Source organism: Osmia bicornis, chromosome 5, assembly GCF_907164935.1.
Source record: "Osmia bicornis bicornis chromosome 5, iOsmBic2.1, whole genome shotgun sequence".
NCBI classification, from domain to species: Eukaryota; Metazoa; Arthropoda; class Insecta; order Hymenoptera; family Megachilidae; genus Osmia; species Osmia bicornis.
In genome coordinates, this window is record NC_060220.1 from 9,812,728 (window position 1) to 9,956,906 (window position 144,179).

The 144,179-nt window shown below is 36.6% G+C and overlaps 4 protein-coding genes across 9 annotated transcripts; 1 reads left to right on the forward strand and 3 right to left on the reverse strand.

The window, feature by feature from the left end:
* The first annotated feature begins 14,771 nt into the window (after nucleotides 1-14,771).
* Nucleotides 14,772-19,469, forward strand: LOC114881780 (ubiquitin-conjugating enzyme E2Q-like protein CG4502). Its single transcript, XM_046285735.1, has 8 exons — nucleotides 14,772-14,939; nucleotides 15,012-15,175; nucleotides 15,300-15,422; nucleotides 15,493-15,700; nucleotides 16,262-16,270; nucleotides 17,780-18,045; nucleotides 18,290-18,697; nucleotides 18,986-19,469. Exons 1-8 carry the CDS (start codon nucleotides 14,801-14,803, stop codon nucleotides 19,112-19,114), a joined length of 1,446 nt encoding a protein of 481 aa, XP_046141691.1. The 5' UTR covers nucleotides 14,772-14,800; the 3' UTR covers nucleotides 19,115-19,469.
* Nucleotides 19,470-19,811: 342 nt separating this feature from the next.
* On the reverse strand, nucleotides 19,812-111,207 carry LOC114880889 (Y+L amino acid transporter 2). 5 transcript variants are annotated; one of them, XM_046285730.1, is made up of 8 exons: nucleotides 111,058-111,207; nucleotides 63,087-63,305; nucleotides 50,343-50,613; nucleotides 33,336-33,459; nucleotides 32,643-32,843; nucleotides 25,961-26,110; nucleotides 24,655-24,832; nucleotides 19,812-24,335 (listed from the first exon to the last, which is right to left on the reverse strand). In XM_046285730.1, exons 2-8 carry the CDS (start codon nucleotides 63,298-63,300, stop codon nucleotides 24,274-24,276), a joined length of 1,200 nt encoding a protein of 399 aa, XP_046141686.1. In that variant the 5' UTR covers nucleotides 63,301-63,305; nucleotides 111,058-111,207; the 3' UTR covers nucleotides 19,812-24,273. The 5 variants fall into 5 exon arrangements, with proteins under 5 accessions (XP_046141686.1, XP_046141684.1, XP_029053202.1 ...); XM_046285728.1 differs by having other exon boundaries at nucleotides 111,037-111,207; XM_029197369.2 differs by lacking the exon at nucleotides 111,058-111,207 and adding an exon at nucleotides 104,526-105,402.
* Nucleotides 111,208-122,677: 11,470 nt separating this feature from the next.
* On the reverse strand, nucleotides 122,678-123,544 carry LOC123987833. Its single transcript, XM_046285984.1, has one exon. It carries the CDS (start codon nucleotides 123,542-123,544, stop codon nucleotides 122,678-122,680), a length of 867 nt encoding a protein of 288 aa, XP_046141940.1.
* A 5,036-nt stretch (nucleotides 123,545-128,580) lies between these two features.
* On the reverse strand, nucleotides 128,581-139,914 carry LOC114881460 (zinc finger protein 25-like). 2 transcript variants are annotated; one of them, XM_029198262.2, is made up of 3 exons: nucleotides 139,687-139,914; nucleotides 136,439-137,213; nucleotides 128,581-133,315 (listed from the first exon to the last, which is right to left on the reverse strand). In XM_029198262.2, the coding sequence occupies exons 2-3, from the start codon at nucleotides 137,189-137,191 to the stop codon at nucleotides 132,566-132,568; spliced, it is 1,503 nt and encodes a 500-aa protein (XP_029054095.2). In that variant the 5' UTR covers nucleotides 137,192-137,213; nucleotides 139,687-139,914; the 3' UTR covers nucleotides 128,581-132,565. The 2 variants fall into 2 exon arrangements, with proteins under 2 accessions (XP_029054095.2, XP_029054096.2); XM_029198263.2 differs by lacking the exon at nucleotides 139,687-139,914 and adding an exon at nucleotides 137,651-137,989.
* Between the last annotated feature and the right edge of the window lie 4,265 nt (nucleotides 139,915-144,179).

Consider the following 144,179-nt stretch of genomic DNA (forward strand, 5'->3'; position numbering starts at 1 on the left):
AATTGTTATAAATCTATATATATAAAAATGAATGTTTCTTTGTTTGTCACGTATGCGTTCCTACACCATTCATCCGATTGCGATGAAATTTTAGTGAGTTGTTATGCGAACACCAGCGAAGGTTTCTGAATAAGTATAACTACTTTACAATAGGTGGCGCGCGAGTCGTTTAAACAAATGTATGTATTTCATATAGTTTAGCGGCAGTTCGTGTTTTTGGTGTATGATTTCGCTCGCTTGACAGAGGTCAATTGAATCCATACTAATATTATAAATGCGAAAGTAACTCTGTCTGTCTGTCTGTATGTTTGTTACCTTTTCACGCCTAAACCGCTGAACAGATTTCGATAAATCTTGGCAAGGAGATAGATTGCATCCTTAGGAAGGACATAGGCTACCTTTTGTTTTCCAAAAAATAAAAAAAAAACAATTTCCGTGAGCTTCAAATATGTTATAGATCAGGCTTCGGAATTAACTACTCTTCTCGGCCGATTTTCAGATGTCACGCCTCCTTTCTCGCGCCGCGTGTCTTGGCCCCCGCGGCGACCATAGTGCTTGCGCAACCTCAAGCGCGTATCATATGAATCGCGCGTGGCGCATTAGGGCGACAACCGTAATAATAGATTTCCACATCACCCATGAGATACTATTATCGATGCGTTGTTTTTTGCCATGCGCGATACATAATATGTGTATTTATGTACATACGAAATCGATTTCTTGATTGTTCACCCTCATCTCCCTTTTCTTTGCCATCTGTTTATGAAGTTATTTAAAAAAATTTGGTTGATCTTGACGTAAACTTGACTCTCCCCACTCAAGGTAAAACGGATATGACCATTTAATAGAATCTTTTAAACCTTATAAAATTTTGATCTGAGACATATTTTTTTTTTCAAAAATATTGTATTTTATTTTCAAAATATAGGGAAGTGGGTACCACACGGGTTGCTATTGCATATGCTTATATTACATATATTAGTAACATAATATATTGTGTTTTATATTGACAAATGTATTTTTGAAACACGAGTGAGAATTTATTTATGTTAAAATAAAATGAATTTAGCCACATTACCGTGAAGAGGAACAACCTATCAGACACTTTCACTTTTATATATTAGTAGGGATAGGGACAAGGAAGTAGGGATAGGAATAAGGAAGTAGGGATAATAATAGTTGATTAAAATTCCCGGGCAGAGCCGGGTAACGCAGCTAGTGTGATATAAATTTTGTGTACTCTCGAAGTAGTTTGGTGTTGTGAAGCATGATATTTGAAATATTTACAGTGGTTTCAAGAAAATTTAGGTATGAAGCAAAATGAAACCATCTTTGGATCAAATTGAAACATTTAAGAATTGATAAACGTGTATATAAGTGAATAAAAACCTTGAAACAAGCGAAATTATTGGAACGAAACCAAAGAGGTTATGTGAAGTCCAGAGAGTAGCTGAGAGTCTGACGACGTTGATTGGCTGGGAGTCTGGGAGTCCGGAAGGCAGATAGAGTAGGGTAAATGTGGATACAGTAAAACTTGGATATATGCAACAAACATTGGGAGCCAGGCGTTGCATATATCCAGTCGAGGTGTCGAATCTCGGGTTACACGCGACGAGCAGCCAAGCGTGAACGTAGAAAAGGACAGACAGTGGTGGAAAGAGAGAGGTCCGATGATCAAAGGAAAGAGCCGAAACGTATCGGTGTGACTAATACTAATTCAACTATAAAACTTTTTTATTTTTGACTTTTTTTTACTGAAACTTTTACTAACGCATTGGTGAAATTTTTCTGATTAAAATAATACCAAACACGATATAGTTTGAATTATAATTACTTGCTAAAATTGATGTTAAAAGTTGGAGGATTGCAAATGAAAATCGGTTGCGGCGTCGACTCGGGTTTCAAACGTTGCATATATCCAAGCGAGGTGTCGATTCTGGGCATTTAAACGTTGCATATATCCAAGCGAGGTGTCGATTCTGGGCATTTAAACGTTGCAAATATCCAAGCGAGGTGTCGATTCTGGGCATTTAATGTTGCATATATCCAAGCGAGGTGTCGATTCTGCGTCCGTACAAATCGTTTGTACCGTGCCGCCTTACCTATTCTACGTTCGTACACAACATGCGACGTGTTGCATGTTGCATGTTGCGTGTTTCATGTATCTTTGGTGTACGGCCTGCCTTATACATATGTAGTCAAATCATATCGTGTTTGGTACCATTTTAATCAGAAAAATCTCACAAGTGCATTAATAAAAGTTTCATTAAGAAAAAGTTAAAAATAAAAAAGTTTTATCGTTCAATTAGTATTAGTCACACCGATATTACGGTCGGATCATATTACACGGTTTCCTCGCCGAGCGGCTCGGTTCGGCTTAGGGGGATCCCCCCAAGTGGAGGGGATAGCGATGTTGCATATATCCAGACAAACTTCTGTTGCATATATCCAAGTTTTACTGTACATTCAGACCGGACTCCCGCGGTGTTGCCATTTTTACTTTAGCACGGCTAGTACTAGAGTCGGCTGTGGCTATATACATATATGGGGAATCCTTACAAAATCTTCGTCCTTTGTTCTTTGTACTGCGTTCAAGAGAAGTACTCGTGTAAAACCATTTTTTCAAATTCAATTAATTGTTCTTGTTCAAATTCATTAAACTAAAAGTTATTTGTTATTAAAAGTTGAGTTCTGATGATGGGATAAATGAAGCCAGTGCAGAGGGGTGACATAAAAAGATCTAAACTTTATTTTTGGCGTATAGAGGAACTCTGCTTCCGATCTCTAAAGGCGCTTTTTCTAGACTGCAGAAAGAAATAAAAGGAACGCGCTAAGGCGACGCGAAAAAACGCGCGAACATAGAATATATATATACACATAGAGGGGAAACTGTCATATATGAAGTCTTAAAAGGCCATTATACATTGCCTCTATTCTAACACTCCACCTCAATGTATAATCGCAACATAAAATTATATTAAACATAAAGTACATAGATATATATATATATATATATGAAACGTGAACATGAGATAAATTGATATATATGTTAACGTTTAATAATGCAGGGGGCAATAAAGCACTCTCGAGTTATGGTATATTAATAATATGAATAGAATATATTAAGTCTAGATGTATAATATAAAGTGAACTATGAATAATCAGTTGATGTAATGTTATATCAGTCCTTTTCCACTCGCTCATGTATTACTATCGCAGCTAGCTGCCACACGTGTTCTACACACCTCTCTATATCGCAGAACTCTCTCCCTCTCTCTGGCTAACGCTACTTGAAAACCTTTGTTTTCTGACCTGCGCAACAACCACGGAACTATCTCACGTCATTTTACACACAATGGCTCCCACTTCCACAATTTAAATTATGGTTCTTAACATATATATAAAACAATCATAAAATGAACATAAAATAAACAACTTAAATCTTTTCAATACCTATACACGAACGTAGTTTAACGAATTGATCTCCTTTGAGACTTTTAGTCAGAACATCTGCGACTTGCCTTTGAGTATTTATGTAACGTACATCAATTTCTTTGCTTTAATACATATTTCTGACAAAATTGTATTTAATATCTACGTGTTTTAACCTACGATGTTCCCATCGACCCAGTAGATGAATTACTGATTGATTGTCCTCGTAAACTACGATGGGATCGATACCATTTATATTAAAGTCTTTTAATAATCCTTTTAACTAAATTGTATCCGTCAATGCTGTTGCCAAGGCAACATATTCAGCTTCAGTAGACGAAAGTGATTCCAGTTTGTTTCCTCGTTGACCATGACACCATAGAACCAAAAATTTGGAGCAGGAAACCAGTAGTGGACTTGTAATCATCGTCCGTTGCCCAGTTTGCATCCACGTAGACCTGAAGTGGAATTCCTGGATTCGTACCCCGTCTAAATATCAATTCATAGTCAAGAGTGCCCTTAATATATCGTAAGATTCGTTTAAGGCCCTTCCAATGAGCCATCTTAGCATTGCTTTGAAAGCGACTATAATAATTCACCGCAACACTTATGTCGGGGCGAGTGTTGAGCATTAGAAACATGAGACATCCAACAAGTTCTCTGTAGGGTTTCAACTTAATTATTATTTCTCCATTAACGTCTTCATGTTTGGCAGGGTTTACTTCCATTGGTGATCTTGAAGGATTGCAGTCCATCATCTAAAAGCGAGCTAAGAGTTGTTCCGTGTATGCCCTTTGGCTTAGGGACAAACCTCTTGATGTCTGCTTAATCTTTATCCCGAGAAAGCTATTCAATTCCCCAATGTCCGTCATTGTGAGTTCATTCTTGAGGGCACCCACAACTCGTTGTATCTGGATTTCATCCTCACCTGCAATAATAATATCATCGACGTAGAGTAGAAGATATAGACGCCGATACCTTGACGTTCCCATATAGAGACAGTGATCTCGTTCCGATCTTTTTAGTCCTAGGCGCAGGATAAACTCGTTGAATCTGGCATTCCAAACTCATGGAGCCTGTTTAAGACCGTACAGGGAACGATTCAATTTACACACGCGATCATCATCCCTGCAGTTCATGTATATCTCTTCTGTGATACTTCCATGAAGAAAGGCATTTTTTACGTCCAGCTGCCTAGTCTTCAGCCTGAGTTCATTTACAATTGACAGAAGAGTCCGTAGAGTGGCGAGACAGGCAACGGGGGCGTAGGTCTCGTCATAATCCAATCCTCTTCTTTGCGAGCACCCCTTTACCACGAGACGAGCCTTATATTTGCTAATGTTTCCGTTTTCATCTCTCTTAATTCTAAACACCCATCTGTTATCAATGGCTTTTCTTCCAGGAGTGTTTTCCACAAGTGATTTAATCTCTTCACTGACTGCACGCTTCCATTTTTCCTCATCATCCCGTCCATATACAGGGTGTCCCACGTAACACTTTTCACGATTTTTCAAGTACTTGCGATAATCTAACAAAAAAATATTTTTAATAAAAGTTTATCAGTTTTCAATTGACTATACACTCCAATAAAAAAAAGTTTAACAAAATTTTTTTTTCCGTAATTGTCAAGATCACGTACAATTTTTTAAATGACACTTTATATTTTTGACATTATGGTATTATAGCCCGTATCAGGGCGAATTCAACGACCTAGTACACCATGACCTTTGGATAACCTTGAAGGCAAGGAAATGAAAACTTCAACAAAAAATGACAATCTGCTTGAATGGGTGATAGTAACTTGTATTTATTACTTATGTAAAACTCGAAATCACATTCAATTCAATAACCTTGAGTAAATGAACGCAAACCATTTTGTGAAGAATTCACATCAAATGTTCGAAATGTAGACCATGTTATTGCAGGCACAATTGCCGACAGTTCGTAGATAAGTTCGTAGATACGTTTCTAGTACTACAACATTTACATCGTTTGCATTTATTTGCTCAAGGTTATTAAATTGAATGTAATTTCGAGTCTTAGTAATAAATACAAGTTACTATCACCCATTCAAGCAGATTATCATTTTTTCTTGAAATTTTCATTTCCTTGCCCTCAAGGTTATCCAAAGGTCATGGTGTACTAGGTCGTTGAATTCGCCCTGATACGGGCTATAATACCATAATGTCAAAAATATAAAGTGTAATTTAAAAAATTGTAGGTGACCTTGACAATTACGGGAAAAAAAATTTTGTTAAACTTTTTTTTATTGGAATGTATAGTCAATCGAAAACTGATAAACGTTTATTAAAAATATTTTTTTGTTAGATTATCGCAAGTACTTGAAAAATCGTGAAAAGTGTTACGTGGGACACCCTGTATAACATTGAACTGCTGTGGAACATCCTCGACAAAAGACTCTGCACATAAAGCAAGGACAGTATAATCATTTAGATACATGGGCTTGCTCTTTTCTCGTGTGCTTTTTCTCAAATTTTTAGTGTTATCTTACGACACTGGCTTTCCTTGATCCCTTTCCTCCTCCTCAGCATCGTAGTAATCAAGTCCTTCATCACTTAGTACGTCTTGTTCTCCGCCTGAATTGGAGACTTCCTGAGTTTGCGCTCCTTCTTCTGTATGCTCCAAGTTACCATAAAAATCCTCAGTTTCAAAGGTAAATTTTGATTCGTCAAAAACAACATCATGTATTATTTTGTTATCTTCTGGACACCACAGTCGATATCCGTTTGCACACTAGCCCACCATTTTGCAGCGTTTGGAGCGAGATTCAAATTTTCCATTGACCAGTTCCTTAGGGATGTGAATATATGCGATACAGCCAAAAACCCTTAGCTTTTGGAGGTTAGCTTTCTACACCGTCGAACGTAGAAAGAGTCAGTAGCTAAAAACGAAAGAGGGACTGAGACCGGAATTTATTGCCTTCGTTTAAATGTCCCGTGTCAGTGTGACCATACTAATGCACAGAATAAAATTTTTTATTTTATATTTTTTGTTAATAAAAATTTCACTATCATGTGGGGGAGACTTTCCTGATTAAAATGAAGCTAAACACGATATAAATCGGTCAACATTTAGTGGTATAATATTGAGTTGAATGTTGTACTTGCGAGTCTTTCTCTCTTTCTTTATCCTTCTTGCGCTATCCTTTTCTATGTTCGGAAACATCAAAGAACGACGGATTCGAGTTACTGGTACATTTATGGAATAGGAGGTAGCTAATTCTCAAACGGGACGCTTCCACTGTTCCATAAATGATCACAAACGGCAACACTTATAAGATAGGAGGTTTCGTTAGCTACCTCTATCCCATAAATGTACTACCGCTGACCTTGCAAGGATACGAGCGAACTATCACTGGAGGCACGTACCTGGATCTTCGAATCCAGCTGACTGCGCGTCAAGAGGCATGACGACAGAACAGCTTCAACAGCACTCGCTTTGGTGGACGGGACCACCGTGGCTCACGCAACCTCAGAACACGTGGCCCAAGCAGACCAGTGTCGACGCAGACGAATTAGGTGCCCCTGAAGCTCGTGCTGTCGTCTCACTCCACACGGCAAACACTCTAAAGGAATATTCATGGGAATTAATCTATAAATATTCTTGTGTTAACAGATTACTCAGAATCACCGCTCTTTGCCTCAAATTCGTGGACAAGCTGTTCAAACGACAGGACGCTTCGCCCACGCATTTCGTCTCAGCAGCTGATATGGACAGGGCCAGAATTTACTGGATTCAGGCCACGCAGTCCACATTCTTCAAAGATGAACTCGCTGCACTCGACAAAGGAACTACGCTTCCGTCGACCTATTTCGATTCCCTAACTCCACTGAGACATTTCACTCGATCAAGACAGTAACAATGAAAGTGAACAGGACAGTGATAAGTGTTTAAAATACCTCATCATGCGAACAAGCTGTTTAACAACAGAATTACAAGATCTTACTTCTTCATAGGAAAACATACATATTAAGGTAAGGGTGAAATGTTTCTTATTTCTTATTTTTCACTCAATCTTACAACCTAAATATAAACCAATTTATATCGTGTTTAGCTTCATTTTAATCAGCAAAATCTCCTCCACATGATAGTGAAATTTTTATTAACAAAAAGTATAAAATAAAAAAACTTTTTTATATGCATTATTGTGGTCACGCTGACACGGGGCATTTAAACGAAGGCGACGAAGGCAACACAGATCTCTAAAGGAAGCCGCTACGTCTCCGATCACACTTCGACTCGCTGGTCGAAGGGGGATCCCTCTAGTGGTGGGGATAAAAATGTATCATTTATGGAATAGACTCAAGTGAGCATTTATCGAGTTTTCACTGTAGATGGAAAATGTAAGACAATGTACAGAGAAATTCAAAAAATGCGCGGGATTTGGGGCTGGCAAAATGGGGACAGATTAGTCCCCTAAAGCGCCGGCCCCTTTAGGGGAGAAATGAGTTGGATGGATGGATGGATGTCGCTCGCGTATGACCGAATCGCACAACCAACAATATGGCGGCTGTGAATACATATATATGGGCCGGTATTCAGATTCGCAACTTATTTCTTGTTGGCGATGCAAACGCGCCTTGTCGAGTAGTTCGTTGCGTATACGCAAGGTGTGCACCCCTACTACAGAGTGTGGCCCAATCGTTGGGCCATATTAAGCCGGGTATCCACCGGTATCAAACGCCCGTATCGTATCACCACCGTTCCGAACCCTTTTGAATAGGCAGGCGTTGCCTCGTTGCATGCAACGGCGTGCTGCGGCTCGGACAACATTTCTTCGTTTCTTGATAGAAACGGTTAGGCAATAGGACTGGCCAATACAGGCGAGGAGTTTCGTTCTGCTGCGTGCCGTTCCAAAGGAACGGAGGCAACGGACCCATCCGAAAAATTTGTCGATTCTTTGCCGTTCCATCGAAGGAAAGGTTCATGCGTTTGCACTTGACATAGCGTTTCGTGCTGTTACTTGGGTTTCAATTTATTTGAAATCTTGCAGTATTATTGGATTCATTTCAAAATCGATGAAATTATTTATGAACTTAATCTAATTTAATTTAGATAAATTTTATCGTCTAAATACATTTAAATAGATCAATTATCTTCGGTGATACGCTGTACCTAAAACAGCAATGTTAATAATCACCTGTATGATTATTGAAAAAGGACAATGCTAATTTTCCAGAGATTTTTCCGTTGCCGAGTATCGAAAGTTTTATTGGGCTGTGATACGTAGGTGAAGGAACGGGCCGATCCGAAAATTATCGGTTTCTTGCCGTTCAAAGCATAGGTTCGGAGACCACTTGAAATGTAAAAACAACATACCCAGGCGAAGGCCCGAAATGCTATGTCAAGTGTGAACATGACACTTGAGGCACGAGATAATATGATTTGGAATCGGATATATCAGTGAGATAATACTAATGCAACGACTGAACTTTGTTATTTTCATTTTTTTCTTATAAAACTGTTACCAAGATATTTGTGACGTTTTTCTGATTAAAATGATACCAAACACGATTTGGTTTGGATAATTACACTAAAGAAACAGCATGCAGCAAATCGAAACTTCTCGCCTATAGGAGTTTATTTCAAGACACGAAGAACTATTGTCCGAGCCGTATCACGCCGTGGCATGCAACGAGGCAACGCCTGCCTATTCAAAAGGGTTCGGAACGGTGATACGATACGGGCGTTTGATACCGGTGGATACCCGGCTTTATTACATATCTAAAATATATACCGTTATTCTTTTTCTTTTACGTAATGTTCGCGCCTTCAAATAATCAATTATAACATGTACTCTGTAATGTTAAGTATAAATATATACAGTATAAAATAAGATACAATATTTCTAAGCTGGGCTTAAACACATGCTTAAGACATCGGCTAGATTCTCAGCAGGCCCTCCAAACTCCCGTATTTAATGCTGTAACTAAAATTAGTTTGGCGCAGAAAATCCAAGCGGCGCTGGTGGCGATACAAACACATATAAATGATATCGGTGAGGTATACACACACAAGCACATGGTCCCTATATACGTCTGCATGGTCTTACTTATTCAAAACTTTCAAAAATAAAAATAATGAAAGGGGAAAAATGACAACAATATATGTATAATAAAGAAAATATATTAAATTTTTACAAAAATATAATAAATACATATATATATCAATAATAATATACAATTAATCACAATCATACATACAATAAAACACACACTCTGCTCACAGATTATACTTAATATATTAATACCATGTTAATGGTTTTATATATTGTATATGTAAACTGAATACTTACAATCTTCTTCTTCTTTTCATTTGCATCCAGGTGTCCTGTTGCTCTATTTTAATAGAGGCAGCCTCTGACATGCAATATTTATTACAGCCTCTGCAATAATCGTTTTCATTAACAATTATTTACATATGCTATAAAAAGTATATAAGAGTTATTACCAAATAAGTTCAGTGTTATAACTGCTGATGTTGTTAATCTTTTCCTCATGAAGTATTTTTCTTTAAAGTAGCTGCTACAGATCACCTGGAATTTCAGTTTTCAGGTGGAAGCACCAACTTTGGGTTGTCACATACTTCCACCCACTGTGCCATCCTCTTCTTATCCTTTCTCTCTTGGGGGAAGAAGAACATCTTGCTGTTTTCGTTAATATACCCTCTGATGCTGCATATTTTCTTCCTCTTTCTTTTAAGATACATTTTAATAATTAAAATTAAATATATTACTAAAACAGCAATGTAAACAGTTAATGCTTTCAGTAACAATTTTAAAAAATTCTGTACTTACTTAATTTCTATCTTCTCCTTCTATTGCTGCATCTCATCAGCAGAAGTTATTGAAAAACCTAACGTAGAAAAAATTTTTAAAAATATCTTTTTAAATAATAATAATAGTCATAATAATAATAGCAATAGTAATAATAATAATAATAGCAATAGTAATAATAATAATAATAGCAATAGTAATAATAATAATAATAGCAATAGTAATAATAATAATAATAGTAATAATTATAATAATGGAATTCACTAACCTGGAAATTCTGTCACCACTGTCACCCACTGTGCGCCATATTTCTTCAGTCTCTTTAAATTTTGAAACAACTAAAAAACGCGGCGACAAATTTCGCGGGAACATGACGTCACGATATCTTTAGTTGGGTATGTTAAAATCAGTGATAAAAGGTATGCATGTAGAGAAGCGACATCAGCGCCACCTGGACTTTCTGCGCCGAGTTAAAATTTGCATCAAATTCACAAGAGTGGAGCTTGGAGGCATAGACATGTAGGGTCTTTTGCGTACGTGGTAAGGCGCAGTCCCTACAGTACCGTCGGGCGATTCTCATGAAGGGGAAAAATAAAGTCTCGACACCACTAAAACTTTCACAAAAAATATAAATCCCGATCTTTTATTTTAACTAGTCAGTCTTACATATAATTCGTCTATCTATAATGTACAGTAATCCTTTTGCTTTGGACACACATAAACTTAAACCATGGACGGGCGTCTCGACCTTTCCGTGGTCGGTCGAGGAAACGAATGCCTCACGCCAAGCGTTGGCGTGGGAGAGGGAAAATGCCTTTTCCCGCGTTTTCTAGCGTTACAGAGTGCGCTGTGGCAGCTGGAAGTGCACTTTTCGACGGGACGGCCCACCGGAAGTAGGTGCCGCCACAGACATATGAAATATAGACGGAGCCTTTCTACGAGGGGTAACTGATAATCGCGGTAAAGGGGGAACTCATCTGACTTCGACTATTTTCGTAAGCACAGACTCGGGTATGTTCGGCTTTTCGCATCCGTACGATGAGTTGCATTGAACTTGTAGCAGTGAAGTTGGCTACAAATTCACTACGCATTCACGCCGCGTCGATGAGTGAATGCGTGGCCAACTTCACTGTGACAAGTTCAATGCAACTCATCGTCGGTGTATGTACACTGAGTTGCATTGAACTTGTCGCAGTGAAGTTGGCTACAAATTCATTGACACATTCACGCCGCGTCGGTGAGCCGATGGGCGAGATCGACTCACCGACGCGACGTGAATGTGTTAGTGAATGTGTAGCCAACTTCACTGCGACAAGTTCAATGCAACTCAGTGTACACTCAGTCCCATCGAAGTTGTCGCAGTGAAGTTGGCTACAAATTCATTAACGCATTCACGCCGCTTCGGTGAGTGAATGCGTGGCCAACTTCACTGCGACAACTTCGATGGGACTGAGTGTACCTACGCCGAGTCCCATCGAAGTTGTCGCAGTGAAGTTGGCCACGCATTCACTCACCGAAGCGGCGTGAAGCGTTAATGAATTTGTAGCCAACTTCACTGCGACAACTTCGATGGGACTCAATGTACATACAGTATTGCCTCGTAATAAGCAAGTGGTCTCGACTTCGAAATAAGCAAGTCGCTATCCCCTCTTCTTTGTTTGAAGTCGCCCGCAAAGTGAGAGGTACGAGAAATGAGTGAGAGGTCCATGAAAGCGCGAAGCCGATGTTTAGGGTAATAAATTTCACGCTCGACTGAGCAGTGACATCGGTTAGTAGAAGAAGGATGGAATATATGTATATAATGCTTTCTATCCTTGTTCAAAAAATAACATCGCTGCTCGGCCGATCACTATATGATTTGCCGCTACCTCGGATCTCTCACTCGTTTCTCGCGTTCTCTATCGTCCCGTTTCGAGAACAAAGTCAAGCCGAATAGCTACCTCCCTCGAAATAAGCAACGGTTCGGTCCCGAGCCACTTGCTTATTTCGAGGCAATACTGTACATACATACATGTGAAATGTGAGCCGAATACTACCGAGTCTTGCCGGAATAAGTCGAAGTCAGACGAGTCCCCTCCTCGCCCCGATTATCAGAGCCCCCCTTACCTAAAGTAGCAGTTTATGCTCCGTCTATATTTTCATATGTCTATGCTTGGAGGGCCTGCTAGTCACTACCTTGTTGTGATCCTCCCCGGTTTAAGAGAATATAAATTCGTAACACATTGTAAACTAGGCTGCATAGAATGAAATAAATTGTGAATTAGGCCGTAAAGACAGTTGAATGAAGGAACTGAAGCGCGTCAAATTTAAATTGTAAATGAAAATCTATATAGCGTTATCAAATTGTTATCAAGGATTCCTTATCAGTAGCTCGCTTAGTAGAAGAAAATCGGCTTATCGTATTTAAAATGTTTATCAAGGACTAAATTAACGAGCGTTGACAACGATAGTTTACTTAACGATAGGCAGCTATAAATAGGGGATTCTTCTAGAAAATTTCGTCCTTTTGTTCTTTGTAAACGTTAAAGAAAAGTACACGTGTAAAACATTTATTTTCAATTCAATTTATTGTTCTTGTTTTAGTTTATTAAACTTAAAGTTGATCGTTGTTAAAGGTTTAGTTTGTTTTGAATAGTTTAAGGTCAGTTTATTTTCTTTAAAACTAATTCGTGTGAGCAGAGCGCTTTAGCGCTCCACGGGTGGCTTATCCACGTTCCTTGGATCTTAAAAAGATCCCTAGAAGCTCGAAGTATCGCGCAACAGCCTACATGGAGCTAGCCGGAAGGAATAATAAAATGTAACGTGAACATGTTTAGAGTGGTATGGTAACATTGTCGTGGGAATATTTATCGATGATATGCAGTATCGATATGTCTCGAATATCTGTCGAGGACCTTTGTATCGATGGTTGTAAATTAAGAGCGGAGTTTAAACCATCGGCGCGTACACTTGTATATAAAATATACAAAGCCTGAATTGTAAACCCCTTGACGTGGGTGATCGAGCTGAGAGAAGAATGAAATAGTTTCACTTCAAAAATTCCTGAACGACTAATTTATGATAGACCATATCAAATTTGCTGTTTTCGACCAAGACACGAACGGTCTTTAAAGTTACGAAGTCTTTTCCAATATCCTGTCTATTCATACACTCTAAGAGGGTCGTAAATTTCCTCAAGAGTTGCCTTTGGCAAGTACAAGGTCTTGTCGTTTCCTATTTTTTCTGGGTCCCACGCTTTCTCGTAGCACATGTGCGATGCAACATTCTAGCGTCTTGGCGGCACGCCCCCACTTCCACGCACCTGAGGGTAGACGACAGGCAGGGGAAGGGGCCTACACAGAACGGGGTGGACTCCTCCACCATTGGAGGAGGGATGATCCTGAGAGAGGATCCAGGATCCATCAAGGAAGTGGTATAGACCGACATCACGCGAAGATCTCCTCCGCCAAGCGCAGAATGATCAGAACAATTTTGTCATCTAAATACAACGGATCGCTTTCATGTGCAAAAGTGCATCTTGGACTTTATAATTTTGCACGATTGCTGAATAAATAGTTGAATTCAAGCCGAAGTATGTAAATAGTTGTTTAAATCTGTTTCCGCGCCTCGCGAGCAGAGTGCTTTAGCGCTCCACGGATAAACTTACTCACGCTGAAATTCCCTAAATATCCCTATTTCCGTTAAACGGATTCGCGCAACATATGTAATAACAAAAATAACACAAGATAAATATTAGAAAAAATTAAAAATACCCGAATATACGATGCTGCCAATAACGATTTGATAGGTTGTCGATGCCTGAGCTAGGATCTTCCTAGTAGAAGAAAAATTTTTTATTTTGCGCAGACTCCGAAAAGGTTGAAATGTATTTAGTATACTATGATATACTATTTAACGAGTAAATAGGTTTTATTAATAGCGGTTGGGTATTTGTATAAATGAAATATAAATTATTTCATTAGGAAATAGGGGTATACTTCCGAAAGGCCCCATCACCCCAGGACAACCAAACTTTGGATTTATAGTAATTGAGGGACGAGAAATCGAATGAGACCATTTTCAGAACTGGCAAATAAACCGTTCTCGAGATATACAGGGTATTCTAAAAGTGCGGAAACCCCCTATTACCTCGATAAGAACGCATTTCCACGCAAAATGACTAACCTTAACCTAGGCAAAATGACTAACCTAACCGTAACCCTAATCTTAACCTATAATAGGGGGTTTCCGCACTTTTAGAATACCCTGTATATCTCGAGAACGGTTTATTTGCCAGTTCTGAAAATGGTCTCATTCGATTTCTCGTCCCTCAATTACTATAAATCCGAAGTTTGGTTGTTCTGGAGTGATGGGGCCTTTCGGAAGTTTCCCCGGAAAGAGAAATTATTTCATACTTTTTAGTGCATTTCGAAGTCGGTTGTATTGTTTGTTAAAAATTATTTTTTAAAACAAAGGCTAAAAATTTTCTGGAGCAGCACCCCCACTAATTTTAGCTACGAGCCGCCACTGTACATGCTGTACATACACACTTGCCAAGTATGTTTTTGCGCATTGCCTAGGTAACGCGTCATCATGGCAGTTATTGAAATTTTTTCAACTTCTGTTCATTATAAATACAAAAGTAAACTATATTCTTTCAGTTTCTTAATTGTACTGTTTTTCACAATTTTATCGTTACTTACACCATTTTTTATCATCTACAATGCAGGAGGTAGGTATTAATTTGCTTAATAATAATAATAATAATTTCACGTTATTTTTGAAAATTATTAATAATTTCCAGGCTTCTCATTAAAAAATCGCGTATACATAGAAAGACCGGATGTATTATTTAATTATAAATATTTATTATTAGTAGACAGAGGCTACAATGTTAGTCCCATAGTTTGTTCAAGTTTTACAACATACAAAGATAATAAAATTACAGATGACTGCATACTAGTGAAGGTTCTATTATCGCATTATATATAAATGATTTTATATATATGATTGTATATTATATGTATACTATATACATAATACATGTATACATAACATGTATATTAATTATTGTACAATTATTAAAAATTAGGTTCAAGAAATAGATACAAATAGTGATGGTAAAAAGGATATTTTAAAATTAGAGGCTCATTTTTATACAAACGTACCTGTTAGATCTTGTAAGCTTTTACTCTTTTTTAATTTTCGATTAAAGGTAAAATGTGTTATTACGTTTTTATTTTTGAGTATTATTTCAAAGTGTTAATTTTATTGATTTATTTCAGCAATTGTTTGAAGTAACGATTGAGTCTATTACACTTTTTGCTCATGTGTTAGATGAAGAAGTACAGAAAGTACAGTTCTATGGAGACTTAATGCTACAGCAAAAGGGCCTTCTTACCAATGAAGGTTTATATGAAACTTACAATCAGAGCATAGAAATGGCTCATTATTCATTAGAAGAGTTACTTTTGCAAAGTGCTAATAGAAAATGTTAGTAGTAATTTTAATCTTTTAGGGGCAAGAAAATTGATAAAAAGATACCCCTAGGGGGAAGAACAATTTTAATTGAAATTTATTTTAAGAAAAAGTGAATTTTTCAATACTTTTATTACTTAAACATAATGTTTGCTGAGAAAAAGGTTGATTTAAATGTTGTTCACATAATTATAACTAATTAAAAGGTGGTTTTGAATTGTGAATATGTTTGCAGCTATGAAACTTAATGGAGGTGGTTTAAAATTTGGACCACTGTCCCAATATTGTGCGCCATTTAATGGTTTAAATTTTAAACCACTGCTCTTAAAAAAGTTTAATATTGTCATTTATTCAAATATAGTTGAAATATAAACATTTATTTTAGTTGCAGCTAAAATAAACAACGAGTATGTAACAAAGCAAGTAGGTCATTCCAGTGAAAACACAGTAGTTGTTTGCGCAGAAATAATCTATAGAGACGGTTTAATTCATTATCAACCCAGTATTTGGGAGGAATTGAAATGGGCATGGGTTCAGTATTTATCCTGCCTTCTTGTCTTAACTTACATAGTGAAGCATACAATGGTTTTCTTATTTTCAAAACGATATTTGAACAGTTACATTGTAATACCATGGAGAGAAAAATAATAAAAAATTTTATACACTTAAAATAAGACTTATTTCATTCAATTGTCAAAGTAACAAAACTCTTGTAAAATGTTGTAAAATAATTTTACACATTGATGGATGTTAAAGTATGTAGATATGCTAAAGTACTCACTTAGTTACAATCTGTTTTCACACAATTCAATATCACTAGATATCAAATACGTAAATCAGGTCGATATTAAATTGTTAAATCTGTTTATATTTAACAAGGGTTCATGCAAAATTTTTTCTATAATTTTTAATTTAATTAGTATCTTCTGGCATATATAGAATACTGTCATCTTTTGTATATGCATACGTTTCATTTATTGAAAATATATAGATAAGTGTAAATTACGTTTAATAATACTTAATTTAAACCGATTGAGTTACTAAATGGCGTTCCTTTAATTTATTATCTATAAAGAGAATGATTTCTTCAAACAAGTTTCCATGACTCGTCGTATTCAAAAACGGAAAGGAAGAAAAGTATATTTATATAACAAAGAGGAAAGATCATTAAAAAGAAGAAAAAAATGAAAATTGATTGATTTTTTCCGTCGAACGAATACTTGGTAAAGGAAAGTCGTTTGGTAAGACGGCCCTGGAAGTAACTCTTCCAAACTACGTGCTTGACCAGTTCAATGAGGTTGGAGATTGCGCTGTGTTCTACGTTGTTTTTAGGTTTCGTTTTTTCTATTCTCGCTATTGATACACGATTCTGTTATGAATTGCATTTATTCTTAAAGACAGTTACAAAGCATCGCGTATTAATGGTGTTTAAGATGAACTGCGAAACGATTCAACGTGTTTCCCCGGAATAACTCAGTCGAGTGAAAAAAAGAACGTAAGTAATGCGATTTAAAGAGATAATGGTACTGAGGCTGCAACGGATGCTGCTGTTGTACTGAATTTTTCGCTGACACTTTTAACATGTTTCTTTCATGTTGTTGACGTTTATATATTTTATAAATTATTTTAGCACTTAAGAACATTCTTTTATGAGTGAAGAGTGAAAATTAATATCTACTTTGCTATAGCAGGGGATATTTAAATATTATGCTTCCTGTGAAAAATTGTAAATAATACAATTTTAGTAGTAAATAGCGCGGTTTTCTTTTGTTTGCTGTTGAAAAATGTAATCAGCGCGATGTTTTTGTTTAATACCACAAGTGTCAGATTTGATTAAGTTGCTGCTTGTGTTTATTTTCATAAAAGATAAATTGAGTATATGTATTGAATGCCTTAATATATCAAATTGGTATCATCTCGTAAAAGAAGAAAGCATGCTTGAACTTTTGTCATTCGAATACAGTAGTATTAGAATTCTTCAAATTTCTTTTATTTAATTGTATATTATCATCACTCTTAATCATCTCTCTTAATCATCATTGGGTAGTTTAAATAAATGTTATAAATATTACACTGATACACATCGCGTCAAAGATACTGGAAGAATCATGTCTACGAGATCAAAGGAAAAGGTAGTCGCAGCATTTCGGAAGTTTTTCCGATCCTCCGAGAAAATCTCGGAACAAGACGGAGCCAGTAGCTCGACGAATTCACCATCGAGGAAGCTTTTAAGTCGACATCATCGTCCTGACGCAGTTACACCAGCTGATGGTGCACTGTCGGATAACCCGGGTGCCAGTAATTCCAGTCATGGAAGTTGTTTTTTCAAATCAAAGAAATCTTCCGGCAGTTCCGCTCAGGTACTTCAAAATTAATTTTCAATTTATTATGTTGACTGTCATAGTAGCAAAAGCCATGTGCACTCAGATATACTAAAACTGTAATTATTAAGGATACGATTGATTAATTTTCAAATGTAAATATTAGTTTAATATTAATGCTATTCAAAGTTTGTCTTCTTTTTTCTTTTACTAATTATTTGATTATACAAATAATGTATATATGTATCATTGAGATAGTAGTTAATATTTTTCCATGTTTTAGGGAATTGTTGCAGTTCCAGATAAAAGGGTTCGTTTGCGTAGATTGATGAAGGAGCTCAGCGAAATCCAGAGAACACAGCATCGATTGGAATCAACCTTCACTGCAGAACTAATCAATGACAATTTATTTGAATGGCACGTGAGACTGCATAAAATTGATCCAGAAAGTGAACTAGCAGCTGACATGAGAGAACTCAACATACCTTATATACTTCTCCATGTGGTGTTTCCAGAGAACTTTCCATTCGCACCACCTTTTATGCGTGTTATTTCTCCGCGAATCGAGAAAGGTTTTGTAATGGAGGGTGGCGCTATTTGTATGGAACTTCTTACACCAAGGGGATGGGCTAGTGCATATACCATTGAAGCTGTCATCACACAGTTTGCAGCTAGTATCGTTAAGGGCCAGGTGAAATCATCTTAGCATGAAATCATCTGTATTCCAGTATTATTTATCAAAAGTGATTGCATTAATTTTAAATTAAATTAAGATATATAATTTAAGTTCACACGCATAGATATTTTAAGTATTGTATTGAGAAATTAATATAATAAATGTTAGAACGTTTTATCGTTGAATTTTATACACTTGTTAAATCGGTTTTTTATATTGTCCACTAATCAGTTAATTTTAATTACACGTTCCAATTCATTTAAGAATGAAAGTAAGTATTTATAACGTTATTCAATTTTTTAGGGGCGTGTGGCAAGGAAATCGAAGACGAACAAAGAATTTAATAGACGTTCTGCTGAAGAATCCTTCAGGAGTCTTGTAAAAACTCATGAAAAGTACGGTTGGGTTACGCCGCCACTTGCAGAGGGTTAATCCTGCAAATCACTCTAATGAACGAAAGACTTGATTGTTATTTAAAATATCGCTGCGTGCTGATTTCAAGAATAAACTTGACAAGTAACATTGTTCTTCCTTTCTGAACAATCATGCCATTGTATCACGGTTGTTATTCACTGTGTAAGCAACTGATTGTGCAATATTCAAAAAAGGAATAAGAGGCGGTAGCGAAATTTTGAAAATCTGTTGATTTGTTTGAAACAATTACGGTAAAGATTATAGTTGTTTCATTACTATGGCGTTAGTAATTTATTTGTCAGTTTTGTAACAAATGGATTATTGTAACGTTGCCATGATATTGTTATGAATAATAAACACACCGTCAATCAAATATCTTGTAATCTTTGAATAGTTACTTAAAAATATTTGTAAATGTTTTGTTAGTGTATTATAAAGCTACATCTTTCATTCTTTGAAGAATACTGAAACTCTTTGCTTGTTACTGAAGTATGGAGAATAATACTCATTCTTTTATATTTTATAATATCATGAGATCTTTAATTAAATTTATTTTTTTAAGCGACACAGCATTGATGTTCATATAATTATACATTAAAAAATAAAAGGATGTAGCCTTCAATATTTTTTCATCGAAACTTTATTTTTTCTGAGATACGATACGATAGAAACATGCACAATTTTTATATTGCAATGATCCAATTAATAAGGAAAGTAAGAATAATTATTAGTTTTATTTTCAATTTTTTGCATAGTACAACGTAGTGTAATTTCTAATGTTTTGAAAATTACAATTATCTTAATATACTGATACCAATATGTATTACATTCTGTACTTATTGTAAATTATTCAAAATACTTACATGTATATTGCAATATTTATTCAATATTTCATACATATTTATTGAAAGTAAATGTATCGAAGCATTAAGATATACCCAGTAAGAATCTCATTTGTAATTTATTTCATTTAGAACAAAATTTTAGCAATTAAATAAAAGCATTTGTTGTATTAATATATTGTTTATTATACCTATAATTGTAATATTCATTGTTTATGTTTTTCTCACTAATATACTATGTCCTTCGTGTTTATTTTATAACTTTAGTTTCATAAATGAAATGCACTAAGTTATAACTTTGCAGATCAGTATCTTACAAATTCTAAACATTACTTACGATATAAAAAAAGTATTAGTATAATCTATCAGTAATAGTTCGTACTGACAATGTAGTGACAATAATACGTAATCATAATTACACCACGAACATATCAAACTGTTTCTATATTAATATAAAATCATTGAATTTTCCCTGACTATTGAAGAAAAAACCATTTAAACATAATATTAAAAATATGGATTTTTTTGTTCAAAACGAACAAACATATTCATACCCAGAATATGACACTATTAATAACGAGCTGTCTAACAGTACCAAATTTGATAAAAAATACTTATTCGTTTAATAATCCCAGAATGTGAGTTTTCATGAAAAATTTTCTTAGAAAACTCTTTTTATTCGCACAACATAGGTATAAGGCACGTTATCAGTCGTTATTTTCTTGAACACATTTTCAATTGCAATTTCTTGGAAAGTACTTATTTGAAAAATTTATTTAAAAAAGGCTAGAAAATTATGATCATGTACAGATAACTATAAAACTATAAATATTTGATAACATTCTTGTTTTCTATAAGATACCCAGTATTTCTTAAGATATTTTTATTTTTAAATGCATAATTTGATCAGATAAATTGTACGATATTGTACAGTATCAAAAAAGATTTTGTATTAATATGAATACACTTGTAATATATCATTAGACCATTTTTTTTCTTATAAATATAACTAATAAAAAACAATATGACAGAAACATTACTATTATTGATTTATCAACAATGCTAATGCGTTTACCTATTAATATGAATCATGATAAATAATTTATAAGTTCTTGTATTGTATATACAATTAAAAATAGTTTAAATACATATGGTTATAGTATGTATATTACAATATTATGCGCATGTATTGAATGTAGTACTTACAAGTACTTATAAAACAACAAAAGTTACTTGAAGAATTGTGTACACAAAATTTCTGAAATAAAACATGATCATGATTTAAACAAGTTGTGCGTTGGTATTGGTCTGATATATTGTCAATCAATTTTACTTTTTTAGTTTGCAAGATGAATACTTCTCGCAGTTTTATGGTCCAACATTTACAATTTATCTATAAAATACGATAAACAATTCCGATTAAGAGTGCAAATTATTCTTCGGTGTTACATTGGTATAACTAAATAATATAAATATTAATAAAATTAACTAAAACTAAGTTGAAGCAAACTCTTAAGTAATGGCTTGAACTAGTTTTCTTTTTTAATATTAAAATTATGAATATATACAAAAGTATTCAATACGCATCAATCTCATTTAACTATCCACTGGACTGTAACTATAAATTTAAAAAAATTAAATAATATTGATTACACAATTGCTTTTCCTATACTACAACGGATGTTCATTAAGATTTTTTAAAATAAAACTGAACATGATATAAATCCATTAAAATAGATGCATATTATGTCTTGTAAATCGATGTATATGTCACTGTAAAAGCGTAAGATTTAGTAAATACATGCACTTCAAAGTCAATATGTGTATGTATTGTAAATATAAATATTTTCCCGCCCTTCAGTGGATTCAAAAAATGGCGCCATAATATGATAGTGATAATGATTATTTACTATTCTATTTCCTGAATTATATCCTACAGCTAACGTTTATGTAAGATTTTAGCAAAAATTATAAACTGCTTATTATTTTTATAATTAGTAAATGTATTCGTTTAAAGACTGCATATATTCGCTGCGACATATGTTTTAATAAAACCTTTTTCATTGCTTGTGAATACATTTACCAAATTAACACATTTATTATAATATATATGTATAAAGGTCGATTTGTATTATCCATTCAGACACGGGCCGTTTACGATCAGTTAGGTTCCGACAAATATTGTTCTGTGTTATCGAATACGAGTGTTTATATATACCGTGATGGCTCGATTCAGACGCGTTCCGTTTCAGACATAAGACGACCGACATTCTCGAAAAGAATAATTTGACTGAAGCGATATGTGACTGAAACAATCGAAATGTGACTGAACGGACGCTGTCGTATGATATGCATTTGGTTCAGACAAAATCTGACGATAGAACAGACGTGGTGTGAACAATATATTATAATAATGCAGAACGAAAAGTTAGTAGAGTTAGTGAGGCATTATACCTTTTTGTATAATCAAGAAGATAAAAATTATAGTGACAATTATAAAAAGGATGTCCATTAATTGTCTGAATAACGTCCAATATTCTCCACTAATCTTTCTTATTTTTAACATTTTATGGGTGCCAAAACGTCGCTTTCTTTTCTTATTTTCTTCCTCTTCATCTAATAGTAAGGCTTTGCAGCACAAATCTTTTAAAGATAAATGCGAAAACATTTTCGAACGATGGCGATTAACGTTCGCTGCCTGTCGTTGTCGGACATGAACTGATGATATAAATACTACATCGTTTTTGTTTTCGCATTTATCTTTAAAAGATTTGTGCTGCATAACCTTACTATTAGATGAAGAGGAAGAAAATAAGAAAAGAAAGCGACGTTTTGGCACCCATAAAATGTTAAAAATAAGAAAGATTAGTGGAGAATATTGGACGTTATTCAGACAATTAATGGACATCCTTTTTATAATTGTCACTATAATTTTTATCTTTTTGATTATACAAAAAGGTATAATGCCTCACTAACTCTATTAACTTTTCGTTCTGCATTATTATAATATATTGCTCACACCACGTCTGTTCTATCGTCAGATTTTGTCTGAACCAAATGCATATCATACGACAGCGTCCGTTCGGTCGCATTTCGATCGTTTCAGTCACGTATCGCTTCAGTCAAATTATTCTTTTCGAGAATGTCGGTCGTCTTATGTCTGAAACGGAACGCGTCTGAACCGATCCATCACGGTATATATAAACACTCGTATTCGATAACACAGAACAATATTTGTCGGAACCTAACTGATCGGAAACGGCCCGTGTCTGAACGGATGATATAAATCGACCTTAATTCGTTATTTCATGTAACTGATGAATCCGTTAATTGACCTATTCAATGAATATCACGCATGATTTATTCGTTATGAATAATCGTCATCAGGGCATGGCAAGGTTATAATTTAAACCCTTAAGAAGCAGCAGTCAAGGCATTTCTTCATAAAGTTCTAAATAAAATTTTATCTCATTAGCTCTTCTAAAGTGTTGTAAGACTTTTGCAGCGCTCTTAAAGAGTTTTTGAAGGATTTTATAACCTCACTGTATCGTGGTAGCGACTGTATATGTATATGCATTCAATATAAAACAGCACATGTTTACTGGGAATGTTGTGCCTACTTCATTTGAAATTACACCATTGTTTTGATAATTGATTGAGACCATATTTGTGAGCATGCCATATAGTATGCTTCTTCCATAAAGATATGTATAATAGTGTGTAAAATGGAATAGAAAGAAAATATTACATAAAGGCTCCTTGTATTTTATATCCTTGTCTAATTGCACATGCGCACTCGTTCGTTGGTAGTATCGCGCGCGATCTTTCGAAAATCTTTACTGTGGGAAATATAAAAGCTTTACAATTCCCGGGAGTTGCGTTTTCTCAATATAAGATAAATTACAAAATTTAAAACTGAATTGTATACAAATATATACTAAATATGACAATATATTAGTGTGACCTACACAATGCGTATCATAACATACGCTACACTTATTGCGTTAATGCGCATGCGCGATCAGATAAGGGGCCCGTATGGCACCGTTTTCTTTTTATTGCGATATTGCTCTTTTAGCTCTTTCACACATTTTATTCTTATATCTTTACGGAAACAACGCTTAAAACCAACACCGAGTAATGGCGGCACCTGGGTACCGCGATATCATACGTTTGTTCATTTTAAATACGTCATTCCATGCAGCCAGTACCAAATTTCAAGTCCCAAATTATCTGTGCGTGTATGTGTGTGTGAACTTGTAAGGCGAAATTTCAGTCAACTTACAAGGCACTACTAATATTAAATATATATAACATTAAAAAGGCATTTAACGATCAATCGCTTTTCACCTCTTGAACACACATAAACAATTTCGCACATGCCATGTTGAGATTATCTACAACAAAAACAATAATAATTTTATTAGTTTTTAGTACTAAAATTAATTCCTAATTTAATTGGCATTATTGATTGAATTTTAATTTTTTTGTTATAGCAATTAGTTTTTATTGTTGAACAGTGTCAAATTTAGAAAATGAAAATAATATGACATAAAATATTAAATTAAAATCGGTACTCTCTCTGTGGCCCGTCGTCCTGGGATTAATTTGTTCTTTGTCAGTATATTAGTAATAATATTAAAAAGAAGCTTCTTCAGCATGTGTACATGCAAAATTAAAATTATAATTGAATAACAAATTACAAATGTTACTTACGAGACGACATTATAAGCCATTTGGGCTTCTTTCTCCAATAAATAAAGATCCAGTACACGGGAATGCCAGATAAAATGATTATCACTCCTACTCCAACTGCCCACGGTGACACATAGCAAGGAAATGTAACCAGGAAAGCACAGATTACGAAAAATATAATTGGTAACACAATTGAGACCTGTAATTGAAAACGATAGCTTTTTAATAATTCAATGTTATGAATCATCTTTTTTCTTACATGTATGGAAGACTTCTTTTTAATTAATTTAATTTCACATTATCTTAAAAGGAACTATACAAATTATCAGTATTAGGCAGATAAATTAATTCGGTGCATTTTCTTTCTTAATTGAAGAATTATTATTTAGAAGTCATAGTAGCTACGATTATTAAAATCATATTCTGGTGCCACTTTTCAGATCCATAGAAGCGCGGGAAAATATTTAAATTGTTAATTAAGGAGGCGTAATGTTAAAGGCACCAAATTAATTTGTATACCTAATATTAGTATCTTATGTTTTAGTTTCACCCGATATCAATAATAAAAATAAAAATAATTATACAAGAGTGTTTCTATTCTAGTAGTAACTTTAACATTGTTTTTCTAATAGAACATAAAATTGATAATTCCTCAGTTCTACTATCAGTTTGAGGTGTTAATAGGGCTCTTCAAATTAAATGTGAAATTGGAAACAAGTATCAATGTACTTAAATTAGTAGATAGCAATAATACAGTGATAGATATGGTAGGTTTTGCATACATGCGCGACTTTTTGTGACGTAACAATGATGGTTACAATAACGTACAATGTAAGTAGGTACACGTAACGGTGATACAGACCCGAGAATTGTAGTGGGAGTGCACTGGGCAGTAACAGGATCTTTACCTTGTCATCACCTTTTTATCTTATAACATCATATATGCATATATTTATTATAATATTTATTATTATAAAATTGTAAATTATATAAATTAAATTAAACTCATAAGTTGCAGAATATATAATGTATATATTATATGTTTCCAATCAATTTTTTCAATTTTAATTGGTTAATTCAACATTTTTAAATAATTAAAAAAAGATTAAATGCGGGGGCACTATAAGACCTTCATTTTATGCAAGTGACTACTTCATTGATACTACATTCAATGCGCATGCGCGGAAAAATATCCCGTCTAACATCACTGCATTAACATCAAATGTCAGTTTGTTAATTTGAAAATAGCGTACTAAGCAAGCGGATTATAGTAAATAACATATTTTAGTATGAGAGGTTTAAGAAAAGAAAATTCTCCGAAACATACCCTTATTGGTCGTTCACGATCCGGGCTTTTATAACGAAGCCAGAGGAGCCCAGATACGGAGAGTGTAGTGAATAAAGCTTCAACGAAGCTGACATAATTGATTAGCTCGTAGACATCCTCTATGATCAGAAGTGCCAGGGTGATAATGCACTAGAAACGGAAATTATAATTTAGCGCTTCGAACCATAGTTCGAATATAAGAGCGAAAGAAAAAAAAATTAATTTTGTACGCTTGCTACTTACAATTAGTAGTTACATTAATTTTTTTTTTCCATACCAATACGAAATTGTTTTCAAATAACATAAATCATAAAAAATCTTTATAACAAAACTAAAAGTAGATTCTTAAACTAAATAATTAAATTCATTACATTTAATGATTTTATTTTTATGAATGTGGTTTAAAATTTTCATAACTGAATTACTCTATTAAGAATTACCGAATAATAAATGGAATTTACATTTAGTAATATAAAAAGTTAATTGAATTAGAAATTAAAGTCTATAAAAAATATTTGCTTTTGAAAATAAATTAATTAAATTGTAATATTTCCTATTCTATAAATTTCTTAACTATTGTTACTAAATTCGAGAAGTGTAATATTTAATACGTTCTTTGCTGCTCACACAATATCGTGAGCGAAATGCCAAATACTTAACACAAAGAAATATTAAATGTGGTTTTTTTCATTAATCCTTGTGTTATCACTGGAAAAAAACATAGATCAGCAAAAAAATTTAGTTTAGCTTTGTATTTAACTAGCCTTATTTTGAGATACTATATGTATAATTATTTAAGAAACATAACATTATAGATGCTGCTTTATATTTCAAAGTTGACAAATCAGATATGTTACAAAAAAATAGTGAAAAATTATAAATTTCTAATATCATTCTTAATTTCCACTAATTTAGTTTGAAAATTTGAAGAGATATTTTCAGAAAGTTATATTTTAATAAAATGTAAAAAATCGACACTCGAAAGTACTGAAAATTGTTTTGAAATATTGAAGTTAGAATTTTTCGGAACCTAATTAATTTTTAAATACAACTAAACTATAAGATATCGTAAAAATGCTCTAATGTATAGTACCGAGCATGGTAGGCTTCTCCAGCAAAAATAGCGATAGCCTGGACTCCCACGTCCACATAAGATTCCCTAGATTTCCGGGTTTTTCACCGTCGCCATAGGCCTTTCTTTACCCGGATTGCTACCTGCCTTCGTAGGCGCTCTCAAGGAAAATGACGATGTAGTAAAGGAGACCCCATATACGTATAGGGCGATTCTCTCGCTAGTGTACTCAAAGGAAATGCCGCCACACCAGTATGAATAGCTCCAAGTCCTTTTGTGTCATCGGTATCGCGATGAGGGTGCATACTGCAACTGTGTGCTGAGAGCTTGGGCCCATTCATACTGGTGTGGTGGCATTTCCTTTGAGTACACTAGGCGAGAGAATCACCCTGTACACTGAGTCTCATCGTAGTTGGCTACACATTCACTAACACATTTACGCCGCGTCGTCGGCACTTCGCCTCTCGGCTCACCGACGCGGTGTGAATGTGTTAGTGCGCCAACTTCACTGCAACTTCGATGGAACTCAGTATACATACTGTTCATTGCTGCTAAGTTGCCGAGCACCGACAAACTGAACCGACAGAGGGGCAAGGGAACTGTACGTTCGCTCCACCTAATCCCCTCCAGGAATCCGTAACTTGAGAAGTCAACGGTCACATTGCATAGGCGTAAAATTTCCATATTCGCGGAAGATACATTTAACTATATAAACATGCGATTTTTTGGGATATTAATGGATTTTTTATAATACTCGTTCTTGACAACAGTTGTTATTATGCAAAATTTATGAAAATTACATTATGGAAAGTGTAAAAACTCTCCTGTTCTCTTAATAATGTAAACCCCGAATCTACGTCTACGTCAATGCGTCCGAATCGTCGCTCGCTACCGCTTCATCTCATCCAGTTTCAATGTCTGTCCTTAGCGACGTTCGTTACGCGATAGATTTGTAGATGTAAGGGCCTCGGCCAATAAACATAATACGTGTGACTGGAGGCAGGTCAACGAATTTGATTGGACGGGAACTTAGCTGCAACGAACAGTACATGTATACTCCGTCGATCACAAGAAGTCTCGTGGGACTGTTTCGGAGAAGAGGGAGTACTACGTACAAATCCACAGACCCCCTAGTTACACGAGCCTAATTGGTCGCTTTGCCCAATCATACGTCACGGTGGACGTCACATGTGAGCTGATGTGGGGGGTGACCAATTAGATTGTATTATTCTCATAAGACTTCTTGTGATTGGTGGACAGTACATATAAGTCTGTGGCACCCCACCACTTGCGTATAAACGTTTACGCGGGAGAATTTTAATTAATATTTATCGTACTACTCACATTTCCTAATTATACACTAAATTTTATAATATTTACTAATTAAAAAATTATATTATTTTTTCTCCATATCATTTTTAACATTAATGTCCTCAAAATGAAGATTTTAGGGATTCCTACTTCCCCTGTTACGTCATTTTTGTTAGGGAAGCCTATTTTGCACGATACTGTAAACTTTGAAATCTTGCGACCACTATTCATAAGAATACCAGGTGTAACGATTTCGTACTATTTTGATGAAGAATAGCAATTTTATAAATTGGTAAGTATTTTTCTGGAGCAAAAAAAAAATATAACTTTTACATACGAATATTGTTTAGAGTTTTTGATATTTTGCCCCACTATGTGCCCGTCAGAGGTGACATCCATAATAACTGTGCAGTTAGTACCGTCATAATTGGTGGATTAATTCAAATCACTTTTGAAATAAATTGTTCAGTTTAATGAAATTAATTACAGAAAGGACTATGGGTTTATACTCCCTGATTCAATGCTATTAAAACTTCACATAATGATGGTGTGAATTTCTCAAATTTAAATTTAATACTTAATTGTTTTTTTTCTTTTTCAGACTTTTACTGTATACTTATCTAATTTTCTTTACTTCCAAAAAGTCTTTAACGTTTTACAGTTTATGTTATATTATTTCCAAAAATCAAATGATGGGAAGAATGTTGAATTTGTCAAGAATTATGAAAAATATTTTATTGGAAAATTAGGTGTATGGGTTCGTTGGACTTGTTTCGACTAGATAAGAATTAATAACTATTTAACGAGACAGTTTGTAATCCATAACACTTACATATTCTAAGTGAATTAACTTATCATATTTCATACAAATATAGATAAATACATTATCATTATTGATTTGATCTACATATGTCAATCAATATCAGCTTTATCTTTTATCTTTTCATGTCACCAAATGATAATTGGCAAACGAATTGGAACATATTTCTTTATAAACATATTTTTATCAGATTTATGACGGTTTGGCTTGTCCGTAAAGACTGGTTCAGACACGGCTAGTAATTTAGTCGAGTGGGGAGTAGCTACTTACTACTAAACCGTTTAGCGCATAGCAAAGTGTCCGGACTAGTACAGTTGAGCTTTGGAAATCGAGAGTACAAGATATATCGCTTGACCAAAGAAATGTGTCCGGACAGGTCTGTTCGGAAGCCTAGTTAGAAGTGGAGAAAGTCTACTCGACCAGAAAAAACCAATGAAACGGATCTATTCGACTAAATCGTTTTATTAAACTACTCGACTAAACTGTAGTGTCCATTCGCTAAACTACTCGTCTCTCAACTAAATTACTAGCTGTGTCTGAACCAGCCTTAAGGGCTGTAGGGCTACTACAGGGTGATCCTCTCGCTACGCTACCCGAAAGGAAGTGCCGTCGCAATAGAATGTAGAAGTCGACATCTCATTTCTATCATCGCTTACTTCATGGAAGTGGTCCCTGCAGCGAAGACGGCTATGTGCGTGAAAATGTGTTAAGAAAATATTCTGTTTTCCGCAGCGTTTAAATGGAACTCTTCTGCTCATTATACACATTTTCACGCACGCAGCCGTCTTCGCTGCAGGGGTCAAGTAAGCGATGACAGATATAGGATGTCGACTTCTACATTCTATTGTGGCGACACTTCCTTTCGGATAGCGTAGCGAGAGGATCACTCTGTATATAGCCACTATATTATTAAATGGAAGTTCCTATTTTAGACTAGTGAGAGGCAGGTCAAGTGTCCTATAGAGAGTTTGCGGATACCGGCGAAATATTAAAGTTTTAAATTTCCAAATTTTCAAATTATCCAACGTTGAAAGGTTCAAATTGTGGAATTAACTATCTAGACGATAATATTTAAAAGTCATTGAAATCGGTGATGGCGTTCACTTTCTGAACACGTAATTACTTTTAGTTTTATTAATGATATAATTTGTTTTACATTTATTGCTACAACCCCACCACTATCAACCCTTATTGTATTGTATCATAAATACTGATAGTTTATTATAACATACATAAATTGATGAAATATTGTATTTTTCTGGTCTTTTAAAATGCATTTTCAGTATACAAATCTATATATATATATGTATTTATTTATTTGGTAAGAGTTCCCCCTCCAGTTGACTCAAAGATTACCAGGCAAACTTCTCATGAGTTGTAAGTCAGAAAAACATTAATGTGGTGGCGCGGAAATTTTTTTTTTTGAGAAAAATTTTTTTTTTAGGTATTCTACAGAATGGATTTTATTACAGGAGCAAAAATGAGCAAAGAAAACTACAGAAATTTTAAAAAATAACCTAACCTAACCTAACTTAAATCCAACAGGATTTACAACAGGATTTTTGCTATTGATTATGGCGAGCGAGTTCAATTTATAATCAAGAAATATAAATTTCTTAATTTTACTCTTTTTTACCCACAAATTCGTTTAATATATTGTTGAGATTTTTTTGGTTAAAATGAAACCAAACACGATATAATTTGGGTCACATTTACTTATTTTATGTCCAAGGGAACATCCCCAATGAGAATTTTTTTTTCGCCCATATAGTACAAATTATGTCATGTTTGGTCTCATTTCAGTCAGAAAAATTGTACCAATATATTAAAACAATTTGTATGCAGAAAAATCTAAAAATAAGAAAGTTAAACTGTTGTTAATTTCTGGGCTGCTACGGTTCTCATGATATTTTTCTTTTTTACGACTTCTTACCGGACATCAAAAGCAGCTGCGAGGCTCAAAAAATCCCCCCTGCTCTGCCCTTATTGTTCACTTTCACTTCCCAGCATACGGCCAATTACACTGTCCAACAGTGAATTTGTGTTCCGATCTCCACTAGGTGATTCTTATAGTGCTTTGCACGCTGATTACAGATCTGCAAACCGTTTTGCTCCTATACGTACAGTTTTTGAGAAATTTGATTTTGAAAAACAAACATATTTTTCAGATTTAAACAAATTTTCTGACGTAATTATAAAAGATATTGAAATTCTATTTACACTGAAAGATTCTGTAGACTTTCCTGAATACAACGATACCTATCTTTAATACATTATAAATGTTTAAGTATATTTAAACGATCATTGAACGCGGATGGACACCGAATTGGCACCAATTTTTTAGGATATTTTTCAATTTATCTGAAAAAGTAGAGGTCCAGCGTAAAATCGAATTATACCACGCGATAGAGCAGATTTTTATCTTGACAAACCACCTGAAGAAAGTTGCAACATCGATTTTTTTATTAAGCCAGAAAGCGAAATAGCTTTGCGGGAGACGAAGTACCAACAGTGGCGCTCCGCGTCAGGACGGTTCCTCGGCATCCCGCCAAATGCTGTTGCTTTAAGTCCTGACGCGGAGCGCCACTGTCGGTATTTCGTGTCCCGCGAAGCTATTACGCTTTCTGGCTTGATAAAAAAATAGATGCTGCAACTTTCTCTGGGTAGTTTTTCAAGATAAAAATCTGCTCTATCGCGTGGTATAATTCGATTTTACGCTGGACCTCTACTTTTTCAGATAAATTGAAAAATATCCTAAAAAATTGGTGCCAAATCGGGGTCCCTCCGCGTTCAATGATCGTTTAAACATACTTAAACATTTATAATGTATTAAAGATAGGTATCGTTGTATTCAGGAAAGTCTACAGAATCTTTCAGTGTAAATAGAATTTCAATATCTTTTATAATTACGTCAGAAAATTTGTATAAATCAGAAAAATATGTTTTTTTTTTTCAAAATCAAATTTCTCAAAAACTGTACGTATAGGAGCAAAACGGTTTGCAGATTTGTAATCAGCGTGCAAAGCACTATAAGAATCACCTAGTGGAGATCGGAACATAAAAAAAAAGTTAAAATTTGTTGGACAGTGTTATACATACATATAGAGAGATTTTGCTGTACCCACCATAATAAAATTTTAACATAAAAAATTTCAGAATTTCAAAATTTCAGATTTCTAAACAGTAAGAATTTAATAATTTCAAACTTTCAAAAGTATAGAATTTGAAAATGTCTGAACTTTAAAATTTTTATTGAACCTAGCCCACTCCTACCAAAAAATTCTAGTTACGCCAATGTTTCTAGGTTATGATAATTAAGTTCTCTTAGTTTGTATAAAATTTATTAAATTTCTTCGAGAAATTTCCTTGATTTCTGATTCATTTTTTATTTAGAAAGTTAATGCTCATCCTGTTTCTTTGTGAATCATTTCGTATTTTTATCAAGGACGACAAAAGGTTGGTTAATAAAAGAGGCTTACAAGAAAGATGAGAGATGGCATCGGCGTCAAGTTTCGGACATTGATGAGGGCGATAGCAGCGGGCAAATGACCGTTGCGTGCTCCAACGAAAAACAATCGTGACGATGCGAATATTGCACCGTTCAACGCCCCGAAGGTTGAACAGGCGACGAAAAATGGCATTATCCAAGACATAACGCCCAGTAACTTATCGCCGAACGTCTGAAAAAAGATAATTCGTTTTTCATATTTTTCTGAATGATCTAAAAAGACAATTTATAAACAGTTGTTTAATCAATCCTTTCGTTGAATTATTTAGCCCTTAAACAGCAGAACCTGGGTGAATCGTGACCCAAACTTACAAAACGTATACAAGGAAATTAACCTAAAGTTGAGGGTATAATTTTTACATGAAAGTTTGATACATATATTGGAAGAATGTATTTTTTATTTTTCAAGGAACAGTATAAAATTTAGAAAATTAAATGAAAATGGAAATAATATGAAATACAAAATTAAATTAAAATTGTGGCTCTCTCCATAGTCCGCCATTTTTGGTTATCTCAATTTATTGATAAAAAGATAGAAGCATTATTTATTTGTTAAGTTTTGCTATATTTAAATGAAATTCGCATTTCCACGTATTTTTATCCAAACAATTTTAAATCAAGTTAATTAGCAGGAAACAAATGTTTAAAAAGTCAAGCAACTTACAACGGCGACAGCATCCGATGCAAGTATTTCATCTTGTGTAAGCACCACGAAGTACGCAACGTTCGCCAAAACGTAAATTACAGTCACCAATGGCAATGATATACAAATTGCCTTTGGAAGATTCCTGAAAGCATGATGATTGTTCTTTGCAATTTTTATGTTATTATCGGGAATATTTTCTTTATTTATTTATTGTTATTTGTTTCATTGCTATTATGATTTTGAGCTCACAACAAAATACCTTGAGCTACAACATAGTTGCAGTATATTACATGTTGAGCAAAGTAGGCTTTCCTAGGGGAAATGGTAATATAGGGGAAGCAGGAATTTTCAAAATCTTAATTTTGATGATACCGATATTAAGAGTAATTTACAAACAAAATAATGTAATTTTTTATGAATAAATATTATAAAATTTAGTATACAATTGAACAGTACGAATAACAAAGTTAATAATAAGTCAAGTTTTTTCGTATAAATCTTTATACGCAAGTGGTGGTGAACCACAGTATACAGAGTTGGGAATGTAATTAGAATCACTATGATTATGTAGAGGAGAAGGTATGAATATTTTTCGATGTAGAGAATCTCAGAATAGTCATTAATAGAAATATCAAACATAGAAATTTGAGAAATTTCATGCAGAATGTGCTGTATAAATATAAATATTATAGACCTTATAGAACTTCTGTTTTTTTGTTTTCACTTTTTCTAATTAATGGCAAATTCGAGCTAATAGAACTTCGGGTAGTAATACGAGACAGTGTTACTTTTTAGAAAAATAAAATAATTTTTAACAAAAAATACAACCTAAAATGTTGCGCTAAAAAGTGCAACATAACTTATATTTCATTTATACCAATACTCAACAGCTATTAATAAAACCTATTTAATCGTGAAATAGTATACTAAATACATTTCAGTCTTTTCGGAAGCGGCGCAAAATTAACAATACCTGAATAAACGATGCTGTCAATAACGATTTGATTGCGTTATGGCGAACTTGGTAATTAATTCGTAAGAAAAAATACGGAACGTTATAGATACAGTTGATAACATTTGTAATTGTAACGTTTGTATCAGAAGTTGGTAATACTTCTGATGTACATGTAGTTAACGCCTGAACTAGGATCTTCCTAATAGAAGAAAATTTTTAATTTTGCGCCGCCTCCGAAAATGTTAAAATGTATTTAGTATACTATTTAACGAATAAATCGGTTTCATTAATAGTTGTTGAGTATTGGTATAAATGAAATATAAATTATTTTACACTGTTTAGCGCGTCTCGAAGTCGGTTGTATTTTTTGTTAAAAATTATTTTATTTCACACTTTTTAGCGGAACGAGCACTATTTGCAGGATACAATAAGGTAATCTTCTGTTCTTATTGGTTAAGGTGGGATTTCTTATATGCGTCGATCTCATGATATTCCGGCTGCTGTTGAAATTATTAGTTAACTTTGATTTTAAGCTGACCCGTTACGTGGTGCTGTTGACAGAAACAGTAGATAAACGAGGGTCGCTTGCCGACGCACACACAGCCGCGGATGCATACGTACAGGCGAAATTCAATGTAGTAGTACTCGTAGCTGATAATCTCGCAAACTAATCGAGTCCGACATACAGGGTGATCCTCTCGCTAGTGACCCAAAAGGAAGTGCCGCAACAATAGAATGAAGAAGTCGACATCCCATTTCTGTCATCGCTTACTTGACGGAGGTGGCCCCTATAGCGGAGACGGTTGTGTGTGTGAAAATGTGTTAAAAAAATATTCTGTTTTCCGCAGCGTTTAAATGGGACTCTTCTGCTCATTATACACATTTTCACGCACACAGCCTTTTCCGCTGCAGGGGCCACCTCCGTCAAGTAAGCGATGACAGAAATGGGATGTCGACTTTTTCATTCTATTGTTGCGGCACTTCCTTTTGGGTCCACTAGCGAGAGGATCAGCCTGCATAGCTTAAAGCAGGCCTGTCCAAGTAGGGGAATTTACTCCTGGAACACATGTTTTGGGTTCCCTTCCAACGCTGCTCCTTCAAGTAAGATGGGACCGAGGAGACAATACCGCCGCTAGGAAAGACGGAGAGACGGTAGTCGGAACCGTCCCATCTTACTTGAAGGAGCAGCGTAGGAAGGGGACCCAAAACATGTGTTCCAGGAGTGGACTCTCCTACTTGGACAGGCCTGGCTTAAAGGAAAAAAAATTGCTTAAAATAACGAATTTTACAACATATTTAAAAATCATCAAAATTGGATGGGGAGTAGCTTTTCTACAAGTTTTCTACAACCTCATATTTCTATCAATTTGTCATTCCACTATCTACTGTTATTTATCATAGTCAAAACATAGCTACTTCAAATATCCTTTGATATACTAATACTATGATTATTAGCATCAGCACGTGTGCAAGGACTGACATGTGGCAGAGTCAATGCATTTGGGGCTTTGGACTTGGGTCCGGCGGTAGCTGATACTTGAGGCGCAACGAATTATGAGAGTCGGGGATATTTTGTTTATGAATCGGCGATAGAGAGTTCGAATGCCAATCTTCAACGGTACGCGGGCCACAAAGATGCCGTTAGGGCCTTGCAGCCAGCCCCAGCGGTGACATGTGCCAACCCCTCCTCCCCGTGGTATGGCTCGGACACTGGTTTACCGGTGGCAAACGGGGCTCTGGCTGTGGACGTGAAGCGCCTCGTGGGTTGAGCTGGGACCACGTAGGTAAGCTTGATAAAGTAGAAGCGTCCTAGAGCAAAACTCCTTACACGCCGACGAAGAGTTTGGTGTTTGGGTCTTCGCCCCGTGCGATGATTGCTTCGGCCCGTCTCCCCTTGGTAAGGATCTGACGTTGGGTGGTAGGTAAACGTAGCGCTATGCTCCCTTTAACACCGCCGGTATAAGCGAAAGCTTCGGAACGGCAGAGCGGGTTTTCCAATCCCACAAGGCTCATTATAAACAATAACGTCCAAAGGTACGCGCGTGTGGCCGATGACTCGAAGTCATGGTGCTGCATAACAGGTGTAGAGAGATAAGGGTGATCTCGAAGGATCTGGCCATAAAACGGGGAAGATCTTGCATCTTCTGGTAGGAGGACCACGAGGAACGGCATGGTACTTACCCCAGAATCTTGATCGAAACCGCACCTATGTGAACCTGGCACCCGACTGCGAAAAATTCAATTTTTTAAAATTGTATTGTATTCCCCTTCGTTTGTACCCCTTTGTACCAGTTTCTTTTTCGTTTGTACCTTAAGGGGTGAAAAGATATAAGGGGGCAAGAATATTTTTTTATTTCTCTCAACGCCATAAAAAAAAAGAAACGTTTGTACTCGTTTGTACCATCTTCACTTTCGTTTGTACCCAAAGGGGTTCGTTTGTACCGATTTCTAAAACTGACCCCAAGGGGTAACTTTGCCATTTTTGAACATTTTCCAAATCTCCTTGCGGGTGCTGTTTCCTAATCGTTTGTACCTGTTGTAACTGTCTACGATCTACAGAATTTCATCTCCTATGCGTCAGTCGGAAACTCTATAGTGGATCGTTAAAAGAAAAGAACTATCCGAGATAAATGAGATCTCCTAGGTGCTGAGTAACAGAAAACAACGCAAAGCCTGAAGGCTCTATCTTACACAAAAGATAGCAACTGTTAATCTGTGCATTATTTTCAAATATACTTAATGTACGATTTTGAGTGATATTCACAATGGAACATATCGAATGATTAATAAAAGAACTATTGAGAAAATATAACATTTATTATTCAAAGCATTGTAAAAGTTTATCACACCATCTGCAAAATAAGTTTAACGCGATAATTCTCTTCTCACGAAACGGAAGGAAATTGGGCACATAATTAATGATTGTTAAATGATATAAATAAAAAATTCCCGGTTACCCATTGAGAGTTTGTTTACAAATCGGTACAAACCAACTCCTGGGGTACAAACGAAAGTGAAGGTGGTACAAACGGGTACAAACAACTAGGAAACAGCACCCGCAAGATTTGAAAAATCTTCAAAAATGGCGAGGTTACCTCTTGGGATCAGTTTCAGAAATCGGTACAAACAAACCCCTTTGGGTACAAACGATAGTGAAGGTGGTACAAACGTTTCTCTTTTTTATGGCGATGAGAGAAATAAAAAATGTTAAAGTGGGGTGCAAGGGTATTCTCGCCCCCTTATATCTTTTCACCCCTTAAGATACAAATGGAAAGGAAACTAGGGCTGTAGTTCCGAATTGCCCCGGTGACCGATCGACATGGGCTTTGGAGGGGCGAGAGGGGGGAAGGAGAAAACTGCAAGTGTAAAACGGTATCCACAATCGGTAACCAGTAGTTTCGGAGATATTAATTAAAAACTTTCGGCAGAATACGTAGAATTTTGCCTATACAGACATGACTAACCCAACCATCCCCGCTGTAGAAACCGTGGTCGTCAAGTGTCAAGCAACCGATGATATACAGGGTGATTCTCTCGCAACGCAACACAAAAGCCGTGCCGCAAAATGGAACCTCTGCTGTTCTGTTTCTTGTCTTCGTCTCAGCCATAAACACACACAAAGCAGTTTTGGGTCCAGCGATATGGCCCCTGGGTCTTTTTACCCGCAAATACAGCAGGGTTTCATTGTGCGGGGCGGCTATTGTGTTGCGCGCCGAGAGAATCACACTGTAGTAGGGGGTCTCGACTTGAGTATCTACAGGGTGTTCTATATGTATAAAGCGCATTATTTTGTAAACTGTGGCTCACGTTTACATTAATCTCGTCGTTTTACTCGTTTTGATGTGCTGAATACGAATATGATTTTTGTTTTTGACGGAAATAACAAGTTGTCGAGATATTCGCAAACAACTTTTTTACTAATACACAGAATTTTACTCATGAGTGTGGACCTAAAACACAGTCACACGCATAACTATCTTCTTACATATACGAACAGAAGGTAATACTTTGTTCATCTACGTATGTATATTAAACCGTAGTAGGTGAGGTTAGGTTTGGTATTCCGGGACGGGGGTGCAGGGGAAAGAGCAAAGCCCTTCTCCCGCCCTAAATCAAAAGAATAATTATTTTAAAAAATTGAAATTATTTTATCTTGCTTACCAAAAATGCAAAATAAAATATTAAATATGCTGTAATACAAAATACACCAATGAATAAAATAATTTTTAACAAAAAACAAATCCGACTTCGAAATGCACTAAAAAGTGTCAAATAATTTTTATTTCATTTATACCAATATTCCATAGCTATTAATAATATCTACTTAATCGTTAAATAGGATATCAAATACATTTCAAAGTTTTCGGAGGCGGATCTTCTACGACACTCAGTAGTGGTCCTTGAGCTACTGTTCTCATATCACATCCGATCAATGCTTTTATCGGCGTCGTATTAATGCTTTTGTTGTGCGTGGTGTTTATTGCACTCTGCACCCTCTTTACCTGGACGTCCCAGTCTCCTGAATCTTGACCCGCTGAAGTGGTCGCTAGGGCGTCAACGATAGTTTTATTATATCGTTCACATTGCCCATTCGCTCTTGGTGTGGCTACCGCATTAAGTACGTGTTTAATGCCGTATGTCTCACACAATGTAGCGAACCTTTGTGACGTGAAACTCGTTCCGCGATCACTTATTATCCTCGTCGGTACACCGAATAAGTACATCAAATTTAATAATACCTTCTCAGTGTGACGAGTCTTCTGACTTTTCACTGGTTCTGCGATCATGAATTTCGTGAACGCATCCACTATCACGAGTAAATATTTGTTTCTTTTTTTACTCGTCTCGAATGGTCCTACATGATCGATGTGCAACGTGTGAAACGGTATCGGTACCTTCTCGATCGTATTCAGTTTGCATTGCTTCTTTCCTGAAGTATGCTTATAGTACGCGCAACTCAAACACGCCTTCACATACTTATCAACAAATCGTCGCATACCAGCAAACCAATAGTTCCGTTGAATGCGCTCTAATGTTTTTTCCACGCTTAGATGTCCGGCATCGTCGTGACATAATCTGCATATTTGCAGCCTAGCGTTCCTTGGAACTACCCAAGCCGTTTTATTACCTGCTAACCGCCGGTATAGCTTGTCCTTCTTTAACACGTATTCCTGAAAATAGTGTTTCGTTTCGGGTGACTTTTCGTCGTTGGCGAGAATTGTTCGGACCCGTGACAATTGCTCGTCCTGCATTTGTGCCGACGTTATCCATTCAGCCTCCGTAATGTCCACGTAGGCGACCTCGAGAGCGACCGGCTGAGGATTTCGGCTAAGTGCATCCACATGTGCCATCTTCGTCCCTGGTCGGTAGATGATTTCAAACGTATATTCCTGCGTTTCTAACCACCATCGTCCTACGCGTGGCAATAAATCCTTCTTCGAAAAGGTCGTCCTCAATGCGTTGCAATCCGTTACAACTTTAAATTCTATTCCCAGTAAATATACTCGGAAATATCGTAGGGCGAACACAACTGCCATTGTTTCTAGTTCATAGGAATGGTAGCATCGCTGGTCCGCTGTTGTTTGCTTACTAAAATAAGCAACCGCTGCCATTTTCCCATCTTCTTGTTGTTGCAACAATATTGCTCCAACACCTAAGGAACTCGCATCCGTATGAAGTTCGGTAGGTCGAACTGGATCAAAGATACATAACACCGGTCGCGATGTTAATTTATCTTGTACCTACCGAAAAGCATTTTCTTGCGGTTCCTCCCATTGCCATGGTACATTTTTGCGTGTGAGACGCGTCAAAGGTTCCACAAGCGTCGCAAAGTTCTTGACAAATTTCCGGAAATAGCTGGCTAATCCCAGGAATTGACGTACCTGCTTTACCGTTTCAGGTGGTGGCATGTCTCTTACAGCGTCTATTTTTCGTTGACCTGGCCTCACCCCTTGTTCGCTTATTTCACGACCCAGGTATTCGATCGTTTCTTTAAAGAAGGAACACTTTTCCAACTTAAGGGTCAGACCATGTGTTCGAAAGGCCTCTAAAACTTCCCGTAGCTTTTCGATGCCTTCTTCTACCGTTTTCGATGGTATTATGACATCGTCTATCTAAGGAAATGCTGCTGTATCTTTCAACTTTCCTAGAACCTTATTGATCAGCCTTTGAAAAACGGCTGGCGCGTTCGTTAGACCAAAAGGCATTCGTAAAAACACATAGTGTCCTTCCGGTGTGACAAACGCTGTCTTCGCAATGGAATTTTCCGCGACTGGTACCTGGTAATAACCCGATGCTAAATCAAGTCCCGTAAAGTACCGATTGCCTCCTAGCTTGTCAATCTGGTCGTCGATGAGGGGTAAAGGATATTTGTCCTTTACAGTTATCGCATTCAATTTGCGATAATCCACGCACATCCTAGTATCCCCTGTCTTCTTCTTTACCAGCGTAATCGGGCTTGCATAAGGCGAATCAGATTCTCTGATGGTTCCGTTGTTCAACAGATCCGCGATTATTTCCCGAACGATCTTCTTTTCCGGTTCAGCAAGACGATAAGGGTGATATACTACCGCTTCATCCGTAAGGCAATTAATCACCATTGCGGCCATATTCGTTTTTCCTAAATCTCGCATCGACGACGATATGCAATCACGGAATTCCTCGATTAACGCGATGCATAATTTCCGCTCTTTCTTTCCAATATTTCCCAAATTTAGTTTCGGGTCTACTTCGACAACGTAGATATCCATCGCAGAAATTATTTGCGGTTCTCTTGAATTTCTTATGTCGTTGAAAGTGAGTTGGTTACCCCGTTTCAACATTACAATATGCTCTTGTTGTAAGAAATCCCTTCCAAGAATTACGTTGTACGCCGTGTATTCATCCGGAATAATAAAAGAATCTACGTCCGCCGTTACATTCTGAATCTTCACCGTAATTGGCGCGACTTGATTGATTATTACTGAACAATTAGCGAATCCTCTAAATATTGTATCTCCTATAATCTTCGTCTTAATACAAAATTTCTTCGCTATCGACGAATGAATAATAGTACACGCGCTTCCGGTATCTACTAAGCTTTCTACCTTATGACCGTTAACGCGTACATATACCTGGTAAATGTTAGTACTAGTTTTAATAGTCTGTACCATATTTACCTCCTTTTGCGGACAATCCTCTCGCTTATGTCCTAGCTTCTTACAAAGGCTGCATTCTATTTTCGGTTTCCTGCAGTCCTTCGCCATGTGATCTGCCTTGCTGCAATTGAAACAGGTGATCGGTCGTGCCTTTTTGCTTCCGCCGGCCTTTATCGCTGCTGGACGGACTGCTCCCTGGCGTTCCTGTTTTGGCTTCTTCTCTTCTTTTCCATGCATGTTTCCCATTGCACACATGGACGCATACAGGTCGTTGGGATCTGTATGTTTCGCTGATCTCAGCGTCCTGGCGATAGTTTCGTCCGGTACCCCGAAAATCACCATGTCGACGATTTTGTTGTCGGGTAGATTAATGTCCATTCTCCTGATGAGATTTAGTTTTTGAAAACAGTAGTCTCCAAGAGACTGTCCCGGTTTCGCCTCGTACAGGTCCGCCTCCCGTAGTAATTTCGAAAACGGCATCGTCCGTCGAAATTGCGCGACGAGAAACACCTTCGTTTCTGCCCATGTGGTCGCGACTCGCATACGTGTATCGTACCATTGCCGTGCGTGTCCGCGTAATCTGGTTGCGATCATCCGCATCACGCTGAGGTCGTCCCAGCCGTAACGCGACGCCAACTCGTCCACATGGCGCACCCAATTTTCAATCGAAATGTCCTCTTTCGACGGATCGTATACCGGAATCAATTGCTCGTCTCCGGGACGTGCATATGTCGACGACTTCGTACGCGACGCGGAGCTACGCGTTTTTAAGCTCTCTTGCTCTTCGCGATCCACCCGAACGATCCGCGACTCCGAACACTGTCTTCGCGGGCTGCGCGAACGTACACGCGAAGCACGTACTTCCGGGCTGCACGAACGCGAGCTTGAATCCCGCCGTCGAGCCACACGTGATCGCGTACGCGAGCGAGATCGTTTTAAAAACTCCATCATTGTTTCTAAGCGTCCTAAGCGCGATTCCATGGAGTCGTCTCTTCTCTCACTAGCACACTCGCGATCACGACTGGTTGATGCATGAGACATTATGCTACACTTACGATTAATACTATTTTAATTTAAAGTTTACTAATCACTAATTCTTATCTAATAATATTCACTAATTGCATAGTTTATAGTCCGGAACACTTAACAGTTTGTACACAAAATGCACGTAAGTGAATTCCAAAAATGTGCACTTCACACACGGTAATCCCACTTCTGATATGTAAGATCAGATTATGCGGAGCGGATTATTATTTGGTGTGGAAATGAATATAAAACAAAACACTGTGGGCGTTTGCTAAAATTGACTCTGCTCTGTATTTCGAATGCTTCGTACAAGTCGACGGTCAGAACAAGAATGCCCTGCCGTCCCAAAAATCCTCCGTCGTGAGAACACCTTCGACAGTATACCCTTTTTGTTTATGACACCCCCAAGTTAAAGGACTTCCCCTTAAAGAGGAGAAACGCGCTGACAGAACGCACATGGCCTGCCTCAACCGTTCGTTTATTTCAAATTTTCTAACAATTCATTCTAAACAACGACTAAAAATGTTCTACCAGTTCAGTTTTTTTATTGTGCCATGCCAACGGGGTGTCAAGCCGTTCGTTCGCGACCTACGTCAGACTCGGTTTTCGTAGCAGATACTGCAGTCCCTGAGACCGCGCGATATACGCGCTTGTTAATAATTCGAAAACCAAGTCTTAACCAACATTTTAGTACAGGAAAAAGTTGTTTAGAATCACCTTAGCAATCATCTCTCTTCGGCTGTCGAGGTAGTCGCGTGACACCCTGAATGTCCTACTAAATATGAGAGGATTTATCGCGGACGATACGTTCCTTGCAGAATAACGTGAAGGAATAGATTTTTTGCTATAACAGTTGTTATTAACAAATTCCATGAATTTTTGCAAGTGAGATCATCGCGGAGATACCTCCTAGTAAATGTGAAAAGTTTCATCGCAATCGGTACATACCCTGCAGCGTAAACGTCGAAAGATATAAATGAAGTATTACGTTTTTTGCGATAAAAGTCGTTAGGAATGAAGAAATACAAAAACTTTTTTGCGGGACCAATCGGCGGATATACTGTACAAGATGCAAAATTTTCGATCCGACTGGTTCACCCGTCTCGGAGTAATCGGTGAAAAATGTAAATCAAGCATTACGTTCTTTGCAAAAAAGTCGTTAGCAATGAAAAAATGCAAAATGTCTTCTTAACGTCACCAAGTGGGAGATATATTCTACAAGATACAAAAAGTTTCGTTCCGATTCGTCCATCTGTCTCGGAGTAATCGACGAACATACATTTAGAAAAAAATCTCGTTAGGAATGAAAAAATGCAAAATATTTTTTTTACTGGACCAATGGGAGTTATACTCTACAAGACGCAAAAAGTTTCATTCCGATTGGTCCATCCGTCTCGGAGTAATCGGCGCACGTACGCCGCACGTATATGAAATAGTACGTTTTTTTGCAATAAAAAGCGTCAGGAATGAAAAAATGCAAAATGTTTTTTCAACGGAACTGTCAGAAATATATACCAGATAGATGGCGTTGCGGTCGGGTGTGCGGCGTTGCGGTCGGTGTGCATATTAAACGAGAGCGCTTCGGATATGGATCGGCGACATTAGATCCTGAAGTTTTTGGTTTATGTCTATGCAAGAGATTCTATTCACATTTTGTTGTGCCTTTGCAGTATGTTATATTTCAAATATGTATTCTATTTTTCTTTTTTGTCATTAATTAAAGTTTGCAAGTGTTGAACAGCAGTTGTTGGGTTTTTTCTTTTCGTGGTTCGTACTTCTAATAGGTTATGGGCCCAGGGGCACGTGGCGTTGTATAATGGCGGATATACGTTTTTCAATTACAAAGCTGAACAATACGAATTACGAAATATGGAAAAGTAAGGTCGAATTGCTGTTGATTAAGGAGGACCTGTGGCATATTATAAGTAAGGAAAGGTCTGAGGATCCAAATGAAAAATGGCTTAAAGCTGACGGTCAAGCCAGGGCGATTATCGGACTTCTATTGGAAGATGACCAGTTCATACATTTTAAGGGAGCTGCCGATGCCAAGGGAGCGTGGGAAGCGCTAAGGAAATACCACCAGAAAGCATCCTTAACAAACCAGGTACACTTGCTTAAAAGAATCATTAACCTAAAGTTAGACGAGAATGGCGATATGGAAAAGTACGTCCATGAGATGTTGAGCCTCGTGGATCGGCTCGCCGCCATGGGGGAGACCTTGAAGGAGAAAATCGTTATATCCATAATGTTGAGTAACCTTCCGGACTCTTTCGGAACGCTCAGTTAGAGACGGCATTAGAGACTCGTAATGAGAATGAGCTGACCTTGGAACTCGTCAAAGGGAAATTATTGGATGAAGCAGCAAGGCGCCGGAATTTGAGAGATGGGACTCAAGAAGAAGAGAAAGTTTTAAAGGTAACCCATAAAAATGCACCCGGATCAGGAAAGACTGCAGGGAAAACTACAGAAAAAACCGATTTTGTGCACCTGTTATTTCTGCAAGAAGCCAGGCCATCTGAAGAAAAATTGCATAAAATATCAGAGGTGGAAGGAAAAGAATCCAAGCAAGTCAAATCAAAGGGCTAGTAGGGTTGTTGGTGAGAAGATATGCGTGGAATCTACAGACACTCGCTCTGAAAGCGACGTTTATTTTCATGTTGACATCAGCAGCTCATCTTGGAATAAAGATGATTGGTGCATCGACTCTGGTGCAACCAGTCATATGTCAAATAACAGAGATTTCTTCCTTAATTTAGAGAAGTGCAATGATGATAGTGCGAGGCTAGCAAATGGCTCCTGTGCAAAAGTTGAAGGCAGAGGAGACGGACAAATTTGGTGTAAAGACCCTCAAGGAAATCCTCTCGCTGTTCATATAAAGGATGTGCTCTATGTTCCAGATTTGAAGGAGAATTTAATATCTGTCACAAGGTTGACAGAAAAGGATTATGAGGTTAACTTTACCAAAGGAATGTGTACAATAAGAGGAAAGGACAAGATTATAATCAAGGCTAAATCGTATGGTGATTTATTTAAATTAAAGAATGTCCATAAGGCCCTCACTGTTACAAGTCAGCATTTCTTAAACTGCCAGCACACATGGCACAGAAAGCTGGGTCATAGGAACTTTGTAGCAATACAGGAAATGGTGTCAAAAGGGACAATAGAGGGAATAAAAATTAAAGACTGCGGTTTGAGGCAAGTATGTGACACCTGCGTCAAGGGGAAGATGACCAGAAAGCCTTTCCCTCAGAAATCTGACAGTAAATCTGAATCGATATTGGATCTGATACACACTGATGTATGTGGACCAATGCAGACTAGGACTTCGGGTCAGAAACGTTATGTATTGACATTAATTGACGATTTCAGCAGATATACGACGGTATATCTATTGGGTCATAAATCTGAGACAACTGACAGGATCAAGGACTTTGTACAAGAAGTAAAGACAAAATTCGGTAAAGTTCCCAAAGTTTTCAGATCAGACCGAGGTTTAGAGTACGTCAATAAAGAATTAAAGGGTTTTTTCACAAACCAAGGGATAAAATGTCAATACACAGTCAGCTACACCCCTGAACAGAACGGCGTGGCAGAAAGAAAGAATCGATCTCTCATGGAGATGGCGAGGTGCCTATTAATTGATGCAGAACTTGAGCGGAAGTATTGGGGTGAAGCTGTCTATTTTTCAAATTACCTGCAGAATCGACTAGCCACCAAAGCTACAGGTACCACCCCAATGGAGAGATGGTGCGGGATAAAGCCTAATCTTAAGGATATGCATGTCTTTGGGTCAAAAGCATACGCGCATGTTCCCAAGGAATTAAGGAAGAAGCTGGACAACAAGGCAAAAGAATACAGGTTCGCAGGATTCGATGAAAATTCTAAAGGGTACCGGCTCCTAGACACAAGCACGGATAAGATCGTAGTTAGCCGTGATGTGAAGTTCACAGAGTCAATTCAAGGTATAAATAAGAAAGTGGATCCACCAAAGGAAGATGAGAACAACGATTCGATAATAAAATTCGAAAATGAGGAAAAAGAAGAGGACACTGAAGATGACGATCATAGAGAGGAAGAGGACATTGAAGATGTCGATCATAGAGAAGAAGGGAACACTGAGGCTGGTGATCGCAGAGATGAAGACAGTATTGGATCCAGGAGAGGCCGCGGACGCCCTCGGATCATAAGGACTGGGAGCCGAGGCAGACCGCGGAAAGCGTACTCGGAGGGAGTCAATAGTCAAGAGAATTTTTTGGGGTACGTAAGTGAGATCCCGCTGGACGTTGCTACATCTGGTACAGATGCCGATGAGTGGATTGCGGCAATGGTTGATGAAATAAAATCCATGTTAGAAAAGGACGTTTGGGAATTGGTCGAGCGACCCGAAGGAAGAAATGTCGTGGATTGTCGCATGGTGTTGACCAATAAATATGGACAAGATGAAACCATCAACCGAAGGAAAGCCAGATTGGTTGCCCGCGGGTTTAGCCAAAGGCCTGGAATGGATTATAACGAAACTTTCGCGCCTGTAGCGTGTCTCAGTTCGATTCGTTTTGCTGCTGCTTTGGCAGATCACTACGGAATGAATATCCACCAAATCGATATAATCACCGCATATTTGAATGGTTTACTAAACGAGGAGGTGTATATGGAAATGCCCAGGAACATACAGACCTTATTGAGAAAAATTGCGGATTCGGAAGACAGTAGCAGTCGGACCAGGGTTGCGGCCAGGAAGATGTTAGTGCAGGCAAAATCCGGTAATAAAGTCTGCAAGCTAAAGAAGGCCATATACGGCCTAAAGCAGGCGGGTCGACAATGGCACGCGAAGTTGGACAAGGAATTAAAACTCTTGGGGTTGAGTCCATCAAACTTCGACCCTTGTGTGTACTATTGTAATAGAGGGGAAGAATTATTATTGGCCGTTGTCTATGTAGATGATATCCTAATACTATGCAGAGATTTAAAGAAAATTGAACACATTAAGAATGGACTAACTAAAGTTTTTCTTTCTGTTAAAGATTTAGGGAATCTAAAATATTGTTTAGGAATCGAGTTTTTACTTGGTAAGGAAAAAGTTAAATTGAGCCAAAAGGGATATGTCCAGAAATTACTTGAAAGGTTCAACATGGTGGATGCCAATTCAGTTAAGACGCCTTTGGAACCTGGAATGGCATTGGTTAAGGAAAATTCAGGAACCCAAAGTAAGCAGTACCCTTACCGTGAATTGGTGGGTAGTTTGATGTATCTTGCCGTGGTGTCTAGGCCTGACATAAGGTACGCGGTGAGCTACCTCAGTCAATTCAATAACTGTTACGGAAAGGCACACTGGGAGGCCGCTAAAAGGGTGCTGAGGTACCTTAAGGGAACTAATGACTATTGTTTAGTTTATCAGTCGGGTAACGGATCATTGACAGGTTACGCGGATGCTGATTGGGGAGGTTGTGTGATTGACCGACGGTCTTTTACCGGCTATGTACTCTATTTTTGCGGAGGCCCTATCATCTGGGAGTCACGGAAGCAACGGACGGTTGCGTTGTCCTCGACTGAGGCTGAGTACACGGCTATTACGGATGCCGCTAAGGAAGTTATTTACCTGTCTAACGCATTTGAAGAGCTTGGGATTCAGACTGGACTCAGTGTAACGGTTTACAATGACAATGCAAGCACTCTGAAATTGGTTGAAAACCCGGTGTACCATGCGAGAACAAAACATCGCGATTAGGCATCACTTCTTAAGGGAAATATTGCGTGAGAAAAAGCTTAACTTTAAGTATCTGCGTACAGAGGATATGGTTGCCGATGTGCTGTCTAAGGCATTAAATGGTCCAAAACATGAAAAATTTACCAAAGCGTTAGGTTTAGTTAATTAAGTTTTTTTTTCTCTTTTGTATAAAGTATAAGGTAATCTGCGAGTAAATTCAAAGTTCTCACTTTAAATTTAAGGGGAAGTGTCAGAAATATATACCAGATAGATGGCGTTGCGGTCGGGTGTGCGGCGTTGCGATCGATGTGCATATTGAACGAGAGCGCTTCGGATATGAATCGGCGACATTAGATCCTGAAGTTTTTGGTTTATGTCTATGCAAGAGATTCTATTGACATTTTGTTGTGCCTTTGCAGTATGTTATATTTCAAATATGTATTCTATTTTTCTTTTTTGTCACATTAATTAAAGTTTGCAAGTGTTGAACAGCAGTTGTTGGGTTTTTTCTTTTCGTGGTTCGTACTTCTAATAGGGACCAATCGGGAGACATACTCTACCAGATGCATGAGGTTTCGTTCCGATTGGTCCATCCGTCTCGGCGTAATCAGTGAACATACATAAAAAAAAAATACATGCACATCGAATTGAGTATCCTCCTCCTTTTCGAAGTCGGATAAAAATACGAGATACATATAAAAATATGACACTATAGAGACACCCTTTTGATACTCATTGTCAGATCGAGACCCCCTACTGTGTCATCGGCTGCTTGACACTTGACGACCATGGTTTCTACAGCGGGGATGGTTGTGTTAGTCATGTCGGTATAGGCAGAATTCTATGTACACTGCGAAAGTTTTTAATTAATATCTCCGAAACTACTGGGCTGATGTGGATACCGTTCCACATTTGCCCCCCCCCCCACGGGGCAATTCGGAACTATACTCGAAACTGGTACAAACGGGTACAAACGAAGGGAAATACAATACGATTTCAAACAATTTTTCAAAGTCGGGTGCCAGGTTCACATAGGTCGAAACCGCATCGCAAAATTTAGAATATCTAAATCGTTTTGCTTTTTAAAACTAACAAAATAAACCAAGGTAAATTTTACTTTAACAAGCACGCGTAAGAACTTTCTATTAGGGCCAAAAGTTGAAACATTTGTTAAACAAAACAATGATACCTATCAAGAATGGTTGTTATGAGTGTTTTACACGTCGTAATACTTAATGCACAATCATTGTTAAAAGTGTCACATTACGGCGTACGGATTAAAACCTTGGTATTTCATACTAGCCGTGTTACCCGGCGCTGTCCGGGTGGTATTTTGTCTAATAAGTGTATGAGAAAAAAAGATGAATGCTGAATCCGGGAAGCAGCACCGACAGCGTCGCCATCCATCCCCACCGCTGAGGTACGAAGGTATTCCCACTACTATGTCAACACTGCAGCGGTGGGGATTAGCAGTTCTGATGAACTGTTCTTCGCTACGATTTACACAAACGAAATAAACAATATTTTATACATTTTCTGATGCAACAGCGTAATAAAACTGAGCCTATGTCCTTCGCAAGGTTATAAGGAACACATAAAAAAAAATCGGATCAAAATCGAAACAGTAGATTTGAAACAGTAGAACAAAGAAAATGCTTACAGCTTTATATATTAGTATAGATTAGTATAGATTTCTACCCTATCTCATATTTGTACTTCCTCCTTTGCTATTGTGATTCTGATACAGCACTTTAACCCATGAGCATCATACAAAAGAATGAAAAGTATGCCCTTATTATCAAAGTGTTTTTTTCCACTATACATACATTCACAGCGTGAATGCGCGTATACAGGGTTGGCCATTTCAAACAGGTCACAGATTACATAAAATGATGTCACTAATTGTTTCATACATATAAAGAATGAAACATACTCCAACACATAGAATAATGTTTTATCTGAAAAACAGTTAACATACATTTAAATAAAAGCCCTTTACTAAATTCTATAATTTAAAATAAGCAACCAGAAAGCTGACATTTTGATCCATTTGATAGTTTTAGTATTAATAACGGATTGAGGGGGGGGGGGCAGTAATGTAGACGATAGACCGCAAACTGGACGCGGGTATTCGAGCGATCGTAGGACAATTCCGTGCGCATACCTACCTGACCTAGAGCGCATTTATTTTGAATGATAATTACTTGTATGGATCTTTCAGTTCTTCGGTGACGAAGTTCAGGTAGTTCCATCCGGAATAAGAAAATAGCCCTGAGTAAACAGCCAAGGCAATGTAACCGGGCTGTGTATTGGTCCCGTCCATGGGATGCCGGAAATTCTCCGTGTGGCCCATGCAGAGCCACCAGAGACCAGCGGCCATGATGATCAATAATGCAAAAATTTTTGTTCCAGTGAAGATGTCCTGCACCCTAGTCGCCCATTTTACATTGTAGCAATTGATAGCAGTCAGCAAACCTATCGATAACAGTTTAAACATTTAATTTTTAATAATTTCATGAAACATGAAACAAAATTTTATATTTTATTTCTTGCACTTGAAAAATGGGAAATATACTTTGATTAAAATTATAAGGTCAGGTTAGTTGCAATAGCAACGCTGTACATTTGAATACCATATTGTGCGAATTAATTCGATGCTTTAAAAAGAAAAGAAATTGAAGATTTATCTCTAAAAAATTATATTTACTTCAAATATTAAAATAAACGTCGTTATTATTGATGATGTTGCTTTACTTACCAATAATATTTCAAGTATATAAAAGAGAAGGAAAATATAAAAATTTTAAATTATAATTGATAAAAGGAACTGAATTAATTTGAAAACATAATATAGAATGTATTGGATTAATTAGATAATAAAAATGAATTCGATATTCATTGGAAGTCATCGATGTAAACGTCAGTTCAAAGAAGTACAGGGTGATTCTCTCGCAGCGCAACACAATAGCCGTCCCACATAATGGAACCCTGCTGTGTTTGCGGGTAAAAAGACCCAGGAGGTCAAGTCGAGGACCCAAGACTTGGGTCTGGCGACTTGACCTCCTGCGTCTTTTTGCCCGCAAACACAGCAGGGTTCCATTGTGCGGGGCGGCTATTGTGTTGCGCTCCGAGAGAATCATACTGTATAAGGCAATACATTCTCTAACATAAACACTCGTTTCAAATCTCGTGCGTGTTGGCCGGGATCCGTTTTCAGTTCGAATGCAGCCTCGATGCATAAAACATCTCGTCTTAGCCTTAGTTTCTTTAATAATTAAATATTATATTTAATAAAGACATTATTACTTTTTATTAATTGCGGATATAGTTCCGAATAGCCCTGGCGACGGGGGGGGGGGACCCCAAATATAAAACGGTATCCACATCATGCTACAAATATTTGCGTTTTACATAAGTGCACTTGGTTTTTAACATTCAGTATCTTTTCCTTTTTTAGACTTGGTGTATTAAAATCTGTATTTACACAGATGTTGCAGAAGCAAAAACAGTATGCCATGAATTGATATTATGTCGTCTCATTATAAACAAAGCTAGAGAAATAAAGAAATGTTATCATATTTAAGGAGTCTTATATCATTTTTACACATTAAACTACTGTAATGCAGAACATACAATATGAGCAAGACTTATTGTCAGATTACTAACAATGAGTAAATAATTATTCACATGTATACTAATATAAAGACTTTAAAAATAAGTTTCTATAGAAATAGATAAATTTTTATGGATTAAAATCATATTTATAAATTACATAATTTTAGTAATACCCAGATATGTACAAAAATAAACATTTATTAAGAAATAGTTAAAAATGAAAAATAAATATTTCAAATTTAATAATTAACGAAAAAACATTATTATTTGAATTGCCCCGGGGGAGGGGGAAGACTCCAAATTTAAAACGGTATCCACATCAGCCCAGTAGTTTTGGAGATATTAATTAAAAACTTTCGCAGAATACATAGAATTCTGCCTATACAGACATGACTAACACAACCATCCCCGCTGTAGAAATCGTGGTCGTCGATTGTCAAGTAGCCGATGACACAGTAGGAGGTTTCGACCTGAGTATCTATAGTGTATCATTCAGTTGTGATCATTGTACCATTTTTTAAAGTAATTACCCAGATAGCACAGAAACATTTCATGTATGTCCATCGAACGTCCATGCTGGACGTTTCGGACATACGGAGAATGTCCCGTTAACATCCATATGTCCCCTATATGTCCTGGTTATGTCCTTTAATGATCCTAGGAAGGTGCTTGTTAAAAAGTGGAACGTGCAGGGGACGTCCTGTGCGTACATTCTCAGGATATTTTCTGAACGTCCTAAAGTAACATTCTCTGTACGTTGTATGAACGTTTACAAAGCGTTACAGAACGCTATATTAACGTCTTGAAAGCCATATAAGGAATGTTTTCCGAGCATTTAAAATTACAAAACGTTTTCTGTACTTTTTTTTATAATCTTTATTTTTATTACATATCTATTATTTATTTTATTATTTCTACTACAAATCTTTTACAATGATCTTGTTGCGTTCCGCAGCTCTCCTTAGCCAAGACTGTATGGACTTTTGATGTTTGTGCTGCGTCTAAACAACAGAAATTCAGTTGAATAATATATTCAATTCGATACAAATAAATATAAAAAATAACATATGATGGATACCGACTACATGTTTTTCATATATTTATACATAGAATTGTACGCACAGCCATTTCATAAAGAAAAATAAAAAATCGGTATGCATCGTATACGAATAACATATGTGTTGTCGTCTCAAAGAAGGCATAATTACCTATTATTATGAAAAATTATAAAAAATTAAGGAATTAAGTTAATTAAGAAAAAAGTGACACTTACCTGAGATGGCAGAAAAACTCGTCAACACACTATAAACATCAGTAAGAAATACTAATATTCACTCGTAATATGACGATCGTCAACGCTTGAAATTCACACTCAAAGTGTACGGAGATTCGCTATACGTCTTGTCGCAACAACGTTTCACGAAAAAGTGTCGATGGTGGCTCGTCATATTCCCAAGTTGGAAATTCCGCCAATCGTTTGTCAGCGCCCGGGATCAGTTTTCTGTTTAGGCCTTGTCATAAAACAGCAGGCCCCAAACTTCGGTCGTTCTCGCCGCGCGGGTGACGTACGGGTCATTCTACCCTATTTTGGACATACGTCTCATCTATGTCCGTAGAACTTTCAAGACGGGCGTTCCTAGGACATACGAAATGTTCGCGCTACGGACGTCCGTAGGACTTTCAAGACGGACGTTCCTAGGACATACGAAATGTTCGCCCTACGGACGTCCGTAGGACTATCAAGACGGACGTTCCTAGGACATACGAAATATACGTTTTGTGGACATCCCAAGGATGTTCAAAATGGACGTTGGACGTTCGGACATAATCTGGACATGAAACGGACGTCCCTGGGATGTACGGTGCTATCTGGGTATTCTTGTGTTTTAGGCCGGGGGAGGGGCAAAGCCCCGCCACGGAGAATATAACCTAACCTAACCTACTACGGTTTGATATTCGTAGACGAACAAAGTGTTACCTTCTGTTCGCATATGTATAACTGGCAAATTCGTCTTACATATGCCTTACATTATTGGGTAAAATTCTGTGTAAAGTTGTTTGCGAATATTTCGACAGCTTGTTATTTCCATTAAAAACAAAAATCATATTCGTATTCAGCATATCAAAACAAGTAAAACGACGAGATTAATGAAAACGTAAACCACAGTTTACAAAATAATGCGCTTTATACATATAGGACAGCCTGTAAATACCCAGGTCGAGACCCCCTACTGTGTCATCGGCTGCTTGACGCTTAACGACCACGGTTTCTACAGCGGGGATGGTTGTGTTAGTCACGTCTGTATAGGCAAAATTCTATGTGTTCTGCGAAATTTTTTAATTAATATCTCCGGAATTACTGGTCTGATGTGGATACCGTTTTATATTTGGGGTTTTCTCCCACCCCCCTCTCCCCCCTCCAAAGCCCATGTCGATCGGCCACCGGGGCTATTCGGAGCTACAGCCACTCGGGGCTTAATTGCTTTCATTCATAAATACCAATAGAATGATTCATATAGATATCTCAGAAAGTAAATTTACATAATGAGATAAATGCAAAATATTACATGAATGTAGAATTTGTAAGTTTCATTTAACACGTCCGAACCCACTTGGGTAGATCCACCTATACCAGAGAGGTAGCGAGCTTGAAATGAAATGAAATAACAAATTTAATTGTAAAAAAAATAATGATCTATAAATAAATAACATTAAAGGACAAACGTGGAATAGATACATATCTTAATAATTTAATGATTTAAAAAGTTTAAAAGGAATGGAGTTATTTTTGTAATAGCAATCGAGTCCAAAATTTGCAAAATTATATCGAATTTCAAATTTTGAAATATTTTTACATAGTAAACGGAAGGCTTAAAACGGTCCCCTTAAACTCCTTCTGGATTTGATGCTGAGTAAAAGTATATGTAACCACCTTTTTAAGACAATCTGTACACAAGATGTTCCAAAATGTTCGTAGGACCCTTGGAAGGGTGGTTGCTGAGGTGATTTGGAACAACTTTTTCCATTACCAAAATGTTGATTAAGGCTTTATTTTTAAATTATTAACAAAATACACTGTCCGATTAGAGAGAGCGTGGGCTGAATCGCGAGTGTTGGCTACTGATTACGTTCGAACTGTTGTCATGAACAAGCGTGAAGGCACCATTTCGGCTCAATCTGCTAATTCGTTTTTGAGATACAAGCACTGAAAATTGAAATATTAACTTTCGAATGCGCATGTTTCCCTTTCGAACAGCTGACAGCTGAGCAGATCCTGGGTCAGTCTCACGTGAAAATACAAGGATGCACATTTGTCTAATCCTGAGGTCAACGACTCATTTATGGTTTTAAAGGACTATAGTCCGTTTGACGAGACGAGTCAGTAAATGTATACAAATTCTCAAGCGCGTAGCAGGATCGGCTCACGGTATATTCATCCCTGCATACTAAAAAATAAGAAGCTACTTCTTTTGGAACAATAGGTGTAAAGTCATCTCCCAAAATCATGACAAATAATTTTTGCGCACCCTATATACGGGATTTTGCTATGATCACGGTGTGTGTATTTGAAAAACGCTAAGTCTCCTCCTGGTTTTCCAAGTAAGGGCCCAAGTAAGGTAAGAGACCGCCGAAAGTTGGCCCTGAACTCAACACTTGACAGTCCATAGTAAAAGCCGCTAACATCCATCGCGTGAACACCACGTAGCTGTTTTGTTTACATTTTTACTGACTCATTTCGTTGGACGGACTATAGAAATGTGCATATCCTTGCCTTTTTATCCGTTTTTTTGTTCGTACTGTGACCCAGGACACTAGAGAATGGACTACCTGCTCAGCTATCAGCTGTGAAACACCCGCTACGGAAGTTGATATTCCAATTTTCAATTGCTTATATGTCGGAAACCAAGTCGCAAATTGTGCCGTCGTGTTGCCGTCGCGCTTGTTCATAACCACAGTTAGAACATACCGTATGCTGCAAAAGTATTCGTCCACCGTTTAAAACAGAATACAGTAAAACCTGCATATATGCAACAAAAGTTTGTCTGGATATATGCAACATCGCTATCCCCTCCACTTGGGGGGATCCCCCTAAGCCGAACCGAGCCGCTCGGCGAGGAAACCGTGTATATGATCCGACCGTAATATCGGTGTGACTAATACTAATTGAACGATAAAACTTTTTTATTTTTAACTTTTTCTTAATGAAACTTTTACTAACGCATTTGTGAGATTTTTCTGATTAGAATTGTACCAAACACGATATGATTTGGCTACATATGTATAAGGCAGGCCGTACACCAAAGATACATCAAACATGCAACATGCAACACGTTGCATGTTGTGTACGAACGTAGAATAGGTAACGCGGCACGGTACAAACGATTTGTACGGACGCAGAATCGACACCAAGACTGGATATATGCAACATTAAATGCCCAGAATCGACACCTCGCTTGGATATATGCAACGTTTGAAACCCGAGCCGACGCCGCAACCGGTTTTCATTTCCAATCCTCCTTTGCTTTTCGCCAACTTTTAACATCAATTTTAGCAAGTAATTATAATTCAAACTATATCGTGTTTGGTATCATTTTAATCAGAAAAATTTCACCAATGCGTTAGTAAAAGTTTCAGTAAAAAAAAGTCAAAAATAAAAAAGTTTTATAGTTGAATTAGTATTAGTCACACCGATACGTTTCGGCTCTTTCCTTCGATCATCGGACCTCTCTCTTTCCACCACTGTCTGTCCATTTCTATGTTCACGCTTGGCTGCTCGTCGCGTGTAACCCGAGATTCGACACCTCGACTGGATATATGCAACGCCTGGGTCCCAATATTTGTTGCATATATCCAAGTTTTACTGTACCTCGTTTAAAATTGGATCGAATGACTTGAGGTGTCTCGAGAAGCTATACAATTTGATTTACTAAGATATGTATTTTTGTTGTTTTAAAAAATTACAATTTGTTGAAATCGTGAAAAAAAATAGTGAAGGGTAGTTTTTCAACTTTTTTGTCGTCTTTCGTAGATTCGAATAAGTTATGTGTATGCTGAAAATTTCATCGAGATCTGTCAATGCACAGGGGAACCACCCAAGTGTGACGCTCACTTATTAATGAAACTTTGCCACCTTATAGAGCTCGTCCTCCTGAACACGCTTATACCCCGTTTTGGGGGCAGACGGCTAATTGTTTAAAAGATATTAACAATTAAAGTTAGTTACTCCTTACATTGAGAAGTATGACAAACTAACATACAAACGGTTAGCTTTGCGGTAAAACGCTTGACTTGCAATCTAACTGTCCACGGTTCAAGTCCTATAGTTCCCAACTATTTTTTCTTTTTTCTTTTTAATGACAATTTGTCCCTTTTTGAATAACTATTACAACTGTGCTATAATCATTGCATTTATTAATAATTAATTACATGTGCTGCAATTTTTATAGAATTTAAATTATGTTTTCTATCCAATACGTACATTAACATCCTTACCACATTCGAAATTTACACGCGTTTATTTGTTATTATTTGTTTTTACAAGTTCAATTTATTTAATTATATTTATTTAGTTACATTCATTTATACTACCGTGCAAATTTATAATTCATATTTACAACATTAGAAGAAGACACAAAAGACATTATGTAGTGAAGAATCCAAAACAATAGGACAGAAATTATATTTGTATTTTATGCAAATTAATTGTGTTTGTGTGTATATAATAACAAATAAACGCGTGTAAATTTCGAATGCGGTAAGGATGTTAATGTACGTATTAGATAGAAAAGATAACTTAAATTCTATAAAAATTGCAGCACATGTAATTAATTATTAATAAATGCAATGATTATAGCACAGTTGGGTAATTATTGAGATTAGGTTACACCTCACCGATTTTGATGAAATTTAAATATGTTGTAAAATTAGACATTTTGAACAACTTTTTTCTATACATATAACCGCCGCTCGGCCTTAGTTTTCGAGATATTTTCGAAAAACTGTTGAAACTAACCCATTGAATTCTGGCCATCCGTCTGTGTCCGTGACAACGTACGCATTAGTATGGGATCGCCGCTTTTCTACTGTTTTTGCAGGCAGCATCACGGCGACAGATGACCAATATATGTATATCCACCCACTGTATATCCTACAAATTGGATATTACAGTATAACAGTGATAAATGATTGGTAAATATTGATAAACGCATAAAATTGGTGCTTTCGGTCATCGCAACTGCCTGACTTAAACTTGATGGAATATATCGATTGCTTATTGCACAAATATTATATCTGTACGTTTAATGTGTTCAAGAAAAACAGGTTTAAAAATCTAATAATACTTTATAATTAAGTAAATACTTCTTGCACTGTATTTATTATCATATACATACATGTAATACAGCTATAACTAGTATTTAATTAATAACATAAGTTTAAATTTGCAAAATAATAATAATAATTCAATAGTGATATTTAGAGGATGAGTATACTATGTTACGTTACGAACAGAAATTTTTACATATTCACCTTGTCCCCCGCCCCCATCATCGAATTGTCCTCCGTATTGACGGGCGCATTTGTTGGTGCTGGATCCTGTCAGCTGTCCTTTCCAAGGAGAAAGCCATGTTGCCCCCCCCCCCCCCCCCCCCGTCCTCTTTTTGATGGGCCTGCTCCCATCATCTTTATCCGTCGTACCCTTGACCTTGATTGGAGGTGCGAACGAAAACCATGAACATCGATGGCTTGTTTTACATTCTGGACCTCCCCTGATTGAACGCAAAAATGATCTTTGTTATTTCGAGGTAGTCTATCTTTTCCAGACATAATTCCGATTGTTAGCGTAACAAATTCCTTCCTCGAAATCAGCGTGGTCCCACGGCTCCAAATCACGTGTTGTCCTTGGTACTGAATATCGCCGGATGTAAATCCGAAACATCATTCGTGTGGTCCGATAATCCTGACCACTCTAGAACGTTCCTTATCGGTTCCGCGAAGATGATCGAAATTCCTTATACATACATTATAATAATCCGAATCTTCTACTAATTCACTAAACACTGTAATATTGTATTTCCGCCGCACCGGTCAGTCCAAGTTGCGAATTAAAATTTTTATTTAGCATTCGTTAAGATCAAAACAATTTTGTAAAATTTATTATATTTTAATGAATAACGAAATCTTTAGTATGACAGGAAGAGTAAAGGAATATACGCGAATTAGAAAGAGAAAGATTAAAACAGAGAGAGGAACGCACATATCCCTGCTGCACCACCGATAAGCGAATCCCGCCTCCTTACACATCGACACCGCCGTCTAATTCGTTAGGCGCACAACGACGCAATGTAAACAATTTCGGACGAGGCCCGCTCTGGTCTTCTCCGAAAGGTGCAGATTGCGACACTCTTCGACGTACAATCGCGAGCAGCGTGTCGGCGGGTTCGCGAAGTGGTTCAGAGACGAGTTTTGTTCTAAGCTGTTTGAAAGTAGCAAATAGGGCAAAAGTCTCTATCTTCGTGTACATTTTATTTTTCGTTTATTCTGATTATTATTTTATTCATTATTTTTATTCTTCGGTTTAATTTTATTTCTTTATAAATACATACATTTATGTAATTTAGTTTAATAGGCTTCGCAATAGTTCACGCGTCAAAATTGTGTATCGGTGCAACAGTTCAGGGTGTCTGCTCTACTCTCCTTCCTCCAGAAACCAGTCAACAGGGAAATAACAGCAATAGGAATTTTTCCACATAATCCAGTGAGTCGTTTCCATTACTCTTTCGGTCATTTTATGAATATTTTATCAAGGAATTTCCAGTAGTCAAAATTGACGTAGTCATTTTTGATTGTAAGAGTCTTCTTCAATTGGAAATTCCTAATTCTAAATTGTATTTCATCACATGTATTTGTCTATTTCCGGCCAATAATTGTGTGTCTCAAATCTAAATTGTTCACGAACTAAATCTGCATTTTCTTATATTTAATCGCATTATTATATTTCATTATATTTTAATATTTTACACCTATTATTATTATATTTCAATATTTTATATACTTCATAATATTTCAATATTTTATATACTCTTCACATTCCAATATTTTATATATTTTATACCTTTCAATATTATATGTATTCAATTATATTTTAACATTTTTATTTTATAATATACCATTTGATTCATTTTAATCAAATCTAATTTTCTTTGACATAACCTTTTATTAGCCTCCTTCATAAATCCTATTATATTAGCGATCTGATGAGAGGGCCCGTATGGGACTAGCGTATCTCCGAACTCACAAATATTTAATAAATTTTCCGGCTTCACGGCGTCACACGCGCGTTACGTTATCGATAGTTGCATTGCTCGACTAATACACTACCACATTTCATACTCTTACACTCATACATCAGCTGACACTTCCACACAGTAGCGTCACAATCACACGCGCGCGCGCCGCACGTAACAACTGTATTGCTAATTGTAAGAATAAAGGAAGACACATTATTCTGAATAATATTGTATAAAAAAGAATAAAACGAATAATAACTAGAAACATTCCCAATTAAAAATATTATATTTATTTAAAAAGTAATGGTAAATATCAATATCTCACCGACCTCACCGATTTCGTTCATTTTTTAATATGTTGTCAAGATAAAATAGAATAGATATTAATTTGATTTTGATACAACATAAAGAAACAGTCAAGAATTATTTGTTGCGTATAAAAACCCACATTTCATCAAAAGATGGACATGCAACATTTGTGCGGTAACTCATTGACATTTCAAGTATAATTAAAGCGAAAAAAGAAGCAATGAGACCATCGTAAGAAGAATAATTTCATATATTCTCTTTATATGTACTAAATGAGAGAAAATTAGTATAGAATACATCAACAATTCTCGATATAATTATACACGAGGGGTTATACACCAAGTTACTTGTTAGCAGTTGAAGAGGTCGGCAAATGTCAAATTTTTTTTATATTAATACCGGGGGCAATAAGAAATAAATGCAGGAACAAACTGATGTATAATTAACCTCTAAACATCAACTAAAATCACACTTTAAATTTCCAAATGATAGATTTTCATATGTTCGAAAAGTAATAAAATTTAAAAAATAAAAATGAAAACGAATTTAAACTCCAAACTCTAAATCGCACGTTAAATTGGCAACGATTTGGCTTCGTTATCCAAATATTAACACATTCGGGCCCATATGTGTAGACCTACATATGTGTATATCAGACCATGTCACTTTCACGATGCAACTTACAGTTCAAATGTGACTTTGGGTGGTACTATTGGGTGGTATAGTTGAATTCTAAATTTAATTCTAAGTATAATTTGCATAGTTGAGAATCGTTGAATGCAAAATATGCTCTCCTTGTTTCAGTCCAGCCCTATCTTTTACCTCAGCTTCGAACGTGTTAACGTTAGAATCCATAAGGAAGATTTACTCTTAAACTTAAAAACTAAACTTAATGGGACTGTAGAGTACGTAGACGAATTCATCAATACAATACAAACCATTGTACACAGTTTTAACCCTCGGACTGCGGACCGTGGAGAGAGCCACAATTTTAATTTAATTTTATATTTCATATTATTTTCATTTTTTAAATTTTACACCGTTTCTTTAAAAATCATTATTGAAATATATGAAACTCTTTCATTAAAAAATTATGCATTCAACTTTAGGTTAATATCTTTGTATGTATATGTTTTGTAAGTTTGGGGTCTATATTGACTCAGACTCCGTTGTTCAAGGTTTTTATGTATTATAAAGACCAAATAAAGACTTGAGTGAGAAAAGACCAAGAGTAGTTCCTTTACGTCTCTCCTGCGTCTCCTATGGATAGGATTGGCATTGTTCCAACATACATAATTCTGTCTTTAGTACTCATTGTCAGTACACAGGTAAGCAGTATGGGGTAAAATATATGTACACGTTAATCGTGCAGCGAACCTTCCCAGAAATTTACAATGCGTGAATTGTTATTAAGCGACAGAGAAAGATCCTAAAGCTGGTTATTCGGAAAGTACTGATGGATGTATTATAAGGGAGAGTTTACAATACATCAATTACTATTGAAACGCGAAGACTTCAAAATTTGTAAATCTCAAAAGGAGTACTTTTTATTTATAAATGAAAGAAATATCGATAATCAGCTCAATATGTAATAACAAAATTAGTATATAAATATTTTTACTTATTGTTAATGTAAAATATACCAAAATAAATTTAAATATACATTGATTGAAATATATGTATACATAGTATACAGCTGACTCATAGTAAGTTAAATAGGTGTTGGCACAAGTCCAATTTCATTGGTGGACTTATAGGTTTAAACTGCGCGCGCACGAATTAAGGATGCGCAGTGCGCCGAAATCTTCGCGGAATAAAATGGGGTTGAACTACACACGTAGTGGACTGATCTGACGGATTGTGCTCTATCTTAATTAGATAAAAGTCAGTATAAGCGGTACAAGAGAAATGTAAATGGTTTCTGTAATTTTCGTTGTGAAATTCGACATGTGCCAAAATTACGCGTCCCGTAAACTTAGTGTTAAGGTTAGAGTAAAGCTTAATGCCTAATAGAGATACACAAACTGACAGATTGATAAAAGTTGTAATACATAAGTTCTAAATAAATATAATAGCAAGCATGGAAGGCTTCCTTAGGGAAAAAGGCGATGTAGAGAAAGGAGGTACTTAATTTTCAAGATATTAATATTAAGATTAATTTATATAGAATTAATATAATTTTCAAGTATTATAACATTTAATATGCACATTAAATTTCAAGGTTTCAAAATTCAAACTTCAAAATCTCAGCATCTCTTCAGTATTTTCCCTAGGGAAGCGTACCATGCTCTCTACTATACATTCTGAGATGTACATTGTGATGCTTTAATAAGGAGTACATACAATCCCTTTATTACAGACCCAATTGCCTGTTTTATGAATAAAAATGAATAAATGAGAACTGCAGCAGCATTAGAATATTCTGTAGATACGTCTCCAATAAGTAAATATTCAGTTTTTAAGTCGGAAATTGACAGAGTTAAAAGAAAAATTTTCACACAAAAATATAATCGTTGCTAAATTTTTCTACAATTTTGACTTGTATTAATAAATGCTTATTGCATGTATAGTTTCCATTGATAAGTAAACTGTTCAGTTAAAAAATTATAACCGTTTAATGGTTTACTATGATATAAAATTGGTTTCTATAAAATGTTTCATTTTTAATGTGAAATTTAATTTCTCTTAAAAACTTAGGAAACTATGTAGTTGAAAATTAATGAACTTTCTTCTTACATGTAATAACAGCTGCAAGTAGTCTAACTGCGGCATAAGGTGGCACGCAATCCGGCCAAACTGGTTGCAGAATGTACTGTGCGAACGTTAGAGCTGTAATCGCATTTCCTGTCGGGACTAGGATGAACAATGCGACCCAAAGGTACAGGAACGCTGGTAGGGGTCCAAAAGCATCGCTAATGTATGCATAATCTCCCCCAGACTTGGGGATCATAGTACCTGAAAAGCACATATCAGTTAAATAATTTTAATGAAAGAAATGGATAGATTTAAATATACACAATAATAAATGTCCATTTAAAATGTAAGTTTTAAAATTTTCTATTATCTTCACTATCAAAATCAAAACCAACTTGTTGTTATTTATATGTATTAAATAACATCTCAAAGGTCGAAAAAATTACGAACAAGTAAGTCATTTATACCAGCGATAGGCAACAATCAAGTAGGAAGTATCAAATTTTCAAATTGCGAAATTCATTACTCATCAATGTTCGCGAATGTACGCTACTTACATGTCTGTGAACTGCACTATTCATTAGCGCAGATAATATGTCCATTGCTGAATTCTTCCCAACTTTTTCAAATTTTTCGAAAATTGAATAACACTTATTTTAATTATTAAATAGATTATTAATTAGAGTACTAATTTAACATCTGGGTAATTTTCTTTCTTAGTAAGCCGTTGGAATTTTAATATTAATATACAGTCACGCATTACTTAATAACGGAGAATCGTTTTTTTTATTTTTTTTTTGGCGTAAAGTTGGCATTCGCACGGGGAACATTTCCGCCGTGGTCTCGCCCAAGATACCGTACCTGCAGGCGACGGCCTGCTTACCGGCTGAAAATTGCATAGTTGGGGTGGTGTTACCAGAGGAAAGTAAAGCTTAAGAAGACAAGAAATTATGCGGAAAAAGGGTATAGCCGGCTAAGATGGTCAAAAGTGCCCCCAAACCAAATTCGACTTGCTATGAACCATTCGATAGGTGATAAAAAAAAAAACAAGTCTGTGCCAAGTTTCAACCCTGTATCTCATCTGGGAGGGTAGTTACGGGTAAAAATGTAATCGCGAAGTTTTTGGCTAATTTCTCCTATTTAATGACATTCGAAAATTCTGAAATAAATCAGAGATATTTCTATTTGTGAGGCACATATTACAGAATTTTTTCAGATTTTTAGATTGAAAACTGAAGCCGTGAAAAATCAAAAACGTCAAAAAATGCTGAAAAATGGAGATTTTGTATGGAAGGAGTCGCGGATCTAGATTCATATTTTTTCTATAATTGTATATTATCGATACTATTATTCCCAATTTTTTTTGAGAATTTTTGGTCAGGTGCGCCATAGTTAAAAAAATTAAAAACCTAGTTTTTCGCTGTTTCTTGCTTGTCAGAGTTACTTGTACGGCGAATTTTCGTCTGTTCTTTATCAAGTAAGTGTGTTATACAATGTTCAATGTTTTTACGTACAGTGAAACGGAATAAGAATTAAAAAGAAAAACTAAATAAACCAGAATTATTGAAAGTACTTTATGTGCAGTATATATGAAAAAATCGAAAGCTGTTCCAATGATGTCGGTGGTCTAGTGGTTAAAGCGCCCCCACCTGGACATCCAACTAACCAGAGCGAAAGCCTTCCTATCCAAATGCCTAAACAGAAACATCAAAACCCTATGCTACACTGCAATGATACGCCCAATTATAACTTACGCATGCCCTATCTGGTTCAATATCCCCAACTACAAAATGGAAGAACTAAGATTATTCGAGAGACACTGCCTAAGAACCTGCCTCAACCTCAGAAAAACCATAGATTCCAACTGTAAAAAAAATTACAGAAACTCCATCCTACTGAACACGGCAAACATCCACCGCATAGACACCCACATCATCAAGCTATGTAAGAACTACTTCTCCAAATCACCCGAACACTCCCTACTCATAGAACTCCTTCAAAAACTACACGCCAACAGGCAATACATAATAAAATCAATGAATACCGGATACACACCACCCGAGATTTTCCCATGTCTCAACCGCAACGGTTTCGTATCCAGCTCAAACAACATCCCATTATTACACCACGTCCAAAGAAATCAAAATACAAAAGCAATCCAATTCATCCCATCACCGAACCACCTTCTCAACTTACTGAAATACTGCACACAGACCTCCCTCAAAGATAAAAAAGAAAATCCCAAGAACACACAAAAGTACTGGTGGGTGCAAAACCAAAGCGCGCATAACATTCCCCACATAACCCCAGCGGACCTAAACACACACCCCAACACAAACCAGCGTAACTTCACACGAATGTAAATATGTAAATTTGTAAATACCTCAGCGCTAGTTTTAGTTTTTTGCTACTTTTAAGAATAGCGATAAGTTTTGTATATATAGTTAGTAAGCTAGATTTAAGTTTTTCCAAAATGTTGCACCTATCCTTAATGCCAACAAAATTCCTTCTAGGCGCCCCAAAGAAAAAAAGCAATGAATTATCTTATCAAGATTCTATTAAAACTCACACCCACCCAACCCAAATATTTTTAAGTCGTTTAAGCGCATTAGCCATAAGACTACACATAATCAAAGAATCGTTTTATACAACCTAAACATATGTAAATGTTGGCTTGTTGAATAAACGGATTTAATAAAAAAAAAAGTGGTTAAAGCGCTTGACTGCTAAACCGCTGCTAGGCTTTTCGTAGGTTCGAGTCCGCTCACGCTGATTTTTTTTTTTTTTTGTAAAATACATGTTTTTCAGTTTCGTTCAGTGTTATCGCATGAAATATGTCGAAAATATCGGTTCTTAATTTTTTTAACTATGGCGCACCTGCCCAAAAATTCTCAAAAGAATTGAGAATAATAGTATCGATAATATACACTTATAGAAAAAATATGAATCTAGATCCGCGACTCCTTCCATACAAAATCTCCATTTTTCAGCATTTTTTGATGTTTTTGATTTTTCACGGCTTCAGTTTTCAATCTAAAAATCTGAAAAAATTCTGTAATATGTGCCTCACAAATAGAAATATCTCTGATTTATTTCAGAATTTTCGAATGTCATTAAATAGGAGAAATTAGCCAAAAACTTCGCGATTACATTTTTGCCCGTAACTACCCTCCCAGATGAGATATAGGGTTGAAACTTGGCACAGACTTGTTTTTTTTTGATCACCTATCGAATGGTTCATAGCAAGTCGAATTTGGTTTGGGGGCACTTTTGACCATCTTAGCCGGCTATACCCTTTGCAAAACAACTCTTAACCTGTATAATTATGCAAAGTAATCGTAGAGAAAAAAAAAAATAATAAGGCAATACTTATGTTATCCACATCATCGGAAATGGGACTTTAATCCTCCTATATGGAATTTTGTGTAAAGCATAAGCAGAGGTTCCTTCCACGTAGTTTTGCGAAATGTTAGTGATAAATTCATGTACAATCGGTATTGAGGTCATAGCATGAAGTGTTTTAGTTGAAAAACGTCTAGGATTATTGTAGATAATTTTGAGAGCTTTATTTTGGAAAACTTGAAATTTCTTTTTTGTGGTTGTCGATAAAAGAGACCACCATATGATAGCACTATACGTGAGTACTGGTCTAATACACATTTTGTAAATACATAATTTTATTACGACAGATAGAGAAGAGCCGTTCGAGAGGTGAGGATATAAAAAGTGGAGTACCTTGCTTGCCTTTGCAATACGGTTTAGCGCCTCCTCATTCCATCTAAGGTGCTCGTCAAGCAAGGTTCCTAGATAACGAACACTCTTGGACCTTGACAACGGAACATAAACTTTTGTGGTTATTGTGATGCTTTTTGCGAGAGAAATAAATAGCTTCAATCTTGTCAACGTTAATGGTCAATTTCCAATCGTTGAAAAATTTTAAGACTTGAATTAGGTATGCCTGGATTCTTGAAACAGCAGGCAGGAAACGAAAGGAGGTAGTGTACTACATTCATCGTCAGTCCCATCGAAGTTGTCGCAGTGAAGTTGGCGCGCTAACGCAATCACGCCGCGGCGGCGTTAGCGCGCCAACTTCACTGCGACAACTTCGATGGGACTGAGTGTACATGGCTGTGTCGTCGGCGAATAAAGCAATTTCGCATATCTTAGATATGGGGATATCGTTAATGTAAATGAGGAAAAGGATCGGACCTAAGATCGATCCCTGCGGGATACCAGCGGAAATGTTGTAGTAGGATGAACGTGCACCATTTAATTGGACATAGAATGACCTATTGGTAAGATAGGAGTAAATAAGTTTCAGGAGTCCAGGGTCGAGATTATGACGATGCAACTTAAATATTAAGCCAGACAGTATCAAAGGCCTTGGCAAGGTCAAGGAAAATTATAACAGCACAGCGTGTTACATTCAACTCGTGAGTGATTTGTTGGGATACTCGGGTGATTTGATGTATTGTGGAATGTCCCTGTCTAAACCCGAATTGTTGCGGGATTAAAATACTGTTGATATTGAATTGTTTAGAAAAGAAGGTGCGATAAATGTATTTTTCAAAAATTTTACCTGGTATAGGTAAAGGGCTAATTGGTCTGTAGCTGGTTGATTTTTCGCAAGGTTTATTCGCTTTGAGAATTGGGGCCATTCTGGCTATTTTCCATGCGTTAGGGAAGTAGGATTTGTTAATAGATACTCTATATATATAGTAGAGTTGTCAAATAACCCTACCAGAAGCCTTTTTGAGCACAGGAGCTGTGATGCCGTCTGGGCCCGGGGTCTTGCGGTTTTTAAGCATTCTTATATTGGTTGTGATATTAGCTGGTGTTAGCTATGAACTGATAGCACAATGGTTTGGAAGAAAATGTAAAGAGTCAATAATTTTATTGACCTCGCTTTCGTGTGGCGAAGAAAATGCCGTTGCCGTTGAGTGCACCGTACTGAAGTTGCGGACAAGGATCTCCGCCTTGTCTCTATCACTACAAGCCATGTTACTGTCTGAGCAACGGAGGGATTACCCTGGGGGTTTTGTGAGAGTTGGCTGCCTTGAACGTAGCCCAGAATGTAGAATCAGTTCTTTTAAAAGATTTTAGCATGTTTGTCCAATCAGTGTGTCTAAGGTAAGATATGCGTTTTTTGATCGAGGTAGAAAGATCTCTTATGTAGTCTTTAATATTATCGAGTTTGTGTATTTGATTATATTATGAAGGAAAGCATTTAACGGAGATCCGTTGTAAGAAATGCGTTGTTAACCCTTGGATGGCAGACCACGAAGAGAATCTCAATTTTAATTTAATATATATACGTTTGTATACGTTTTATAACTTTGGATTACGATTGATCCGCGCTACGCTGTTGAAGGGTTAAGCGAACGTTACACAGCAAACCTAAATGATGGACATGCTATAACCTATTGCTTTACAACTACAAATCTGTCTTGTGATTTTTTCGTTCAAAATTTTTTTTATTTATTTCGTTACATTGTCGCAGATGAAGCTGTAGGAGCGGAATATTCTCAGAAATAGTAGTATAGCTAAAGTTCATTCTATGCAGTATTTAACGCATTTGGGTAGATCTACTCTACGCTTATATGGCAAAGTAACTAAAGTCTTTGTTACTGCGTAGGAATTTATCTTTTTGGTTTAATACCAAAATTATTTAGTTTCTGTTGCTATCCTTTATGAATATAGTATGTACCTTCCTTACACATATGTTAAGCGAAGAATGTTCTTGCGCAATGAATAACCATCATACAGAAGACGTTGAACGAAATCAGCTGAATTACATTACAATTAGTCTGACATACACAACATAATTGAATGAAGTATCGTTGACCTTCTTTTCCGAGTTCAGGGATCAGGTCAGATTAGACGGGTACCATGACTCACTTCAATTACGTTCAATTGTTGCCACACTTGGGCAATTGCTCTATTGTTATTTTATAAGTAACCCTTTCGTCTAATTCACTTGATACATTCCATGTTAAACGAAGAAATAAAGGGAAAGAATAAGAATGACGATTTGATTAATCTTCGCATGCCGAATGGAGCATTCGGCATATCTGGATTAATTAACCTTTACCGACATAATGTATGATTTACGGTTTAAATAAAATTTTCATCTTTACACATCAAATGCAATTATTTTGACCCAGTATAAATTGTATATTTATATGTGTATTCCTTACGGTGTGTATATACTTGGTTATATTTAAATATATTTTAAACTTTGTATATAAATTTTAATGACGCTGTTATAGGTCAAAGTGACCTTGTATTCAGCTACTTATTAATCAAAGTATTCGTCTTTCGAGGCTTAATATACTTCTATCATGTGTACACTGAGTTGCATTGAACTTGTCGCAGTGAAGTTGGCTACAAATTCACTAACGCATTCACGCCGTGTCGGTGAGCCGATGGCGAGTTCGGTTCACCGACGCTGCGGCGTGAATGTGTTAGTGAATTTGTAGCCAACTTCATTGCGACAAGTTCAATGCAACTCAGTGTACCATGGATAACTTTAGACGTTTAGTAGGAGTCTCCTTATTTCATTATTTGTTCAATACGGTTCTCTCTTACTTATGACTACCATTTATTTTCAACAACTGTACAGGCCTGCAGTAGAATAGACGTGAGCCCGTGAAAAGCTTGCGGGCACGCGAGCGCACAGCGGGCAATTTCGTGTGCATGCCTGTCTTAAAGTAATTAACACCTTAAATATGCGGATATATTTATTACTAGATACTATAAAGTAATTGACGCTCTTTACATATTGCACGCCGGTTAAATACCAGTTACTGAAAACCTGAATGCCGGCCTCACTTACTTGTCTTTGAAAAATGAGTAGCTAATGAAAATATTAAAAACCTTATACATTTTTTAAAATAGTATATTTTGATTGGGGATACGGCCGGAAATTTATTTGGCCTAACTTAACCTACATACAGGGTGTTTCAGAACTCGCGTTGGTCCCGTGGAGGGGTGGTAGCTGGGGTGATTCTGAACAACATTTTCCTTTTGTTTGAAGCTTCGTTTTTGAATTATTAAGTGTTGGTAGCCCTAGTAATTCCGTACAGGGTTGGTACTATTATAGAAAAGAGGGGTTTATAGATAGAACATGGTTCTAGACGCACGTGTGTAAAAGCAGAGAAAGCAAGCGTTAAAAAAGACTGATTTATTTTTCATATTATAATAGTTTTAAGTTAAGTATAGTTATTTCATTCCTTTCATTTTATATACGTTTTTTTTAAATACAAATATATATATATTCAACTAGACCATATACAAAGAGTATTAATTGAAAACCTATAGCCAAACACGTGCCAAATAACATTAAGGAAAAACACTGGCGAATCAGAGCGCGTATAGCGCGTGGGCTCAGGGACGGCAACGTCGGCTACAAAAGCGGGGCTTGACGTAGGTCGCGCACCCCGTTGGTATAGCACAATAAAAAAATTGAAGTGGTTTAACATTTTTAGTCGTTGTTTAGAATGAATACGGAACTTAATCTCTTGTCGCCTGTCATAATGTAAAAAATGAAATTCTAAACATTCTAAACAGCAAATAAAAATGTTTGAAATGGAATAATTATTAAAAAGTTGAAAACAGTTTAAATGAAACTTACCTATCAGTTCCTAGATTAATCTGCTATGCTGAAAGCAGATAATTCCCACTGGATCACTGTGTCGATTCTGAACATTCGAAGAGGGAACAAATTACGAAGAACAGCTGATCTCCAGACAAGACCATTGAACCCACTCAACCACACGGTCACTATCACCTTTCACAGAATTTTCTTTCAGGTAAATAAACATTTTTATTCACTGTCACGTTGCTATTGCACTAGACACAAATGAAATATATGTAATATTCCGCACTACTTCAGAACACGACGTTATTGGTCTTCCTTTCCAACTTCAAATGGAACTGCTAGCTTGAGCGTCTGCGAGATCTGATTGGCTTTGTCTTTTTCTACATTCAGAAATAGGTCATGGTTCCTGATCATAAATCTGTTATTCTTTATAACCAAGAGTGACCGAAAGAGACTCGTGTCGACCCTTTGAAGTCACCGAACGTAGAAAAGGACAAGTTGAATTTGGAAAGGAAGACCAATAACGTCGTGAAAACGTTACGAAGTATGTAGTGCGGAATATTACATGTATTTCATTTGTGTCCAGTGCAATAGCAACGTGACAGTGAATAAAAATGTTTATTTACCTGAGAGAAAATTCTGTGAATGGTGATAGTGACCGTGTGGTTAAGTGGGTTCAATGGTCTTGTCTGGAGATCAGCTGTTCTTCGTAATTTATTCCCTCTTCGAATGTTTAGAATCGACACAGTGATCCAGAGGGAATTATCTGCTTTCAGCATAGCAGATTAATCTAGGAACTGATAGGTAAGTTTCATTTAAACTGTTTTCAACTTCTTAATAATTATTCCATTTCAAACATTTTTATTTGCTGTTTAGAATGTTTAGAATTTCATTTTTTACATTATGACAGGCGACAAGAGATTAGATTCCGTATTCGTTTTGAACAACAACAAAAAATGTTTAACTAGTTCAATTTTTTTATTGTGCTATGCTAACTGGGTGCCGAGCCGTTCGTTCGCGACCTACGTCAAGCCCCGCTTCGTAGCCGACGCTGCCGTCCCTGAGCCCGCGCGTTATACGCGCTCGGATTAGTCAGTGTTTTTGCTTAATAATTCAAAAAGGAAGCTTCAAACCACTTTTTCGCAAAGGAAAAAGTTATTCAGAATCCCCCCCCCGCCGCCATCTAGGAGGGTGAAAATACGTTACATGACACCATGTATATTGTTCATTGGTCGCCGTGCTGTTGCCTGCAGAAACAGTAGAAAAGCGGCGATCCCATACTAATGCGTACGTTGTCACGGACGCTCACGGATGACCAGAATTCAATATGTTAGTTTCGACAGTTTTTCGAAAATATCTCGAAAACTAAGGCCGAGCGGCGGTTATATGTATAGGAAAAAGTTGTTCAAAATGTTGAATTTTACAATATATTTAAATTTCATCAAAATCGGTGAGGTGTAACCTAATCTCAATAATTACCGATATATCTATGGAGTCTGAGGATTTTTCTAACGATGGTTCACTATTTTTGTTATATATTCTTTCTATGTCGTTATCTAATTGCAGCGGTACATTTCTCATTAGAAATCAATGTAATTTTTTAACCGACTTCGAAAAGGAGGAGGTTACTCAATTCGATCAGTATGTATTTTTTTTTTTTTGTGTGTGTTCACCGATTACTCCGAGATGGATGTACCAATCGGAACGAAACCTTTTACATCTTGTAGGGTATGTCTTCCGGTTGGTCCCATTGAAAAAAAATTTTTCATTTTTTCATTGTTATTGCAAAATACAGGAAGTTTTCAATGTCAAGATTGGACGATTTCAATGACCTTTTAATATGTTGTCGGGGACATGATTCTGAACAACTTTTTCATTATGCATAATTAACGGAAAGTTTTAGTTTCCGAGATATTCGTGAAAAACTATTGTTACTACTACATTGAATTCTACGTATGCCTACGTGTCTCTACTGGTGTATGAGTCAGCATGCAGTCGCCGATTCTCTACTGTTTCTTATATACATGTGTACTCTGCAAGGCATGTACCGATTGCGATGAAACCTTTCACATCTAATAGGAGATATTTCCGCGATATTTCACTTGCAAAAATTTATGCAATTTGTTATTGTTAATAACTATTCTGATAACTTGTATGGAACTTGTTATCGTTAAAAACTATCGTTATTGTAATTAACCAATAAGAACGGTAAACCAACTTACGGCATCCTACAAATACTGCTCGTTCCACTAAAAAGTGTGAAATAAAATAATTTTTAACAAAAAATACAACCGACTTCGAAATGCACTAAAAAGTATGAAATAATTTCTACTTCATTTATACAAATACCCAACAGCTATTAATAAAACCTATTTACTCGTTAAATAGTATACTAAATACATTTCAACCTTTTCGGAGGCGGCGCAATATTAAAAATACCCGAATATACGATGCTGCCAATAATGATTTGATAGGTTGTCGACGCCTGAATCTTCCTAGTAGAAGAAAAGTTTTTAATTTTGCGCCGCCTCCGAAAAGGTTGAAATGTATTTAGTATACTATTTAACGAGTAAATAGGTTTTATTAATAGCTGTTGGGTATTTGTATAAATGAAGTAGAAATTATATCTTTTTATACTTTATACTTTTATAAAGTTTTTTTATAAATTATACTTTTTAGTGCATTTCGAAGTCGGTTGTATTTTTTGTTAAAAATTATTTTTGCATCAAGGAAGTCCAGATGTTGAAAGACAAATTAATTTATCGATTCTTATTGGCAGTTTACCTTCAAAACCTCTATTTTTTAAGTCCCCAAATTCTGCTTCAACAGAAGAAGAAGTGGCGATTTCACTAGATCTTTTGAAATGTGGACGCATTATACCCGTCCATAAGAGCACATATGGCAATAAACGCGTTCTGATTTGTTTAGCAAATTCAGGGTTATAGCAAGCATTTATAACATTACCACAAGTTGCATTTTCTGCAATTTTTTTTGCAGAATTTAAAACGGAATCACTCCATTCAATCCAGTCTGTACAATCAAAATTTAACTCTTCATTGGGAACATCATCGACTAAAGAGTCATTCTTCGACATTTCGTCGTTATTTTCATTTGTAAATGTTTTTATGTTATTAACATTGACATTATCTTTTATTATATCATTTAAATATTGCATCCGTAAATCAGATTCCAACGGTTTTCCATTTGTTGCGCAACCTATACATTTACTCAATGCAACGCATAATAGCGATTCAATAAAATATTCTAATTCTTTAAAAGAACTCATTTTATAAGCTTGACCAATACAACGAAGAAAAAAGATACGCACTAAAATTTTTTCATTACCTTTTACAATTTCCATCTGTTTATCATACGAATCAGATGACTGACATCTAATCTAATATAACAAGTAGGTATTCCGCTTACGTTTCTTGAAACTACAATAGCATAGCATTTCTGTAAATAGTCTCTGAGATCAATACATTTTGCAAAAATATTTGAAACCGCAATCAAGATAGCCCTTCCGAAATCACTTACCATTGTACGTGGGATAGGAACACCTTTGGCAATAATAGTTCGTAAAAAAAAGTTATCATACTCCTATGATCGGCCGAAATCATTTGAAAAATCGGTATGTTACCTTCTTTAGTAACAATTACACACTGATATAAAAATATCGGTAGATCTTGTGACGATTCACGTTTAATTATATCACCTGCAGCATCAATGGTCAGAAAAGCTTCCGGATCCCTTTTATATCTTGATATGTACAGAAATTGTTGCTCAGGGGTCCAATATATACAAAAGAATGGTAGTATACCGATACTGATAATACAGTTTGTGTATCTGCTACATTTTGCATTATGTAGTGTACCACACCCAGATTTAATCCAACCTCGGAATAATATTACTTTAAAAAAAGAAAAACAGAACAAAATTAACTGGACACCTATCGTCAAAGTAAATATGGCTACCGGCCCTAATACGAGAAAGTTGCGTTGTTAAGGTAAACAAAGTAAAAGTTTAAGTCTGGAAGTCGGTATCCTTTATTCCAAGAAGAGTCGTGTTTCAAGAATTTAATAAAAAGAGGTAAAGAAACTTGGAAATATTTATCGCTGTTGTTGCAAGCGTCAATGCTGGAAATATACAAAAGAGTGCTTCACGTGTCTCAAGGTAGAATAAAATTTATTTCAGGGTGTCAAATGATGTTGAATCGACACAGCGGTTTGCAAAGTTGGAAAACTGGCCAAAATCCTATATTTCGAGAAAATTTCACGAGATTATCTGAAAGTTAAAATTCAAAATTCAAAATTCAAAATAGTAGTTTGTAATACAGTATTGATCTGTAATAAGCAACAGTTTTCTGGCTCGAAATAAGCAAATCTCTATCCCCACCTTTTCGTTTAATGTCGCCCGCAAAGTGAGAGGTCCAAGAAATGAGTGAGAGGTCCGTGAAAGCGAGAAGCCGATGTTTTGGGTAATAGATTGTCACGCTCGACTGAGCAGTGACATCGGTTAGTAGAAGAAGGATGGAATATATATAATGCTTTCTCAGTCTAGCATATTTGCCTTGAAATAAGCGAAATAGTGCGAGAATGAGAGGGCATGCTATATTCTAGCCTTGTTCAAAAAATAACATCCTTGCTCGGCCTGCTCGCGAGCATGTTGCTTATTACGAGGCAATCCTGTAATTCGGTGATTTTGTGAGGAAATTAGCTTATACATTTTTTTACTCACTTTATAAAATATATTATATATTTTTAGAATATATTATATTATTATAGAATAAGCAGCCAATATAGAGATAGTCAATGAATTCTCATATCTATGGGTGATATTTCAAACGAATAGAAGTTTAACAAAAACATATCCAGCAAAGACTAAAGAAAGCGAATATAGGCTTCAATCCAGTATGGAGAATAGGGGAGAGAAAGTTTAAAGAAAACTATAAAATGAGAATGTTCTTGTTCGATATGTTTGTTACAAGTATAATCACACATAATGTAGAATTATGGGTATTCAGGGAAAAGAAGGAAGTAAAAAGAGTGCAATTAAGGTACATAAAGTGGACATTAGGCGTTAAGTACACAGACCCCAGAACATATTGTTTTAGAAGAGATAAAAAGGGAAAAGATTAAAATAAGAATGAGAATTAGAATTAGAACATCAAAATTTGAGAAAAAAGTAAGAACGAGAGTAGGTAGAACACTAGTGAAGGAATGTGTGACAGAAGGAAATGGAAAGAATACAAATTAAGAGCGTCAGTGAAAGGGAAGAATATTAAAAAGGAAATGATTTCAGCCTATTGGGAGTGAGACAAATACAAAGAGAAGATTACAGAAAAGTTAAGAAAGAAAGACGTGGAAGTTCAACAAAAATGGCATTTTAACAGAATAACAAGATCAAAATACAACCAAAGATATAGATATAGAGGGTGAGTCAAATAAAGTGTTACAAACAATTATCTCGGAAATTATAGCAACTATCCACCTAATTTTTTTTTTAATTAAATATTACGAAGTACCTGATTATATAGTGCATAAAATCTTTTTTTTTTAAATGGCTACCATAAAGTCAGAATAAACTGACGTTGTCCTTTGTAAGTGGAATGCTATATTAATTTATTTTATATATAAATAGCTTTTATCAAGCGATTATGGCGATAATTTATTTGACGAAGAGAATAGTTAACAAGCGAATACGCGCAGACTTTTAATTTTATTTAATATTGAAAATGTCAATTATTACTTGTAAACATGTATTTATTCTTTTTTTATTATTATCATTTTTATAGTATTATGTATTGGACAACATTATTACAGGTACTGACTTACAAACATTATGCATTCGATCTCTTTTTGTGAGGGTATTTGAGGCATAAAGTATTGGAAATTCTACCTACCACAAAAGAAGATATGAAAACTCTAATACAAAAATAATTTTTAACAAAAAATACAACCGACTTCGAGATGCGCTAAAAAGTGTAAAATAATTTATATTTCGTTTATACAACTACGTGACAATTATTAATAAAACCTCTTGCTGCATTAACAAAATGCGCGAAAAAGTATAAAATAATTTCTATTTCATTTATACCAATACTCCACAGCTATTAATAAAACCTATTTAATCATTAAATAGTATACTAAATACTACTGAGAGGCGGCGCCAAATTAAAAACTTTTCTTCTACTAGGAAGATCTTAATTCAGACGTTGGCAGCTTATAACAAATGACCCATTTAATAATTTCAAATAAACAATATACAACGGGAATCAACATACTCATTGCGGATTAACTACAATTTCTGATACAATCGTTACAATTACAAATGTTTTCAGCTGTATTTATAACGTTCCTAATTTTTTCTTGCGACTTATTAATTACCAAGTTGTACCGCGCTGCAGTCAAATCGTTATTGGCAGCATCGTTTATTCGGGTATTTTTAATTTTGCGCCGACTTCGAAAAGGTTGAAATGTATTTAGTATACTATTTTACGATTCAATAGGTTTTATTAATAGCTATGAAGTATCGGTATAAATGAAATAGAAATTATTTTATACGTTTTCGCGCATTTTGTTAATGCAGCAAGAGGTTTTATTAATTATTGTCACGTAGTTGTATAAACGAAATATAAATTATTTTACACTTTTTAGCGTATCTCGAAGTCGGTTGTATTTTTTGTTAAAAATTATTTTATTTCAAATTGTTTAGTGAAACGAGCAGTATTTGTAGTGTACCGTAAGGTGGTTTTGCGTTTTTATTAATTAGCTAATAACCATAAATCAAAAAAAATATATTGATCGAATTTAGATGATTAATAAAAAGAGAGAACAACCCGGATATTATTAAAAAATAATTATTAACAATAACAAATTCCATAAATTTTTGCAAGTGGGATCATAGTAGATATATCTTCTACTAAATGTGAAAGGTTTCATCGCGATCGGTATGTACATTCCTTGCAGAGTAAACGCTGAAAAATATAAATGGAGCATTACGTTTTTTGCAATAAAAGTCATTAACAACGAAAAAATGCAAAATGTTTTTTTAACGGGACCAATCGTAAGACATACTGTACAAGATGCAATAAGTTTCGTTCCGATTGGTCCATCCGTCTCGAAGTAATCGGTGAATATCCATAAAAAAGGAAATAATAATAATAATAATAATAATAATAATAATAATAATAAATAAGAATAAATAAATATATCTTTACAATTCATCATACAAGTCATTATTTTCATTATTTAATCAAATGAATTTCAAGATACGTATACGGCAACATCGCGACAGAACTCTCAAATGGTGTGATTTGGCGGCTGTGAACCTGGCACCCGACTTTCAAAAAATTAACTTTTTTTTCATAAAATGGTAGTATATCGTTTGTAGTTGATTGTAGTAAAAATATTTTCGTTTGTAGTTGGATCAATTAATAAATAAACAAAATTGAAAAATTGACCCGCACCCGACATTGAGATATTTCAAATCGGTCTTTTCCATGTGATTCAGAGTCGTTTGTACTTGATCGTAGTGAAAAAAGTTTTGTTTGTAGTTGAATAATTTAAAAGTTATAGATGATTGTTTATACCCATCAGCCAACTTCGTCAATTTTTAATATTTTTCAAATCCGTCTTTTCCATCTGATAGGGAATCGTTTGTAGTTGAATAGTTTAAAAGTTATAGGTGATTGTTTATACCCATCAGCCAACTTCGTCAATTTTCAATATTTTTCAAATCTGTCTGTTCCATCTGATAGGGAATCGTTTGTAGTTGTTTGTAGTGAAAAAGAGTTTCGTTTGTAGTTGAATAGTTTAAAAGTTACAGCCGATTATTTATACTCCGAAGAGGTAACTCTCTCAATTTTCAATATTTTTAAAATCCGTCTTTTCCATGTGATAGGGAATCGTTTGTAGTTGTTTGTAGTGAAAAAGAGTTTCGTTTGTAGTTGAATAGTTTAAAAGTTATAGATGATTATATTCCCTGTGTTACATATAAACATATCAAGCATCCTATGAAGCATATCAAAAAATGGTTCGAGTAAATGTTATCCAGTTTCATAAAAGCTGTTTAAATAAAATCCCGTTTAAAAAAGACGACGTCGGTTTATTCTGACCTCACAGTAGTTATTGAAAAAAAAAAATGTATGTACTACATAATCAGGTACTTCGTACTACTTAGTTTACAAAAAGAACTAGGTCAATAGCTTCTATAGTTTCCGAAATAATAGTTTGCAACACTTTATCTGACTCACCTTGTATGTAGAATGGTACGTTCCTGTCTTACAAAATTTCCGTATTTGCAATTGGGTGCGTATATCCAGAATTTCTAGAACGTTCAAAAGCAAAGGTAAGAAATGCGAAGTAAGGTAAAGTTGAAAGGTAACTAAAATCGCTCATAAACGTCTTACATATGTACCGCCCACCGTCGACAAAAAGTCTCGTGGGACGACACAGGGGCATGAGAGGATACTACGCACACATCGTCTGATCTCCTAGTTTTACACGAGCCTAATTAGTAGGTGTAACCGCGTCGGCCAATCATACGTTACTGAGAAGGGGAAGCCGGGACATCTGGAACACGGATCTTGATGTGACTTATATAATATGCTGCAGTGTATGTGTAGTGTCCAACACTCAGTCGTTTTCAAAATATTAAAAGTTCTTTTAAATGTTAATCAAATGCAATTTCGATCAGCAATTAAAACAAAAACATGTGATTGCGATCAAGCATGCTTTATTAGATGTGCATGGTACCGTGAATTTTATTGTTTTATATGTTTCTATGATATTTGTCACATGTTAATGTAGGCGTTTTAGTGTGGAGGAGAGGGTTTTGTCTCCCCGGACGCCTTGAGTTCGGGCCGGGGACCGCTAGGTGGCGGCGAGATGATTGGTGTTCTCTCAAGCGCTCGCCCGGCATACCGTTCGAATATACATATGTATATACAGGGTGAGGAAAAAGTCCGGGACCGATGAAATATCTCGAAAACAAGACATTTTAGGAAAAAATATTTCATACATAAATTGTAGGGTGTCAATAGATGTATCAAACGGTGGTACGTATTTGACCTTGAGCGTAAGTATGGAGGAGCTATCAAGGTGAAGTTAAAAATTTTTAATGGAAACCCCCACTTTTTATTTAATATTCTCGTAGCAGACATCGAGAGCTTTTCAAGACACTTCCATAAACTTCTTTCGGTTTAGTACTTTTCGAGATATGAGTCGATAAAGTTCAAGTACCGTCGGCATTAGCAGTAGCCAAGGTGTACCGCGTGGAGGTTGACGAGCAGTAGAATGGAGGCAATTCGAACATCTGCTATAATGATTATCAAATACGGGCACATGCACACACACAATGAGGTATCAACCCGACCGTGCAACCTCGACGCGGTACACTTTGGCTGCTGCTAATGTCGACAGTACTTGAACTTTATCGACTCATATCTCGAAAAGTACTCAACCGAAAGAAGCTCATGGAAGTGTTTTGAAAAGCTCTTGATGTCAGCTTCAAGAATATTAAATAAAAAGTGGGAGTTTCCATTAAAAATTTTTAACTTGACTTTGATAGCTCATCCATACTTACGCTCAAGGTCAAATACGTACCACCGTTTGATGCATCTATTGAAACCCTACAACTTATGTATCAAATATTTTTTCCTAAAATGCTTTGTTTTCGAGATATTTCACCGGTCCCGGACTTTTTCCTCGCCCTGTATATGTATAAGTTTCGAATAGCGGTACGATAGGTGTTATTGTAAAAAAAACCGCCTTTTCCTCTCCTACATTAGAATATAAAGATAAAATTTATTTGGAATCGAACTGTCAGACGTTCGATTACGATTCCAACCCGTTACCAACATCGCTAATTTCTATTACGTTAACAAAGCTTAACGTAGTACTTGGTCTTCAACGCATCGGTATTTTCTTTTATTAATATTTTAAAAACGATTGAGTGTTGGACCCAACATTGAAACATATGTTATCGTACCAGACCTACACTACATCATATATGTACAGGATGATTCTCTCGGCGCGCAACACAATAGCCGTGCCGCACAATGGAACCCCTGCTATTCCGTTTCTTGTCTTCGTCTCAGCCATAAACACACACAGAGCAGTTTTGGGTCCGGCGATATGGCCCCTGGGTCTTTTTACCCGCAAACACAGCAGGATTTCATTGTGCGGGGCGGATATTGTGTTGCGCGCCGAGAGAATCACCCTGTATAAGTCACATCAAAATCCTTATCCCAGATGTCCCAGCCTCCCCTTGTGAGATGAGATGCAACTAATCAGATTGTGTTATTCTCTGGAAACTTCTGATCGGTGGACAGTACTTAGGTACCTACACCTATTGAACTAAAGACGATATAAATTGAGGACCATGGAGCGAGAGGGGTGTAGCTTCTTTTCTGTTTCCTAAAATATAAAAAATTTCTCAAAAATAGGAATAAAAACTTCTGAACTCAATAATTAATACTTATCGTTAGTGTTTAAAAATATGTATTTTTCAATTAGCGTTCTTTTTTTTTAAATGTTAAGTCCAAACGACAATTTTATAGACACTTTTTTTCTTTCTTTTTATGCCTAAAATAACAATTATAAACACTTCACAATAAGTGTTCTGATAGATTTCGTTTGCAAACTTTGACCATTGCTTCAGAGTTTTGATTCAAAAAGCATCAACGTGCATGCCACATCATTGTCAAATAAATCTATTTAAAGACCTATGCAGATATACTCTGTTGACTTACTCGAAAATAATTTGGTATCGTGCTTCCTGTACGTGGACAAATTCAGTTAACCTACGAGACAAAGTAAGCACAATGATTTCCACAAATAGCCAGCCACTGTTTTGACTCATCAAAATCTCAATCTTGTATTTGAACTTGGCTTTCTTTGTTGTTCATTGATACTAAAGCTTTCATTAAGTGAACCTCAGATGATAAACATAGTTTTTCGCGAATATCTCGCAAACTAATCGACTCCGACATATTATAGTTTAAAGGAAAAAAGTATATCTCGAGAACGGTTTATTTGCCGGATTTGAAAATGATCTCATTTGATCATTCGATTTCTCGTCCCTCAATTACTATAAATCCGAAGTTTGGCTGCCCTAGAGTGGGGGGCCTTTCGGAAGTACACTCCTTTTTTCTATACATATAACCGCTGCTCGACCTGATTTTTCGAAAAACTGTCAAAACCATACAACGAATTCTATCTATTCGTGTGCGTCTGTGTTACAACTTGCGCGTTAGTATGCGATCGCCGCTTTTCTACTGTTTCTGCAGGCAATAGCACGGCGACCGATGACCAATACATACATATATCTCATGTACTTCTGTTTGAGTAATCAATATCCCTTCGCTAACACCAATCTGATACACATCTGTTACAACTATTGTTATCCCTGTCAAAGAACAAATTAACATTGTATCAAAGCATGGTTCTATCATTGCGTATGAGCCATCAGTCGCTCATGCCTGGGGTACAACCGATCCTTCTAACTATAGTGGTACCTCGGTATACGTCTGCTTTGGAATACGTCCAATGCGGAATACGTCCTGTTTGGACGTGACAAATTTTGCTCGGTATACGACAAATTTTTTGTGTGAATTTTGTACCATTTTTAAATAATTATCTCAGAGGAAAAATTAAATTAATAATCAATTACATTCGGAGTTGATGTATTATTAAGTGACTGATCATTATAACAAACTATAACCGCAAAATAGGAGGCAATAAAATTTATTCCATTTGGTTTGTTAATTTAGAATCTATCATTAAGTTACATTTATATTTTACAAATTAATTATGTGTAAACTGGTGAATATTTTTTATAAACTTCTAGGAAATCGTTTAAATGCTGTTCATGACATACACAGTGTTTAAAATATTTTACAACCCTGTTAATGTAGATATAATATCAATAGGAGTTTTTGTTTAGATGAGAACGGATTAATCATTTTTACATTACTTCTTATGGGAAAGGTTGGTTTGGCATACGTCCTATTCGGCACAAGTCTAAACATCAGGAACGGATTAAGGTCGTATACCGAGGTACCACTGTATATGACTCCCACGTGCATCGCGGCTATCTTACATGGGAAATGTCCAGCGAGATAATTTGCTGAATCGTTCAGCCTATGGCCATTAGTTAAACTCCAAACGCTTGCTAATTGGTCACTTTCGTTAACATCTCCCTCGCTGGACTACCTCTCTGCAGCTCCTTGCTGACCGTACGTAAGACTCGGAAGAGCGAGGGTAGAAACGAGGAACAAGACATTGAAAGTTCAGTTGAGTATCCGTTGAGGCTCCGATCAGATTGCTTCATAAGCACTCTTCAGTTCATACACATGAACAACTGTACACACTTGAGTCAAATATACATATATCTCTATCGTATTCATCCTAAACATTAGTATCAATTTATTTCCCTTGTCACTGTAAAAGGTAATAAGGTAGTACGAAGATTCTCGGTGGTGGTAACACGAGTTACGTGTTAAAGGTTACTCATTTAAAGGTTAAAAAAAAGCGTGCCCAAAATATGATTTTCAAATTACTCTGAATCCATAAAATTACAAAAGAAAATGCACCTATTCGGTTTAGAAACAATCGTTTCACTGCAAGGACAAGTATTTGTTTTAGTACATTTGCAGATGCATTATTGATTAATAATAATTTATAGAGAAGCCTGAAGGTGGGGGGCTACAGTTCCGGGGCCTACTTTGCAAGAGGATTCAGTTATAAACCTTCCATTTACTATGTCGAAAAATATTGAATTAAAATATGTTATTATTGCCCTTTTTCTTGAGGAATTAAATGTTTTATAATTTTATTTAGAATAAATCTAAATTTTTAACCCAAGCTTATACTCTAAATGGGAGCCTCGAAAGTTTAATAGCTCCGGGACCCTAAAAATCTTAATCCTGTTCTGTCGACGCCTGTAAAGAAATGCACGTAAATGGCGCTAATTTTTGCGGAATAACTTGTATATCTTTATGTGGATGTGCGTTACATGTGTTAGGTTGGATTATCTCCGTGGATCAATTAGATTATAGATAGAGGTGAAACTATCGATGTGTGACGTCCTCATGAATTTTGATGATCTTCAAATATGTTGTAAAATGCGACATTTTGAACAACTTTATTCTTTGGCGAAATCGGCGGACTTTCTTGGGTTTCGAGATATTCGCAAAAAAAAGTATTGTTACCACTGGAGTGAATCTGCCAATATGCAGTACCGTAACGAAGGCGTGGCGAAGAAGGCGTCCGCTACGGGCGGAACTGGGTTTAGGGCGCAAAACAAAGGATACCGAAATAAAATTTTAAAAAATGGAACGCATCGTCGGCCATGCCGCGCGACGTCTTTTTGACGACTATTGCCTAAAACAAAAGCGTGTGTGATCCGACGCGTCGCGCGGCTCTCCCACCGATCATTGAATCGCCCTCTTCATATATTTTCTGTCTTTTGTGGAACAAAACATACTGAAAAAGAAGTATAATTTTGTTTATATATAACATACTGGTATACTGACGATGAGTAAATAAGTACTGTAAATAATTATATTAATAAAAACACAAATTTTAATTAAAAAACACTTCTAGGGTAAAATGTCACCAAAAAAACCGTCCGGTGCACAGTTTAAAAAAATAAGAGAACAGAAGATTGAAAATATAAAGAAAAAGTAAATATTTAGAATAAGGGAGCCACCTCCGATTTCGATCACCTTGAAATATGTTGTCAAGGTCGTCATTTTGAACAACTTTTTCCTATACATATAATAGTCGGACCCTTTTAGTTTTCGAAATATTTGAGAAAATAACGCGCTTTACTGTCAATATTTCCAAGAGAGAATAAATTGCAACTAGGATCTACTCTGTTGTTTTGGCGGGCTTTGCCCCGCCCTCACGACGACAATAACCCCAAACCCCTTTGAGATGGACTTTTTTAAGTACTTGTGTAAAACATATGTGGAGATTAATGTGGAGCATATTTTAAAAGTTATTTTGGATGCCATTCTGCACTGCGTAAAAAATAATGACGCTTTGAGAGGAACTTGTGAACAAATTGGAATTCATCCCGAATGTGGAAAATTTCTGAACACAGTAGATTACGATCCTATTATTGCGCAACATATTGAGAGTCATAAGAAAAATCAAGTTAATTATTTCTCTTTTATAATACAAAATGATATAATTAATATAGTTGCTTCTAAAATTAGACAGCATATTATTTCAAATATTCAAAAAGCAAAATATTTTTCTATTTTATTTGATAGCACACATGACACTTCCCACCAGGAAGAGATGACGTAAATTTTGCAATATATTAACATTGATCCCAACACGAATAAATGTAGCATTGAAGAAACCTTCATAGACTTTATTGTGACACATGAAAAAACTGACGAAGCACTTGCGAATGACATCGAAAACAAATTACCATTAGACGGATTAAATATTTGAAATATAAAAGGACAGTCATATGATAATGGAGCGAATATGGCAGGTAAATACAAGGGGATACAAGCCAGGATATTACGATTAAACAATATGGCGAGGTTTGTTCCATGCATTTAATAGGCATTCATGCTGCACAAACATCTGTTCAAATGAAATCATGTTTTGAAACAATTCAACAATTGTTTAACTTTTTTGTAAATTCTACTAGTAGATGGGATCTTTTAAAAGAAAAATTATCTGTTCATCTTAAAGGTTTAAGTGACACGAGGTGGTCCGCGAAAGCTAACGCTGTTAAAGCTTTACGAAATCAAATGCCTTTAATAACAGAACTTCTTAATGAAATGTGATGGACAAAGACAAGCTACAGTAGACTCTGTAACAAACGGTCGAATATTGCTAAAATTTTTAAAAAAATTTAAATTTGTTGCACTATTAATATTTTGGGATACAATATTAGAAAAGACAAATACAGTAAATTTTCTTTTACAAGAAAAAAAACCACAATCGAAAATGCTGCGAAAATGATAAATGCTCTTAAAAATGAAATTCAACAATACCGAAATGATTTTTCGATTCGCTTCACAATTCAGCAAAAAGTTTAGCCGAAACAATAAATATTGAAACTTACATTCCAGAAAAGAGACGGCGTATAAAATAATTTTTAACAAAAAAAAAATCCGACTTCGAAATGCACTAAAAAGTATAAAATAATTTCTATTTCATTTATATTTGTATTCCACAGCTATTAATATAATCTACTTAATCGTTAAATAGGATACTAAATATATTTCAACCTTTTCGGAGGCGGCGTAAAATTAAAAATACCCGAACAACCGATGCTGCCAATAACGATTTGATTGCGGTATGGCAAACTTGGTAATTAATAAGTAGTAAGAGAACAACGTTATAGATACGGCAGAAAACATTTGTAATTGTAGCGATTGTATCAGAAGTTGGTAGCACTTCTGATGTACACTCAGTCCCATCGAAGTTGTCGCAGTGAAGTTGGCGCGCTAACGCCGCCGCGGCGTGAATGCGTTAGCGCGCCTACTTCACTGCGACAACTTCGATGGGACTGAGTGTACATGTATACTGCATTTCACGAGAGACCATACTTAACTTGCGCCACAGCCGACTCTAGTACTAGCCGTGCTGAAGTAAAAATGGCAACACCGCGGGAGTCCGGTCCGAATACATGTATCAACATCTACCCTACTCTACCTGCCTGCCGGACTCCCCGACTCCCAGCCAATCAACGTCGTCAGACTCTCGGCTACTCTCTGGACTTCACATAACCTCTTTGGTTTCGTTCCAATAATTTCGCTTGTTTCAAGGTTTTTATTCACTTATATACACGTTTATCAATTCTTAAATGTTTCAATTTGATCCAAAGATGGTTTCATTTTGCTTCATACTTAAATTTTCTTGAAACCACTGTAAATATTTCAAATATCATGCTTCACAACACCAAACTACTTCGAGAGTACACAAAATTTATATCACATTTATAACAATTTTATACTACCACATCACTTCTACTTGCCATAGTTGCAACGTTTATGTATTGTTTATACATAATTAATACAAAATAGCGTATATTGCTACAGCGTTTAATTAAAAAAGACGGTAATTACAATTTCGAGCACAGGACTCTGTTTTTGAAAATAGGACTCCCGATTGTCACGTGAGCGGTGTTGCCGCGTTGTTCAGCATGGCTAGTACTAGAGTCGGCTGTGCTTGCGCAGCTCACTAGGTCTAAGGAGATTTTTAATAACGTGTGAGATTCCCCTCTACAGCTTGCTTCTTAATTTGCGATCGTATAAATGGTGGACAGAAATATATTACGTACGATAATTGATAAGGGATGATGATATGGTAAAGATACACGATATAATGAAATTCCTATTATTTTTCAAAGAAAAAATTATATGTTTAATTTTGCGCCGCCTCCGAAAAGGTTGAAATATATTTAGTATCCTATTTAACGATTAAGTAGATTATATTAATAGCTGTGGAATACAGATATAAATGAAATAGAAATTATTTTATACTTTTTAGTGCATTTCGAAGTCGGATTTTTTTTTTTGTTAAAAATTATTTTATTTCACACTTTTTAGTGGAACGAGCAGTATTCGAAGTTTACTTGCAGGGACAACTTGGAAAAATCGCGATCGGTATATTCCTTGGAGGGTAACCCTAAAGAATAGGCTTTTTATTATAATAACAATAGTTATTAACAATAAGAAGTTACATAAATTTTGGGAAATGGAATCATCGTGGAATGATCTACGAAATGTGAAAACTTTCATCGCAATCGGTGCATTCCTTGAACCAGAACGTATTTTGCAATAATGAAAATCGTTCGAAATAAAAAAATGCGAAATGTTTTTATAACGGGACCAATCGGAAGACATATCCTACAAGACGCAAAAGATTTCATTCCGATTGGTCCATCCGTCTCGGAGTAATCGGTGAACAAAGCCAGGAAAAAAAATAAATATACTGATCGAATTGAGTATCCTCCTCCTTTTCGAAGTCGGATAAAAATAAAAAATATGCCTGGTGAGAAAGCTACTGATGATTCGTTTGCCATGGATGAAAGTGCATTACTAAAAAAAGAAATGTGTGAAGTTTTAGATACAATACTGATACAACTAAATGACAGATTTACTGCTTTGCAAGAGGTCGCAAACGACTTCAATTTTTTAAATGGACACGCTTTACAAATCATGCCGCTAGATGATCTTAAACGATGTACAACAGACCTAGCATTGAAATATAATAGCGGCTTAGATGCTCCACAATTTGTATGTGAAATTAAGAGTTTCAAATATCAAGCCATGGAAGTTTTTGAAAATTTAGGGGATATGGACGCTTTTCAAATCTTGCAAAAAAATTACGAACTCTCATTACAAAACAGGTATCCAAATCTAGACATAGCATTAAGGATTTTCATAACAATGCCTGTAACAACAGCTTGCTGCGAACGTTCGGTTAGCAAATTAAAAATTGTAAAATCGAACCTTCGTTCTTCTATTGGACAAGAGCGATTAATAAACATGTCTATGATATCAATTAAAGACGATGTTGCCAAGACATTAAATTATGACGATATAATAGATGTGTTTGTAAATGAAAAAGCGAGAAAAATGACTTTATAAAATGTGAGGAACTGTTTTATGTTTTCATTATACCTATGTTTCTTCTATTTGGTCGTCGTTGAATATGAATAAAAGTTTGTTTTTATTTAGGTTATAGATTATTTATTCATATAAATACCTTGACATATACATTATTGTATATACAGGCAACTCATTTTGATGAGGTTAATAGTATTTAATATCTTGCATTTAGTAAAATTTAACTTGTTACATTAAAATTTTTAATTTTTTTTGTCATTATTGGGTTACGGAGAGGCGCAAGTTAGACACTTGCCACAGACGCTTCATACCCTCGTTACGGCACTGTGAATATGGATGTGTATGTATGTACATACATGGCAGTGTATGCGCCTGGGTATAGTCGTCTCCTTTCAGTTTTCTCTTGTTTCTATAAAGAACTGCATTGTGGCTCGCAACCATACATATACATAACGGCTGAACTTGAAAATCAAAGGGTATATGTAGCTGGATAAGATGGTCAAAAGTGCCCCCAAACCAAATTCGACTTGCTATGAACCATTCGATGGGTGATTAAAAAAAACTAGTCTGTGCCAAGTTTCAATCCTGTATCTCATCTGGGAGGGTAGTTACGGGTAAAAATGTAATCGCGAAGTTTTTGGCCAATTTCTCCTATTCTGAAAAAAATCAGAGACATTTCTATTTGTGAGGCACATATTACAGAATTTTTTCAGATTTTTAGATTGAAAATTGAAGCCGTGAAAAATCAAAAACGTCAAAAAATGCTGAAAAATTGCGATTTTGTATTGAAGGAGATGAGGTCCTACGATCATATTTTTTTTATAAGTGTATATTATTGATACTATCATTCTCAATTTTTTTCAGATTTTTTGGTAAGGGGCGCCTAGTTAAAAAAATTAAAAACCGATTTTTTCGCTGTTTTTTGCGTGTTAGAGTTACTTATTCGGCGAATTTTCATCTGTTATTTATCAAATACATGGTATATACACTGTTCAATGTTTTTACACGCAGTGGAATAGAATAGGAATTAAACTAAATTAGCAATTAAGCCAATGGCCATAAAAAGTGTTAGGTAACGGCCAAGTTTGAATAATTTAGCACTCCATGTAACTCTTCAACAATTAAATAGTGTTCTTTTAACCTAATTTTCACAAAAGCTTTTTTCAGTATTGCAAGAGGTATTTCTAAGCTAACGAACTTGGCCGTATTTTGTTTGATCTCACAACTTTTTACGGCCATAGGAACTTGGCTCCTGTTTACAGGATGTTATTGTTGGGAAATTATTAATTTTTGTTGAGATTTCATAAATTATCAAGTATGCTAATTATAATTATTTTTGCAACATAATGTGAAAATATGGGATAAACTTTACCTAGATTATGTAGATTTTACTCTTGGAATTTTTTTTTTTTTTTTAACTATTTTTTCATCCCATTTTGGGCATAAGACTCGAAAATTGAATCTCCAATTTTCCCTTGAAGTTTTTGTGTTATGTATGTTATGCTACTATGTTCCATCCTACGTACCTATTTCGTAATGTTTTTTTCAATACAACCCCTTTAAGGTGTAAAATTTCAAACTTTGATAATTATTCCTTTGATTGTTTGTTATGGTGGACCTATGTACTAAACAAGCTTTTAGGTCAATGGGAAGTACCCAAAAGACTTTGATGATAGGTCAGTCAGTCAGTCAGTGACAAATTTAGCGATTTTTAAGGTCCTATATCTCGGAACCTACTAATGTTGGAAGATTAATGTTTTGTCAATATCGAGACATGATAACATTTAACAAGTGTACGAAATTACATCTCTCCATCTGCCTCCTGTGCCGAGTTACAAGCCTCTAAAAAACGGCAAAGTTGTTTCGTGTAAAAGGAGGTATGTAGTGCGAGAACTTGGCTGGTGCACTACCGTGCACCTAGATACTATAGTGCAACCTAAAAATTTATATAGGTAAGAAACATAATAAAAGTAATAATAATAAAGAAATACAACATTATAACTACTGACAACTGAATGCGAGGTTAGAAACGCATCCGCATCGTTTCTTATGCATTATGACATGATATGATATGATATCCAGAACAAATAACAATATGTATTTAATTTGATATAGGTTAAGTCAACTGTCGATAAGATGAGAAAGTAAGTGGTTTTTTTACAGCAACTGTGTTTAACTGTTCAAAACTTTATTTTCGTCAATTTCAATAATATTTTTTTTTTTTCAACTTTTCATTGATTCAGGTGCACTTGAATGTAGTGTCTTGAGTTCGTCTTTTTTACCTTTTTCATTAAAGAAAACAGAACCCTGTTATTGAGCGTATAAATTAACTGTTTTTCATTCTTGAATAAAACCCAGTTACATTCAAGAAAAATAAAAATATTTCAATGGTTAAATTAATAAATTAAATTAAATTTTATATTATTATCAATAATGTTCCGTAATATTTCTGGTAGATTACGAATATTATTCGGTTAAGATTAGAAACTTGGCGGTTTGATATTAATAAATCCATCGAAACGGTTCCGGATATCGTCAACTTACAATTAGTTGAATTGTGTATTCGTCAGATGATGTAGCGATTTAAATAAACGATAATCCGAAAAATTGTTCTGCAATTCTTCGTTTCCAAACTTCAACATTAAAATTGCTCTTATTATATCGCCAGTATCAGATTACTACATGTTCTGTCACTTACCGTTACAGGCAACACGAATTATATAATTAAGTGATTTCAGTTGAATTTTGTCCAATATTAAACGCAAACAGTATGCAATGCCAAGTATACAGAGTAAACTCTCGTTATATTGCCGCAGACGTGACTGTAGAAATGGACAGTTTTTCAAGCTTCCAAGCTCTTATTTGGACAGGGATGGAGAAGATAGAATATACAATACCACTGAATGTGTGTATATATATACATATATATATACATAGAATATACTACTGTAATGGTGTAAAAGTAGTATTGGCATGCTTGAAAATCCTTATGAAGGTGAAATCGCTCATATGGCAATATAACGGGAGTCTACCATACTAGGTATTTGCTGTCCTCTAAGTACTCATCGCGTATAATATTTGGTGTACAAATTAATTCGGCTTTCCTTTTTTAAGTGAAGATTTATTCTTAAAAAATCATAATAACTTCGATTATTAAAGTAACCGTCATCATTATCGTATTTTCGCGTTACTTTTCAAATTCCAAGAAAGCAAGGGAAAATATTCAAATCTAAAATAGTGCTTAAGAACAAGCATACACGAGGAATAGGACCGGATTAAGATTTCTAAGGCCCTGGGGCTTTCAATGCGTTCATTTTGTGTTCCTCAGTTGATAAACTTGGTTCAAAAATAGAAATTTATTTTAAATAAAATTAAATACCATTTAAAGGTAAAAAAAAACGGGTAACAGTCAAAAAATGCATTCAATATTTTTGGACATAGTAAATGAGAGGCCTATATGGGGCCCCCTGAAAAGTGGGCTGAATGCTGTATCTCCTCTTTAGACCTCTCCTTATTTCGGCGCTGATGACGAGTTCACAGGAATAAATCACTTCTGTGGTGTTTTAATTGGAAATAGTACACCCGCAATCAGATCAGGCTTTTCCAGGAAAAATGGCAATACAGAGGAAGCGGAAATTCTCAAAATCTTAATTTTAACGATATTAATATTAAAATAACATAATTTTTAATCATTAAATGTTATAAACTTTAATATATGTACTACAATATCCCTGATGTTGAAGTTAAAAAGTGATCGGTTTAGAATCGCCGTTATTTTCACTTATTATAGTTATTACCGAAAAAGTGATTTTGCTTTAGTAAAAATTATTAGAAATATTATTAAAAAGAAAAAGCGTTGGAAATGAACTGTTATGTATGAGGCTTGGTCTTTCTAGACTTAATACAAAAAATTTGACGAAGTTATTGTCGCAATCGTTTAATGGAGGGGGTTTCGTCTCCCCGGACGCCTTGAGTTCGGGCCGGGGAGCGATAGGTGGCTGCGAGAGGAACCGTGCTCTCGCAAGCGCTCGCCCGGCCTGCGGCTCGAATATATACAACTTTCGAACCGCGGTATGATAGGTGTCTGGGGCAGGGGTCGTCTGTTGTCAGCCCCACTGACGAGTCTAACAGACGATCCCGAGACGAAACACCGTTTGTTTTCTTTCGACTGCTACATTATTAAAAGAATTACTGTTACAGTAAAACCTGGATATATGCAACAAAAGTTTGTCTGGATATATGCAACATCGCTATCCCCTCCACTCGGGGGGATCCCCCTAAGCCGAACCGAGCCGCTCGGCGAGGAAACCGTGTAATATGATCCGACCGTAATATCGGTGTGACTAATACTAATTGAACGATAAAACTTTTTTATTTTTAACTTTTTCTTAATGAAACTTTTACTAACGCATTTGTGAGATTTTTCTGATTAAAATGGTACCAAACACGATATGATTTGACTACATATGTATAAGGCAGGCCGTACACCAAAGATACAACAAACACGCAACATGCAACATGCAACACGTCGCATGTTGTTTACGAACGTAGAATAGGTAACGCGGCACGGTACAAACGATTTGTACGGACGCAGAATCGACACCAAGACTGGATATATGCAACATTAAATGCCCAGAATCGACACCTCGCTTGGATATATGCAACGTTTAAATGCCCAGAATCGACACCTCGCTTGGATATATGCAACGTTTGAAACCCGAGCCGACACCGCAACCGGTTTTCATTTCCAATCCTCTGCTTTTCGCCAACTTTTAACATCAATTTTAGCAAGTAATTATAATTCAAACTATATCGTGTTTGGTATCATTTTAATCAGAAAAATTTCACCAATGCGTTAGTAAAAGTTTCAGTAAAAAAAAGTCAAAAATAAAAAAGTTTTTTGATTCAATTAGTATTAGTCACACCGATACGTTTCGGCTCTTTCCTTTGATCATCGGACCTCTCTCTTTCCACCACTGTCTGTCCTTTTCTACGTTCACGCTTGGCTGCTCGTCGCGTGTAACCCGAGATTCGACACCTCGACTGGATATATGCAACGCCTGGGTCCCAATGTTTGTTGCATATATCCAAGTTTTACTGTATTATTATTATTGTTATTGAAAGAATTATCAGATATTGCTATCTTTGTAAATACCACATGGAGAATTCATGAAAAATTTATAAAAGGTAGTTGCATCGGAAGTTGGATAGGTCGTGTATGTCGAGCTAGTGTCGACATAAGAATTTTTGCTTATCTGTAAGCGATGCTCATAGTAATATCATTGTATATGTATATTTTGTTGCGGTTTCTTTTCGTTTTCTACGCATGTCTTGCAATTTGATACGAATATAGATTAGATAAGCCGCTGTCATGTTTTGCAAGTCCTAACTGACGATAAGAGCAGCAGACTGTTATATAGTTTCAGTAAAAACGTATATGTACTGATTTCGAGATCATTTTGATGTGTAAACAGCACTTTTAATGTTGCTGAAATTTAATCATGCTTAAACATTGGCGTAACTAGAATTTTTTCTGGAATGCGCTCCCTTAACTTTATTGACAGTATCAAGTATTTAATATTTTGTATTTTGCAAAATTTTACAAAAAAATCTTACAATTCGAATCGTTACAAATGGACAATTAAAATAATACGTAAAAATATATTACTAGATTAAGTTGTTATAAACAGAATTTTAGTATTTTAGAATCATATTATTAGAGTTTTATTATATTTATTTAGAAATTTATTTAGTGAGCAAGTAGGTACCGGTACCCGTATTTAATCAAGTAAAATATCATTAAAAACAGTATTGTAAAAAATTAGAAGAATTTTCTATTGTTTAATAAATCTAAAACTAAACCTAAACCTAACCTAGAACTTATGTCCAATTTTACACTGATGAATCTCTATTGTTACTTGTGAACACACTCCAACAAGTTTTCTCTTTATATATGCATAAAGAGAAATTTAATAATATTAAAAACATTAAATTAAACCTCTTTTTTAACTATTTACCGTTTACTTCTCACCACTTAATTTGAGTTTATGTGGCTAGTTTTAGGTTAGATTTAAATTTAATACGCCATTACGAGTACTTAGAACTGATTGCGACACTTTTTACCTTTTAAAGGGTTATGAAAGGGTTATTTCACCTTTATAAATAACCCTTTTCAATGTATTGAAGATACTAATGAAATAATAAACTATTACTCAAAAGCCATTCAATTAATGGAAATAATTGAATACATGGTGATTACGTATAAGAGACTCAAACAAGCGCGGAAAACTCTTAAAACAACCAGATCGGAGACAGATTTTAGAATACATGGACGAAATAATAAACAACCCTAGGAAATATGAATCGAGTCGAACGGCAATTATAATAAAATAACCTAATAACTTAATTGATTTAGCTTTTTGGACAATAAGGCATAGTACCATTATCTCTGAAGAGTGCTCTTGTATACATAGATCGATACCATAAACGTCTCAAGCATAGGCCTTGAAAACTTTCTCTTCTATAATAGGGTCGGGTATTCCTTTCCAGTCATCATTTGTAAATCTATTAGGTATCGTAAGTTGAAATAACTTTGACCCAAAATTTTATTATGTTTCTGTCCTTTGAACAATTTTACAGAAACTATATATCTACATTTGTTTAGAACTGGAAAAAAGGTCGAGACGTAATAAATAAGAATTGGTGAAATAACACTTCCTTTTAATTGCCTAATATTGGTCATTTTTTCTCGTAAACGTTTCTTTGGACTTCTTGAGAAAATGGGGTGGAAAGTAAAAATACACCTTTTATATTTATGTTTATGTGAAGATATTTAAAACAATTTTTCGTTCGATGAAAAGTAATCAAGGATTTTGCTTACTATTAAGAAAATGAAATTTGAAATAATCCATTTGAGTTTACTTTAGCATTACAATATGGATTATTGTTCATTATTCTATGAAACTGTATAGCAGGCATCTTTAACATAAATGCAGATAAAAGCACACAAAATTAGTTTTAATTACTATTGTACATTAATACAAAAATTTAAAACTTCGTAGGGATGTACAAGTTTCAAAATATTTTAAATCTGGAAAATTGTACTCAGTGTAAGAAATCAATAAATAATCATTTAATTTAATATTATGAGTATTTAATAGAGTCAGTTCCTTAAAAGAGGTTATGTGACACGTACACCAGAGTTCTCATAATACATTCTATTGAAAATTTCAAAATTTTTACTTAAAATACCTGGGATATGTTGTAAAATAAATAAATAAATAAATAAATAAATAAATGCTCTTTTAAAAGGATGATAAATTTTAACTTAATTAGAAAAATTATACCTTTAAAAATATAGTTTTCCGTTTATGTAGGGGTAGACACGGGTAATAGTAGCGCGTTGACTTTACCGGCAAAAATGGGCCTAAACATGGGTTTACGGGACTACACTTTTCGTCCTTATATGAGAACATTTGGGGCTTATTCGAAAGAGGAAGGTCCAATGCAGGGCGCTGCACTCATGTTTTAGTAGGATTATGTTCATGTTTAGAAATATAAGCGTCCAAAGTGGAGGAAAAAATCGACAAAATGCAGTCGCGGAATCGAAGCATTTTTAGACCACTAAAAGAGTGCTGTGATTAAAATCATGAGTGCAGCGCTCTAGCCTCAACCCTTACCTGCAAATTAAGATCTATTTTGTCTTCATTTGTTGCGAAATAAGGACGAAAAGTGTAGTCCCGTAAAAGCATTCCCACAGACTAGTTCCGCCATTTTGTGGATAATACAGAGCAAGTCACGTGACAAATTTAGTTCAGCTAGTAGCCAAAATCAGGCGATAGCTTGGCTACATCACTCGACTGTGTCAGCGAAGGCAAGCGAAAAAGGCAACAACGCCCGAACGCTGAGTGAGACGAACTACAGTCATGCTGTCCTTCTCTCATTCTGAATGTTGAGATCGTCCCTTTTCGCTAAGTTTTGATTGCCGCCCGCCTGGATTTTTCACAGTGCCCCATAACAAACCTCGCTCAAAGTGGAGGTATAACAAGAGAAGAATATACCTTCTCTTTGCAATAATTCTGCAAATGTTTACATACATAAGTTGTATATGAGATATTTATTTATTTAAATTATTTGCATTCACTCAGAATATTGACTAACACTCCTTTCTATTTTTTATTAGTTTCGAAAAACAAAGTTACTATAGGTTTTTGGAAATACAAGCGTCACGCAATTGGGACGAAGTATATCTTTTTAGTAAGAGATAGGAAAAAGCTATTGATGTAAAAGTTGAATGGTATGACTTATGAGAAATATGAGATATCTCACGAAATATTAGTTTTTTAAAGATTGTACTGTTAGATATAGGTGATAGATAATAATGAGAGGGAATAGTAGCGAGGGGAGAGAAGGAGAGAAGGAGCCGAGGCCCCTCCATTTATTAGTTCTAATACTACTTTTTTATCCAGAATTTTCCAAGGAGTTGATACGAGTAAAGAAAGAAATGTAATTCTATTTAAACAAAAAGTGAATCTCCATTCTTTTAGTGCATCGTTGCATTCACGAAGAAAATGAAGTCAGAGAAAAATAAACATTATCATACCATTGAATTTTTACATGAACAGCTTCTTCCTATCTCTTACCAAATTCAAGATATAACCCGTCCCAATTGCATGACGTATCCTGCATACTTTTATTAATTAAAAAACATTTATTTAAAGAAGTTAATAACTTTTTCTAAAAATAATTCTGAGATTGCAGGTTGCTTCGGTTCTTCAGAGTAGGCATATATTTTTCAGCAGCGAGGGGTGCTACGGTGCACTATATAAAATCCACGCGTTTGATCAGTCAGAATTTATCGGAGCGGGACAATTCTATCATTTGGGTTGAAAGAAGGATAGCATGATCACCGTACATCTCACTCTAAACACCTAAACGCCTTCTTCAGGCATATCGTCGCGATGCCTCTGACGAGATGAGCGTTTGAATGTGTTTGTAAAAATACTTGCAGTGCTGTTGCCTTTCTAGACGTATTGTGCGCACGCCAGCTGAGAATTAAACCTTTCAAGTTCGTAACGGACCACGCAAGTAGCTCCACCAGACCCAACGAAAAAACTGTTGTAATACCGACGTCCCGAATCGGAGAGGTCACGTGCCGTGTCTACCCCCTTAATAACCTTCTCCTTTTCGAAGTCGCTTAAAAAAGGGAGTCTAAGGGGGGCTACAGTGCCGGACCAATCTTTGGAGTGGCCCCGTTCTAAAACCATTTACTACGTCAAAAAATGTTGAATGAAATCTTTTTACTACTGTCTTCTTCTTTACTATTAAATGTTATTTAATTTTATGTAGAATAAATTTCAATTTTTGAACCAAGTTTATCAAGGCCTTCGAAAGTTTGGTGGCCCTGAAGCCACAAAAATCTTAATCCGTTCCAGATTAAATTACATGAAAAATTCTAACCCAACAATATACTTTTATACACGATTTTCATCATGCATTTGTAAAATAACTTTTTTAAATTTTAAATTAAATTCATACAGTAAGAAATGAATATTTTTCTTACGCATTTATTCTCTGTTTATTCCAAATCGTATTATATAGTTTATTCTATAAAACAATTGCTTGATTAATTTATTTATTATTTATTTTTTCATGTAGGTACGCCTCCTTTTTGATCGTACGCGATTAAATCAGGCTTCCCCAGAAAAAATAGTGATGTCACGGTTTCTCAGCCTTCTGCAGAAGCATCCCTGGTAAAAATGACATTGTTGGGAAGGGGCCCCATACATATGAGTCTAGACATATTACTTGCGTGCAAATGAAAATTTGAATTGATACGTATTTATCATTCAGCTTTCTCAATTATACAATAAATTTTGTAATATTTAATAATTAAAAATTATATTATTTTTTCTTTAAATCATTTTCAACATTAATGTCGTCAAAATGAAAATTTTAAGAATTTTTGCTTCCCTTGTTACGTCATTTTTGTTGCTAGATTACTGAAATCTTGCGGCCACGTCTGTTCATAAGAATACCATGTGTAACGATTTCGCACAAAGACGGAGAATAGCAATTTTATAAATTGGTAAGTATTATTCTGTAGCAGAAAATATAATTTGCACATACGAATTTTGTTTAGTTCTTTATATTTTGCCTCACTATGTGACCGTCAGAGGTGACATATTACTTTTTCTAAATTACTTTTAATAGTAATATCGTTGAAATTAAGATTTTAAGAATTCTTGTTACCCTTATATTGCCATTTTCTTTAGGGATGCCTGATTTGATCAGTGTAGTGTTATAGTATTTAGGTACATATGTACATAGTAGGTAAAGTATGATAATTGATTAAAGTTTGAATTGGATGGTCGAAAATACCTCAAATTTGGAATTAGAGGTTTTATATATGTATATGTATATACATTTATATGTGACATTTATGCTATTAAATTTTTGAAAGTTTTGACTAAGGCATGGGTTAGGTAGTTTCTAAGTGAGCATGATCTGCGAGGAAGTTGCACAGCCTCGTTGCCTCTTTTTTTTGGAATGTTCTAATTGAAATCTATAAATAAAGAAACGATACGCTTTCTCTTTGAATTATATTTCGAAATCAGCCATATGGTACATGACAATCTAATATATTAGATCCATAATTTTCACAATATACTGAAAGAGGTTTAAAAATATTATTTTTAGAATCAAGAATTTCAAAATATCGAAAGGGCTTGACCCATCTCAGAAAAAGTTCTAATTACGTTTATGATTACAAGAAATAAAAAACAATATAAAATTGAAAACAGATAAAAAACTCACTGTCAAAATGCCCAAAATGTTGACCATGGTGGTGTAGGTGCGTTTGATTTGAATAAATTTGGATTTAGAAAAGAAAAAAACTGTACACATAAAAATCTACTAATTGCAATAACATTACTTATATGTTGTGAAATAAAGTACATGTATATCGAAACAGCACTTCTCAATGTGTGTATGTGCGAATGTGTCAACTACAGACGATTTCATCAACAGGAATCTAAGCAGTAGGGACTTGGCTATCGAGTTTCTCAATGTTTACTTTTACAGATGGACCGTGATCTGAATAAAATGACAAAACACGTTGATAAGGTTAGTTGTACATAGGTACATACTGTACCTGTTGACTACAGCATTCCATACTTCACTGGTATCCTTTATAACTTCTTTCTCTAAATGATTGCTAAATCATTCGGCTATTCTTGAATTCCTTGAAATCTATAGATATATTATTTGCAGAATTAGAAAGTAAGTATTTTTTCTTATTATTGTTGTCCTTTATTAAATACTACTAGCTGAAACTAATATTTTTTACTACTTACAGTAAAACCTGGATATATGCAACAAAAGTTTGTCTGGATATATGCAACATCGCTATCCCCTCCACTTGGGGGGATCCCCCTAAGCCGAACCGAGCCGCTCGGCGAGGAAACCGTGTAATATGATCCGACCGTAATATCGGTGTGACTAATACTAATTGAACGATAAAACTTTTTTATTTTTAACTTTTTCTTAATGAAACTTTTACTAATGCATTTGTGAGATTTTTCTGATTAAAATGGTACCAAACACGATATGATTTGGCTACATATGTATAAGGCAGGCCGTACACCAAAGATACATGAAACACGCAACATGCAACATGCAACACGTCGCATGTTGTGTACGAACGTAGAATAGGTAACGCGGCACGGTACAAACGATTTGTACGGACGCCGAATCGACACCTCGCTTGGATATATGCAACATTAAATGCCCAGAATCGACACCTCGCTTGGATATTTGCAACGTTTAAATGCCCAGAATCGACACCTCGCTTGGATATTTGCAACGTTTAAATGCCCAGAATCGACACCTCGCTTGGATATATGCAACGTTTAAATGCCCAGAATCGACACCTCGCTTGGATATATGCAACGTTTGAAACCCGAGTCGACGCCGCAACCGGTTTTCATTTCCAATCCTCCTTTGCTTTTCGCCAACTTTTAACATCAATTTTAGCAAGTAATTATAATTCAAACTATATCGTGTTTGGTATCCTTTTAATTAGAAAAATTTCACCAATGCGTTAGTAAAAGTTTCAGTAAAAAAAAGTCAAAAATAAAAAAGTTTTATAGTTGAATTAGTATTAGTCACACCGATACGTTTCGGCTCTTTCCTTTGATCATCGGACCTCTCTCTTTCCACCACTGTCTGTCCTTTTCTACGTTCACGCTTGGCTGCTCGTCGCGTGTAACCCGAGATTCTACACCTCGACTGGATATATGCAACGCCTGGGTCCCAATGTTTGTTGCATATATCCAAGTTTTACTGTATCTTCTTATAATGAAATAAAATTAAATATTTATGAAAAGAAGTTAAACAAAAGCCTAGGCACTAAATGCACTCAACCCCATGCACAAAATAATTTCAGATTGACTTTCTTCTTCCCGCCGTTCTGCTTTGAATAACGTAAGACCTTAGATCAAGCATACACATGAAATTGCCCTACGAGCGCCCAAATGCCCGCGTGCATTTCCCAGGCTCACGTCTATTTTACTGTATACCACACTATTTTTAAATGATTCGTTTGTGTTTGTGCCCAAAACTGTGCTTGCGGGCAACCCAGAGCTCCTTAAGCAGTTTTGTGTGCATGCCTGCTTTAAACACTAATCAAGCATCATCTCACTTTCTAACGCAACATTCTCATGGTAAAATTATTAATAACCTAATATTCTTTTTCCTTTTTCCGTACAGACTATAAAATTATGAATATTATAAGTCCTTCTTACTCATAATTTATTTTCCTTATTCAACTTCATATTTGTTTAATAACTACCTCAATTACATGTTCCTTTCGTTTCCCTTATTTCGTATTATTAGAAATGTTGAAATAAAACTATTTTCTAAAAAAGGACAAAAACCATAGCCAAAATAGCAAAGATCGTCGATTTAACATGGGTTTCTTCCATTTCCCGTTGACATGCCTAGAAAAATGTCAATGCAGCAAAATGGGACCCATTATATTACGTAGGTCTGTGGTCTCCCACCACTTGCGTATAAACATTTACGTGGAAAAATTTGAATTAATAATTACTTTGTTATTCGTACTTTTCACTTATATGTATATGTACTTAATTTTATGATATTTAATAATAAAAAAATGATACTATTTTGTTTCTAAATCACTTTTAATATTAATATCGTCACAATTAAGATTTTTAAAACGCCTGCTTCCCCTAAATATATTGATTTTTGCCTTAGAATAGTCTGATTTGATTGCGTAAGATAAACCGTACATCTACACCCTTAGATATTTAAATTTTAGAAAATCGTCCTGAAATCAATGTATTGTACATTATTGGTTTCCTCTGCTTAAAAATGGCCAACAGTAATTATGAACATTTACACCTAAAACTGTTTTTTGTTACTACAGAACGATGCATCTTTATATTTTTATGTAAGTAAAACAGTATGTGGAATATGTTCGAGAACAAGAACGTCTGGAACGGTTGTAATTGATAAAACGCTTGGAACTGGTAACAATGAATGCACATGTGTCTTAATCATCACCAAACAATTTAAAGATAGACAAAGGTCAATAGATTATTTTATTCGAACCAAAACGAATTTCCGGGTAAATACAGATTTACGTTAGTCATTTGTTCGTAATTTATCAGTAAATTTACTTCTCCATAAACAAGTTTAAAAAAAACATCGTAAATTATCAGAGATTCCATAATACAGTGAACTTACGTTATATTGCCACGTGAGCGATCTGACATCATAGCCTATGAAATGGTTACAATTTTATCTCCTCTTTCTCTCCAACTAAAAGTTTCGAAGCTTAAAAAATTGTCCGCGATAATATAACGAGTCTACTGTATTCTTTATTAATAAACAACTTCAAATATATGAATAAAAGATCTCTGTTGCCAATAAATTATTAAATATTCATAATATTAATTATTAAATGTCGATAATTATTGAGATTTAGATTATTTCCAAATCATCAAAAATATATTTATTATACATGTGTAAATAAGTTTAAAATAAAATATTTTTCATAACTAATGTTCACCTTTTCCAAGAAAATAGAGCTGTACAATTTCTAATTTTAATTTTTTTATTTTAACAACAAAAAATAATGACTTAAGTTCATAAAATATTACATATATATTTAGCATATGAAATATTTTAACATGCAAACATTTTATGTTTGTCAAATTAGTTTCCCAAAATGAATTGAATTTTCAAAAGGTAGAAGATAATCCGATCAAAAGCACATCATTTCTTCGACATGTGATAATATACGAGTACTATCGATAACATCACTCGTAAACAAATGATTAATTAAAAAGCAATAAACAAGTTTGATAGATGTAAACATCTGTTCTCGGATTATTTCAACAAGTTTTCACTTATCGTTTAAATCAACTATGTATATCTAAATAAAATAATTGGTTATTTGTTAGAAGTAACTATTATAACAGGATCAGATTGGTTGAAAAATTGAAGATATTTTGAAATTGATTTAAAAATTAAAATTTATTCTTTAATAAATAAAATAATTAATACATTTTCAATCACAAAGAAAATGGCAATATTTTTTGATGAAGTAAATAGAAGTTCATAGGAGGCCCGCTGAAAAACACGCCCGGGGCTGTAACCCCCCGACCACCCCTTCGCCTGTCGCTGCATTATATGAATTTGTAAGATGCAAAGAATTTACATTACGAACTATGTAAGCAGTAGGCATGCAATAGGAATTTTAAACCAACAGTTAATCATAAAAATGGCTGCAATAAAAGATACTTCATTGCAAATAAAATTTTATAAATATAATCGTTTTTCTAAAGTTCATATGTTAAGTTACATAATATAAAACATAATTAATACTAAAAAAGAATGTAACAGGCAAATGTAACAGTAATAAAATACGATGTGCTTTGTACAATATTCTTTTTCTACAAAGTAAATAAAATTAATATAATTTATCGCAAAGATCTTACTGTAAGAATAATTTTAAATAGCCTTTTAATCTTCTTACAACTGTCTAGTAATAAAAGATTATGCCACTAGGTATAGTTACACTTAAGACAAAAAAAAGCCATAGAAATGTAACTGGCACTGATGCTCCATTTCTTAAGCTCAACGTCCAATCTAATTTTTCATAATATATTATAATTTATTCTAAAATTCTTTATAATTAACGGTTTAAGTTACTTTCATGTTATGCACTTAAATATTAATTATGTGTTCTAAAAATATTAAAAAAAGCTGGTGCCGTAATTAATAACTTAATCATGTAAATTCATGATACACATGTTTGCATGTTTTTCTTTATTATGAGAATGATAAGAGAACGTTAATCAGAACGTTCTAATTCGAGATAATTTTATTTGATATTTTTATAAACAGCATTATTGATATATATAATGAGAAAATTCAAATTGTATAGCGATAAAGTCGAATATGGTACCAACTGTTGCAAAAGCTGAACTTTGCATTATTGCATTATGTATTATTTAATATTTCATTGCGGTAATTTTCAAATTAACCTCGCTAAAAGTATTTATACTTCGATTAAAATGAATTTTATCGTTGTTTATGATTTTTTATAAGTCATTTTCATTTGTTTCTTTTATTTTATTTATTTATAATTGGAAAAGGTGGTATGTGTGAGAAAATGTTAATTTAAAAATTTTGAAATTCATAATTTCATTGTTTGTCGATATATGAATTAAAAAAAGAAATATAAATTTTATAGCACAAGGATGAATTAGACCTACTTATTTACATATGTCCGTACATATCTGGCATTCGGTTTGAAGAAAAGTGATGCAAGAAGCGAAAACTCTGTCCATAGACAAGCAAGGGTAGCGCAAATGGTAATAAAATCGAAATATGTATGTGAACACGAATACCTAATAGAAGGCACATCGGATTTTTATTAATATTTCAAAACAAATAACTTTTGGTAACTAGCAATATACTTTGCAATAAACTACTTCCACACCATGTGTTATAAAACTGTAATATTACGGTCGATAACTATGATAAGTTTTAATCAAAAAATAGTTTTGTTCGACATCACTAATTCACACCATAAATGTTATCACTTCACCATAAAAAAAAAAATAAAAATAAATTTCATTTCATTTTAGAATTACTTAAGAGAATTTAATTTCTAACGTATTTCGATCGAGCACATGGGAAATTCTGAATGGTAACAGCTGGTTAATTTCTGGTTAATATCACTTACCTAGTTCCGCATAGCAAAGCGCGCCGATCAGAGATAAGACACCAGAAAAGATCCAAACGATCAAAGCCTGTCCAACGCTGCCGCTGTTTCTTAAAACGCCTTTTGGCGAGACAAAAATCCCGGCACCGACGATAATACCGACGATGATCGCAACACCGTCCAACAGTCCCAGTTCTTTTTTCAATTTCACAGCTTCCGTGTCGTCGTCGGAGTTGGCGGTTCTTAGAACCTGCCTCTCGGACGGCGCAACTTTGTCGGGCATTGTTCCCCGGGCAGCGTATCGAATGAGCACTTACTAACGGTGAGATACTTCCTCGTTAACAGCCGAAAAAGCACTGAGCAGTAGGAGCATGTCGAGCCACGGCACGGCTCAATGCACGTGTGAAAACGAAGAAGAGGGAATAAGAAACGCGCAACTGGAGCAACACCGGCTTTGACCGCGTGGCGTCGTTCACTCAGCGGATACACGTGCGCGACTGCAGTTCCGTCTGCAATAGCGAAAATGGCGCTGCCTAGCGGCGATCATAATTTCCACGCTTTACCCCGGCTGCGTAGGCTGTTACACGGTAGGTATGTACACGACAGTACACTTTGCTCCCGTTTGATTGAATTCGCAATCAACTGACGTTTATTCTTGTAGTAGCGCGGAAATTTGCATCACCTACGTATAAAGATTCCTTACTCTCTCTTTCTTTCCCTCTCTCTTACACTTTTTATGTTCATTATCACTGTGTCACATTTACCTTAGATACTGACAATCGTTATCGAAATATGTTTCAAACGGTAAGAAGTTGATTGAAATGTGAACAACGGATTTCAAGCATAATGTTTGCGAACGATAACACCGTCAATATTTCTTCTTTTTTTAGAAAGGACTATTGTAAAAGTGACAAAATTATAACACAGGAAAGACTAATAATGTTATCGTAACGACCCGCTATACGTCATAAAACAAGCGTGTTATTTGTATTTTAGTAATCAGAGATTTTTCATCAATCTAAATTGTGTATGTACATTTTGACAATTATACAAGCACTAAAAACCGTTCACGCGCTTTTCCTTTACGGTCAATGCTTTTTACTTTGAAACCGTTTATTTTGTTTTGACAGGCGATCTCGAGTTAGAAATAAAAAAACAAAACACAGATTTCGTTTAGTAGAACTGCACTGTACAATAATGTCACCCATACTGCGTGCTAATGCATTGCGTCGAAACCCTCGGAACGAGACATTGCATTAGCGTCGGCTCTACATTAAAAACAAATTGTGAATCTATAAACTGTTTTAACGTAGATAAATGTTACTAAAAATATTGGCACACTAAATAGTAATTATTCAAAAACGTGCGTTCACCAGAATAAATTAACCAAATATATTAAATTCATTATATGTATAGTAAATTGATTAAATATCTTTTTAAATTTGTATCGCCTACTGTAAGCGTATTATTCTAAATAAATTATTTATGCCGCTACTTTCTATTCTTACAGAATTTATTTAGATAGTAGATTGACCATAATCGGCAGTTTATCGCAGCTAAATTTTCTGATCTACACCAGTGCTCATGTCCGTTGTGTCAGTACTATACGCTTCATTTTTTTACATGAATAAAATATGAAATTTAAATTTTATTCTTTGACACAGTTTTCTTGTTCGTGATAAGTATACGCCTTTTTGTATACAAAACTATGACTACTATTTCATACAAAAATGAAAAGTGAAATAATCTGTTAAATGTAAAAATCAATTTAAAAATTATTAATCAAACACAAGATCATTTTCAGAATTATTTTTCTCTTTTTTCTCAATGAATTTAGAAAATTTTAAAATATCGGTTTTTGAACATGTAATTTTACAAATTTGATAATTACCATTATATCTAAAAAAATAATTTGATTTTACTTGCAGTTACTTTTTACGGTTAGCTACTTTGACCACATATCAGTCCATTGTCGACATCTGTTGGTTGATTGATCTATTGATTTACCTACCGATCTGTCAAAATTTGAAAATTTCATCGTTTCAAAATTTCGGCATAATAATTCCAAATTTCAAATTTTAAGATTTCCAAACTTAAAGCACCTGATCTAATACCCTTTTGATAATTAAAAAAGGTTTCAGTTACTGGTAGAACTAGAATAAATTAGAAATTAGCTATTTCAAAAAAAAATTGGGCTGTACTTCCGAAAACCTCCATGCTCCAAATTGACTGAAATTTTGGGAACAGGTTTCATTTTAATAGAAATGACGATTCCAAGAAGGATTTTTGGCGACTCGAGAAAAAATTTTTTATCATTTAGGTGTCCTTCCCTACTTTGCCGACGCAATTATAACGGCAGGAATACTTGAGGTAGATTTGAAGGCGGTTCTGATGCCATGAAATCTGCTATTTTCAATTGTTTTTTAAAAGGTATCAATGTGTCCAGAATACTAGTACATATTACAATGTATCATCAATTACTTGATGATATTAATTATGTATATCTTGTATATCAATAAAACTTTTATACAAACCTAATCCAAGCTTTAACTTCAGTGAATTAGGTTTGGTTAGGGTAGACGAATATTCCGGCCGCTGAGAGGCGGCCGGCCACGCATGCCAAAATCATTGATATCAATTAAGTTTGATTTTTAAATCCCCCCGTTATGTCTATTGATTTTTAACTGCCGCAATGGGTTTGTAGAAAGCGTAGATAACAGTATATAGATGCAGATACTATGCCGGTAAAATAGAGAGTGATATTCATGTGATAACAAATTTTTTTTCGAGTCGCCAAAAATCCTTTTCGCAAACATCATTTTTATCAAAAAAGAATCTATTTCCAACATGTGAGCCAATTCGGAGCATGGAGGTATTCGGAAGTTTAGCCAAAAACTGCAATTGTCGGTGCATCAATAATAATTAAAAATATAAATAAACACGATCACGATTCAAATTACTTGTCTGTGTCAAAAATTACGTCATGTTTTGCGTTAATACTAATCTCTGATACTATACGTGTGTATATATGTATATCAACAGAGTAAAATTACATGTAATGGAAACGTAACATAAGATGCAAATGAAGCAGCACACTAATGTTACATAAACAGTTTATTTTTTTTTTCAGGCAATAATATAATATTTATGTAAAGACATAAAACATGAGATATGATCAAAAGCCAAAAGTGTAATATAGGAACGGCCCATTTGCCAAATAAAATAATTTCAAAGAACAAAAAATAGAGAGATTTATCAAATAGGATGAGTTAATTATCAATTAAGTGCTTCGGAAAAATTTGAAAAATAGAGTTAATCACTGTAGCATGTGAACGGTTTATATACGTGTGATATCTTTATTATGAAATTTCTGCCTGTACCGTTATTTTATTACTTAATATATATGGAAAATGGAAAGCTATTATGGTGCTGAATTCATTGAACGGCATGATTTTTTAAAACGTTATTAATGATATTTATCTGATACAGCTTTGTAAAATTAATTGTAATGTATAAATTAAATCATAAAGTAGTAAAGGGTCGATAAATTATTATAAACCAAAAAAGTATATGGCTAAGCTTTCGAAAACGCCCATGCTCCGATTTAACTGAAATTTTGCAAATAGCTTCATTTTATATAGAAATAATGTTTACGAGAAAATTTTTTAATATTTTAAGGCTATTCCCTACCTTATTGACACACCGTAATATCACTAAGCGGCTTGGACATCACGCGGATTTTTCATCGAAGTAAAGTTGTCGAGAAATATTAATATTTCTTAACGATTTGTATCTTAAAAAATTGCTTCCCATTTGCTCCCTTGGAATCTAAAATTGCTTTAGTCGCAAATATTATATTTAATAAGATATTCGCAAATAAAAAAGCAAAAATTTGTTATCTGCAAAGCAGATAGTAAATGGTATTTTTACAAAGATATTATGGTGCCAAAAAATTGCTCCTGATTTGTTTTATAAGATTCAATGGTCAGATATCACAATAATAACTTTGTAGTATGTACTACATGTGACAGATGTCGCTGACATTTACTGTCACTCGGTGTGACAGGGATGTTCGATTCACCGGAAACACCAACGAGATACTGTTAAAGACTGCCAAGTTATTAAATGTATATTTCATATCTAATGTAGATATAGTAATGACGATAGTGTTGCAATCTGTGCATTGATCTGTGGGAAGGGATCAGTATATTACATTAGATCCAATGTAGATACAGTAATAATGATATTGTTATCAAATGTACATTGATCTGAGGGAAGGAATCAGTATATTACATTAGATCCGATGTAGATATAGTATCAACGATGTTGTTATCAAATGTACATTGATCTGTGGGAAGGGATCAGTATATTACATTACATCTATTGTAGATATAGTAATAATGATATTGTTATCAAATGTACATTAGTCTGTGGGATTAAGTCAGTATATTAACTTACATATGATGTAGATGTATTAATAATGATATTGTTATTACATTTATATTATGTTGAGACAAACATGTATAAACCAATGCACACTGTGATGCACTAGTGAAAAAGAGTGGGATGCGCATGCGTGCCTCCTAGTTGCTATCTATCTTTTACTTCCTATTTCCTGTATGTGTGTGAATGGTTTTCTAACGATAAGAACACGTGTTTATGATACTGAAGTTTAAAATAAAAGAAGATTTTTGCACCTATGTGCATGCTCGTTTTGTTGATTTAATAAAAATAAAAACCGTGTGTCGGTTTCCTATATTGATCAGATTATGGACCCAGATTCGGCATTAGTGAAGTATAAGTGAATATTTTTGAGAGTCCATTCTTCTTTGAGGTTAAGACACGTGCAAGATTGGAACCATTAATTATGAGTTAAATTACAAAAATTGAAGCACTGCATAAGGACAACTATGATACGTAGAAGATGCAGATGGAAGCAGTGCTTGTAAAAAATGACCTGTGGCAGTATGTAAGTGGCGAAATGGTTAAACCGGAAATTACACAAGTAGCTCCCAATGCAGATGCTGACTGGATCAAAAACGATAAAAAGGCCAAGTCCGATTTGACACTATGCATAAGCTCATCTGAGTTAACACAATTGAAAGGGTGCAATACCTCTAGAGAGGTATGGTTAAAATTGGAAAACATTTATGCTTCAAAAGGACCTGCTTGTAACGCGTGAAACGCGATTTAATTTAATTTGTGGAATCTGTCGCAATAAAAGTTTATTTTGTTTATCTTGTGTAATTTGTATAACTAGTTTAAGATACCATAAGTGGAGTATTTAAGTTATTATGAGTGCGATTCGGGGCTGGCTGGAGTCGCGAATGTTTTGATCGTTTTTGGATGAACCAATAACGTGGGAGAAGCGTGCTAACTCTCAACGGTGTAGCCCAGCGTGCGCGGAAAACTCTAAGAGTTTTCTGTGGCCGTTAAGCCCCCCGCGTGCTAGGGTTGACGCAGGTGTCGACCTGAGGCCGTTTCCGGCCTCGCCAGGAACAGGTTCCTGAGTTCATGAAGGCAAATGCGTGCACGGAAAGAGAAATCTTTCCGGGGCTGCTAGGCTACCGGCGAAACCGGCAGAGTTGGCATCGCGCTTGAGGCGGGGATAATCCCTTAGCCCAAACATTCGGATTAATTGCGAACGGCGACGAGCCGTGTCGATGCGCGACGAATAGATTCATTCGCTCTTGAGCCTGCCTCGAGTCAGTACCGGCAGAATAAATTCATATATTCTTTCCATAATTCCTTGTACGGCCAAGTCTTTTTACCTACCAACGCTATCCCTAACCGTTACACTGCTCAAAAGGCAACGTTACTTAAACAACTCACGTTACAACGGATGTCTGAAAACGAGGATGTGAAAAGCCACATAAATAAATTTTTTGATGTGGTGGATAAGCTATCAGATATGAATGTAGATATAAACGAAGATCTACTATCTATCATGTTGTTATACAGCCTGCCAGCAGCTTTTGAAAATTTTAGATGCGCCATAGAGTCGAGAGACAAGTTACCAAAAGCTGAAGATTTAAAGGTAAAAATTTTAGAAGAGTACGATGCCAGAATGCAATAAAACAATTTTTAACAAAAAAAAATCCGACTTCGAAATGCACTAAAAAGTATAAAATAATTTCTATTTCATTTATATCTGTATTCCATAGCTATTAATAATATCTACTGTGACCCTTTCGGGGGTTCACTCTATAAAAGGGGGGAACGTCGCAAAATACAAAGTGGTTGGGCGCCAGCCACGTAATGTGGCAATCGAAATCAAAAAAGAGAGAGAGAAAGGGGTATTGGGGGAATTCACAGTAGCGGGGATTCGGGCACTTACGTCCGTACAATTTTCGCGGGGGAATGCGCCAGGAGGAAATAGCTGGGGGTGGGAAAGTACAGGGTCGGGATGGTTCTCGCGGGGGTCTCTATGTTACGCGTAGCTTATATAATTGAACGGGGTCAAAACGAGAAGGGGTACGTTGCCAACACTCAAACAGTAATCGAATGCGATCAATATAATCAAAGGGCTCACCAAACTGCACACCAAACTCACTCTATAACTTTCACGCTGGCTCGCTATCTCTCGCTCAAAATCGCTATCTCAAATTCGCTTCTATAAATCTCAATACACAACACTCTGACTCGTAGCCTAAGGCTCACTAACGGCTCGTCGTCGCCGCTGCGACGACGAGACCGTCGCGGCATCTTTTTGGGAGGGGATGGGGTTTTGGAAGGGGGCCTCTTCCGGCCCGGGATGGATCGATTATCGATTTTCGATACACCGGTGATCGGGATCGATGGGGCTGACGGACTTCCTTCGGTGACGTCTTCGGGCTCGGCGACAGATGGCTCCGGGTGGACGTTTGCGTCAATTTAGGCCGCATCATCTCATGCTTCTGGGAGATTCCTTGGGAGTCCCACGTTGCTCCGATTTTTGGAGGGGTGGGTCTGTCGCCGGCCTCGAAGCTCCTGGTGAGGGTGGTCCTCGGTGTGTGTCACTCCGTCGCCTCCATCGGTCCGACAGCGGTGGGCAGGGAAAAAGGGGTAAGGTGAGGGGAGGGTTAGAGGTTATCGCTAGGTGGGTGTCTGAGTGGGGGAAGCGCAGCGATTGTTACGGGGGGGCACGGGTGTCACCACGTTACAACACCCCCCCGCCTTGACCGGAAACGAGGAATACTACAAAAAGGGGGTCAACGATGAAATTTTTGAGAGAAAAGAGATACAATAATTGGCGGGCTATTCACGGTCACTCATTCGTCCATGCTGCGCTCTCATTCAGGGGGCTCGCGGACATGAGCGACCCTCCTGTTGACGTCTCATGTTGTATGAGTTTTAAATGGGTGGACCTGTAATGTAAACGGGTTAGTATCTGGCCGAAATCATGAGGGAAAAGGGGGAGTTTCTAAATATTGGGTGGAGAAATTATTACTTAATTTTATCTGCCTTGGGTTTTGTGGTTCGTTGTGTCAAAGTTTTATTTTCGTTTTCCGAGATTTGAGCGCTAAATTTTTGTTTCATTATTGTCGATATCTAGGAAAATTCTAGGTCGTGGAATAGGTAAGGACATGAGGGGAGGTATGGAGGGTTGGTCTGTTTTTATTACGTTTATCGTAGGGTTTAGGGGGTGTTTTCGGGGTCGTCCTCGTCCTCGACGAGGGGGTGGGGTAGGAATGGGTGTTGGAATTATGATTTGAGTATTGTGTGGAGGTATCGGAGTTTTCCTCGGTCTCCCTCGCCCTCGGCGTGGGAGTGGAACTGGAGTGGGTGGTGTGTTTATTATCGGTGGAGTGTTTTGGGGTGCTTGGATTTTTCGGGGTCTCCCTCGTCCTCGATGAGGCGCTGGAGTAGGGGTAGGCGAGGAAGGGGACGTTTGCGTGGGAGTTTGTTGTGGTATTTGTTGGGTGGAAATGTCATGGGTTTATGAAGAAGGTCCTGGCTGAGAAATATTGGTAATATCTTGACTTAAGGAAGGGTTTTCGGAAATTGAATCGTCAAAATTTGGAGGGGGTCTGAAGGGTTTAAGGTCTTTAATGTGGACTTTAGGAATGATATTTCTATCAGAATCTTTTAATTCGTATACAACGGGAGAAAGGATTTTTGAAATGGTGTAGGGACCTGAAAATTTAGGGGCGAGTTTGGACGCGAAATTGTGAGCAGCGGAGGAAAGGATTCGTTGGCGTCTCATGACGAGGTCACCAATTTGGTAGCGCTCGTCACGACGCCCACGATTATAATAGGAGGCTTGGCGGTAGGAGGCTTTCTCTAGATTTCGGTGGACAATGTCGTATAAAAGGGTTAACCGGGAAATGCGGTTGGACCATTCTTGGGGATTTCGGGGAATTATTAAAGAATCGGATTTAATTTCGTGGCGGAGGTTTTGGATGGGACGGGGGTTTCGACCAAAATTGAGGAACGCGGGAGAAACGAGGGAGGAGGAATGTACGGCGGTATTATAGGCAAAACAAAATTCAGGAAAGTGTTTGTCCCAATTTCGATGGTCTTCTCCAATAAACGTCGTGATCATGGTTTTGAGAGTTCGATTAACTCTTTCTACAGGATTTGCTTGGGCATGGTATGGAGGAATTGTCGTCTGTTTGATTCCGTACATTGTCAGTCTGTTCGTTACGTCTCTGTTACAAAATTCTGTACCGTTGTCTGTAAGGAGGAATTTGGGACATCCCCATCGGTGGAGGATAAGGGACTCGAAAGCGGAAAGGATTGGTTTGGCGGAAGCTTTATGGAGGGGTTTTACTTCAATATATTTTGTGAAAAGGTCTTGGAAAACGAGGAGATATTTATTCTGGGATTTACTGGGAGGGAAGGGACCCATAATGTCAGCAGCCACGACGGTCCAGGGCGCTTCCACCGGGCGCTCCCGCATCAACCCCGCCGGCGGCCGCTGCAAAACTTTGCTTTGTTGGCATTGAAGGCACCGTCTGACAAATTGGACTACATCCTGAAACATTCCAGGCCAATAGAAATCTTGCGTCAGACGGTAGTAAGTCTTATCAATGCCAAGGTGACCGGATTGGGGAGGATCGTGGGCGTCGGAAAGGGCTTTTTGGCGTAAGGAAAGCGGAAGGACTAATTTCCACCCGTCAAGGTCGGGGACGATGGGATCTAGAAGGAAATTAGGACGGTGGTAATACAATCGATTATCTTCAATGGTCCAGTCGGGATATTTGGAGGGAAAATCTCTTACGTCACGAAGCTTATTGGAGTACCATGGCTCAGGATCGTTACCGACGGCTGCTACGCCGTCTATTGGGTCACCATACATTCGGGACAGAGCGGTTTGGACAAGTACTGCCCCGATAGCCGTATCGCTAGCGTCAGTTTGGAGGGAAAAGGGAAGGGTAAAATCGGGACGAGCCAGGACGGGAGTTTTGGTGAGGGCCGTTTTCAAGGTTTCAAACGCGGATGCTTGCTCGGGACCCCATTCCCAAGCAACGTCCTTTTGTAGGAGACGGGAAAGGGGGGTTTGGTCTTTGGAAACATCTTTTAGGAATCGGGAATACCATTTCACCATTCCTAGGAAGCGTCGGAGTTGTTTTAGGGTAGTGGGTGGAGGGTAGGAAAGTATGGGTTCTATTTTTTCTGGATCGGCAATCATACCGTCCTTATTTATTAAAAAGCCGAGATATCGGACCTCGGAACAACAAAATTCGCTTTTTTCGTGGTTTATTTCTAAATTCACCTCTCGTAATCTGGTCAAAACTTTCGCGAGCCATTCTAAGTGCTCCTCGTACGTGTCGGTCGCGATTACCACGTCGTCTAAATACGCGAAAATGTGTGACTCCCAGTCGGGAGTGATCAATTTGTCCATGATGCGTTGGAAGGTTGCGGGGGCGTTGGTGAGGCCGTAGGGCATGCGGGTGAATTGGAAAAGGCCTCTACCGGGAACTGCAAAAGCGGTGATTTCTTTACTGGAGGGATCGAGGGGAACTTGGAAATATGCTTGGCTAAGGTCTAATTTGGAAATATAACGGGCAGTTCGGAGGCTATCGAGGATACGATCCATGCTAGGGAGGGGATAGGCATCCTTTTTTGTGACTTTATTAACGTCCCGGTAGTCTATACAAAATCGGTAGGAGCCGTTGGGTTTGGGGATTAGGACGGGACGACTACACCAGGCACTAGAGGAGGGTTCAATTATACCGGACTGGAGCATGGAATCTACTTCCTTCTGTGCGGCTTCTAAGACGCGGGGAGCCATGCGACGAGGACGTTGTTTAATAGGAGGGTGGTTTTGAACATCAATAGAATGTGTGACAAGAGGAGTGGTTCCTAAGGTAGAGGATGGGGGTGGGATGAGGCGATCAAGAAGGGTTTGAATTCCCGAGATTTCCTCGGGGGTTGCTTCGGAAAGTCCGGCGCAAGCGGGGTTCATGGGAAAGGGATCGGGTGAGGATTCAGGGTAGAAGGGGTGAAGAGGTCCGTTCGGAGTTCGCCACGTCCTTAGATCTCCGTCTATGGTAATTCCAAACCGGGCGATAAAATCCATCCCTAGGACTACCTCATACCCCAATGACTCGCTTGCGCGGAGGGGGAGGTTGTGGATTTCGTCATCGACCTGGATCGCGACGGTGACCTCTCCGAGGATTCTCTCTTTGATGTTGTTGGCTAGGATCATGCAGGCTTGGGAAGGGGTTAAATGGAGTCTGAATAATTGAGCGATTTTGGGACCTGCATAGGAATGGGTTGCGCCGGTATCAAGGAGGGCTTGGAAGATATATTTACCGTGCTGCAAGGGGAGGAAAATGCGATTATCGCCGGGATAGGGTTCTGTACGGGACTCTACTAAAGGGGATTTCCTTGGAGTTGGAATCGGTGCGGTTGAAGGAGTTTTCGGGGGTTTCTGGACGCGGGATTTGGGGGGTTGGATCTGGTTTTTCGGGGAGGCCGCGTCGACCCTTACCGCCGACCTCCGCAGGCGTTTCCCGACAAACAATTCGGGCATTCCGGTGCGATGACGTCGAACTTGCCGCACCGGAAGCAAAACTTCCTCCTCGGCTGCTGGCAGGCGCCGAACCAATGCTCCGCTTGACCGCAGTTCCAACATTGGCCGGGAAGGGAGGATTGGGTGGAGGTAGCCGCGGGACGAGGAGGTAGTTGTCGGGAGCCGGAGGTCGCTTGGGAGTAGGAAATGGGGCGGTTGGGGATTGACGCGTTCAGGGAGGTTGGGGCACGGTATCCGACAGGGGGTGGTACCATGGGAAGGGACATCAAACTGGGGATTTCGGTAATGGTGAGGGGAGTAGGAGGTGTAACGGGACGGTTGGAGGTTGAGGTTTGGGGGCGGTTCGAAGCTGGTGCATTTCGTGGGGTTTTCGGGACGAATTGGGATGCTGAGGAAGGTCGGGAGTACTCAGCAGCTGCCGCGAGTTTCGATCGCGGCCCTCCCGGCGGGGGCACGTACCCCGTTCCCGGGATCGTGAGGCTCCCCGCCGTCGGTGGCCCGCGATACTCCTCGCTGCTCCGCTGGGTCTCTTCCACCCACCTTCCCAGGCGGAGTAAATCGTTAAAGGAATTGGGAGGGTGGAAGTTGACTACTAATTTGTAGCGAGGGTGGAGATTTCGAATTACTATTCCTAACTGTTCGGGAGTGGATAGGGGAGGTTCTAGACGACGGAATATCACTTGTAGTTTGGAAAGGTAGGTGGAGAGGGGTTCCCGCTCCCCTTGGGTGCGGGTCATTAGGTCCATTCTTAGGCGGTTTTGGTAGTTGCTCGGGGTGTAACATAGACGGAAGTTGTGCAGGAATTCGCCATAACTGGCCCAAGTATGGGCCTGCCCCCGCGCCCAGGCTCGCGCCTCTCCGGTCAAGGCATAGGGAATAGCTCGGATCAGTTCGGGTTCAGTAAGGTTCTGAGTGGTGGCAACCTCGGCCAAGGTTTCGAGGAATTCCTCCCCGTCTTCCCCGGGGGCTCCCGAAAAGGAAATCTTCCATTTACTGAATAATTCCGCAGCGCGAGCCTCGCCTGCGGCAGGAATATAGGAAGGTTGGGAAGAATTCCCTAGGGGATGAAAAGGGTTGATTCGGGAAAGGGAGGGTTCGGCGAAGTGCGGGGGTAACTGAGGGAAAGAGGGGAAAAATGGAGGACAGTATGGGCGTTGGGAGGGGTATGGAACGGGGTAAGTGTAATCCATAGGGTTTGGAGCTTGGGTTGGTGCAGGGATCGGTTGTGGCGGGAGGAAAGGATACTGGGTTTCAGAGATTCTTTGTAGGAGGTGGGTACTACTTAGGGGAGGCGGAGCTGCCCCTAGGCTAGTACGGTACGGGTTGGAGGTATTTAGAGGACGAGTTGGAGGGTTAGGGGGTGGATTTTGAGGTGCGGGTATCGTGATGGGATCGATGAATGGATTTAAGGGGGGTGTGGGTAAGGGGGTAGAGTGCTCGCCGGTGCTCGGGTCGGGCGCGAACGTAACCCTTTCGCGCCGTTCCCCGGCAAGCTGGGACTGATTTAGATTAATCGATGGAGGATTAACAGGAGTGGGACGGGAAACAGAAGTTACTGTGACAGTCGTGGTGGTTAGGGTGGTGGTTGAGGTCAGGGTAGCGGGGTTGGGAATGTAAGGTTGGGGGCGTATTTCGGGAAGGGATCGGTAGGAGGTTTCATAAGTGGGTGGATCAGCCGTTTCAGGCTCAGGATCCTCCGGTTGGCGGGAAGTAGGATCGGCGGTGGGATGCGGAGGGGAATCATCGACAGCCGGGGTCTCCCATGCCGTAAAAAGAGTAAATGGCAGGCGATCCCCGGCTGTGTCGAGCGCGACATCCCATGGCGCGGCATTCGGGCCGAGTACTCGCCGTATTTCCGCGCGAACGTACCGGTCCTGGAGATCCTGCAACTTTCCCCGTATATTCAACCGCGCGTGATCCATGAGCTGTATCAGCTCCACTACGTCTAGATTACCAACGCGCTCTCTTATTACCCGTGCCTCCTCCGAATCCATTTTCGCGATTTTTTTTTTTCGCGTTCCCGGCGACAACGATACCAGAAAAACTGGGGAAAACAAAAAAGGTAAAGGATCCTGAAAGAAAAGAGGGGTACAATCGCAAAAAGAAAAAAAAATTCAACACAAAAATATCCGGTTTTATTAGTTGGTTTTTCTGGAAAACCCAAGGCTCGGTCTTCAGTACTCAGTGCTGAAAAAAAGGGGCGAAAGAAAAAGAGAGAAATCTGAAATCGAAAAGGCTCGATAGAGTGCTCACGGTCGGCGAAAGCACGGCCGGGCCCTCGATATCGGCAAATCGCGAGCAAAGTTTTAAATTTGGGAGGATACACAATAGAAATATATATTTCGGCACAGATAACAATACCGTTCCACTAATTTCAATAACGAGGACGGTTCGGTCGAAAACGGCGTACGTCGATGACTCACTGTTTATGGTCCGTAGGACGTTAACGGATCAGATTTCAAACTCACGCCGCGTTCGACCGGCGACACTCGACAAAAAACAACAACAGGAGGTTCTCGGCAACGGGTACCTTCCGTGTCGCGGTTTCGAGATCTTTCGAATTTTTAACGGTAGAAATACAAAAATTTTCCTCTACGCGAGAGTTTTTTGAACAGAGATTTTCCAGGCCCCACGTTGGGCGCCAAATTTGTGACCCTTTCGGGGGTTCACTCTATATTCTCTTCACACTAGTTTCGTATACACGTTGGGCGCCAGCCACTCGCGGTGGCAATCAAAATTTGGACAAAGGGACAGAATGGGGGTCGTTACAGGGGATGGGACTCGAGGCACTTACGTCCTTACAATATCGCGGGGGAGAACGCAAGGAGGATTGTCGAGGGCTAGGAGAGATCTCAGGGTAGGGAAGGTTCTCTGGAAGTTCGCACACGTTACGCGTAGGAGGATTTTGTGGACGGGAGTAACAGGGGCTGGACAAAAGGGTTCGCAAAATATAACGACGGATAACCGGCGCGATACGCGGGCGCGAAATTCCGAAATCGAAGGGTGCCGTTGCCGAACTCACTCTTTTACAAATTATAATAGTAGTAAGGGCTCACCAAAACGCTTCACACTCTCTCGCACTTCGCAAATCGCTACTCTCGATATTCGCCAAAAATCTCTACTTTCGCTTAATTAGATAGCCTAAGGCTCAATGACGGCTCGTCGTCGCTGCCGCGACGACGGGTCCGTCGCGGGATGATTTTTGGGGAGGGGATGGGGAATAGGAAGGGGGCCTTTTCTGGCAACGGAATAGATTGGTTATCGATTGTCGATCTGCCGGTGTTCGGGTTCGATGGGGCTGGCGGATCTCCGGCCGTGGCGGGTGGACTGAGGTCTTCGGGCTCGGCGACAGATGGCTCCAGGTGGACGTTTGTTGTAGGAATAAGTGATTCCTTAGGAGTTAGGATTCCTACTTTATCAATTGATGGAAAACAAGCTCACTACCGCTTTTCATATAGAGTTTTATTAATTGTTAATTATTATAAATTTGTAATTACGATGTATATTTAACTGGTCCTAATACACTTGACACAGCTTAGAACGCTCAACAACGCCTATAAATTCTCTGATGAGAACACCCACGAACGGAATACAAAGTTTCTCAAAACACAAAGCTACCGCTTCAAACGTCCCCACGAGAATGGAAAAACTTCCATCCGGAACGGGAAAACGACGCTTTTCCCGGAAGTAGATGTCGCGGTATATTTATTGGAAGTGTACGCTTCGGCGAGACGGTCGACCATCAGCAGAGGTCGCCACATTGTCTCAGCTTGTAGGAATAAGTGATTCCTTAGAAGTTAGGATTCCTACTTTATCAATTGATGGAAAACAAGCTCACTACCGCTTTTCATATAGAGTTTTATTAATTGTTAATTATTATAAATTTGTAACTACGCTGTACATTTAACTGGTCCTAATGCACTTATCACAGCTTAGAACGCTCAACAACGCCTATAAATTCTTTGATGCGAACACCCACGAACAGAATACAAAGTTTCTCAAAACACAAAGCTACCGCTTCAAACGTCCCCACGAGAATGAAAAACTTCCATCCGGAACGGGAAAACGACGCTTTTCCCGGAAGTAGATGTCGCGGTATATTTATTGGAAGTGTACGCTTCGGCGAGACGGTCGACCATCAGCAGAGGTCGCCACACTACCCCCTTCCGAGTCTCTCGACCCGTTAGGGAGAGCAGACGACACCCTCGAATAGGTCCTTACGGGTTGCATTGACTCTTCCAATATTTCCATGAATGCCGGTTTCAACCGTTCCACCGAAACGACCTGGTCCTTTCCTCGTAACTCTATAAGGAAGGTGCGATCGGATATTCTCCGCAATACGCGACATGGGCCCTCGTATGGCTGTTCCAGGGGCCTTCTAACAGCGTCAACGCGCACAAAAACATGACTGCACGAATATAAATCTTTAGATACAAAGTGCGATTTGCGTGCGTGATGCACCGTGGGTTTTGGTCGTACTTGTCTCATGGCGTCACGGAATTTACTAATGTTAAAACTGTCGAGAGGTTGAACGTCCATAAAAAATTCGCCAGGTAATCTAAGGGGTGCACCATACAATAATTCAGCTGCCGATGCACCTATGTCCTCTTTAAAACTACATCGCAGTCCCAATAACACCGTGGGAAGCACCGCGACCCAGTCCTGTGACTCGTGACACATTATTGCCGCTTTTAGGGACCTATGCCACCGCTCTACCATGCCATTCGACGCTGGATGGTAAGCAGTGGTGCGGATTCTTTTACACCCTACAAGAACCGTTAACGCAGAAAATAGTTGAGCTTCAAATTGAGCTCCCCTGTCGGTTGTGATAGTGGCCGGGGCTCCAAACCTCGCCACCCATGCGGCGTAGAATTCTGAGGCGACGATTTCCGCAGAAATATCCTTGACTGGCACAGCCTCAGGCCACCGGGAAAACCTGTCTATCATCGTTACACAGTATTTATAACCCTTCGCTATGGGCAGAGGTCCTATAATGTCTAAATGTACATGGTCGAATCTACCCTCTGGAACAACCATCTTTTGAGGAACATTAACAGTATGTCTGGCAACCTTACTTCTTTGGCAATTAATACAAGTTCTGGCCCACCGAACTACATCTCTATTCATTTTTGGCCAAACAAATCTACTGCCAATCATCCTCTTCGTAGCTCTACCACTCGGATGCGCAAGATTGTGGACGGTATCAAAGATGCGCCTTCTTAACACTGCTGGTATATAAGGCCTGATGTTGTCGGTGGATATATCACAATAAACGATAGTTTCGGAACCATCTAATTTAAGCTGTTTCAGGTCTAATGAAGAACCACCCTGCAGAATACGTGTGAGCTCTGTATCTAATTCCTGCTGTTGGGCTATTTCTTGTGTACTCACCACGACTGGCATACTGACAACGTCCAGCCGTGATAGAGCATCAGCCACTGAATTATTTACTCCCGAAATGTGAACTATCCTAGTAGTGAACTGTCCTATATAATCAAGTTGACGTAATTGTCTAGGTGAGGCTTTATCAGATTTCTGTGCAAAAACGTAAGTCAGTGGTTTATGGTCCGTCTGTATGGTAAAGTCACGTCCTTCTAACATGTGTCTAAAATATTTGGTTGCTTTAAAAATTGCTGTTAATTCTCTGTCATACGTACTGTACCAAGACTCTTGGGGTGTAAACTTCTTTGAAAAAAAACCTAGTGGTTCCCACATTCCTTTAACTTCCTGTTGCAAAACCGCTCCCATAGCAATATCGGAAGCGTCTGTAGCTAATATTAAAGGTGCGTTATCGCGTGGATGTACCAGCAGTGCTGCATCCGCCAATGAGCCTTTACACTTATCGAAGGCTTCCTCAGCCTCAGGCGTCCATTGAATAACTCGCTTATCGCGTTTCCTTGCTCCTTCTAAATATTTATGAAGTGGAGCCTGTATCGCAGCTGCATCCTTAATGAACCTTCGATAAAAATTTAGAATACCCAAAAATCTGCGCAAATCGGCTATTGTCTTTGGCTTATTATAATTTTTAATGGCTTCAACTTTTTCCGGTACAGGCCTGGCTCCCATGGAGTCTATCAGGTACCCCAGGTACTGTACAGAATGTGCCCCAAAAACGCACTTCGACAAATTAATCGATAACCCGTAAGCCTTTAGCCTTTCAAAAACACACCTCAGATGCTCCTCGTGTTCAAGCTCATTGGCAGAGGCGATCAAAATATCGTCCACAAAACAGAAAACGAAGTTCAAACCTCTGAGTACATCGTCCATGAATCTTTGAAAACTCTGTGCTGCATTCTTTAACCCAAACGTCATCACATTAAACTCGTATAGCCCGAATGGCGTGATGATGGCGGTTTTCGCTCGATCCTCTGGATTGATTGGTATCTGGTGATAAGCCCACGTTAAATCTAAAGTAGTAAAACTGTCGTTCCGTCAAGTCTATGTGCGAAATCCTGCACGTGAGGAATTGGATATTTGTCAGGGACTGTAATGCTGTTTAGACGCCGGTAGTCACCACATAGTCTCCAGCCACCATTCTTTTTTTGGACCATATGTAATGGACTTGCCCACTGACTACTAGAAGGCTGGCAAATCCCTGCTGCAATAAGGTGGTCAACTTCGGCTTTTGCTGCCTTTAATTTTTCCGGGGGCAACCTTCGCGCCCTTTCCGCGACCGGTGAGCCCCTGGTTACTATGTGGTGACGTACCTGATGGGCGGGAACTTCCTGTTTTTGTACTGTCAGAGTAATAGCAATAAATTCCTGTAACAGTCGTCTGTACGGGTTGTTTATGTCAACAGTCGTCAATGAAGTTTGAGTCGCCGTCTGTAAAAAACCAGTAGTTTGTATTTTAGTTAATTCGTCGATCAGTCTCTTATTTCGTAAATCAACCAGAAGACCGAAACGCTTGAGAAAATCAGCACCGATAATAGGCTGTTGAACCTTCGCGACAATGAACTCCCACGTGTACGGACGACGCAATCCGAGGTTCAGAGTCAACCTCCGCGATCCGAATGTACTTATCGGAGTGCCATTCGCCGCATAAATCTTAGAGTCAGTAATGGCGGGTTCTCCTCTTACCGATCTGTGCGGCAATACGGAGATATCCGCCCCTGTATCAATTAAAAAATATAAATTACTATTTCTATCCTTAATAGTGAGACGGCAGTTCTCGTCGCGACCATCCGACGCCATCTCGATCCGGGGTTGCGCAATCAGTTTCCCTGCGTGGCAGGGTTAGCCGAAGCTCCAGTAGGTGGTGGACCTGGCCATCCACAAGGAATGACGCATCGATGGGCCCTCTCAGCGAACCTCCGGTGGTAGAAACAGTAGTTGTTCCCTTCGCGTGAAGTTGACCGACTTCCAGATCGCCCCCTTCCAGGGCTACCGCGTGGCCGCCATCTTGGCTGGGACCTGTAGGGTTGGCGGGACTGTCGGGTAGTGAGCGTCTCCACCATCGAGACTAGCTTCTCCACCTTAGCCTCCAGCGCCTCTATCCTGGTGGACGGTGGTGGAATTACAGGGGTTGATGCTTCAATGGCCGCCACCCTCGGCACAGACATCTCTGCAATCTTATCAGCTAGGAGCGCTAGCCGTTGCAGATCCGCCGTATCGCTAATAGCGAGAACAGTTCTCATGCTCTCCGGTAATTGCTCCAAAAAGAGCGTACGCAGAACGTTTTCTCCGACTTGCCCACCAGCCAGATTTCTAAGTCTCTGCAAACAATGCGAGGGTTTCTCGTCCACCACTTCACTTCCTCGCAGCAGCTTCCTCAACTTGGTTTCGTGGGACTCATCAAATGTTTCGATGATCCGTTTCTTTATCTCCTCGTATTTACCACGCGCCGGTGGAGAGGCCAATACGTCCATGACGAAGGGCAGTACGGTGTGGTCCAAATTCGTCACCACGTAACGGTACTTCGTATCGTCGCTGGTTATTCGCGCCAGATCAAAGGTCATCTCCACTGTGATGAACCATGCAGCCGGATTCTCCTTCCAAAACGGCGGTAGCCGTCGTAAGGTAGCTGAATTGATGGATGCCTCAGAAGCGGGCTCATTTACCGTTTCCTTTCGGTCCGCCATCTTGTCTTGTTGTCCGTCCTCTCGCGTGGGTGAATGTTCCAGCGGCATTTACTGTTTTTTTTTTTTGCTTTGATTTCGCGCGCTTAATAACGGTTGCACTACGACGATCACGTCGGGGTCACCAATTGTAGGAATAAGTGATTCCTTAGAAGTTAGGATTCCTACTTTATCAATTGATGGAAAACAAGCTCACTACCGCTTTTCATATAGAGTTTTATTAATTGTTAATTATTATAAATTTGTAACTACGCTGTACATTTAACTGGTCCTAATGCACTTATCACAGCTTAGAACGCTCAACAACGCCTATAAATTCTTTGATGCGAACACCCACGAACAGAATACAAAGTTTCTCAAAACACAAAGCTACCGCTTCAAACGTCCCCACGAGAATGAAAAACTTCCATCCGGAACGGGAAAACGACGCTTTTCCCGGAAGTAGATGTCGCGATATATTTATTGGAAGTGTACGCTTCGGCGAGACGGTCGACCATCAGCAGAGGTCGCCACAAGCTGCTGGGCCGCTTCGTCTCTTTTTCCGACGTCCCGCGTTGCTTTTCCTCTCCTGGAGGGTGGGAGGTCTGTCGCCGGCCTCGTAGCTCCTTTTTGCGGGTGATCCCTGTTGTCTCTTTTCCGTCGCCTCGAAGGGTTGAGGGTCATTTCTAGGTGGGATTTGAGGTGGGAGAAGCGCAGCGATTGTAACGGGGGGCACCGGTGTCACCACGTTACAATGTATACGGCATCACATGTTCACATTTTTCCATGCTCCCATCTATTACGGACGGTTTAATAAATTTTATTTAAAGAAATGAGTTTTCGTGTCGTGCATGGGTGTAAAAATCGCCATAGTAAAAAAAATCTACACCAGATTGAACTGGAAAATAGTTCAGAACAGAAAATTTCATTTCACTTGTAAGTATAAAATGTTTTTCTTATAGGTTATATAAATTCAATTGTTACGTTACCTGGATTCAAAATTTATAATAAATTGGCTTAATGTTTTTGATACAACACCAAGTGATCATGATTACAATTTACATAATCAATATCCATTTTTTACAGAATATAAAAATGAAGTTATTACATACATAGCTGGGTACATATTAAAAAAACTTAGGAAAATTTTGCACTGTTCGGAGTGCATTGAAGTATTAATGAAAGAAAATACAGACGTTAATTGCAACTTAATAAATATTAAAAACAGGGGGTCATTACTATACCCTTCACAATCGCTTGTATATGTTTGTAAAAAAATTGAAAATGGATTAACCGTGTATCTACATATCAATAAAACACTGCACGAATTTAATATGAATAGGTTTATATACGAAATGATGATTTTCTTTATCGATAAGAATATCTTTGTAGAATTAAAAGACCACATAAATAATCAGACGTTTTTCGACAATCACTACAATCACTTACTACGTGCTGTAATACAGTTATATACAAAAACTAGATTAACGCATTGTATACAACAAGCTGAAATAAGCGATAGACATACATTTAATAAATTAATATTATTTAAAGGGCATTAAAAAAAACATATATATTGTATATAAATTCTTTTTATTTTCCTTCACATTCCTCACATTATATTCATGTGTCCTTTTTAGAAAACATTTACATTAATTATTAAATAAAAGAATGACAGAAATACATGCTCTTAATAGCAAATATGTATGTAACAACGGTATATTACAAATAATATCAAATAAAATATTAAATATAAAATTTACTATATAATAATTTAAATAAATAATCCTTTACAAATTTAATATTTTGAATGCAACATTGTTTGAATAGTTCTAAATTTACTTGTAATGTTGCACATACAAGAATATATTACATAACCCAAATAGTGTTTCAGAATGGTTAATATTAATTTCAATTTTTAGAAAAAACAAATTTAAAATCAATGATTGTAATATGCAACTGCGAAAAGCCGAACATACTCGAGTCTGCGCTTACGAAAATAGTCGAAGTCAGATGAGTTCCCCCCTTACCGCGGTTATCAGTTACCCCTCGTAGAAAGGCTCCGTCTATATTTCTTATGTCTATGTCTTTAACAGTATCTCGTCGGTGCCAGAAAGAATCGATTCGAGAATCGATTCCGAATCGGAATAAGAGAATCGATTCCTTTAAAAAATCGAAACCAAAGAATCGATTCTGCAAGAATCGATCTAAAATGAATCGGTTTGAAAAAGATTAACTTTTTTTGTTTCCTTTTCTGTTTTAATTTTTGTAAACAGACTATCCCATACGATTCTTCTGTGCACCATCGATTATTGTACAGAATCAATTTTATATTTTTGTATGTTTCGTGCTCTTACACCAAAATCAGGCTCCCCACATTGTTTATATTTTAATCACTATTCTTATACTTGTTTAGGAGTGAATGTGTTTTTATGGATCAGAAAAATCGATTCTTCTAAAATTTCGAAAGCGAAAAATCAATATAAAAAGTGCGAATTAATTTCCTAGAGGCCAAAAATCGATCGTCGATTCTTACATGAAAGAATCGATTCTGGGAAAAATCGAATACCAAAGAATCGATTGAAAAGATCGATTTTTTTACCGAAAGAAGGGATCGAGGGATCTGAAAAGGGCGTCGAGTTCAGCGATGAATTCATCAGCTTGAGCTCTTGCCGCATAGGCTGCTATTACTTATACATTTTTGTTGCTCCTTAGCTTGATTTTCAGTGCTATGTGTTCAATGATGGATAGGCTCTGCGGAGTGTGTATTTGTTCATGTTGTATGTTGCTTCTAATTAGGATTGCTACTCCTCCTCCGTTACTGCTGTTTCGGTCGTTACGGATAAGATTATAGTCTTTGAATTTGGGCTTGTGCTGTGGTTTCAGTTTGGTTTCGTTTAGGAGAAGTATGTCCGGTTTTTCTTTCTTTAAAAGCTCTAGACTCTAGCAGGTTGTATCTCCGTTCGCAGGGCCGGCGCGAGGCGCGTTCAACGGAACCCGGCCCCGCGGTTTGAAAGGCCCCGCGGTCTACGAAAACTCATCAGACATTTTGCAGGAGCCCTTGTATAGTAGATTGAATATTCAGATGTGTGTGGAAAATGCAATCGCATAATCCCCTAATCGATGACAACTTGCTGCGCACTGACATGAATCTTGCATCGCGTTTCATCCATTTTAAACTATTGTAAGACGCATCAGGCTATCCCATTGTTACCGTCTTCGACGTTGGGCGTTATACATTTTGAAAACGTTTGGTTTCTAGTAAGAATTTGTTATCAATTATTTTCCCTCTTTTCACTTAAAATCAACCCTAACTGAAATTGCGTCGCAGAAAAAACGTATGGCGCTGATACAAATGAAATTCAATACATATAACTAGTTGAGAATTTGAATTCGTTATTATTAAATTAATTTCGCCCCGAATGTTAAAATTTCGACAAAGTAAGTGTAACAACCCGATAAGAACCACAGCACCTTTTTCGTTTCATTTTTATAATTATAATCAAATTTTTATGTTTAAGTTTTGTACAAAATGTTTTATTTAATTTTCATTGTTAATATTCAGTATTAAGTTTAATTTGTATTATATAATTTCAGTAATAAATAATTTTCATTTATCGGTAACTGAGTCTATTAAATAAGTCGATAAACGTAGAGTCGGTAAGTCGGCCGATAAAATAGATTATCGATAAATTATCGACGAGCGACCACGTGTGCGCCAGCGCAACCCCAATGATCTCGCGGTGGGGTGAGAGCCTAGAGTAGGGAGGCCGCGTAGATTAAGGAGCAGGGGTACTCGGCCGTCACGTGATGGGGAATTCCAGATATCTAAAGGAATTCTATGTAGAAAAAAACGCCAAGTCAGCAGAATCTGACTATAAATAGAGGCTTTCCACACGGTATCAGAGCAGATCTTCTCTGACTACGGTCAAGAGTAGGGAACACTCTGGAAATAGAGGAAAGCTTGCGCTGAATTGCTTAGGCAACCATAGAGCGCGAGAAATAGCTTTATCCTTCTCTTCCGGTGGTGACGTACGAGACTTCAGATCTGTGGACACCCTACTCACGGTACGCAACGTGTTATTCAGGTGTTTTTACTAATAAAGAGCTAGCGATGAGCGGAGCTCCTTGAAACGGCCTGTACTTAACACAGCTCTGGCTAGGCCAGAAACCGATTGCGACCTGTAGGAAAAGTCCGCTCGTGTCTGAGGGTACCGTACAAGCCACTGGAATATAGTTTCCAGTATGTACACGGATTCGTCAATATCTCTTAGGCCCGATGAGATACCGACTTAGTTTTTGCTTGCGAAAGTCAGCCGTACAAATGATTAAAAACATAATTCAAGATTTTGTTCTAATCAACCTCTAAAGGAGCAAATCTAAATTTAGGGGTGAAGGTAATTATTTTGATTACAAACCGCACTTCCGATTTCGATGATTTTTAAATATGGTGTAGAAATCAACATTTTGAACAACTTTTTCCTATACATATAACCGCCGCTCGACCTTAGTTTTTGAGATATTTTCGAAAAACTGTGGAAACTATCGCATTGAATTCTGTTTATACGTGTGCGATCGTGACAACGTACGTGTTATGTAGTATGGGGTCACTGCTTTTCTACTGTTTCTGCAGGCAGCAATACCTACTTTTCTGAAATATTAGAGATTGATCACCAAAAAATAATACAACAATTATTACTTCAAATTCTCGAATTTTCTATTTATGAGAGCGTGCGAAGCCGCAACGGGGATGCTAGTATATTATACATATAGAAAAATACATTCGGGCTATGATCTCGTCCGAATTTTTCCGATCCCATCCGAGCTCCTGATCTCGGAATACTGCAACCGCGCATGCCTAATTACCAGAAATCAGAAATAAGAAATTTTAAATTCAATTCTCTGAATATTTAATAAGGTATATCTTGCAAAAAAGAGTAAACTATCCTTTTAATAGAAGTTTGAAAGCGTTAGCAAATGAATGTCTAATTATATTGTACATCAGAGTTGCGTTTTTATGTTTTCGTAATTTTACTATTAAAACTAGACGCAAAATTTCAAAAAACAACATTTACGATAGAATATATTTTAATGCAATGAGTACATGACAATTTGTTTCGACATTCAGCAAAAATACATATGTATGTATGTATATAATATATAGATATAAGTATATATTAAATAAATAAATATATTTCCTGTCGGAAACCGACTATTATTTTAAATTATTTATACGCACTTTGGCGGGATAAAACAAAGGAAATACAATTGTTAGCGCCCAGCAATTATTCAGGGGCTCCTGAATAAAAATTCTTATTAATGTAGAAAAAAAATATAATGCTGCTTGACAATAAAATTAAATTACAATCAGGATTATTGCAGTGAGTTGCTTTTAGGACGAAAAAATCTGTACGTTTCACGTACAATGGTTTGTTTACTGATACTTTATATTCGAATGGTGATTGAATTATCGTGCGGGCGTAAAACAAAAAAATATTTTCGTCCTTGTTGCACTCTTACAAAAGTTTGCTTTCTTTTCTCGTTGAAATAACATATCTCTACAAAAATGACATTTCTTCTTTTATATGTAATCAGTTCCACATGCCGACAATAATGGGACAAAACACGTCCCATTTGGCATGCACATTGTATACCTTAAAAATAATAAGTAATAACAGATAATTACAATATTACACTAAACATATCCCCGCACTTTTCAATCTATTTATCGTCATTATTATAATACTTAACAATTTGCATCTGCTTTTTTCCCTTTACACACTACCACGTGGCCTATACTCGATGACTCAAAGGAAATTCAAATTCCAACCTAATTTCAAGCGCTTCGAATTCTATACATAACAATTGTTAAAATTGATAACAAATATTTGAGTATTTAATTAATTAATTAAAAACAACTTTTGCTGCGAAATGAACAAAACAAGAAAAATAGGACAGCTAAGCGACCCAAAAACTTAAACATACAATTGCACATAAATTTTACGTTATTACAATTAACGAGAATATAATTCACGCATAACAAAGGAATCGCCTAAAACATCTTAAATGTTCAACAAATAAGAATAGGCCACGTGTCAATTATATTTGTAAAAAAGAAAAGAAAAACATAATATACATGGATTTCTATATAAATATTACATTACTAATTATATTTATATATATATATATGAACATGGCTCAGTGTATATGCAACCCGTTCTATAAACTATTGATCAAGTATTAACAGTAGATTCCAGCGTAATATTTTCCAAATTAAAAATAAAGCTTAAAGTACTACATAATTTTCCACAGTTCGAAAATTGTTAACATTTTACTTTCAAAAATGTGTATTATCATAGACATGTTAAAATATGTATAAATTTCCTTTTTTATGATACATATGTATGTACATACAGTATACTGTAATACCTTAGTAATGGAATCTTCTGCTAATTTAGTCCTTAGTTTATAAAACATTTTGTATGTCATACTGGAGTGATGCCAAATGTAAATACAGGTGGCTTTGAGTTATGAATTGTGACAATACAATGTAATATTTAACATTAAACTTGCACGTATGCTTATACACGCATACTTGTACTGGCAGTGAGCATAGCTCCCCTCAATACTCTGGCATTATGGAGTTCTTATCACAGAGATATCAATGTTTGGTACTTTCTTTTTTAACAATTCCACCTTCGTACTAAAAACTGTAACCATTTACTCCAGTAAGATCTGTTTCACTAAAACCGAGCCTCTCAAGGTGATCAATACTACTCGTCAGCAATTAAATATATGTAATATTACATTTTTATGTTCCTCTAAGATTATGAATCGCAAATCCGACTCAACGCTTTTGTACTTGAATTTAATGTGTTGCCGTGATCATATTTTTGACTCTCAAAAGTTTAACTTAGCTGACAAACTTTAATCATTTGCGAAAATTTTATTATGATGAACGTTATGGCCTCTTGTTGCAAAACAATTCTAGTATTTAAATCATAAAATTATTATTTGACAAGAAGGATATTGTTGTATGTATATTGCAGCATATTGAAGAATATTATTGCATATTGTAGTATGTAAGAAGGGGCCTTAACGCAATCATTCAAAACGTAAATTCAATTTCGTTGCGTTAGATTTTTGTAATAAAATTTAATTTTACAGAGTAAATAAACTGTATGAATTCTTTAGAAAAATTACAGTGCAATATTTTTACTGTTTTTCGTTCTCTATTTATAAAATGACAAGAAAAATTATTTAAATAAGTAACTTAAATATTCCATAATAATAGAAATCTAACGACGACAAAATTGAGCAATTACGTATTTTAATATTACTTTTTGCCATTGGAAGCTTGTTACGCAAAGAAAAGAACAAAATTTCTCTTTAGACTGTTGTCAGTCTTGCTAATTTTGGCAAGAAATTGGAATTGATTTTTGCATAAATATTCGACGCAATCAGAAAATCTTACGACATATAAAACGTGCACAACATCGAAATTTAATCCCTTAAAAGGACAAAAATAAATTGCTTGAAAAAAAAAGATTTACTTTTGATGACAGTGACGTAGGCTTCGGAAAAAATCAACGCGTTCGATTATTACTTTTTAATTTGTTAAGAAATCTAATTTTTCGTAATTTTTGGAACAATAAAATTATATGTTAAGTATCATTCTACTTATTTTGAATAAAATAATTTCTCAACAAATTTGTGCTTTCTAAAGTAAGAACAAAATTTAAATGTTAAACGTAAATTAAAAAATAATTTAGTTTCGAAAACGTCGTTTCAAGGCCTTTGATGCTAGTAGCGCCACAGTGACTCGCGATCTTCATTATTTTGTCGCTAATTCATAGTAATTTATACATGCACACGCACACACACGTATCTAACATACATATAACATGAAATACGAAAACGTTACACAGAGCACGCCAGCTAAATATCATATCAAAGAAAACAATGTCTTCCAGTAACACAAACCCAAAGATCTATTTAGAAATAGAATGAACTTTTAAACTTGAAAATTACATGATCTTTGGATTTGTTCATTTTAAATTTTCTATATTTAAAAATCTGAGGTTACTTTCATATTTTCTAAATTGATTAAATAGAATGTTGTTTGTGTAACCATTTCTAAGTTATAAATTTTGTATCATTTTTGCAACTAACAGTTTTTTATTACTTTAGTAGTCGCAGATTTTGTTCGTTTTGATTAAAACACAAATATTGAGAAGTGAAGAAGGATTGATCGCTGGCAAGCTCTAACTGTAAGTATGTTACAATGTTCACCCTGAGGCATGTGTAAATAATTTTCAGAATCAGTTGAATAACGAGGTCACTATCACACATTTACTGGACTGTAAAATGTTTTGGATTATTCTTTCACAACAGTAAATTTACTGGACATTGTGCCATTGGTTTGTTTAAGGCTTACAGAGGAAATTCTTCAGTGCAATTTTTGATTTTCTTCAAACTTTCATTATTTAGAACGACAAGAGATTATTGTCAATTTGATTGTTTGAATCAAATATTCTTTGTTACTTGAATCACACTGAAAGTAATATCATTGCATAGTTTCTTTTATGTTTCTTGTGTTTTGTTCCCAAATGTTTAAAAGTTTAAAAAAAATCAAATTCCAAAGATGATAAAACCATTTACATAGTTTGGCAATGAAACTAATTCAGATCGTAAAACTTTGCAGTGAAACTCCACAACAATGTAATTGTGTTATTTGTGTGGAATAAAACTTTTTAGTTAGTTAGCGATGGGCATTCAGTTCTTATTTTTGTCTTAAAATACACAAACTTCTTTAAGAATCTTGAATGCAGTAAAAATACTGCATCTATGATAAAACTATTGTCTGTGAAAATGATTTCCAGTTTCATGTTTCAAAATTTCAAATTTATTAACACTTCGATAAATCCTAATGTTAATCATTCAAATTTTTTAAGCCCATCACTATTTTAAATGTGTACGCTAGTCCTGCACATTTCTCCATGTACCAAAGTACCACTGTTTTTTCAGTTTTTTTTAATTTCTTTGCTATGAAGCTTTCGCAAACTGTATAACAGAGTTCTGCCGCTGTGCAGCGATGAGGCCACTCCTCTCACTTTCCATCGACTCTAATATTTTTTTACACCGCTTCCGTGGTGGAAGAATCAATGTTTCCCTTACAGGAATCGCCAAATCAAGAGGATCCGGCGAAGGTACAGGACTCACAGGGTTACTACTAGGAGGAGTTAAAATTGGTTCTCTTTCAACCCTAATTCCATACTCTCTTTGCCGTTCTTCCTCGACTGCTTCAAGCGCAGCTTCCACTCGCCTACGAGCATCGTTTCCTGGTAAATTCAGAAGTGAAGAGCAATCGCTAACAAAATCATTGGTCTGAATTCCAAAACCAGCGTATGTCGGAGAAACTTCTGGATACAGAAACAAATGAGGCTGTTCGACAGGAGCCACAGATGTTGATTGGAAAGATCTGTCTTCACCTGGCACTAGAAGTGGTTGCGAATACTGCTCTCTGGAGTATATGTAATATGGGAATTCCTGTGGAGTGTCATAAGTAATAATGTCGTCACTTGGTTCTTCAGTCCTTTGGTTCTCCTTATCACTGGCAGTATTTGCACTGTTGGCTTGAGAAATCTCAATCTCTGGCTCAATCAGAGAGTTTCGAGGAGAACCATTAACAGATAATTCTGTATGGGTTTTAATGTGCATTTCCACTGTTTTCTTTGAACCAAATGTCTCATCACACGATGTACACTTATAAACTTTCTCACCATAGTGGGCAACCTGAAATATTAATTATATTGTTTTAATATAATTAAAACAATGTTTTAAACACAATAAAATTTGTACAAAATAATGGTGTAAATTTTATAATATTTAAAACTAATAATTATATTAAATGTTTCTAAATTAATCTTAATATTAACATCTACAAGGTTAGAATTTTGAAAATTCATCCTTCCCGCCATTTTCTTTAGGGAAGCACATGTGGTGCTTGGTACTGTTGTACATACAATCTAAATTAAGGGGGTAGACACGGTACGTGACCTCTCCGATTCGGGACGTCGGTATTACAGTAGTTTTTTCGTTGGGCCTGGTGAAGCCACTTGCGTGTTTTGTTACGAATTTGAAAGGTTTAATTCTTAGCTAGCGTGCGCGCAACACGATCTAGGAAGGCAACAGCGCCTCAAGTATTTTTACAAATACATTCAAACGCTCATCTCACCAGAGGCATCGCGACGATACGCCTGAAAAACGAAAGCGAAACATTGGCGCGTGTTTAGAGTGAGATGTGCGGTGATCATACTATCCTTCTTTTAACCTAAATGATAGAATTGTCCTGCTCCGATAAATTCTGACTGACCAAACGCGTGGATTTTATGTAGCGCACCGTAGCACCTCTCGCTGATGAAAAATATATGCCTAATCTGAAGAACCGAAGGAACGTGCTATCTGAGAATAATTTTCAGAAAAAGTTAGTAACTTCTTTAAATAAATGTTTTTTAATTAATAAAAGTATACAGGATACGTCATGCAATTGGGACGGGTTATATCTTGAATTTGGTAAGAGATAGGAAAAAGCTGTTTATGTAAAAGTTCAATGGTATGATAATGTCTATTTTTCTGTGATTTCATTTACTTCGTGAATACAACGGTGTACTCAAAAAATGCAAACCCACTTTTTATTTAAATGGAATTGCATTTTTTTTTTACTTGTGTCAGCTCCTTGAAACATTTTGCATAAAAAAGTACTATGGTACTATTAGAACAAATAAATGAAGGGACCTCGCGTGTATACAGTAAAAGCTGAATATAGTAAAAACTCGATAAGTGTAACTATTACGGGTCCGCTCCGCAACTCTTATGGGATAGGAGAATCGTTTCTCGAATTTGATCAGTTTGCCGACACCGTCGAACGTAGAAAGAGTCAGTAGCTAAAAACGAAAGAGGGACTGAGACCGGAATTTATTGCCTTCGTTTAAATGTTCCGTGTCAGTGTGACCATACTAATGCACAGAATAAAATTTTTTATTTTATATTTTTTGTTAATAAAAATTTCACTATCATGTGGGGGAGATTTTCCTGATTAAAATGAAGCTAAACACGATATAAAATGGTCAACATTTAGTGGTATAATATTGAGTTAAATGTTGTACTTGCGAGTCTTTCTCTCTTTCTTTATCCTTCTTGTGCTATTCTTTTCTATGTTCGGAAACATCAAAGAACGACGGATTCGAGTTACTGGTACATTTATGGAATAGGAGGTAGCTAATTCTCAAACGGGACGCTTCCACTGTTCCATAAATGATCACAAACGGCAACACTTATAAGATAGGAGGTTTCGTTAGCTACCTCTATCCCATAAATGTACTACCGCTGACCTTGCAAGGATACGAGCGAACTTTTTGGAGCTGCCATTAATACCTATTTCGATTCCCTAAAGGAAGCCGCTACGTCTTCAATTACACTTCGACTCGCTGGTCGAAGGGGGATCCCCCTAGTGGTGGGGATAAAAATGTATCATTTATGAAATAGAATCAAGTGAGCATTTATCGAGTTTTCACTGTATATGCAACAGAGATTGGGACCCAGACGTTGCATATATCCAGCCGAGGTGTCGAATCTTGGATTACACGCGACGACCAGCCAAGCGTGAACGTAGAAAGGGACAGACAGTGGAGGAGAGAAAGAGGTCCAACGATCAAAGGAAAGAGCCGAAACTGTATCGGTGTGACTATTATTAATTCAATTATAAAACTTTTTTATTTTTGACTTTTTTTTACTGAAACTTTTACTAGCGCATTGGTGAAATTTTTCTGATTAAAATGATATCAAACACGATATAGTTTGAATGGGGCGAGGTTTGTTATGGAGCGTTGTGAAAAATCCAGGTGGGCGGCAGTCAAAACTTATTGTTAGTGAAAAGGGACAATTTCAACATTCAGCATGACTGTAGTGCGTCTTAGTCAGCGTTCGAGCGTTGTTGCCTTTTTCCAGTGCCTTTTTCGCTTGCCTTCGCAGCACACTTCGAGTGACGTAATCAAGCTAACGCCTGATTCTGGCTACGATTCCAAATCGGCAGCCTTTCAACTTATACGCCACCTTATAACTACTAGCTGAACTAAATTTGTCACGTGACTTGATCTGTATTATCCAGATACTGGCGGAACTCGTCTGTGGGAATGCAATCGCGATTTTTCATTTTTCGTCCTTATATGAGAATATTTGAGGCTGGGTAAAGGCTCATTCGAAAGAGGAAGGTTCAGTGCAGCGCGCTCTGATCATCGTTTGAGTCACAAAATTCTTTTAGTGATCTAAAAATACCTTGGATTCTGCAGATGTATTTTCTCGATTTTTCCTCTACTTTGGATACTCATATTATTAGATATTAACAAAATCTCGTTGAATCATGGCCAGAGTGCGCTGCATTGAACCTTCCTCTTTCGAATGAGCCTTTACCCAGCTTCAAATATTCTCATATAAGGACGACAAATGAAAAATCCAGGACCCCCTTTTAGGCCAATTTTTACCGGTAATGTCACTTCGCTGCATTACCCGTGTCTATCCCCTTAAGAAATACTAAATTGTATGCAAAAAAACACTTATAAATTTTGGTAAGAAGCTGTTAAATCTTAATGAAATTTGAAAAAAGTAGTGAAGATGAAAGTATAAATTTTATAAATATTTATTGCTAACATTCAAAAGATTGTCTTCTATAAAATATCTATCAAATATCCTTTAACAAAAATAATGATATATTATTTATTGAGTTTTATTTATCATACTTTGTTTATATTTTAATGATTGTATTTATCAGTATTTTCTAAAATTTAAGAAATGTTACTATGAAATGCCAATGAAATGAAATAAAATTCTGTTATTTTGATTAAACAAATAAGAAATTACCTGATGCAATTTTAACACGTGATTGTAGCCAAAAGATTTGCCGCATATGTCGCAAGTATACGGTTTCTCCCCAGTATGGGTACGCGTATGCACCTTCAGTTGTTTCGAACAAGTAAATCTCTTGCCACAAGCTTTGCAAACATATGGTTTTTCACCAGTATGCGTGCGCATATGAATTACCAACTGACCACTTTGAATAAACGTTTTGGAGCAAACAGTACACTTGTGCGGCCGTTCTCCAGTGTGAATTCGCATATGCCGATGCAGTTTACCACTATGTTCGAATGCACGTTCGCACACATCACATTTGTAAGGCCGTTCTTTTGTATGGATACGACGATGCACACTTAAATTCTCTTTCACAGAAAAAGATTTGCTGCAATATTCGCATTGGTACGGTTTCTCACCGGTGTGCGTACGGTAATGCCTGGTCAATCGCGCGGGTACCGCGAAAGTTTTCCCACAAATATTACATCGATAAGGATCTTCGCCTTCTTTACCATGGGAGCGCAGGTGGCTTTGATATAAACTCTTCTGGTCAAAGATTTTTTGACACAGCAAACACTGGTAAGTCTTATCTTCGACATTTGCCGGTAGAGTTTTGCTACCACACGTTGATGACGTGAATGCACTTAAATCCGGACTGCATACCAGGCTCTTCACCGGATTCACTGGTTCTACGGTTGACACTTCGTTGCAAACCGACATCGTTGTGGCAGTCGAGATACGTTCCATGTGATAGAAACCTACCATTCTTCACTGTGAATTTACGAGTCTGAAAAAAGAATAAAAAGAACAAATTATTCCTTTTATCTTAATCAAAATGAATAAGATTTTAATTAAAACTACAAATTTATTAATATATAATTTGTAGTTATCATGACAGAATTTCATATTCCAACTTTGACGCGGGAATGCCTAATACCTTATAGTGAAATTAAACAGAAATTCACATAGTTTAACAAATATAATGTTAAAAATACTTTACGTCATTATAAATTTGATAAAATCTACGACACCCATTATTAACTATTAAAACTAAAATCCGTAGTAAATTAAATATTATTACTAAAAGCATTTTAAAAACTTGAAAGAGTTAATAAAAAAGAAATGAGCAACGTTTATTTTAAACTTTTGATAATTACAAAATGCATAAATCACCTAATTCTATTAAAATGTATAAAATTGAAAAAGTTCGCTATATTGTTTTACCTGTAGAATAACAATAATAATAATATATTTATTTATATTTTGAAAGACTAGTTGCAGTGAGGTAGGATCAACATGAGGTAAATAGGAAGATGCTAGGAACGCTGTGCTACGTGTGAACACAACACTGTATAAACGTGTTGATTGCGCGCCGCTTCGAACATTGGGGTATAATACAGCCTACTCTATCTCCCCCACTACTGGCCCCTCTCCAAGTCCAAAAAACGTCCACGAATCGTATAACACCCTCCTCTGCGTATATATATGTGCGCGCATGCGCTCACGCACGGATCCTGCAACTTCTACCCGTCCCCTATAAACCGTGTATTATCGACGCACCAACTTGCCAGATTTGGAATTTCCTTACGTTTTTGTCACAAATAAGATGAAATACATATCACCCAATATTTAAAAATAAATATATCCGTTTTTAAATAAAGATTTTAAAGGTATAATGCAACATGGAATTTTCTGTAATTTGATATGTACATTTCGTACATAAAAGTATTTAGATATATGAGAATTTTAACTTTAGTTAAAAGTAAGAATTTTATATCACAAAGAATTTCGATTTAACATTTTATTATACATGACAGTTTAGCATTGAGCAGGTTTTGTGTATTTAAACAATGTTAAAAAAATGAACATTTATTTATTTATTATAGCTTAACAATACCGAATTAACTTTCTAAGATATACCTAATGCTATCTTGTAATATTGACTATTCTTTATAAATATGCACAATAAAAAATAATAATAAAAATTAAATAAATATACAAGATGTGCTAACAAAATTGTATAACCTGAAAAATATAAATATTTAACCATTTTACTTTTAAGATATATGTAGGCAGTTGAAAATTGGGTATTCGTTGTATGTGCATGCACATCTCAACACGTGTTCTGTATAAGTGCGGGCCTCAGACAACCTGCCGTCAGTTGTCCTCTCAGCCGCCTGCTGTTTGAACACATACGAATACCCAATTTTAAATCGCTTACATCTTTAAAGCGAAATTGCATTTCTTGTTTTGATATGGAAAATTTGCAGTTTTCAAAAAATAGAATGTTTTTGAAAGATTTTACATAACAAGCCTTTTGTAATATTAAGATATAGGACTTGAATGACATTTGAATTTATTAATGCTATATGTATATTATATTATGTTTATAATTATAAAAACATTTACAATTAATGAAACAAATGGGAAAATGTTGAATGCAAAAGAACGTTTAATACGATAGAGAAGTCATTAAGAAAAGTTAACGTTATTCGCATGCTTTCACGAGGTCATTAATTTAGTATAGGTTAAGGTTGGGTTAAACCTGCACGCGCGCGTTGTCCCTCGGTGAGGCAGTCGTCGTGGTCGGCGGTGGTGCAATACCGCGACGCAAGGCGGTAGAAACCGTCACCGCTGCCTCCACGTGTACTCGTCGCATTTTTTTATAGCGATCACCGACCTCGTGCAACTCGTCGCGCAGTAAGGACGTTGAGTTACATCACGGGCTACCACTACGTAGCGTTCTTCTAACAGATTCTGTTGCGATCATTCTTTCTCTTTTTCCAAATAAACCTGCTCTCTTTGTCTCCTATTGTTTTCTTAATTTAAAGATATACCGAGAATATGAAAACGTAATCGATCGCGAAAAACAACGCTGCCAGCGCGGCCGAAGTTCGCGGCCAAGGAGAAAACTATCGACTTCAATGTCATTAATTTTTTAGTTTTTCCGCGTTTCTGAAAATTTTCTCGATCATGTTGTGTCGAGAAGGAATGTTCTATTCAATATGAATTATTAATTTTAATGTGTTTAGTAAAAAATCAATCGTTTTAAACGCATTTTAAAAATTTAAACAACCTATCTAAGCTATTGCTTTTGTAATTTTATAATTTTTATGAAATTTTGTATATATATATATAGAAAATTTGAAAAAATCAAGAAAGATATACATCTACTGACGAATGTTCAACGATAGTGTGTTTCCATAAAAATCTAAATTATTTATATATATGTACGACGTAGAAATCTAAAAATTACCCACCTGTGAGGTTCTTGTTTAGATCCTTGTAGAGTTAAAAAATTCCACGTTCCGTCTCAGCATTCTTTGGAAAATACCGACTCAACTAAGTAACTTGAAAAATTAAATCGACGAATCAAACCGAACAGGCACGTTTCCTTTAACGCATGTCGCTTTCGTTTGTCACTTCTCACAACTAAATGCCGACGAAAAACTCAAACTCGAAAACCAAAGGACCCGCCTCAGGACACGGCCAATCGTACTGTGCAATGTTTACCGCCTGGCCGTACCGAACGGCGACGGAAATCATCGATCATGACCGAAGCGCTCTGCTTGACCCTGCCCCACCACTTCGATTATCCCTTCCACGGCGACAACGTCGGCGACCTACAATTTAAGGCGACTAAGTGCTTTTCGCAGCACGTGGAGGCAGTCGTCGTGGTTTCGGCTGACCCCGCGATACAAGTGCGACAAACACCGCCGACAGACAGAGACGCACCTATCTCCGGTCTGTAGGGACGCGTTCACAGTCTACACACGCGTATGTGACGCCACGGTACGTTACGATAAGCTTCTTTAATCACGGATTTCTTATCGGTGATTAAATATAGCAACACACGAAATCAACTTCAATTCAATTTTTTTTCGTTTTTTAAATCTCCATTATTTTACGTCAAATTCAATTCTTTAAGAAAAATTGTACATGCATATGAATACGAATAAATAGTATTCGAATATAATTCTGTATTAAAATTGTTACAATAAAATTCACTATATTCTCACTATTTAAGAATATTGATACGTCATATACTGTGCGTACATACATACATATGCTAATGGCGGGCATTAGAAACTACGACGGGGTTAAATTTGGTTGACGTGAAGAAGAACATGTATGTAAATATGTACTTTCTCTTTCTTCTTTTCAGTTTTATCGGTACTTTGTGCAATTTCTCTTTGTTTACTTATCTCTTTTATTTCCTCCTTAAAGCATACACACTTTTACTTTTGTGTTCCAAATACAATTATTATTTCCAAATGCTCATTAAACGAAAACACAAAAAGTTGTAATACACGATGGTAAGGTGTAATCCGTTTGGGAATGACCGAATTTCGTTCGATTTCATCGTGATCATGCCTGGGACAAATGTGTGAGCCGTAACGATATTACTTTCGAACAGAGGAGAGCAATGACCCACTGCGCGCGGTGCACGTGTGCTGGGGAGAAACCACGACGGTTGCCTCCGGACGGGGCATTGGACGCCGCGTGCGGCAGTAAAATCGTCGGCTATGATAAGTACTTTTTACTGTTCTTGTAGTAGTACCCCTGAGACTGTAGTGGCGACATAAAACGATAGCAGTGACGGTAACAATAATACTGCGTACCACATCTAATAACATTCAAATCACAGAATGTTATAATATATGTATATAGAAAATATATACATATGTTCATAATATATTTATTTTAGTTATACGTTTACTTATACGAAATTTAATATTATAATTTATTACGCATTTATTATGCACTCGAAAATGAGAAAACATAAAGGAATAAGAAAATATTTTATCATTACGTATTTGTATTTATACAATAGACGCGTCGAATCATTACGTAATTGTCTGTTAATCAGTGATAACTTTAAAGTGCATTCGAAGGATAAAATACGTGAACGTCGTCAATATGAATGCAGATAAGATTACAGTTTAAAATTTCAGTCATCGCATGTGACTGCGCAACATTTCTTGTACTTTGCGAAAAAAGAATAAAAATATTTATTGTATAAAATATATTTATTATCAAAAATATCTGAGTAACCACGATTAAACGATTAAAGAAGCGTAAATCTGATACGGAAGTTATCGAGTACTAATAAAGCACGTGGCATTGTTATCGAAATATACAACCCTGAGGAGGCACGTGGGTCAACACAACTTACATAGCTCAAAACATAGGCAGTGTCGGGGTCGCGGCGAGATCGACGAGGATTCCGAGACATCGAAGACAGAAGAGGACGAATGGTAGGTAGATGGTGGGGGAATGGACCAACTAGAAATCTCTCTCACAGAGGTGTATGGTGGGGCAAGGGTCGAGGTAGCAATCAACTCTAGAGTGATGCGTACCTTGACCAATCCCAACGCAACTTGTTTTAAGCTAAGCCAGCGATGACCTTAGAAATGATTCGCAATCACGTCGAAACTAAGATGGCAAAAGAAAGACAACTAAATGTGCCCTGTTCACGGGTCATCCGTATTCATTTATGATGTTGTTAGAAATATATGAATAATGTCCAACTTAATTGTAGTTCAATGTTTTATTATGTTTAATTAATGACAAAACATCATTATACATTGTATACATTATTTCCGTAATAATTTCATCACAATAGAAATTAAAATTTTTTTATTTCAAATTTTGAGGTTATGCTTATCTTATGTTAAAGTATACTTAACTACTATTTGACGTAATTGGTTTGTAAATCAATTTTAAAATACGTTTAACTATTTAACAGAGTAATTCATTTTCATTTGTACGTTTATTATTAGTCGATTTTTGACGATTCAACACATGTATAAGTAAATAATTCAGATACCTACTATCATCTTTCGAAGTCTAAAATTTTCATTTATCAATTTTATAGAAATCAACTTTAATTTATAAAAAGTTTTGTAATATCATTATGCTTTCTATTATTTTTTCTACAATAATGTCTTATTTTATATTGCGAACTGAATCATTTAGCAATTTAGGTTTGGCTTTTGAATATCAGATCTTTCCTGTTATCTGCTATAAGTATATCGGTGTTTTAAACCACACCTAATCACATCTAACATAACTCCATAAATACGAAAAGTATTGTATAAGTTTTGAAATTTTATTTTTGTATTCATACAGTTATATTAATTTTAGTTAAGCTAAGTTAAAAGTACCGATACAAAAGATTGAATTGTGGAGTCTGCGTCAATCGAGACCCACGTGTACAAGGATATTAACCTAAAGTTAAATGTATATTCGAAAAATAATTTTAAAAGGCATAACATAAATTTTAGATAAAATAATTTTTAGCAGAAAAAAAATCCGACTTCGAAATGCACTAAAAAGTGTAAAATAATTTCTATTTTATTTATACCAGTATTCCACAGCTATTAATAAAATCTACTTAATCGTTAAATAGGATACTAAATACATTTCAGCCTTTTCGGAGGCAGCGCACAATTAAAAACTTTTCTTCTACTAGGAAGATCCTAGTTCAGACGTCGGCAACCTGTGACAAATGACCCATTTGATAATTTCAAGTAAACAATATTCAACGGGAGTCAACATACCCATTGCGGATTAACTATGGTATACTGCAGTCACCGACGAGATACTGTTAAAGACTGCCAGCCCCTGTGTTAAAGTTCGGCCCGCCAAGTGGGCCCAGTGGGCCTGGGGTACGATCGGTAAATAGGAATGATGGATAATGTAGAATAGTGATATTACCCATTCTACCACCGAAAAAAACTGTTATACCACCAACGAGATGATTTAGCTTTGCCACAGTACAATAATTATCTCGTCGGTGCTGCTTGGAAAACAATTATATTTTACCTTATAATTGTATTACATCCTTATTGTAATACAATAATACAATTATTGTAATAATCGATACTAAATAAATATATGAAAAATAAGAATATTTGATATATAACATTCTGAAGAAATGCAAGAACTGAATAAAAAATAATTCGAAAATTACTGTTATATTTATAAAATAATGATTCTTAAACCAAAAATATCATTTAACTGTTAACAGAGACTCGTCTCTTAGCAGACTGTTAACAGGTGGGCATTTTTACCTTTTTCACAGGTAGCGGAAGTAGCCATTTTTAACAGAGAATGACATACTAAGCGCTTAGTGTATTCCCTTATTCTGCCATGTGGTGAACAGAGTCGAACGCCCCAAACGTTTGAAAGTTCGCATCCTTGCATACCCCGCGCTACCACTGGCGCACTCAAGGGGGGGGCTAAGGGGCTCTAGCATCCCCCAAAGAAAAAGAAAGGAGAACAACAGAAAATTTTCCAAAATCTGTTCCTAATTAAATTAGTGTTACTGTTTATGTCACATATTAATAACACTGTTTTTTGTATTAAAAATATTTTTATTCGTTCAACTTAACTCCCTCCAAGAACAAATTCTGAGTGCGTCATTGCCCGCACATACCCCATCATGGCCCATCATTGACTGTCCTTTCTTTTTCAAGGTTTTATGGCAAGACTTTATAACAGAAAACAGACCCCGAATATTCTGAAAGGTCGCAGACTGTGTCAAGCAGTGGACAAATTTGTATATATGTACTATTGTGGTAATTTTAGATATTTATTTTTTCGTGGAATACAAATCTAACACTGAAAATACCGCGACTTAGTTACTTTTTCAATTTTTGCTATCAATCGCACCGTGTGTTGCTCGACTCACAATCAAACATGGAATAACGGCTCTTGCTCATTACCGATCATTCGTGGCATTACCGCA

What these genes read in the sequence shown, in the direction of transcription:
- LOC114880889 (XM_029197369.2), bottom strand. Translation starts at nt 104,787, where the DNA reads ATGCCCGACAAAGTTGCGCCGTCCGAGAGGCAGGTTCTAAGAACCGCC. An exon ending in ACTTGCAGCTGTTATTACAT is followed by an intron (nt 50,614 to 63,086) that starts GTAAGAAGAAAG and finishes TGTTATCGATAG; the next exon opens with GTTTGCTGACTGCTATCAAT. An exon ending in GAACTGAAAGATCCATACAA is followed by an intron (nt 33,460 to 50,342) that starts GTAATTATCATT and finishes TCATGCTTTCAG; the next exon opens with GAATCTTCCAAAGGCAATTT.
- LOC114881460 (XM_029198262.2), bottom strand. Translation starts at nt 137,191, where the DNA reads ATGGTAGGTTTCTATCACATGGAACGTATCTCGACTGCCACAACGATG. An exon ending in ACGTGTTAAAATTGCATCAG is followed by an intron (nt 133,316 to 136,438) that starts GTAATTTCTTAT and finishes TTAATATTTCAG; the next exon opens with GTTGCCCACTATGGTGAGAA.
- LOC123987833 (XM_046285984.1), bottom strand. Translation starts at nt 123,544, where the DNA reads ATGGCGGACCGAAAGGAAACGGTAAATGAGCCCGCTTCTGAGGCATCC.
- LOC114881780 (XM_046285735.1), top strand. Translation starts at nt 14,801, where the DNA reads ATGGCAGTTATTGAAATTTTTTCAACTTCTGTTCATTATAAATACAAA. An exon ending in TATCATCTACAATGCAGGAG is followed by an intron (nt 14,940 to 15,011) that starts GTAGGTATTAAT and finishes AATAATTTCCAG; the next exon opens with GCTTCTCATTAAAAAATCGC. An exon ending in ATGACTGCATACTAGTGAAG is followed by an intron (nt 15,176 to 15,299) that starts GTTCTATTATCG and finishes ATTAAAAATTAG; the next exon opens with GTTCAAGAAATAGATACAAA.